General features: G+C 46.5%; 3 protein-coding genes across 4 annotated transcripts; 2 read left to right on the top strand and 1 right to left on the bottom strand.

Moving 5' to 3' along the window:
- Nucleotides 1–18,903: 18,903 nt before the first annotated feature.
- Klhl18 (Kelch like family member 18) lies at nucleotides 18,904–47,205 on the top strand. Its single transcript, XM_077685959.1, has 10 exons — nucleotides 18,904–19,043; nucleotides 19,125–19,386; nucleotides 19,464–19,594; nucleotides 19,647–19,787; nucleotides 19,867–20,065; nucleotides 22,291–22,588; nucleotides 25,210–25,432; nucleotides 33,906–34,010; nucleotides 37,054–37,165; nucleotides 43,150–47,205. The coding sequence occupies exons 2-10, from the start codon at nucleotides 19,276–19,278 to the stop codon at nucleotides 43,531–43,533; spliced, it is 1,704 nt and encodes a 567-aa protein (XP_077542085.1). The 5' UTR covers nucleotides 18,904–19,043; nucleotides 19,125–19,275; the 3' UTR covers nucleotides 43,534–47,205.
- A 5,773-nt stretch (nucleotides 47,206–52,978) lies between these two features.
- Nucleotides 52,979–101,281, bottom strand: LOC144154876 (uncharacterized). 2 transcript variants are annotated; one of them, XM_077685957.1, is made up of 11 exons: nucleotides 101,037–101,281; nucleotides 99,958–100,066; nucleotides 85,536–85,657; nucleotides 78,830–79,204; nucleotides 72,414–72,670; nucleotides 67,892–68,066; nucleotides 65,909–66,162; nucleotides 65,450–65,594; nucleotides 61,496–61,534; nucleotides 59,537–59,576; nucleotides 52,979–53,860 (listed from the first exon to the last, which is right to left on the bottom strand). In XM_077685957.1, the coding sequence occupies exons 1-11, from the start codon at nucleotides 101,139–101,141 to the stop codon at nucleotides 53,562–53,564; spliced, it is 1,920 nt and encodes a 639-aa protein (XP_077542083.1). In that variant the 5' UTR covers nucleotides 101,142–101,281; the 3' UTR covers nucleotides 52,979–53,561. The 2 variants fall into 2 exon arrangements, with proteins under 2 accessions (XP_077542083.1, XP_077542084.1); XM_077685958.1 differs by having other exon boundaries at nucleotides 65,492–65,594.
- Nucleotides 101,282–101,596: 315 nt separating this feature from the next.
- On the top strand, nucleotides 101,597–105,596 carry Swip (strumpellin and WASH-interacting protein). Its single transcript, XM_077685956.1, has one exon. It carries the CDS (start codon nucleotides 101,847–101,849, stop codon nucleotides 105,288–105,290), a length of 3,444 nt encoding a protein of 1,147 aa, XP_077542082.1. The 5' UTR covers nucleotides 101,597–101,846; the 3' UTR covers nucleotides 105,291–105,596.
- The last annotated feature ends 3,842 nt before the right edge of the window (nucleotides 105,597–109,438 follow it).

Genomic DNA, 109,438 nt, shown 5'->3' with positions numbered 1-109,438 from the left:
GCGCGCAGATCAATTTGTGATGGCATTGCCGTTTTTTGATTGCCTTAGTAACTGCTGGAACGTCGATTCAGTATACTTATCAAGGTATTTTTTGTTGTTTCGTGCAGCAGGTATGAGTCTAGGTTTGGGCCTCAAGTCGAGGACGGTTTGCGCCTTCATTGGACGTTTCCTCCGGTGACTCTCCTCAATCCATCCAATGTCATCACGACGCACCTGCTCACAAAGAAGGCAAGCGCGATTCTTGCCTTTCACGGCGTACCTACTACCACAGCGATTGGTGGCGTGGAGGTGCTGCGCCCTAAGCATTTTTTCCTCCCGTCTTGCTCCAAAACGTATATTTGCGGCGAAACTACTGCCAAGCGTTGCTTCAGAGCTCCGAAAAATCTGATGTAACACTGCGGTGTTCAATGCAAGTCGATTTTCACATGAAACAGTGGAAGGCCATACCGAAATACATGCGTCTGCAGCCGCCATTGCAAGCGTTTCGCTCATAAAAAAAAATAAAACCAAGTAGCATTGCCGGCTTTGCTGTTCAATCTAAACTGCGCGCCCGCGAGTGGGTTTGGTGTTCCATAGTGCTGAAGTTAGAATGGTCATGCCGTATCGGACAGGATGAGATAAGAGGCGCTGCCCAGACACGAGCTAGATGGTAGCTTGTAACAACCTGGCCGATATCTGCGGCTTACAATACAGGAAAGATTTTTTTCTAAGTGTCTTCTCCCCCCCCGCCCTCCGCCTTTCCTCCCACCCCCGGTAAGCAGACTGTTAATTCACGCGTCATTAGAAGAAAAGACGGGTGCGTTTGATTTGTGTTCTGTGTTCTACGACGTGCACATGGTTGCACATTGTTTTTGTACGAAGTGCGGTCATTGTGTCGCAACAGTTTTTTATGGCTGCATTTTGTTGGCGTGAACATGATTTCTCGGAAGTGTATGCAGGTTAATGGGCGGGTCAACGCTTTCTTTCGGAGTTTGTGTTAACTCGCCCGAAAGGCAGGGCTTGAAGCATAAGTGTGCGTGCTTTCATTTAACATATAGGTTCCCAATTATTGTGTCTCTGAACTGAAACGAATTTTTTTAATGTCTAAATAACATTCCTGTCTCGAAGTGAGCCCAAGAAATAAGTATACATTGAGTGGAACTTTCAAGTTCTTTTCTTCTCCCGCCGAGGTGTGCGCGAAAAAAAAAAATCTGTGTAGGGACTAGAACTTTCGAAGTTCTTTCGTAATCAAGTATTGTGTAGCTAAATGGGTATTCATGGCTGTAACTTAGCGCAACTTTAGACGGAGACAGATACAAAAAGGGACAAGAAGACCTGTATCTGTCTTCGTCTAAAGTTGCGCAAAAGTTAATCATGAATTCAGAATACCAACTAGCCCGCCTAACCGTGTTATTGTGAATGTGTATGTAGCACGTTTTTTTCCTATTGTACAATATGGTACGCCTAAATTTGCATGTCATATTTTTTGCTTAATCCAATACTGTGTACATAAAATGTATGTGCAATATATGAGTGTACATGTGTTTTCATGACTTCGAATCAAAGACGTCCTCATATGAATTTTGAATAAATTTACGCAAAGCGAAAAGAATGTTTGTGTAACACATTCAATTAATATCGCCACAAAGACAACAATTCGACACCAGAAAACATACTATTACCTACATGTTTTCCTTTGTTCAATTATTAAACACGTTACTGCACACGTAACAAACGACGGGCGGCGGCCATTTCGAGTCATCGCCGCCGCTCGTCCAACTTTCGCGCCTGGTGCCATTGGTGAGCGTCCCATGAGGCAGCGACCGGCGGTAGTCGCGAAAGTTGGGCGAGCGTTGGACACGTATGCCGCTGGTGCCTGCGAACCACCTGGCTTCGGACAGTCGTTGTTAAAGTCACTTGAAGCCTCGGTCGCTTCAAAGCTTAGTTAAGAGTTCCGCCACCAGATATCCTTTCAATCAAAGGTCCACGCGCGGCGCCACGGCACCACCAACTCTATTTGACAAATTTTTGGGCTGCTGTGTCCACACCTAAAAGTATATCTTACACTGTGGTGGATGCTACAGAGGCCGCCCCGTGCCTATACTTGCATGTCGACTCGGCTGTGCGTAGGCTGCCTCGATTAAAAAGCCGATGAAGGGAGCGCATCGAGGCACCCTAGAAGTGTGTATCGTCGCGCACTACGCCGGCGAGGGCGAGCAACCATGCATCGGACGTCACCGCGGCCTAGGCCTAACGCCACTGGACCCGCTTCAACCGACGCTGTCTTTCACCATTTCTTACCATTCAGTTACACCCGAAGAAAGTACGCTATAACCAAAACTTTTCTTTTTTACTTTGCAAACAATTTTCCTGTAAATAAGCTTTGCTTTTCCTCGTACCGGCTTGCTGGCCACCCGGATGGAACTGGTTTTTTAAAGCAAAAGCTTAGTGGGACTGATAGCGTCCTATAAAAAAGAACTAATCGCATTTCCCCGGTATAGAACGAATTGGTCGAGCGAGGCCGTACCTGACACTGAAGAAAGCAGAGAAAGAGAAAATAGACCGAATTATTCGCAAAGCCATCTAGGCGTCTGTAGGTATTCCAATGGCTGCCTCCACAGAAAAATTACTGGAGATGGGCATTCATAACACGTTAGATGAACTTGAAGAAGCGCAACGCATTGCCCAATACAAGCTGGCTGGGACCCCAACTGGGCACGCAGGCTATTACCATCCTACGCAACTATGCGCGCTGTAGGAGTCGCTGCACATACCTTACGCGGACCGCGCAGAATGGAACCAAAGACGCCATTGAAGGGGTCTTACGAGACAAAATAAGCGTGGTTCTGCTGCCCAGAAACATGCATCCGGAGTACCGTCAAGACCGACGGCTTGCCCGTGCGAAGGCGCTCCACAACCAGTACAGCTCAAACCCGGCGGTAGGGAACGTCGTCACGGCGGACTACCCTGGCCAACGTGCGGTAGTGGGCGTGGTGGTAGATCAGCAGGGAAATGCAACCTCATCTTGCTCGATCCCTACGTCCAACCCAGAAACGGGGGAAGAGGTGGCCATATAGCTCTTTCAAGTACGGGCACGCAGGCTACTACCATCATCTCGAATTCTAAGGCCTTACTACCCAACTATGCGCGCTGTAGGAGCTCCACAACAGCCTCCAAAATCCTTGCGAACAGCGCAATTTCAGTTTCAAGGCACATCCGCCTGGTATGGTCGCCAGCTTGTCTCTCCCGGGGAACGAGATGGCACATGAAGCAGCCCAAGGATACACGAACCACGCTGACTTCGAATCCTACAACGTGCCGTCCAGTGGCGTAGCCAGGGGGGGGGGGGGGGGGGGGTTGGGGGGTTCAACCCCCCCCCCCCCCCCCGAAATTTTCACTGAGCTCCACCACCCTCCTCACTCCGTAGTTTTTAAGGAACCATATTCGGCCCACAGCGCCGCGCATATATGTGCCTCCTTTTCACCAAATTGGCAAACTAGGCTCGTGGCAAGGAAAAATTATGAATGGCGGCGATATTCTTGCGGCTTTCGACTTTCGGGGCCCCCGAAAGAAAAAAAAAAAAAGACTGGAAGCAAAATGCTCCTTTCCGCGGCGCGTTTCGCCCCTCTAGCCCGACTAGTCCACTCGGTACAAGCCTTGTTGATCGGCCAACACGGGCCTGGGAAAAATTCCTCGCAAGGTCTCTGCCGGGGTTTACGTGGATGAGTCACCTGAAGGCACGCGGCGTAACCAGGGGGGCTGACCGGGCTTCAGCCCCCACCACCTCCCCAATTTTCCGGCCCGCGCCGTGCTGCCTGTTATGCTTAAAGCCCTGTAAATACAGGGGCTTTAGTTATGCCTAGTACGTCGCCTGTGAACAAAGGCGCACAACCTTCGGACGTGCCACTATTGAAAGCATTCACGACTCAATACCTGTCCTAACGCATTGGTGCTTACACAAACGAAGCGCCCGCGTCAGGATAATTGCGGAGGGGTGCAGCTCCAAAAGCGATGGCGCCTTAGGGTAAGCTCAGCCCACGGGACGCTAAAGGCGTGCGTTGTGTGCCTTTGTGTGAGGCATGTCGCTACACAAAGAATAATTGGCCGGCTGAGTCGTTCTCAGCAGAGGAGATTGACTCATCACGGTATGGCCGGGGAAGCAAGGAAACTGGAAGCGTAGAAAAAGGAAGACCACCAGCCGTTGAAGGGTGAAGACGGGTAAGGGAAAATATCTTTCTGTGTGTAAGCAGAACCACGTGCAAGCGGCGGTGGCAGACAGTCAATACTCCTGCAAGTTAACTGAAGAAAGCGATGGGTCAGGGTATTGGGCGAAATGTGTGCTTTAGCTGGATGCGGCAAAGTATGCCCTTCTTCCGTGCGTCCTCCCTTCCTTCTTTCGTTTTCACGTTTCTGTGGAGCCACGGAGGGTGTTGACATTGGATAATTCCTTGGTCTAAGGTCTTAGCTTGCGCGCACTGCGTGTCCCCTTCTGAAAGCGGTGCTGAGGCACGCTGCGGCTCGCCGCCCGAGTTCCAGACTTAATCCTAAACGTGAAGGCACGACGGTCACCAGCCCTGCAGACGGCGGTCGCGACAGTAACAAATACCCGATGGCCATGTTCGACCACGGTCACAACTAAGCCACAACTAAGGGCCTATTCGATTCAGCCTGCACCTCTTGAACCAGTTCACAGCGGTGCAAAGTGGGTTCCGCCATCAGCGGAACCAGCCCCGCACTTTTTTCGTCTGCTTCTGCACCTCCTCGGCGGGGAGTGCAGGCAAAGCCGCGAACTCGTCCTGCACCCGCCGGCACCACCGGTGAATCGAACGGCGCGGTTCAGGTACCGCGAGCTGCACCACTGAAACGAACGGCGAAGTGCCGCACCGCCTGAACTGGTTCACGTGGTGCAGGCGAAACGAATAGACCATAAACTAAAGGGGCCGGAGTCATAACGGCGATATGACAGAACGGCGCAAGGACAGCAGCGCCCTGGCTTTACGAAGTGCCAACGCACAACAGAGACCCCAATTGTAAGTCATTTTCTTCCCCTGACCATTGATTTATCCTTGCGTTATCCCTGCAATCCTTTAAGATTTAAATAATAGCTTCCTAATATTTACACTATGTCACAGTACCTTTATGCCTGCGAGCCAAAAAATCTGTATCTTGTTTTATTTCAAATGCAATATTTGCGTTTGAATTGGTTGTTGAAAGGAGCGCACACGATGAAGCGGATCGGTGACTGAATGAGGGAAAACGTAATTTCAACTCGTATCCGCCTGAATATCCATGATGCACAAAGTTGGCGAGGGTTACTCAGGGACAGCTTTACGTACATGAAGAGTTACCGCTGTCCATGAAGTACACGAAGAGTTGAAATATATATTTGTTCTCGCTGCAGTTCTAGTAGTTTGCTTCATTTACAGGCATATGCGACTCCATGTAACGTAGCCGCTGTTGCATGGTGTGCCCGTCATCGCGACTTTTGTTGCCCCGTTACATACCGACGCGTGCATCCACTGCTACACCCAATTTTAAAATCATCATAGCAGTGTGCGCAAGTGAAGGGCCTTCGTACTGGTGGCGAAGAAACGAACGTGCCTTTCTAGAAGAATTTTCCTTGCCCTCTTTCTGGCCTTTCTTTGAAGTTTTGTGGGTTCAAGAGTATCGTTCTTTCAATGCTCATTCGATTTGGCATGACGGACAGATGCAGTCATTTAAAAAAAAAAAAAAACAGGCTACAGACCACAAGAACACCCGCAAACTTCCGCGCTCCCCCCCCACACACACACATACAGGTGCGCGCTGATGCGATTCTGCCTGGATTTTGAGCAACAGTCAGCATTACTTAAGTAACCAAAATGACCGAGGAATCATCACCGTAAACAGGAATTATCTCCGCAAACTTTGCAATTTTTTGCCAATATATTATGTCGTAGCCCGGTCGCGGAATAAATGGTCCCGGAACAAATGGTCCCGGAACAAATGGCCCCGGAACTTATGGTCCCGGAACTAATGATCCCGGAACAAATGGTCCCAACTTCAAAGTAGGAATAAATGGTCCCACCACTACTACACCTTAGCACCTGCATGAGGGAAGGAGGGGGTCAATGTATTTATATTTATGCTTGTATCTGTGCACACTGTATTTTGCGTCTGTTCGTACACAGTATATTTGCTAATGCTGAATTTGCTTGAGCTTAATGCTGTATACAAACCTTTTTTTGTCGCACGTGTACGATCTTCCGTGCTTGATTTGTTCGTACTTTTTTGTTATTCCGAGTGCCAGGCAAACCAGTGGTGAACCTTTCAATCAAAACTCTGCGTGTACTGGGCCGCCCTCGGCCGGTGTTTAAAGTGAATACAATAACGGGCTACCGTAATTTTCTTCGTGAATGCAGTTTTCTTATGAAGTGGAGCAACACAACTGTTTAAATTAACATGGCTGACGTGCAATACTCGCAAGAATACAAAATTTTGTTAATGCTTGAGAAGTGAGTCTGACTTCATCCAGTGCGTTGAGCCTATTTACAGTGACGGTATTATTTAGGTTATGTAAAGTATCAAAAATGTGAGTGGGACGGTACTGTTGACCGCCAGTCAACATAGAGCTGTACTGGTGCATTGCGCTCGCCGTTTTGTCGCTATTTCAAAAGGGAACTTTACTCGATGAGGGTTTATTGGGTTGGCTAAGCTGAGTTACTGTGCTCATCACCTGAAATGCTTTGATATCTGCAGTTCGAATCAAGCGAAGCAACACTAATAAAGATTTTGCACCTCGATAATTTTACAGCTTGCAGTTTAGAAACTGGTTTTTCTCCGAAAATAGGCAATACTTTGCTGGCGGGCGGAATCTCCCCAAAAGCCAAAGCCGAACGTTTAGAGCTGTCTTCGCGCGGCTAACACCTTACGGTGTCGTCGCCTTCCCGCCCTGCCTTTGTAGCCGCGCGCGCGGACACAGTGGGGGAGTCGTGGCTAATCCCTTGGGACGGCGCCGCCCACCGGACTACCGAGAAGAGCTCCTTCAACCCGAGGCGAATTCCTAAGGCGAATGACCGTCAACGAACAGCGCCGACGCCGTCTTCGCAAATCGTCAAAAACTAGAGACGGCACCCTTTCGCTTCCCGTCAGCTCGTCACCGAACGACCGCATACCAACAGAGGAATAGGGCTCAGCACCCCAGTGTTTTGGCCACACAAAAGAGGAAGGAGCACAAAGCATGCACTGCGCGACCCCCAACTTCGCGTCTTTGCGGCTGCAAGAAAGGAACTGAGCTTACAGCTAGAAGCGTAGGCGACGCCAATACATGAGCCACCGGCGGCTTTCATTAATGAAATAAGAAGCACGAACTTAACAGTGCTGACCGTCGCGACAGCCTGGCTTGACCAGCGCCTCAGCTGATGTTTGCTATCAGACCAGACGTCCGCAAGTCTCGACACTGTGCCTGTCATCCCCCTCGCTAACTAGCGGCATCTCGCGACACGTGCGGACTGGGAATCAGTCAGGATAGTGATGTGCGTAGCAGGCGTGTGTGCAATGATGAGTGCAATGGCCGCCTCCTCTGCAGTGTCAATAGATGTGGTGCGTATGGTGGCTGTGGTGGTGGTGTTGCCTGTTGAGTGTATGATTGCGACGGCGTGTGCAGGGTGTGTGCTGTATGGGGCGGCGTCTGTGTAGTAGGCGGTGGGGTCTGTGCTATAACGTTTAAGTAGTAGTCGTGTGCGGTGTAAGCGGCGCCCCTTGACTGATTCCCAGTCCGCCTGCCGTCGCTACGCTATGGGTCGCATCACCAACCTCTCCCTTTCCATCCTCACCCAACGACCCACACTACCGGACATCCGTATCGTATGGATCCCAGGGCATTCGTCTCTTCCCGGGAATGAGGTGGCTCACGCCACTGCCCGCGCCTTAACCTACCGGGCATTGCCGGAGGGGATGAACCACCCACCACCCCCAGACCCTCCTACCCTCCAGCCTTTACCCCCCACCTACGCCGATATACTCTCCCACTACCGTCAGTCCCGCCGCTACTACCCTCCACCTCACCCCTCCCTTCCCACCGCGGACGCTCGGATCTGGCGGCGCCTACAGACCAACACTTTCTATAACCACCAACATCTACACCACATATCCCCAACCACCTACTCCCTAAACTGCACACACTGCAACTCCCCATTGACAACACTCCACTTGGTGTGGCAGTGCCCTACTATCCCTTCACCCCCCACCCACCCAACCTACGAGCAGTGGGAGTGCGTGCTGCGCAGCGGCCAGCTCAAGGACCAGGCTGCACTGGTCGAACGGGCTAGGTCAGCGGCCGTGGCACGTGGCCTACCGGACTAGGATGGCCGCCCTTGCCCGTCTTCTTTTAACACCCTTTTTACCCTTACCCAATTTTCCGAAATAAATGTTTACTCACTCACTCACGCGACACGTGCGGCTTCCTGGAACACGGCTGGACCCACAAACAATCAAAACGTGGAAAACCGAAAAAAGGAAAATATTACAAAAATCAAATACCGAAAGAGAGAGCGAAGTAATAAATAAGAATGTTCGTCTTGAACGTATAAAAAATGCGACGATAAAATAAAAATGCCGGATAAAATACGCAAAAAAAAAATTCCGAAAACGGGCCAATCGTGTAATGAATGCCCTGCACTTTCACAATAATGCGTGGTTGGCAGAAATACCGCGTTTAATCGTTGTAATCGCCCAAATTAAGCTAACCGGTTTAACGAAATCTGAAAAAAAAAAGAAAACAAAAATAAACAAACCTAAGAAATTAGAAACTGCACTCCAGCAAAATAAAACAAATTTAAACAGAACCCACGTGGAGTTTTATGGAATCATTTTGCCTGAACAGGTGCCTGGGACCATTTGTACCAGGGCCGTAAGTTCCGGGACCATTTGTTCCTACTTTCGAGTAGGGACCATTTGTTCCGGGACCATAAGTTCCGGGACCATAAGTTCCGGGACCATAAGTTCCGGGGCCATTTGTTCCGGGACCATTTGTTCCTACATCCGTCGTAGCCTGAAACCATGCTTCAGTTTGAACATCACGGTCGCTGTCAACCAAGCGATCGAGTGCGTAACGCTAATATTACTGTCCGTTTCGGGCTGAAACACGGTAGTCTGTAGCATTTATGTACGCGGGGCCATGCCCTTACGCATGTTTTCTTGATGCACTGCAGGCAACAAAATGCTAAGTTGTTTCGAGCATCGACCCACGCCCGAAGGTCATGCTGGCTCTGTACAACATGTTCCGTTTTCTGGTGGACCAAGGAGCTTCCCAACATAGTTTCCATTTCCCGTGTCGCTAACGAAAACTACGAAATTCCTATGCGCCCTATACATTCCCGCCCATACTGTTTTATCGTTTAGCTTTAAAACCGACAGTGTGTACTCGGCTGAACAAAGCAGCGCACGCGTCCTCTAAAAAGTACGTTCTTTCATTAATGTTTCAAACCAGAATGGTAGGACCTCATTATAATTCTTTCCTCAGATCTCACGACGAAATTTCACACGCAGAAAAATCTTGCTCAACTTGCGTAGAACATGACCAACCGCAACACTATGTTCGGACAACGCCATCTTTGCATTAATATTTGTTCTTGCTAAATTTAAAGTTCTATATAGCATTAAATAGTGAAATTTGCAGTGACTTGCTCTACCTTATCCAGGAGTGGTACCTACAACTAAAGGGGATGGCCGCCCCAGAAAAGTTGCTGGATAGCAACCGCCTTCAGGCAGACTATAGGGCATTTATGCACGAAGCATTGAAAACTTGACGGAGAATAATGCAAGCATTTTAAAACACCAAGGGGGAGCTCATTACAGCAGAGGCTACAGTTGGGCTGTACGGAAATGTTAACCAGATTGGTGTTGTTACAAAGCACCAGATTCTCATGTCCGCCCAGCATCTCTGGAAGCTACGAGGTGGACTGCGTCACAGAATCAAAACAGAAGCGAAAATTTCAACTGACAAGGCTTGACAATACCGATGGCTGAATTATTCCGCTTTGCGTGAGGGCTTAGCCCTACCATGTTCGTGCAATCAGACCAGCTCTACACATAACGTAAGTGCATAGATTCTATGTGGGCTGCACAAAATGAGCTCCATTGGCCTTACACTGAAAGCTGCTGTACGGGCGTAAAATGCTCATATACAAAAAATTTTCTTCCGCATTTTGGACAACAGCAACTAAAAAAACTCATTCCTAAGGCCTAGCCGTTTTATTGCGGATGTCGCACTCATCATACCACACCCTTTGATATAAAGCAAGTAATCACATGAAACTATGGTCATTCAATGCAATATGTCTGCACAAGGTGCCCGTGCGTGCAGTATACGTCCCGTATCACTGGCGCAGGTTTGCACCACGTGGTCTGCGGATTTTTTCCCCGTTTACAACTTCACCTGGCACTAAAATACCATCATAATCAACACCAATATCTGAGCGAGACCTTACACAGCCCATTTGAAGACAGAATACAACCTTGTTAAATTTAAAGAACTAGCCTTTGGTGACTGAGCTCCATTCCAGTCACAGAAGACGTTTTTCAAACGAAGCAAAGTAACACATATGAAAAATTTGCAAATTTCCTGCTGCAGAGACGTAATATTGGCAGCAGTGATGTAGTTTAGGCCAGCACTAAGACGTAGTTATGAGTGTGTTATCAGCAAGTTAAAATTAAAATGATAGGATCAATTGAACTAGAGGCCCTTCAACATTCGCGCGATCATGTTTTGTGGCGGTGGTTTAGCGTTTAGGTCGTTGGGCGCCAATCGTACCAACAGGATCCTGTGACGTCATAAAGAAATTGCCGGAAAGTGGATGGGGATTCGCCACTATCCCTTTTAAGCTCGCGATAAGAATGGTATCATTTATATCCGGACAATGGAGTCTATTTAATGAACCAACCATGTATTTTGTCTTAGCCTTTAGGTATACGCTTACAAACTACCGCGATTTTTGTTCTGTCGGGGGGGGGGGAGGCTTGAGAACAACTTTAACCCCCCCTCCCCCCGAAAAAAAATCCTGGCTACGCGCCTGGTGCCGTCTGTGACGGGGGGGGGGAGGGGGGAGGGAGAGACTGGCAACCAGTCTTGGGCAGTAACTAGTTACTAGTAACGCATACCGGTAACTAGTTACTTTTTTCAGTAACTTGTAACTGTAACTAGTTACTTTTAAGTTAGAGGAACTTGTAACTGTAACACTGTTACTTTTTTGTGGAGTAACTGTAACGAGAAATATCGTTGCAGTTACTTTATTTCTATAAAAAAATTATCCAACAGCAACACTCATTAACGGCCGATATTCAGTTTGCGCGTTTCACTTTTTCGGCCTTTCTTCCGCAGATCCTTCGTCTAGTTCATCTATGCCAGCTCACTCCCTTCGAATGGGTGAAAAACATCTGGACTAGAAATTTTTAGGCGTGCACGTGTGCGTGGTGTCTTACGCGGTCTACTAAGGGCTCGAAGTTTCTAAGTCCAAGATGCAGTATTTTCCTCAGCAGCAGGCGAACAGAAAAATAAACACCCACAAACACCGCACAACGCACTGAAACCTTTGCACTTTCGCGGAAGCCTGGAAAACTCCGGGCAGGGCATTGCTTTCTCATTAGCGACGTGCAGCCCCGTTTGTGGGGTCATAAAACGCCGCGGGGAGTCTCTCGGCGGCCTCGCGCTCGTCCAGCCCTGTGCGCACTGTAGAGCGTTCGATTCACAAGTCGCCGTTGCTTGCGACCATTGTGCTCTTTAGAGACGCCTGGTCGTATTTGGGACCACGCGTTTGGGACCCCTGGTCTAGAGGCTTCATCGAGCTGTCAACAGTACTCGAACGAGGTCGAGGAAGTAAGCTCCGGCTGCGTTCTCGTTGTATGCACGGCAATCCCACATTACGGCGAGGAGCAGCCGAAGTTTTTCTTCTGTGTTGGTGTTATAACGCCTTAAGACGACAGCCCCTGGTCATCACATAATACCAGGCGGCTTCTTATCACTGAATGAGGGCTGGCAGAGAAATCTCGGACAGATCCGTGTGCCGTCCGAGTAGCAGAGCGAGCAGTGCGATCGCCAGTTCAACAAAGGCCGGCAGTGCGCAAAATGTCTTTAAGCGCTGGACACATGTACGATTGGTACACGCGATTCGCATGCGACTGATCGTTACGACTGTCGCCACTAGTCGTACGCGTGAATTTGAGACGGCCCGATGCGCGCATGAGATGCGTCGTCGGCGTCGCTCCGCCCACTGTTTTTGCTCCATGGTCAACTACGATGATCGCTGAGCTGAATTTGTAGATTCTGCGCGTTTGTTCGCAAGAAATGGATAAAGCAAGCAATCGTGAAGCGTTTTCTGCCTTCGGAAACAGTCCGCGCACACGCCGGCCGCGCCTGCCAGCTCGGCACACTCAGCGGCTCGAACCGGCGCAGACCACGGTAGCAACCGCGCTTGTCGCTGCTCTTCTGAATCAATCTGATCGCTAAAAAGTTCCACATGTGAGAAAGTAGGTGTTAGTGTGGTGAAAAATTGTGCTAGGGATTGTTGTCAGGGCTTATTTTAAAAGCGGCGATCAGATATATCTGCCGCGATGCAAGCCTACGCTGACCGGTCGCCGCGGCGCGCGGTGCGCCGAGCAGCCGAGAGATGGCGATACCTGCGCGGAAGCATCGAAACAGGCTACGCAGATGTCTTGGTCACCGATCGCTCAAACGGCAGTTATAACTTAAATAGAGTTCCACATGCGAGAAAGGGGATGATAGTGTAGTGAAAAGTTGTGTTGCGGATTGTCATTCGCAGTTGCACAGATAGCAGCGATCAAATATCCGCCAGGATGCTAAGCCTACAGTTCCCATCACCCGAGCCGACGCGAGCGACGCAAGCCGCCGTAGCCGATCGCGTGCGGCCGACGGGAAGCGATAGAAGCCGACACCGTTCCCTTTTCGGCACTCCGAGTTACAGCGGAACGCAGCACAAGTTGTGGGCATTGTTCCGCGCACAACGAGCGCACACAAAAAATCGAACGATGTAAATACAACCACGACCCCTTCCCGCTTGTGCGGGAGCTGTGGGGAATGTCGTCTGCTACCCCTACTGGACTGCTTAGGGACTTGGCCGCTAGGGGATTGCGCATGCGCAGTGGGGTTGTGAAAGAGGCGGATTATGATTACTACCCTTTGTCCCGTGAAGGCTTGATAAAAACTCTACGCGGTGGTTTGTTTACGTACAATATCGTCAGTAGACTGAAGGAAAAGACAAAATCGTTACACTAGAGTTTCCTTTGTGCAGGTAAATGTCGTCATACCCGTCATACCGTCATAGAATGCGGCTATGTTGAAACAATATGCTAAAAGGAAACGATTCCGCGCCGCCGCTTCTCGTAAAACAAACGCCGAGCATGCCACCGAACTCCCAGCCACAATATCGGCTTACGCTGCTTTTCGTTTAAAAAAAAATAAAAAACAAAAAGCAAAATTTTGTAACATTCACCCGGTCTGTTTTTTTTTGTTATGACGTCACGGCCTTTCGTGGCTCCGCCTATAGGCCTCGAGCGCGGCCTGTAGGGGCGCCACTGAAATCCCCCTAGCGGCCCGTTTCGAAAGCAGGCGCGGGAGTCCCCGGCCCGCTCCCGCCTGTCGCCGTTGCTTTTGGGGCTCGTTCAAGACAGCGATTTACCGTTTGTCCGCGTTCGAAATACCGAATAACGTCGAGCAGACACTCTGTTTGCAAGCGTGGTATGTTCACGAGAGTATAAACGTTTATGACGCGATCTTAGTGAGATCTATATGAGCGCCGGGCGTGCGTCCCAGGCCGGCGTCCTGAAGCCAGCATTTGCATGCAGCTGATTGTAATTCCGCTGCCCTGTAATTTAGTGACAGTGTCGCCGTAAGCAGTGTTTCCTCCGATAGTCATGTTGCGGCCATACACACTATGATGTAAATCGACTTTGTGCACTTAAAAAATCCAGCGGAGCACTCATACCTGACAGCACGCAAGTTACGCCTGCCAATATCGCATATCAGATATTGATCAGTACCATGACAAGCCAATGCGGCATAAATTTCACAAACATCGTACCAAAGAAGTACGATGGATAATGCAAAATTACACTCCGGAGTCAGCACGCGATGACAAATTTAATGCTGGGTCGTTTTGTCCCGAGATGAGCGCTCGCAAAGATTCACGTGTTACATTTATCCTCCACGAGAAGCGCGAAGATGGGCTTATAGAGTAATCCGCGTCCGTGACCAAACTCTTCTTCGAAACATCGTCATATGAGTCATGACACAGGGAGACTGCAGAATCTAGCATAAACCGAAATCAGAGACCCTTATCAGATACGACACTCATCCAACGAGCCCGTGTGTACGAGATTTCGGCGCACGTTAAGGATCTCCAGGTGGTCAAAATTAATCCGGAGCCCTCCACTACGGCGTGCCTCATCGTCTCCGTTGCGTCGGCGCGTTAAACCCTGCAATCAATCAATCAACTCTTCCAACGACACCTCGTATCGCTTGTGAACTGCCTAGCCTGTATTCTTCAAAAAATGAGTCCGCCGAGTGATCAGCCGTTTTTCAAGGCGAAAAACAAAAGAAAAGTGAACACGCAGCTTGTGTGTGTGATTACTAAAACGTTCATTCGTTGATTTCGCTCCGCATTAGTAAACAACAATAGTTGAGCGTCCTCCTCCTCAACCCCCCCCCCCCCCCCCCCCCATATCTTGCGAAATACCAGTGCCTTTCGCATCTAGTTGGTCTGGTGAATAGTATACCTTGCTCAAACAAACGTCTTTAGCATTTCAGAAGCTGCACTCGGTTTTTTTTTCATTCCCGTACGACTATTCTATTTATTCCTTACTTGCAGACCATTCATTTTCCCGTGGTTTCATTAACATATACCTTGGTTCTTATTATAAGGCATGAGTGGGCACATATCTGACAATGCACAGCCTTTGAGTGTACTTAACATTTTCGCGTGGCTTATATTCCCATAAAAGGCACAAGTTTTTGTCAGCTATTGGGTTATCACGTCCCCGAAACATATTTTTCTACGACGTACATATTCGAAGCAAAGCCGCATTTGTTGTCTGCGCTGCAAAACGAACCAACCCCTTACAGTGAGAATATCAGGTCTAAACGAGGCGACAATAAATAGAATTCACTTGTGCTGACGGGTTCGAAGGTGACAGCGGTGATATGCTGCTGCCATCGCCGACGCCCGCAAGAGCGGCCAAGAAGCGCGCAGAAACGCCTCCCCGGGTAGCTCTTGTTGGCGCTGGAGCGCTCTTCCAAGACGCAGCTGTTTTTTTTTAAGTGCCCTAAACGTTCAGTTAGCTTACAGACGTCACAAAAACAAGTTGTTTAGAGCGCAGAAAGGCAAAGGGAATCGAAAGGAACCAAAACACTGCATGACCACCTATCAGCCACGCAGCGCTAATCCCGCAAACGCCGCGGAGAAGCGGCGGCAGGATGCGCAGCGATCGCGAATCTCGAGGCGTATTAGAAGCGGATTTTATTTTTTATTTATGACGTCACGGGGCTTCGTGGCTCCGCCCATTGACTGCGAAGCGGGATCTTCCTCCATGAGCGGGATGGGAGCGGTTTTTCGCACTTGATCTCACCCCCACTGCTCTCTGCGCATGCGCCGCGTTGCTATGGCAATGGAGGCGCGTCGCCTGCGTCGTCTGCTTCCTCTCCGCCGCGGCTGGCTAGAGTGAACCGCGGCGCCGAACTCAAACGGGAGCGCGCGGCACGCCGCTCGTCGATGCGCGACGTAGGCAACGAGAAGCGTGTAGTCGCGTATGCGATCACGATGGAAACAAAAACAAAAGCAAAACAAAGAAAGAAAAGAAGAAGATTCAAACGCGGAGATCGAGGCATTTGGGCACATTTTTCTCAGCCTAGCAATGAACAGCTGATCTCACTATCTCAGTGCTTTCGTCAACTGCAACAGAAAATGCTTCAAACTCGTGGCATCGGTTGATTAATCCTTTTTCAATGTCTCCACTGATCTCGTTCATTCTCTGGGCGACTGTGTTTGGAGAGAGGCTTATTTTCTCGAATGTCTTTTTCATGCTGGGACAGGTAGCATCAGCGACTCCGAGCAGGCACTGCTTCACGAACAGACCTTCAGTGAAGGGCTTGGATGATTTGGCGATAAGCTCAGAAATGACGAAGCTTGCCCTTACCGTTTCGTCGCTTGCTTTGGCAGCCTTTTTGAACAGGTTTTGCTGCTTTCCCAACGCCACCTTCAGTTGAGTCACGGTGTGCTCGCGAACGTTGCCAGTAAGAGCACCAGACTTCTCGTGATGGCAAGACATGAAGTGGCGTCGAAGATTCCGTGAAGAAATAAGAAAGTTCCCATCGCTCCTGAAAGCACCTCATCTCGTCTTCCACATTGCGTTTTGCAGACTGCTTGGACAACGTCATTGTGGCTCGCTAGACTTCCACAGCAGAAAGCTTCGCTGTTTGCAGACGGTCAAAAAAAAAAAAGTCAAAAAGACACCTGTCACATTTACGGAGGCGACAGGCACGTAGGAGCACAATTATGTAGTGCGCTCTATCATGATTGACTTGGGGCGCCGCTACCATCCACAGTGCTGTCAACATGCAGCTTGCGAGTCGGAGGATAGGCGCTTGGTTTGGCGTCTCAATTTAGCGCACGCGAACAGATATGTGGCGTTTGATCTCTGGAAGTGCACAGTTTTGAAGGGCAGTCTTTTCCTCAGCAGCGAGATGCCACTCTCTCCCAGGCCATAAATAACGCTGCGACACGCCCCTAAACGCACGTGGGTGCATTTTAGAGCCCGAACCTAGAGTCCGACGTGCGGCTGCGTCCTTTTCGATACAGCTGCAGCGCAGTAAAAGTATTTGACACAAAGACGAACAGGAAAGCAAATATCCACAAACACCATACAACACCCGGAAACCTTCGCGCTTTCGCGGGAGCCTGGAAAACTCCGGACAAGCCGCCATCTCCTCATTGGTGACGTGCCGCCCCGTTCGCAGGGTCATAAAACGCTGCGGGCAGTTTCTCCGCGGCCTGTGCTCGCCCAGCCCTGTGCGCACTGTAGAGTGCTCGATCCACAAGTCGCAGTTGCTTGTGACCAGTGTGCACCCGACTTAACGGCGCCCGAATCGAGGGGCCTCCGAAAAAGAGGGGTGTCCGCTCTGGTAACGCGAAGCCGTGAAAGACAATATCCACGCGTTTTCGAGCAGTCTCTGGCCACTTGCGTCCTTGGCTACACAAGCAGGGCGCGCACTCACGCATTCGCTTAAAAAAACATAAATAAATGAACCAAGACACTCATGAGGGGGCCGCAATAAAAGGGTCCGCGGGCCGCGTGTTTGAGACCCCTGATCTACGCTCTCATTCTGGTTTAGTACACTCTGTTCTGGTTTAGCAATTTCGAGTGAGGAGCAGTTTCCTATTTTGATATGTTTTCCTACACTGTGTACACCATACGTGTATATTCAACAAAACTGGTGTTAATTATTGCATGTAATAAATATGTCCTGTGCTTTGTTTTTTTTTAAATAAATGAATGATTCATGGATCCTGTGCTATAACCAGTCTCCCTTTGTCATTGAAGAATGGCACAATCCATATCAAACGATCAGGGCCCGAACAAAAGAAATGTTTAAGACGCCCTGCCGTTTTCTACGCAATGACGGCACGTGTATTATATTTTTATTATTGCGTAATTTTTGGCAACTTTAAATGCACGATGTAAACACGCCTTGCGCTGTGCATGAAGGCGTCTGCTTGAGAGCGTTCGCGTTACTTGCTGCTGAATTCTGCTTTGTGGGGTCTATGAAAGAGCCGAAAAACAACCACGGGATGAAGCTTCTTTCATTACGTGGTTCACCTTTCCCGGCCTAATGAAAACAAAAAAAAAACAAAAAAAAAACACTGCGCGCGCGGAAGGCTTTCAACCCTGCAGTTGCGCGTAACCTTTGCCCTTTTCATTCGGGTCTTTAATAAATAGTTAGTAATAAATATATTATTTATTTTTATTTATTTGTTTGTTTATTTGATTCTTTATTTGTTTATTTGATTGTTTATTTGTTTGTTTGTGCATTTGTTAGTTTGTTTGTAAAGCAGGCCTCTATTTAGGCCCAGCACAGGAGGGTCAATATAACAAATTCGTCGACGACAACAAAAAGACTGAGCAACACGTACGAGACTAGCATCGTCCCCGACAAAGCAGGAAGCACATCAAATACACAGCTTACAAAAGTTGATAATTTGCGTAAACAGTTCTGGAACAGGCGCTACAAGGATGGGATGCACAGCCAAGGGCGCCGATTTTATCAAGTGACCGTCGCAATGAAAGCCCATGCTAGCGCCGATTAGCTTAGTCACAACCAGCGCATTTCGAAATACGACACGAATCGTGAGATCAGCTGTTCATCGCTAGGCTGAGCAAAATGTGTCCAATGCCTAGATTTCCGCGTTCGAATCTTCTTCTTTTCTTTCGTTCTTTTTTTTGCTTTTATTTTTGTTTCCATCGCGATCGCATACGCGGCTACACGCTTCTCGTTGCCGACGGCGCGCATCGACGACCGGCGTGCCGCGCGCTCCCGTTTGACTTCGGCGCCGCGGCGCGCAGCCGCGGCGGAGAGGAAGCAGACGACGCAGGCAACGCGCCTCCGTTGCCATAGCAACGCGGCGCATGCGCAGAGATCAGTGGGGGTGAGATCAAGTGCGAAAAACCCTCGATGCAGCTGCCATTCTCTTCCCCTCTCCTTCAAAAATCCATGTGTTCCGCAAGTTGCTATTTACATTTACTTCTTGAACGCTTGTAAGTATCAATAAACACCAGAAAATGAAATTAATAAAACAAGGAGAAATTCATACTAAAAATATTTTCCAACAGGTGTGGCGCGTGGCTATGTTTTGGCTGCGACGGGCTGTCTGTCGCAGCCAACGCAGCCAGACGCAGCTGTTCTGCCTGTCACTGTCAACGTTGGTCACTGTGGCGTCTGGACTGGTATCACGCGCTCTAATCGCGGTCATCAAACCGCGAAACTTATTTTTACTACCGATGCTACCTTGAGCAGAAAGGTTCGAATTAGGCTGCATAAATTCTGCGGTCTAACCGGTTTGGCGGTAGTCCGTCGTTTGGTGGCTTGTGTTATTTTTCAGGTTTGACGGACGCTTGGTTCTGACCGTCGGTGAAGGCTCAGAGTAGGCTCCCGTGGACTCGTTTTTACTGCTCACTGTTGGCGATGGAGCTGAATTAGAACGCCAAACCTTCCCGAGCTTTCTGCGCGACTCATCCCGAGATTTAGAGAATATGGCGGAAGATGAATGTTACATGTTTTCTCAGAGTGACCTGCCAACCTCAAGCTTCGGGCTTATTGAGGAAATACGGCGACAAGGAAAGTTATGTGACATCACACTTAAAGTAAGTAGGGCGCATTCTTTTTTATTTTAAATATTGATTAGAAAAAGAAGCTAATGAGATTATCGGTGTACTTGTAGGTTGACGGTGAAATCTTCCGGGCTCATCGAATCGTTCTGGCGTCCACAATCCCGTACTTCTATGCCATGTTCACCCACGATATGATCGAAAGCAGGCAGAAGGAGATCACCATTCGTGGCATCGAGGCATCGTAAGTGAGGCACTGTTGTTGGCGCACAGAAGTCACGCGTCGTTTTTTTCAGGGCTTTGGAGTCCCTTATAAATTTTGCCTACAGCGGGAAAGTCAACATAACAGCGTCAAACGTCCAGTCCTTACTCGTCGCTGCGTCGTTTCTGCAGCTGCTTAAGGTCAGGGAGGCGTGTTCCGAGTTTCTCGTAAAGAGGTGAATATCCAGTACATACCCCGTCTTGCCCCCGCACCTTTGATGCGGTTCCTGCAACCCTCCTGGTCTTGTTTTGCAGACTTCATCCCAGCAACGTCGTCGGAATACGCACGTTCGCGGACACCCTGGGATGCCCTGCTCTCGTGGAGGCCACAAACAAGTTCATTCAGATGCACTTTCGCCAAGTTTGCCTGTCGGATGAGTTCCTTGCACTGCCCTTGAAGGATGCCATTGAAATATTCAGCTGGGACCAACTCTTCGTGGTGTCTGAAGAGCAGGTATGAAATAGCGGAGCTTGTCTGTGCTGTGGCGCTCTTTAGGTGATGTCTGGGAGAGTTAGTCGGAAGTGTCACCCTGAGGCGCTGAGGCATTGGGCTGTTATGCACAAAGTCTGGCATTCCCTGATTACAAGGCTGGATTCTTCAGGGGGGGGGGCAAAATACAAACGCACCCCACCCATGTGTAAACACGCATGGGTGCTTTCAGTGCACGCTGAAGGCTCCCGGGGGAGGGGGGCTATATTTATCCGTGAGCCTCCACTGTGCCATGCCGCGTAGCCCAAGTGTTGCCTCAGCAGATAGTCATGATCGCAAAACAGCACAGCACAATGAGTGCAGGGAAGCCGTGGCGCACTTTTGTCTCGTCCATTTGCTTGCCCAGTGAGTTCCTTGTTCTTCGATACCATGTTTTGCTTCAATGCTATGAGCCAATCCAGCAGTCCACACTTGTAATCAGGTGGGTGGTGCATCAGTGCAACACTACACTGGCTGTTGTGCGTGAGTGTCCAGCACAGTCATTTGCAGGCCCTCGTAGTGGATCTACCAAATTCCACCTTGAGGCAAAAATTCACGTCAACCCCAGGACTGCGGCTAGAGTTATGGGAATTAAATGCTTGACTGCCATGTAGAGCAACTTTTAGGTGCAGCATCAAAAAAGACTGCAAAAGTGTACACATCACAGAGCACTTGGGATGCTTTTGGACTTTTCTTTCAACCCTGCACCAACTTAAAAGTCAGACTTGAGGAGGAATGCGGCAGCTGTTTTATGGTGATGTAATGAAATATCACTGGCCGTGAAATGCTAATTCTTGAGTTGTGTTTGGTCCCTAGCACCTAGAAGCACCGTTAATATTGACATCTGTGTTGGCGAAATCAAAGTTTTCACATCATGAAAAATTGTGACTTTTGTGCTACTTTCTATACCTGTGTTCTTGTGCTCTCACATAGGGCTTCAGCATAGAAAAAAATTTGCTTAGTATGTGCCAGTTTGCGAGGCTCAAATGTTCTGTTTGTTTTGTTGTGCACGTAGCAAGTAGTGCACCGCCTACTTGCAGCACTTGCAGACCCTGCAGTACTTACCATCGACTACTCGGAATGTACTTTGAGGTAAACTTTATTGTCCCAGCAATCTCCTCCCGCAAGAATTATGAAAATCCGTTCACTATCACTGAAACTATGCGCGATGAGAAATCGCGCATAATTGTTCCCTCTCAATTCGACCACGGACAACGCTACGAAAGCTGCACGCTCTCTCCTGGAGAGGGGGGTGGCGTTTTCTTTGGCAGTGTTCGACATATCACAGGCCGAGGAGTTTTCTCTGCAACGCGGAGGGGTCTGTTTCCAGTTTGGTGCCACAAAAAAAGCAGGCATGGCTGCCTGCTCACAAGCGCGCGCTCAGGCTGGTAGGGCATTTTTCAAGTAGTAAAGGTTTGTCGGCGAGTGGTCTCGGTGAAAGGGGACTATTGAGTTTGTTACTCAAACTCTGCGCATGCTCAAAACACAAAAGAAACGCCAAAACTGCGTACAGGTTCAGGCATAGAAGAGGTCAATATACAGTGCCGACGACGATCGTCGCAGGAAATGCGTGAAATAAGCCGCGAAGTTGACCAGCGACAGCCAATAGGAAAGCCATGGACACAATGACGTCGTTTAGGCCATGCCAGGGGTGGAGCACGGTTGGTTTTTCCTCGTCTTTCACAGCGATTTATGCGCTCACCGCTTCACGTGTGTGTGTAATATTTGGCTGAGGTATTTCTGGCAGTGTAATTTAAACGTCATGCAAGTTTACTGGCACTGCTCAAAGAGTGTTGCAGGGTCCCTTTAAGCTGATACATGGTGCAAACACAACCACTGTGCCACAGGATGTAATCAGGCTCTTTTCTATCTTAGACCGGACAAACTGAAAATCCTAATAAAATTAGTGACGATACTTTTATTCTGGTATATGTTGAAGTCAAACAGTTCAGGTTTAGTTTTCTAGTTTTGCTGCATCTGTGTAATGTGCCCCCTTCCCTGCAGATTTCTGATGGCATGTTCTGGCCTTTGAGGGTACTTTCACATCATGTGCGCTACGTTGCTAATTTTTTTTGTCAGCAAAATTAGCATTGTTGTCACTTTTAGAAATATTACGCATTTCCAAACATGGTCTGAGAAGCCATTGCTACCAAGCTGCACATGTGTCTGTCTGAGCGATGAAATGTTGGTCTCTCCGTGTGTGACTGCAGGTCTTTGAGGCGGTGATGCTGTGGGTGCTGCATGAGCAAGAGAGTCGGGCCCCCTTGCTGCCAGTGGTGCTGTCGCACGTGCGGCTACCCCTGCTGAGCCCCCAGTTCCTGGCAGACCGGGTGGCTGCCGAGCCTCTGATCCGTGGCTGCCACCGCTGCCGTGACCTGCTCGATGAGGCGCGCGACTACCTGCTCATGCCCGAGCGACGGCAGCTGCTTCAGGGATTCCGAACTCGTCCCCGCTGGTGCCCCGATGTGGCGGGCCACATCTACGCTATCGGAGGCCTCAGCAAGTCAGGTCAGGCGCTGGCGATCACTGCTCTGCCTATTTTGCGGGGGATTGTTGCAGGCAGGCCTAGCCAGGTACGCGGTGTTCAAAAAATCACAATGCATTTAGCTTTTTTAGGTGCTTTCGGTGGCTTGTTTCTTTTTTTTTTGTCAGTTTTCTTGTTAATAACTCTTCTTAGGACCTTTAGGCTGTGATCTGTATGAACTTGATGTCCATACTAAGTAATTGTCACGAAGTCTTCAAAAGCGCCATGCATATTTGAGGTTGTTGCAAGTGAAGTCTGCCTCGTGTGGGCTGGACACCGACATACAGGGGACACAGGTGGACTGGGGAAGAATCTGGTTGAAATTAAATGGCTTTGAAATGGCAAACTATTGAAAAGGCAGGAGGAGAGGAAAAAAAAAATGGTCGGCCCACCTGTAATGCAGCCTGGCAGTGCCGTGAACATACAAATCTAATTTTTCGTTTTCACACATCTTTATTTCAGGCATGAAACTCTGCGCAGAATTCAGGTGGATTCAGTAGCAGATGCGAGACTGGCCCTAAATGAGACATAGTGGTGCACTAACTCGCTGCTAACCATCCATGCACTAACTCGCCCACCTCTCCAACAGGCATCCTTTCCAGTGGCCCTTCAGCACCATGCATTTGGTACAAAGACGTAAAGATCCCACCACTTGTTATTCAATAAGGCCTGTCCTCAAATCCTCACAGCAGCGAGCCTAATTCAATAAATTCTTAGGGGCACCTAATCTGCTTATGTTCTTTGAAGGTGAAAGCCTGGCAATGCTTATTAACTATCTTTGTCTTAACCATTGTCTTCAAAGGAGGGACAAACCGTGAGCAACTGTTCCTGTTTTTTTTCTGACTGAGAAAACAAGATGGCACTCCTCATGACTGTTGCTGTAGCGCATTGTAACAGTGGTTACATAAAAGGTATTTTCACTTATCTGAAAAAATAAAAAGGACTTGGTGGCATTCAACTTCAAATGAAACACATTCATTGGACCAGAGTGGCATAGGTTCCTATCGGCCAGTAGTGTATGTGGGAGTCGCACTACTTTCTTGCCCTGGGGGCATCCCCACTCGACATGCGTGCCCTGTGAGCGCTGACAGCAAGTTATAGGCCCGCTCGGGCCATTGCTGCTGGGTTCGGCACTGTAGGGTTCGGGGATGATTTGGGTTACAGGGTTCGCACAGGTCCTTGAAAACCCTTGAATTTAGAAGTGTCAATTTCAAGGCCTGGAAAGTCCTGGAATTGTTAAATGATCCTTGAAAACCCTTGATTTTTCTGGAGAGAATCAATGGCCCTGTCTTTTCACGAGAATTTAAAGTGTTTGTCGTGGATTTTAGGTGTTAACAATTGTAAAGAAACATTATAACAATCAAGTTTCAGTGTGTTGCGTGAAAAAACAAGCTTGGTGGATTTTCATTATTACAAGGCAACATTGGGAGCAGGCACTTGTCAATCCAATCCATGTCACGATACAATCCAGTGAAAGCCAGCTTCTGTTCTCTATCTTGCATCTTCCATCTAGTCTGTGGACGCTCGCCCATTGCATGTTTGCTGTGCCTCATCCATACGCTCCATCTGCGTTTGCTTTTACGTGCAAATGGTGGATGTTTACATTGTTCATCCTGCCTTGCAGCAACACTTGCAGATTTAATTTCAGCTGATACTCTTGCTGCCAATGCAGGAGATGCAGGCAACTTTAACGAAGTTTTGAAATCAAACAGCCTCAGCAAACACAAAGGAAAAAGAAAACCCTCTAAATACCAGCCATAAAATAAAAAATAAAGCTGGGGGAGCATTTACGAACCCGTTAGCCCCTATCTAAATGTGCACTAATGTGCTTAGGCATTGTGCAATAAAAAACTTGCATTTTGTTGGAAAAGTTATAATTAATCCCAGATAAAACGTGAGATGGGGTCCTTAAAAATGTGTTTTCTGGTCCTTGAAAGTCCTTGAAAACCCTTGAATTTTTGCTTTTGAAGCCTGTACGAACCCTGGGTTAACATTTTTGGCTGCATTTATTGCATGCGCTGTAAAAATTAACACTTACAGATGAGCTGGCGGAGCAGTATAGATTGAACAGGAACAGTTTTACAAATGTCGAGCAGGTTTGCCTTTCCATCCCGGTGCCATTGAAACAACCTGTGCAAGTGTGGATTGGCTCATGGCCCCGATATGGAGAGGTCCCTGTAGCGGGAACTCTTCCTTAAACCGAAGGGTGCTCAAATGGATTTGTACAATATGGCTGCCTGTTGTAATTTCCCACAGTGACACTTGTGACGCTTCACAAGACCAGGTTCTTTTCCATTGGATGTGCTGTGTGGGTGCATAAGAGTATCCTTGCAGGAGAACCAAATTCAAGCATATTGCGGAAAGGTTCCAATCCCTGCATGTTGCCGCATACCTTTCCCATTACAATGCTAGTGTGCACGAGTGCCAAACTAGTGCAAATTGCAAGAAGTGGCAGCGGTTGTATTTCTGGCATCTTGCTTCGTAGAAAAGACAGTAAGATTTAGTTGGAATTTGTCGTGTTGGAGTGTGCTCAATGTTTTTTTTTTTTTTAATGCCTTTTTGGTGCCCTTTTACTAATTTCCGGGGCTTTCCTTCGTCTCCTCAGGTGACTCTCAGAGTTCGGTGGAAGTTTACGACCCTGCGCTCCGTTACTGGCAGGTGTCAGAGGCCATGTCGATGACTAGAAGTCGTGTCGGGGTGGCTGTTCTCCGAGGTCAGCTGTATGCCATAGGGGGCTTCAATGGTTTGGACCGACTACGCACCGTGGAAGTGTTCAACCGGGAGAGCCGCACCTGGAGTAGGGTGGCCTCTATGGCCATCAAGCGCAGGTATGTGCCAGCGGGAAAAGGCCCCCCCCCCCCCCCCCCCCCCCCCCCTTTTTATTCACGAGTGAAATGTTGCAAACGGGGATTTGCGGCTCTTCACCACATACTCATGCAGGTACTATTGGCTGTCTGTGGGTTTTAAAGCCAGAAACTGCAAATGCGTTCTATCACTCGCCTTCCCTGAAGATCATTTCAGGCAGATGAGCTTGGCACATTTGTTGTAAAAAAATTTGCACGAGCTCATCCATAACAATGATGGGCGAGACGTGTGCTTTCTTCCATATTTCCCACAATGCAGGATAAGAAGATCATCCGATTTTGTTTTATTGGGAAAAAACTTGCGTAGCCTAAGTCATTATTGTGTTCTTTCAGCAGAGGCCAGGCTAATTGCTGGGAAAGATGGAGGAACATTGGTAGGAAAGGTGAGCTATCCTGCTCAAATGGAGGTCACATTACTGAAAAGAAAGTTGCACGATGTCTTGTTCAAACGCAATACGCAGTGAGTTAAATTCGTTGAACATTGTTGATTTTAGCCTAAATTTGTAAGTGGAAGGGCTTGAGAAAGGAAAGTTTGTTGAGGAATCTGCATCCCATGGCCCTTTCATTTGTAGGCCCCTTCCCAATGAGCAGAGTGGTGCCAGGTCTGTAACTAGAGGCAGTTATGGGCCTGGACGAAATAAACGAATATTTGTAATTTTTACCTGGTCTTCCATTGTGCAGTTAGACTTGTAGATATGCAGTGAAGCCACTGAGATGTAATGGTAAACCTGCTTTGTTTAGTATAGTGGTTGTTTCAGATTTAAAAATATCAGCTGGTACTGAACACTACATTATTAGCTGAAAGAAAAAAACTTCTCTCCCCCCCTCCCCCCCCCTCCCCCCTACTCTTATAGGTTTTTATTGTGCAACTTGCAGACCAAGGCCTAATGCTTAATAATATCTAATGTGTGCAGTGAAAGCAACTTAAAAAAAGTATTCACAGGGATCCCACTCCTGCACCAAACTGCGCCAGACAGTGCCAAACGAGAATTCTTGCGCCATTGTGATAAAATTCTACGAAATTGCGCCAAAGATTTCCAAATTTGCTGTTGTGGCTTTGGAGGGTGACATTTCGCGCTGCCAACGCAACATTGAATGGGGTCTGCAGGCAATGAAAAAGTGGGGGAAGCTACTGAAGACATCTAGCAGCAGCATGGTCAGCTGGAGAGATAGAAAAAATAGCGCATAGTGGCATTTAGTGCCACTAGATAGGCTATTTTTAGTGGCTCTAGTGGCCGCCATCGCTGATGCCATCAGACGCTGCTTTACTAGTGCTGTTTTGTGTGTGCGCTAATAAAGTATGCATGATGCAATGCAGAAAAGGTTAATTTATTCACCTTTGCTATCAGTTCCGCTTCAGTGTTCGTGTTTGGCCGACGCTGCAGCACACCAAAAACATCATCCATTTGCGCGCTAAAACCCGCAAGGTCTCCTTCATCTTCTAATTGTAATCATGCAAAGGACAAATAATTATGACTGAAATTATGACTGAAATTATGACGAGTGACGTCGCACTCGCATGGTTGCCTGCATGCGCGCCTCGCCAGTGAATACAAGCAATAGCTGAACCTGTGCACACAGTTTTGGCGTTTCTTTTGTGTTTTGAGTGTGCGTGGAGTTTGAGTGATGAACTCAAAACTTTCCTTTCAACAAAACCAGTCGACAACAAACGCTTATTGCTTCAAAACGCCTTACCAGCCTGAGCGCGCGCTTGCGAGCAGGCAGCCATGCCTGCTTTTTTGTGGCACCAAACTGGAAATAGACCTCTCCACGTTGCGGAGAAAAAGAGAACACTCCCCGGCCTGAGATATATCAAAGGCCACCGAAGAGAACGTTGCGAGCCACTTCCTTCTCCGGGAGAGAATGCGCAGCTTTCGTCGTGTTGTCCGCGGTCGAGTTGAGAGGGAACAACTATGCGCGATGTCTTATCGCGCGTAGTTGTGAACAGATTTTCATAATTCTTGCATAGGTAATTTTTTTCATAATAGACTTTACCCCAAAATACATTGAGTAGTTGATGGTAAGTGCTGCATGGTCTCTTTAGGGGTACTGTGGAATATTGACCAGCTGTACATAAGTTATTTGTAGCAGATACCTTCACGCTTGCCAGAGTACACAGAGCAGTGGCAACATTGGTTGTCGGGCGTGAAAATGAGAGGAGAGGTGACCCTGTTCCCAAATCATTCAGCATCCCAGGTGACTTCTGAGATAATCCTCCTATTAGCCCTGTTTAAAAATTGGATTTTGATTTTTCTGAACATGCCGCAGTATGTGGTAGCCTCAGGTATGTGAGACCTCTTTATCAACAAAATTCTTGGGAGGCAGGCCTATGGGCCGTAATTTTTGTATTTATTAATAATGCGATTCCTATTTTGCAGTTGGAACCTTGTTATTTTAAATATAAATAAAATCGGCTCTGTCCCAAAAAGTTTACTTAGACTAATAGAATGTAGTTTCGTAAACAGGTGCTCGAGGGAAATTTTAGTTTTTGGTCGTTTCCATTTCTGTTCCATTGCTATTCCAATTTCTGTTCCATTCCATTTCTACTTTTTAATTTGCTGTAATATCTGTATAATGCTTTCCATGTTCCTCTTACCTTTTAAACAATTATTTCTCTAACTTTTCATTATATGTAACTTCCCAAATGATATGTTTCTGTTCGTTAGTTCCCTTTCCTAGTTAGCACCCCCCCCCCCCCCCCCCCTCCAATGTCTGCATTAGTTTTACTCCCAGCCCTCATGATGAAAACGCCGAAATAATATCCAAACAATGTTTCTCAGAATTTATTATTGGAAGCTGTGTGGTTTGCATTTTTCGCTGTACTTAACCTAGAAAACATATTATTTGCTCCAAACTGCTCCAAAATAACTTTTTTCGTGCTCCAAAAATTGTTCAAAATTTTTTAACATGAGTGGCATCACTGTATTCAAATACATTATGGTTGAAATATCATCTTTATAGGCAACAGTAGTTTTGCCTGTATGTTAAAAAAGAAAAAAAAGGAAAACAAAGCAACCAAGACAATGTGACATCCATTGTTGTGTATATGACGTGAATAGTCATTATATAATTGATTGGTTAGTTGAGTTGAGCATGAATCAAATGTGAATTGAATAACAAGAACTATTAGATTTGTATGTTTATCAAGAATTCAATTGTGATGTCTTGGAATGTTTGGTTTTGACTGAATATTCGATGAACCCTCCCCCACCTTTCTTCTTGAGAATTTACTTTTTTGTCACTTTGAGTAAAAAATGCAGCGGGAATATGTTTTTATGTCAGCGTGGTTGCTGATGCCATAGACGATCGCAGTAACTTTATATCACACTACAGTGCGTAGAAATGCTAAAACGCATTCCAACAAAAAGAAATCTCAACAGTAGCCGGAGATGGAGCGCGAGTGCCGTGGCTCACAATTTAAAAATTGCGCGCTTGCGGAGCGCCACCTGCTGAACGCAAAACAAACCTTGCGCCATAAAAACGTCGCGGCGTGTGAACAAAGCACAAAATGTACTCCGCACTCCTTCCCTGCTCTTTGCTGCTCCGGCTGGTTCCGGGGGCTTGCGAACAAAGCACTAAACATACAATACACCCCTCAGCTCTTGCTGTTCCGCGACTTCGCCAGAGGCACCGGTCACTGCCCAGAGGGCGACACGGAGCCAGTGACAGCCATCCCCCCCTTCGGCAGATACGTGCAACACTGGGTCGGTCACCGTGCACTAGCATGTTCGTGAATGGGGCTCGCTCTGTTTTCACCGCACCCGGTGAATCATATTTATAGCCCTTGTTATGTTCAAAATAAATTGCGCTATTCTGCATTCATTCTGCCACAGAGTGCGGAAGAACGAAGACGGATTCCCTCGGTCGAACTCGAGTATGGGATTGTCACAGAATTGAGAAGTAATTTAGTGGCCGATGTCTCGGACGGGAGGAGCGACAAACAACTCCCCCGTGGATACGAATAGAGGTTGTGGTTCGGACCTGCTAACCGGCGATAGGTCCACGCCTGACTGGCCGCTGGCGTGAGGCACGAGACGGGGCACGGGATAACAGTCTCAAAACAAGGCAGATTTACTTTATCCACATGCACAGGAATTCCAGAACAGACAGACAGAAGGTTTGACAACTTAATAACACACTGCAGTTGACACCCCGTTGGGGTCAGAGCTGCCAAGAGACCGAAATTGAGTACATTGATGAGAATGAATAAAACGGTACTCGCCGTTACGAGCCCAAGAAGGAGGCGACAGTTAATGAAGGGGATAGTAGAGTGTACAATAGGCGGGGTTGGAGGCTTCCCCCAACTGCTAACAAAGGCCTGCGAAGAACACATACATCGTGGTGCACTGAAGGAGGCGGATAGAAGCCCATGCGGTCCACTTAGAGAAATACAACAGAGGAGACGATTAGAAAGAGTCTGAAGGAAAGTGGAGAAGGGGAGAACGTCTTAGCTGCGGTCCGGCTGGTGGTCTCGCCGGGGTGACGGAGGCTGTCAGTCGTCTGTGGTGGGGCGCCGCTCATCAGCGACGCAGTTTGGGCGAACCTCAGCCGCGCACTTCCACCTCCTTGAGGCACTCTTCGGGGGCCCGGAGTTCACCGCCGTCGTCGCTCGGCCTCCCCAGCACAGCCCTCAAGGCCGACGCCGCGTCCCGGCCGTCCGTCTGGCCACCGCCAGTTCTCAGCCCATTCTCCCCGCAAACCCCGCACTGCACCACTCACACAGTCCACTGGGCCGCGCATCTTCCAAGAATTCGCGGGGCGCAGCCTTCCGTAGGTTGCGGCACTCTCGCCCACCTCTCTCCCCGAAACACATGGCCAGCCGACCCGGGTGCGACAATGGCGGCGAAAGCATTCCTTCGCTACGCGGTACGACTCCTCTCGGCCCAAAAATGGCGAGCGGCAAGAAAACCCGTCAAGGAGGGACATGAATTTCGCGACAGGGATGGAAGGTCGAAACAAATTGGCGTGACGCTCAGAAGAGAAATGCACGCACAGGATAGCTCGCGCGTCTTTCGAATTGCCCACGCAACTTTCTCTTGATCTGCGTTTTTTGGTTTAAAAGAAACAGTACATTATTGTTTTCGAGTCCCCTAAAGAAGGTGTTTCGTTTGCAAATGCGATATCAGCCGTTGCGCGACGTTTCTGGGCGTTAGCCGATCTATGTGAGTACACTTGTGGAAATACATTGTTGACTGCAGAGCTACTGACTGAGCAACATGGGCGTTACATAGTGGTCTGATCTGAATATGGTACTTGGCATATGCAACAGTATGAAATTCACACTTGTTTGTGTGTATGGGAAGCGGGGACGGTAATGAACAAAACCCACCACTCAATACGACGTCTCGAGAGCTGAAAAGGCAATGCTGATTTTGAATTCATGGCTCTTCAATTACAACACTCGAAGGATTATCAGGCACACTGCGTCATCTTCTTTTCATGTCTTTTTGTTCGCTTCTGCCGGAGCACTGCACGGCCAATATCACCCTCTCCAGCCTTACAGATAGAGAAAAAGACATAGCTTTGTGTCTATGTTGGCTCCTCCATCAGTAAACTTTGCAGGTTTATAGGTGCAGCCCAGCATGGCAACTGTATAAAAACGCCGCAAAAAAAAACTCTTCGGGTGAAGATTATCAAACAACTTGAATTCATTTGGATGGGGAGGTTGGAAAGGGGAGGGGGGAGGAGTAAGCAAGACACCCAATAAGCAATTGGAATTATTTTAGAAAATTCACATTTGGCGAAATGTACAGCTCTGGCGTGAGAACACTATTAGAAAGTAATTGTATCACTTTTATTACCTTCAATTTGCAACAAAAGCTTTCTGAAGCAAAAAGAAAATAGTTGGAATGCAAACCTTTGGTCCTGCATCTTGCATATTTCCAAATTTTATTGAAGCCGATTTTATCTGCATTTTTTGTAGCCGTTCAGTGCATTAAACAACAGTCTTGCATAGTTTGTTTTGCAAGAAAAGCCAATGATATGATATCCAATAGCTGAAGAAGGTTTAAGAACAACACCTAAAGAGCCTGCACCACATGTGGTTGTCTGTACTAAATACAATGACAGCCACGTGGAGTAATAGATGTACCATAGAGCGGAACCCCGGGTGATAAACTACGCTGTGATAACTGCATTTTCCTCGCTATGAACAAATATACTGCACACTTATGCGTATTTACAGCCTCACTTACCCTGTTTTTAAAATGCAGTAACCAGTGCAGTAACTGTGGCTTTCTACCCACAGAAAAAGAGAATATGCAAGGAAGTGCAAAGCCTTTAAAGCAACCTTCACAGTGTGCCGGTTTACGGCTCAGCAGGAAGGTGATATTATTCCATCAATGCCGTCTTATTTGGGGGCTTCTACCTTTTACAATATTTCTTTCTGCAATCATTGCAGTATTTTGTAGGTATGCACGCTAATAAAGTTATGCTAGATGCCTATGCAAAGGCACGCTCGAGGGCGATGAAAGCGGTTGGCACGGCCCGACTGACCCAGGGTTGCGTGCGTCTGCCGCTGCGGTCGTCTGGCAAACTCGAGTTCCTGGTGCCTATTGTGCTCCGTTGTTTTGTTGTTCAGCTGTGTTCCGACCTTTTCTTGTGCTCCTGGTGCACGCCGTACAATGGGCGAGTACATGAGCTACACAGCCAGTTCTAAACTGAAGGTGGTGGAGCATGCGTTGATGCACATAGAAACCACGCGGCTGGGCGGCACTTCAGTGTTGACCCAGTGTGTGTATGCTACAGGGCGAAAACGAGAGGTTTTTGGGCAGTGAACAGGGATCGTTGTGTATTTCGTGGGCCAAAGAAGGGAAGCTTCCTGGTGTTGGAAAAGAAATTTTGGAGTGCCTTGACAGCATGGAAGACTGTGCACTGTGGGCCGACAACAAATGTGAAGCTGCAAGCGACTTCAGTGAGTAGGACCGCTTGGCGAGTAGGAGACCACTAGCATCTTAGGAATAAAAAAAATTTCATTACATTATTACCTACGTGCTTTTACGAAAATGGTAAGGCTCTGACAGTACTTCTCTTAGCAACATTATTGTATGAAATTTCAACTTCTAAAAATCTGTTGCAATTTTTTCCTGCATAATGAACCCCCCCCCCCCCCCCCAAATCTGTGCCAAATTTTCTGGGAAAAGTGGGTTCATTACGCAAGTAAATACAGTATATTGCGGCTTGCATTGATTGACCGCTATACATACGGTCGACAACTGCTAAACACGCTGTGCCCCAAACTTGGAATCCAAGAGTAGCTCACGCCAGTGTCAATATGAAAACGGAAACGAGTGTCTTAGCTTCTTTTTCCTGTTTGTGTTTGTTGAGGCCCGAGAGTATCTGTGTCTGTAAGCAACATTGTACGTTTGAAAAATGTGACAATATTGTGTGGAAATATTCGAAGCCAGTTTTATTGAATACTTGTATTTGATTCAAAAGTTTCACTATTCCAACACCTCCAGCTTTTAATAGACCAGACAGACAGAGCCAAAAGTAACTGTATAGCTATGTGTACTAAGCAGCATGTGCACCCACTATTTGAGCACAGCTTGCAGCCAGAGGAGAGGAAGGCATGGGGCCAGCTGGACGATGCGGCCAGTCTGACCCCATCGAGGGGAGGGTAAAGAGAGAGCTGTGGGTTGTCTTCGCACTCTGGGCTAGCGTGGCCCCAAAGGGTTAAAGGAGCCATGAAGACAAAATACAAGTTGCGTTTATTAGAAAGACTGCTTAGTCCCGGTAACAATGATACCAATATCATCGCAGTCTTCGAACAAATAACGGAGATATTAAAGAAAACGTGTGAAGCAGTCGCGACCCCCTAGCCAATTTCCCGCAACTTTTCTATGACGTCACGGAACCTTGTTTGTGCGATTGGCGGACGTCTGTAATGGGGCCTCTAGTTCCATTTGACCGCATCACTTGAATGCTAACGTGCAGTTAACGCACTGAAAATTATGTTTTATTGTTGGTCCGTATGACGTCATTCTTGCTCATAACACGTCACTGTGGCGCAAAATTTGAAAGTTTTTAAATACTTCTTGCTTTTTTTTTTTCGTTAAAAAAACATTTTTTGGGGCTGTAATGGAGCTGAGTGAGATACTGAATCCTAGTTCTTTCAAATCAGTGCAGCGTATCCTTGGTGTTTGCCTGTATTGCCTCCAAATTTTAGATTGCAGTAGGCAAGTGTTTTGTTTTGACATGTAAAGTACGAAGGGGCTGGATTTAGCCATGGGGGTTTTTGTTGTATATTCAATTTACTGCCGTAACCATTGTTGTTATAAGTATGCTTGTTTTACTGCTTCAATTCATTTTCTATGCTGAAATAGTGTACCAGGGTAAAGGTTTGTGCTGTAGTCTGTCAAGCATGAACAACTCGTCCTGCGGACTTTTGCACCTGCCTGTGCCCATGTGCCCATGTAGAATCTCTCTTGTCATGCAGTGCTGTTGGAGCGGCTGTGCTTCATGACAGGCTATATGTTTGTGGCGGTTACGATGGGGTGTCATCGTTGAACACTGTGGAGTGCTACAACCCCGAAAGAAATGAGTATGTATTTTTATCTTGCTTTGGTTGCAAGGTGATGCTAACAGATTTGAGTGTTCAACTAATAGTACCTCATAAAAAAATGGTACAAAAATTAAAAATAAAAGATTAAGGCAAGATGGCAAGGCAGTGGAACAAAAATTTGGCATACATGCCCATTAAAGGGTCACTGAAGGGAATTTGTCAAGCTCCCGTTTTTGCTTGCACTGCATAGACTGGCTCAAACGAACACACTTTGCATCGTTTATCGGGGCGATAAAGCGGTATTTATTTTATGAAGCCTGAAAGAAGAAAACTACCATGCGCGGTTTGCGGCGGCTGCACCAGCTGCAGTGACGTCGGGTAAAGGTGCTATGTGATTGGACGATGTCGAAGATTAGCATGCAAACAAGTTCCGGTTTCGGTTCTGTGAAACAACATGCTTGGCATCCGGCGTTATCATTGGATGGGCATTCTCGATATCTCAATAATCACCATACCACGCTTCTGTCATGTTGTCAGCTGTAAAATGCCTCAGATAAGCCTACCAGGACGGCTTGGAATCGTAGCAATCACTAGCCGAGGCCTACACAGTGGATGAACGCCCTCTGCGTCACCGCAGACACTCAAATGCCATGCGCTTTTCCCCCATCTTTCGAGCTTGCCTCACTCATGCCTGTATCGTAAAAAGAGTGTTCGCACCAGGCCAAGGGTGTGCTGATTCTGGCCTGTACGCACTGCATGCAAGCAGTCGGTACTGATGGCAACAGCACGCCAACGAGAATTCACTAGCGCGTCAATGTTAGTCTGCGCATGTTCTGCGAACTCGCTGGTGGAGCAGCGAACGTTGCGGCCCAAAAATGGTTAACTCAGTATAGAAAAATCAGCCGAAAGTGAAGAAATCAACATACAAAAAAAAAAAAAAAAAGAAGGATGTATTCTTGGGGATTCGAACTTGAGACTTGCAAAATAACATCTAACAAACCTAGTGCTCCTGACCACTCGGCCACAAACCAGCACTGCCAGGTGTGGAAATGTATGAGGTATATAATGTATAACCAGTTTATATTTTTATTTAGTTTTAGCATTTCAAGCAGCTTAGATGACTATTCGTTGTATAGAGCTCGTGCAGTAAGCGTCCCCAAAATTTCCACAATATGTCACGTCTAGCAATTGCATTTCTTAGGTGGAAAAGCGTTCGCAGATGTGTGGTTGTGCTGCTGACCGCTGTGCTTGTTCACCCAGGGCAAAAAAGTGTTTCCTGCTCCTTAGTTTTACTCTGTACGGTGAAAGTTTCAGTTGATTTTATTTCCTTAGTACCTATATTGACTTCGCTGACTTTTCTCCTGCCTTCAAGTGGCCTTAGGTTTTCCTACTAGCGTACTAGTCAGCGAAGCGTCGCATGTGCACTTGTGCAGCGCTTGTGTGGAGCGACCCGGACTCGGAGCTTGATACAGTGTACAAACTAACAAAGTAAAGAAAGGCACATTCTTCCATTCACAAACGTGTTGTGGCTTAGTTTCAAGTGAGCGAAAGAATTGCGACGATCCGTCGGCGGCCGGCGGTCTATAAACACTGGGCCGACTGACTGTTGGAAGGTTGGCGAGCCGTGCATTAGCGCAGTCAAGCCAAGTCATTTCCTCCTGACATCACATGAAAATGCTACAGAAAATGGGCGAGGAAGCAGAGAGGATGACAGCATTTTCGAATTGATTTTTCTACTAAATAAACTCGCTTAAACGCACTCAGAGTGGTCGAAACATGGCCTAGAGACTCCGGACTACAATTTGCGCTTGTAATCCCGCCATGTTTACAAATCACTTCAGTGTCCCTTTAAGAAATGTGCGTGCCTCAGCACGTTATGAACACAGGATGTATATTTGACTGATCCTTCCCGTCATTGATGAGAGGCCCTTGCTAGGAATGCTAGTGACTGTTATGACCAGCACCTTACTGCAAGCATTGTCAACAAATACGAACTCTTGATTGCTCACTCATGCAGCCGTATTGACGGGATTTTATTTTTTTGTTGGCTTATAAACTTCTCACAAGTAGCATTCCACCTTAGCTAACATACACCAGAGTTAGCATACACTTGTCGTTAAATATCCCCAGGTGGTCAAAATTAATCTGGAGCCCTCCACTACGGCGCGCCTCATCGCCTGTGTTGCGTAGGCGCGTTAAACCCTACAATCAATCAATCAATTTAAATGCCACAAGGAGAAAGGAAGGGTTACCGTGTCTCGAGTAGGTTCGAATCAAAATAATTCGTTTTTGTATCGGGGATTTTTCTGGGAGCCAGATTGCTGATTGGTTTGAGCTGATTTTTAACTCTACTGTTACAACAAATACCGGATATAACGAACTAAATTACTCTCCCTGTATAACTTCGTTATAATGAGGCTCAACTGTATGCATATATATAGGACTGATAAGGACATATATGTACAATAGGTACAAGACTGAAAGCTAGGAACACTAAGGAAAAAAAAAAAAGAACACGTTTGTTTTCATTTTGCACCTCCATTAGAAAAATGGCCGGTGTGGCCGGGATCGAAGCAGTGTCCTTGGGCAGAGCAGCACAACACCTTAGCCAGTGAGCAGGAAAAAGTTACATGGGGCTCATTTGTGGTTGCAACGTCTTGTACTTGGTTATGTCCAGAGGTGCAAGTTGTGATGGATCAGGTGGTCATAACCACACATGTGAGGTATCCTTTTTGGTCATTGTCATAAGCAGTGCTCTAACCTGTTGACACTGATTGAAGAACCATTGGAGAGTCCCTTCAAAAATTTTGTTCAGGCATCCTCTGGGTTGTATGGTGTGTGTAATGATATGTATTACCTGCTGGTTAATATGAGCAGTGGGACAGTAAAGTTCAGTCAGTATAGTTTATACAAATTTAAATTTAAGCGAGGGTTGCTCATTCATATCACTACAGGACAGCATGCTAGTGTTAGAAACTTACTTGTTCCTCTCGTAGTGCTCCTTTCTCCAACTTCTCCTTTGTGCTTTTGTTGACATGTGCAGCAGTTTTGGTGTGCAATTCTGGTTTCTCCTCCTTTACAGCTGGACCATGGTTACAAGCATGCTGAAGCATCGTAGTGCGGCTGGAGTGGTTGCTTTTGACGGCCACATATACGCACTAGGTGGCCATGATGGGCTCTCAATCTTTCAGTCGGTGAGTTTTTCCAGCCTTGTGCTGTTTCGAATGTGTACGAGGGGAAGCCCACCTTGTTACTTTCAAGTTCCCTGTCGGAGTACCATCACAGTTTTTTACATGGCATAGACTCATGCATTAGAATGATGCTGCAAGAACGACTACCCACTGACTGGAGACATTGCACCATAGGCTTTATTTCAACACGCATTTTGAAATTCTTACCTACATCAAATAGGCCAGACATTCAGCCCATATTGTGATAATTGTGGCTCACCTGAAATTGTCGAACATATATTACTAGAGCGTTCTGCTTATGCCGATTAAAGGTGCCGTTTGCAGCATAAAATTGAATGCCTCCACCAGGTACCATCATTAACACTGAGACTGGTACTTGGGCCGTGGCCCTCTTATTCCGCTCAGCACAAAGCCCTATCTCCGTTAAATATTTGAGTTCCTCGAGGATATTGGTTTATCTACAGTTAACTGGATATAACGAAGTTGGCAAAAGTTCACAATTTTTTGTTACACCCAGGTTTTTGTTAAATGCAGGTTTCGAGATAATGCTGACGTGAGCGAAGCAGAAACAAAACCAGAATGCCAGACGTAGTTAAGGTGAACTCGCTCTTCAGTGGTTTATTTCACAGTGAAGAACTGAGTGATTTGCGCCTGCTGCTTTCGCACGAGCTTAGGCACTACATGGTGCTCCAAAGAAGCGCGGTCACTGACCCCTGTATCCAAAAACACTTTTTGCTTCCAAACGCGTTTCAAGAACTAAACTTGTGCTGTAGGGGCGTCTTTTCGCAAACTTGATGCTGTTTTGCCCACTCAATTTGTTCAGAGGACGCTAGCTGGGATGCTGTACCGGGGGCAACGGCATTTCAAAATGTGAGCCTGTCTTGAAAAGAGAAAACTCAGTTTTCTGGCAGCAGAACTCATTATCGGCGAACCGACACTCCACATAGCAGTGAAGATTCAGGACTACTTGCCAATTGGCAGGCCTGGCACCTCAAAGCGTAACTCCCGACATCACACTCACATGTGGAAACGCACGGTAGCTTTCGATATGGGCAAAAAACAAAGTGAAGTGTAGTTACGCTTGCCACCTGGTGAGGCATCACAAGGAAAACCCTTGGCCTCCATGATCAGCTGCCGGCAGCTTATCGTAGAGGCCACGCAAAACCTGGTTGATTGATTGTAGGGTTTAATGTGCCGACGCAACGCAGGTGATGAGGCGTGCCGTAGTGGAGGGCTCAGGATTAATTTTGACCACCTGGGGATCTTTAAAGGGACACTGAAGTGAATTTGTCAAGCTCCCGTTTTTGCTTGCACTGCGTAGACTGGCTCAAATTAACACACTTTTCATCGTTCATCCGGTTGGCAAGTCGGTAATTATTTTATAAAGCCCGAAAGAAAGAGCATTGCCATGCGCGGTCTGCGGCGGCCGCACCAACTAAAGGCTGTGACGTCGGGAGGAGGTGCACCGTGATTGGACGATGCCCAAGATTAGCATTCAAACAAGTTTCGGTTTCGCTTCTGCAAAAACAACACACTTGTCATCTGACGTTATCCTTGGATGGGCATTCTCGATATCTCAATAATCGCCATACCTCGCTTCTGCCATGTTGGCGGCTGTAAAATGCATAAGATAAGCCTCCCAGGATGGCTTGGAATCGTAGCAATCACTAGCCGAGGCCTACGCAGTGCATGAACGCCCTCCGCGTCACCGCAGACACTCAAATGCCATATGCTTTCCCCCCATCTTTGGAGCTTGCCTCACTCATGCCTGTATCGTGAAAAGCTTGTTCGCACCAGGCCAAGGGTCTGCCGATTCTGGCTTGTGCCCACTGCCCGCAAGCAGTCGGTGCTTATGGCAACAGCACGCCAACGAGAACTCGCTAGCGCGTCAATGTTAGTCTGCGCACGTTCTGTGAACTCGCTGGTGGAGCAGCGAATGTTACGGCCCAAAAATGGTGAACTCAGTATAGAAAACGTAGCCCAAAAACAAATAAGTCAGCTTACAAAAAATAAAATAAAATAAAAAGATTGAACCTCTGGGGATTCGAACTTATGACTTGCAGAATAACGTACCTAGCGCTCCAGACCACTCAGCCACAAGCCAGCGCTGCCAACATTGTAAATATAAGGTATATAATGTATAACCAGTTTACACTTTTATTTAGTTTTAGCACTTCAAGTAGCTTAGGTGACTATTTGTTGTAGAGCGCTTGTATAGTAAGCATCCCTCAAATTTCTACTCTAGTCTAGCCTTTCTTAGACGGAAAAGCGTTTGCAGATGTGTGGTCGTGCTGCTGACCGCTGTGCTTGTTCACCCAGCGCAAAAAAGTGTTTCCTGCTCCATAGTTTTACTCTGTACGGTGAAAGTTTCAGTTGATTTTATTTCTTTAGTACCTATATTGACTTCGCTGACTCTTCTCCCGCCTTCAAGTGGCCTGAGATTTTCCTACTAGCGTACCAGTCAGCGAAGCGTCGCATGTGCGCTTGTGCAGCGCTTGTGTGGAACGACCTGGACTTGGAGCTTGATACAGTGTACAAACTAACAAAGTAAAGAAAGGCACATTTTTTTATTCACAAACGTGTCGTGGCTTAGTTTCAACTGAGCGAACAAATTGCGACGACCTGTTGGCAGCCGGCGGACTATAAACGCTGGGCCGACTGACTCTGTCGGAAAGTCGGCGAGCCGTGCAGTAGTGCAGTCAAGCCAAGTCATTTCCTCCTGACGCCACACAAAAACGCCACACAAAATGGGCAAGGATGCAGAGAGGAGGACAGCATTTTCGAATTCATTTTTCCACTAAATAAATTTGCCTAACCCTTTCCTGCCCAACAAAAAAAATTTAGAAAAAATGATCAAAAGTAATTAAATTTTGTGTATTTACCCCTTCCTAATTGTGGTTCGACAATCGAAAATGAAAAGCTCAGAGTATTTAACACAGAAAACAAACCCACACATATGTGTGGGCTGGGCTTCTATTCGTATGACCTGCGCATAGTAAGATACTTTAAAAACGGCATCAGGCGCAGAAAAACTGCATTTTTACGTATTATTTATAAGTTTTCTATTGTTTTCAGGAGTACTTCTATTCTAAATAGAAATTTGTGAGAATAAATAATAATGAAGTTTTAATTAATATAATTAACAATTAATATTATTATCACAAGTAATTACGGATCTAGTTCAAGGTTAAGGCGCAAGCAAACATTACCAACGAGCCAGCACAAAACCGCGAATAAATGAGACACCAAGAAAGCAAGAAAAAAATATCGCTAGCACTGTAGTGCACGAGCCCGCCAGCGTATACCGCCCGGCAAAATTTTGGTAACCACGAAAGCCCAGCCCACACATATGTGTGGGTGCATTTTTCAAGCGTGATGACGGAACGCACACGAAGGGAACGGGTGTATGTTTTAGATGATCGTGTTTTTCCAAGTCCTGCAAGTCATGTCTTACGCTTGTTATTCAGAAAATACGAGAATAGCCAGAAGAAATATCAGTTTTTATGTTGATGGCGGCTAGCGTAATCGTCCCTGCTGGGGCGCTGTTTTTAATGTGCGATTTCTCACCCCCGGGTGGCAAAATGAGTGAACTGCCGAAACCAATAAAGTCTCGGAAGCGTTCGCAGCGGCTACCCAGGGCTGTGAAACCAAAATTGAAACAGGCGCCACTTAGTAAATGAATTTGTTGACCCACACGTTTTGTGTGGGCTGGGCCGTAAAGGGCTAAATGCACTCAGAGTGGTCGAAACATGGCCTATGGACTCCGGACTACAATTTGCGCTAGTAATCCCGTTATGTTTACAAATCACTTCAGTGTCCCTTTAACATGCGCCGAAATCTCGAACACACGGGCGTTTTTGCTTTTTGCCTCCATCCAAACAGCGGCCGCTGCGACCGGGAATCGAACCCGCGTCCTCGTGCTCAGCAGTGCAACGCCTTAGTCACCGAGCCACCGCGGCGGGTGCCACGCAAAGCCTTAAGTTGGTGCTAGTGGAGTGCTAAGTTAACCATGAGATGGCGCAAGCCTCTTCTTTCATCATGATCTTGACTAAGGTAGGCGAGATTAGTCATGCAGTCATCCAGACTCAAAGGGGAGGCCATTAATCATAATCATCATCATGATTATCATGACGAATTTTGTTTTTGGCGAATATAGACGTTTCCACAGCTGCCAGCTTCATAAAGTAGTGCTAGTATTCGGTAAATTAGTGCATTTCTCCAGGCGATTTTTTTCAGTGAAATTGCAGAAAACAGTGGCAGGTCAGCTTAGCAAGTTCATTACATCAAGGTTAACCGCCGCAACACCTTCGTTACATAGAGGTCCACACAGATGGGCTTCTATGGCGGTGGTAATGGCGAGTTGAAAAACTCCTTCAAAGCCAGGAATTCGTTACATAGAGGTTCATTACATCCAGGTTTAGCTGTACTGCATTGTAGCCTTCCCTTGATTGCAAGAAACCTTTTACCCAATGCCCTGAAGCAGGACTGCGTTCTATTTGTATTTTATTATTTTGTTATGTTTCTCTACTGCTCATCTTCTTAAGTACCCTTACTGCCGTTTTTCCCTCTCCTCTACGTGTAGAGTAGCGTGTTGGCGAAATCATGTCGGTAAACCTCCTGCGTTTTCCTTTTTAATAAAGAGCTCTCTCTTTACTTGCAGAGTAAAAGCTGTGTTTTCAGTTTTCATCCTGGGTTGCTGCTTGTGAACCGTACCCTTGGTTTAATGTGACTCAGTGCTGAATCAAAATGTGAATGCTGTGTAAAGCATTTGTTACACAGGCGTCAGCACCGTTGCGCTCAGCACATGTGCATTCCGACTGAGCTGCATCTGGGAAGACATTGTTTAGTGGGCTGAAATACATAGGGAATATTGTATGTACGCTTCAATGCATGCTGGTTATAGAAAAAGGCTTAGACTCCTAATTGTTGCAGGATTACGTGCCCTTAAAATTGAGGGCAAACAATGTGAAAAAACAAACAAACAAACAATACAAAGAGGAAGCAAGCTCAGTTTTGGTGTGCTATAAAAGAAAGCTGCCAACATTGCACCAGACAGGTGACAAATGAAAAGGTTTAATAAATCATGGATTTCATTTCTTGCTAGAAAATGAAAATAACAGAACATGGCGCACGTTAAAGATCCCCAGGTGGTCGAAATTAATCCGGAGCCCTCCACTAGGGTGCGCCTCATCGCCTGTGCAGCATCGGCACGTTAAACCCCACAATCAATTAAGCAACAGAACAGTGGTTTGTGCCACAATGTTTCATGTATGTGTAGTTTCATGGCACAGGGGCAGCGAGGGTCGGAGAGCGCCAACCGTCACGTTTCATCGCGCTGTTTATGTGGGGCCCTGCTGTTGTTCCCATTGTTCCGCAGTTCATAGTCTCCTTGTGTAGCCGAGGCTGTTTCTGCTACAGAGAATGATTTGGGCAGTGTTATTTCTAGGAGGGGCCCATTCCTGAAGGCACATTTTTTTAGGAATGCCGCTTTCTGTCTCCCCTTTACGTATGACTGGCGACATATGCAGTACAACAAACAGGAGGAGTACAGGCAGCAAACCCTTATAGCTTGCATTTGGAATGTGCTAGGGTGCTTTACTAATGTATTTAGGAGCAAAGGTAGCAAACATTTCTCGCTCAGGTACAAGCACCTTGGCTGGCTTCATGCAGACAATGGCCATAGCCGCATACCTTCTGTTCTTACTGGCTTTCAAGCTAGGCAACAAGGATGTTTTGTTTCCAAGCTTTTTTATTGGTCTGTAATGCAGAATGAACAGGGCCTCTCTGCGAAATGTAGAATGGGAAGAAAGGAAGGTATCTCTGTCGTCCTTCCTCTGTTTGTCCTTTTAGCGCAATTTTCGTAATTTTTAAGGTAGAACAAAAATGGCTGCCAGGGGCGGTTTGCATGCAGAGCCGCAAAGTGTGTAAAGAAGAGAGGAGAGACAGCCTGCCTGCCCCCTGAGGACGATGGTGAACGTGCGGTGCAGGTCGAGCGCTACGACGTACAGACTGGCCAGTGGAGCACCATGCCCCCCATGCTGACGAGGCGGTGCCGCCTCGGGGCAGCGGTGCTGCACGGGAAGATCTATGCGTGCGGCGGCTACGATGGGGCCTCCTTCCTCCAGTCCACCGAGGCCTTTGACCCCGTGACGCAGCAGTGGCACTTTGTGGCCCCCATGAACGTCACCCGCAGCCGAGTGTCGCTGGTGGCCAACTGTGGCCGGCTGTTTGCCGTGGGTGGCTACGACGGGGTGTGCAACCTCAGCACGGTGGAGGTGTACGATCCCAAGGCCGACCAGTGGACACACATCGCCCAGATGTGCGCGCACGAGGGCGGTGTCGGAGTGGGAGTGCTGCCACCACCAGTGTAGGCCTGGGGGCTCACCGGGGGACTACGCACAAGGACTCCATTTTTCGTTTGCATTGCTGCGCAGACAATGAAGTGATGTTAAGGTAGTACAAGCCGCTTGCAACAAACCTAGTAATGGCTAGCAGTCTAGGTGGTGAACAAACCCAGCGTGCTGCTCTGCAAGATACATGATGTGTGCAGGGCAGGCAAGCACAGAGCACCGAGCTTTGAGAGGAAAATGTTTGTGATGGAGTGCTCCTTCGACAAACTTCACCAAACCGAATCATTTCAGACGTACCACATTGACTGCAAAAAGAAAGGTTTGTTAATTTATGATAAGGATGTCGTTATCGTAGAATTTCGCCGCAATGCAAAGAAGCCCGAAGAGGCCAGTTTAGTACCTGTTCTACCCGTGCTTCACACAACTCAGTACAAAGCCAATTATGCTACCAGCGCTTTAACAGGTGTATATTTTAAAGCAAATGATTTTGCTGTGAAGCCGGGACGTGTTTTTTTTGTGCTTAGTTGTGCTGAACGAAGGGATCGTGAAGGCAACAAATAGCTTTACTTTTTTTTTTTCAATCAAATGATTGGACCTTTTATGTTCAATAAATGCTATTCTATGTTAGATGATACTGCAATCATTAAGGGATTTTCATTAAAAGGGGTGAATATCTATCTGTCTACTAAGTTATGATTTGTGACGTCCAAAAACAGGCAGTCGATACTCATTCCAAAATGTGAACAGTCATCATGCTGCTAATGAAAGGTGGCACAATGTACCTGGCTGCTGTAAAGCCTGCTCGGTGTGTCGGCATTCAATCCTTGTTTTCCCCCAAGTATCTAAACAATAGCCATTAGTTACAATCGCTTTATGGCTGAGGAAAAATCATTTTAAATTTGAATGACATTTGTTTCATTTGGAAGGCACAGTGGTGCCAGCCAATCACTACTGAAAAAGTTGGAGAAAGTTGCTGGTGTTCCCTACCTCTATTCAATTTTCTGACTTACTGCTACCTTGTTTTCACTAAAATTGCTGTTTTTGTTATTCTAACATTGCATTTTATTCATCCTGGGGGTTTTAGTAAAGGGCCACACAAAGAACAGGAACGAATGGGGGAAAAGAATGGCATGTGTTCATTGTTCTCTTATTTGTGCCTGCTCTTTCATGCTAAGACGTAAGATTGGGTGAGTTGGTACATTAAAAAAAAAAAAGCACAAAAATGAAAAAAAAAAATGCAAGAAAAAAAAAACCGGCTGGCTGTTCTTTCGTCTTTGTGTTTTGTTGTTTGCTCATTTTTTTTCATACTGTTCATCGATATAAGCGTTAAGTTTTGTTTTCATGGTGTCTTTATGGAAGGCAGCTTTTTCCTATGGACCTAATCAAACTAGTTTCAGAGCACGAGATAAGGGGGTCAAAGATTAGACAGACCACATCACTTTTTTTGGAAGCTTTATGCACTGTTAACAGAGTGGTGATGTTAACTGTTGTTGTGAATGGGTGACTTAAATTTTACAAGAAAGCCTTATCTCATAAAGCAGTTTTTGTTTTCTGTGGAAGTTTGTGTATTTATTACAAAGTGTGAAAAAACAGTTTTTCAACCAGAGTACATGCTCGGTGCTAGACCTTTTTTGTACTGTTAAAATGCCATATTTTGGATTGTGCGTGGATACTTAGGACGTTTATAAATTTGAATCTCGGCTTTCTCTGCCATAAAACTGAGGAAATGTTTAGCGGAAAGGCATTTAATAATTGCAAACGCCAAACAGCACAATAAACTGGAAGAGCACTTTGTTGCTAAAAATTGTTGTTTTTCAGGTTGAAGGAAAAACTTATATATAATGAACTGACTCCTGATCCCTGCTGTGTTTGTTGTAAGCTGGCTGTACTGTTCCCACACAAAGGGCCGTGTGTGGTCCACTACAGATGCAATGTACGTGTCGTACCAGCTGTGTGGGCAATCAGTGGACGGTGGAAACCAGCGGATGTAGTGAAAACCTTGTGCCAAAGAAAAAGAAGTATGTAGTAAAAATAAATGAGGAAAAAAGGTACAGCTAGGCAGTCAGTTGTTTTGCACGACACCAACATCGGTGATGCCTTTTGCTATGCATTTTGGCACCTGTACCCTACCCTGTAGGCAAATTAGCATGCCTTGGGCATGTTAACAGAAGGAAGCGTAGCTAAATAGGCAGCCCTCAACCTGGGTGTGCCTATCAACTGGTTTTCATTTCTGTGCCCAGCAAACTGTGCATCGCGTGTGAGTGTTCCATTCTTTGAGATGCCCATTGTCGCAGAATGTTGGTTATTGTTACCTCAGTGAAGGTGCAACTGTTGCTGGCAGCCTTTGCAGCAAGCAAGATGCGTGTTGCTAACTTCCTTTTTTTCCCCAAAAAAATGCCGATATAGTTGTGGCAGATTTGAATTTTTTTTTCTTCATTACTCATTATAAATGAGGAGTATGTTAGCTTGACAGTCAATAGTACTTGCAAAATGCATACTGTCTCACATTTTGTCAAAAAAATCAGTTTTGGTTTGGAAAACAGTTTTCCACCTTTCATTAGCTAAATTAGGCATTCAGGCAAGCCATTGGCACCTTCATAGCCATTGAGAAAGTCAGAAAACAAAATATACTGTAAACATTAGTGTAAGGAGGCATCGATGGAAACAAGCATTTTTAATCTGTTTCTCATTTAGCAGCTCGTGGAATATTTTTTGAGCTCCAGTTTTCATCCAGTCAGCAAATTATCGAGGATTTCACTTGAAAAGCCTTTTTCATGGAATCCTTTTGCAGCTAGTTAAAACCTGAAACCACACTACATAGCACATTATTTGCAAACAAAAGGGGCCATTTGGCAGCTAGTGCTATTGATGTACCGAGTTCTTGTCAGGAATCTCTGGTAGGTGATGTATGTTTACTGCTTTTAGTCTGTTCATTCACAATGTACTGTACCAATATCTTTGTCTTCTGTGCATTTGTCAACTTAGACTTGCCATTTATTTTCACCCGACATGCTATGTGCCACAGATATGTTCATTTTCTTTGAAATAGAAATGGTGGAGTAAGTTTTGCAAAATGAAAAACTGAGCTGCTCCCTCATGGTGCGGCAAGAACTGCAGCTAGTTTAAGCATTTCTAAAGCTTGGTAAACCTGTTTGTTATTGGCAGCTGTATTATGACCCAATTTGAATTGTGTAAGTTGTTGATGTGAAGGACCCAGTTTCTTCATGTGATGTTTTCTGCTGTACATTTTACACCTCAATGCAATATTTTTCAGGGTGTGTGTTCTGTTTTTTCCAGTTCATAAAAGTTGATTCAGTTCATAAAAAATTGTTGTTTACTGGTGGTGTTTTAAGAAAACTTGTAATTCTATTTTTTACATGAATTCCCCAAGAGAAAGATATTCAAGCTTGCAGGAACAAGCAAGACACAGGCAAGCTTTGAGGTTGTGTGTATTTTGGTGGATAAACATACAGGTATTGTTACAGGACATCTATTGCATTCACTGCAAAGAAAGAGGCCACCCGATGTGCTGTGCCATGCTGGAATCGTCAAGTAGGGAAGACAAAGAGGATGCTGACAGTTACGAGTGAGCCGTTGGTTCCCTGTGTTTCGTGACGCTCTCTTCCACCTTGTATCCCCTATAAGTAGCAACCTGTGTATATACGTCTTGTCAATACAAACTGTCCATACTGCTGTACTTGTATCATTTGGTGAAGTGCCGGGGTCTTGAGGCTGGGGCAAGATGACCAGTGGCATAGAGGCGCTCATTGGATCAGAAGGCGATGCCATATTGTGGTGCCTCGGAGATGATGGCCACTCCGAAGATCCGTGGCCAGCACCTTTGATTCAGCCATGTCTACAGCTCTTTTGGACCAGGAAAAGGTGGGGTGGGGCAGGACAGAGCTGATGCAGCACCAAATGATATGAGCTGGAAACCTTTTGAACTGCAAATGTCAAGAAAGCTCAGCAAAAACATTTTCTGGGGAACAAATTTTTTGGATCGCTACGTTGCACACCAGCTGTGTATAGCAACATAGAACTCGTGTGTAGCAAGCACAATGAATATGTAGGATCTCAGTTTTAGAACAAAGAGGGGTATTAGATAAACCCTAGGTCGTTTGCATAAATAAACACACAAGAAACTCAAAAGAGGCCTATTCCAAGAACACTTGCTTGAGGAATTGACATTTGGGCAAGATGGTACTGGTTAAGCATATTGAATGGCAGCGTAGTATATACAGACACTAGGAAAAAGACTACAGGGCAAGTGTCGTCCTGTCGTTTTCTGTCCCTAACGTCTGTGCATACTAAGCTGCCATTCAAGATGCCCGCTTGACAACATTGCAAGCAGCCTACCAATCTGTGCAATTTCCCAAAGAAGGTATATTACTACTTCGAATTCAATACAAGTGTAGCTTGGACCTACAGAATAATTTACCAATTTACCATCCCTTTTTTAAAGAAATTTTAGACAAACGCGAACGCGAAAAGTGTGTCCAACCTTCAATGACAGTGCGTCCAATTGGTTGTCAGACCTTAAAAGACCCAAATTGCAAACGAAGAACAAACCCATGCGACGATTTTTCGTGCACTACCTATACGCATCTACGAACAGTCTAAATGTATACTGATGCGTGGTTTATGAGATGAAGGCAAACTATTGTACCCCTTCATGATCAATGCGTGTATTGTCTTATCTAGAACCATTCCTTTTTCGCGATTTTCAGGTAACCATTTTGACACAATGTAAGCCTGGTTGCACACTCGCGCCGTGTGTCCAGAGATCTTATCAAAGCTTTTCGGTTAACCACCCCGTCTATGGGGAAATGCATTAGTTTTTTGACAGAATGCCATCAGTCCCAATAAGAAAGCTTTCGCTTTAGAAATTAACATCTAAAGCCAGCCTATTATTTGTTGGTGTGCATCTTTTCATGAGGCGATCTCGTTTGAAAGATGACAGCGCCCCTTGGCTGTAATGGCTTCTGCTAGATAGAACTGGCAGAAATTAAACGCACTTCTGTGATGCCCGTCAGTAGGAGGATATCTGTTTATTCATGCCTATCTCTGAACCCCCCTCATACGCACACACGTTGCGCACTAATTGTTGCCCACACCACAGCCATTCGCGCCCAGCAAAAATGCCGTGCAAGTGCTGGCCGTGGTGGGTCAGTTCTTTACGGAGACGGACGCAGGAGGCAGCAGCAAGCAGCACTTGTTGATCTTGCAATCATGAAAACGTATATATAGAACAACACTCTAGAGGTCGAGATGATTTGACTCGCTAATGGAATAGCGGAGCAATGGGGTACCGCATGTGCAGCGACGCTATTGCGCCCAGGTCACTGCAGGACAGGCTGGAGCTCCTGGCAAGTCTTTCATCGTGCGTCCCCAAGTCAGAGTCCACCCGACTCCTCTGACTCCCCGCGAGACTTGGTGGCGCTATAGTCACAGTTCAGGCACGGGTTACCATGCCAGTTAATGAGGAAAAGGGGCAAAACCGCCACCCTAGCAAAAGTGAGCTTGCTGGATGCGGGTGCACTCCCATGCATAGCTGCGGCTGTAAGGGAAAGCTAGTCAAAAGGGGTTGCTGTGAATTTCCCGATCCCCACATCCCTCCCACTTAAATTTTCCTTACGTACGGCGGCAAGAACCGACTACAGACGAAACCCACCTGCATGGTGTTTTTGCACCCCAACTGTGCAGGGCTGTGTGTGCACTGCACACACAATCATACCCATGAAGCTGTCCAAATTTTGGTGTTTTCTTTAAAAAAAGCAAAGGGAGGAGAGGCATGTGCATCCTGTTTTTTTGTTTCTCTCTCTTTGTTGTCATTCTTTATGAAAACGACAAATACTGATCTTCCACAAGTTACTGTGAAATTATATGGTCTTTTGAATGTTGCATAATATTGTGGACAAGGAATGATAACCCAAGTCTCAAAAGTCTCCTATAATTTGCTACATGCCTGTTGTGAATTTGCGACAGCAGCGGTGGCACGTGCAGCACCACTGCTAGGCATTCTTCTGGAGAGAAACTAACATTGAGTTGTTTGTTACCAAAAGAGTGCTTGCACCACGAGATGAAAGCTTGTTACACCTGGTTCTGTTAGAAGCGTAGGCATTTAAAGTTATTTCTCTTATGTTGCTAACTAACCAGATAAAATTTGATGTATGATCCCGACAACCGGCTAGGGTAATTGGGTACGGCTAAAATTTACAACTGGCATCAAAGATGTGCGCAAGTGCCAGTGAACTCGTATTTTTTGTAAGTGGGTGTAATGTACATTTTCTAACGGTAGCAGTGCAGTGCAGGAACTGGTTCAGGCAACACTTTCCTCGCAAGGTAGAACACCCTTTGGTACAGGAAAACCCTCGTTGCATGTGCACAAGGAGGGTTGTGTAACAGTAGCTGTGTGGGAAAGCCAACCGAAAGGGTTTCGTGTGAATGTCTCCATCCTTACAAGCTAAAAAGTTAATTTGCCTTAAGTACCTGTTAATTGACTGGTCCCAGTTTACCACTCAACTGTGTCGCACATTGGCACTGTGGAAGATGCCAACAAGGACCTTGATGAGTGAATTAAGCACCCCACCATATAATGAGTCTTGCGTTAGACATTTTAGCTGTTTGTGGCCATGTTGACAAAGACATGTCACAGGAATTTCCTTTTATTATGTAATGCATTAGCCCTGAAAAATCCCATCACACGAATTGTCAATGCCTGGACAAGACCAGGCCCCGAGCCTGCAGGCAAGGTTGTATAAAATGCTATTCGTCTGAGTAAGGCAACCTGTGTGCAACAAATGTGTGCAATTGATAAGGTTTAGGTTTAAACATCTCGCTAAAATTTAAAGGGCTGGCCTTTACCTCAACACAAAAAAATCGCACTTCACAAACAAATCAATCAAGTTTTGGGGTACTTTGTCAGCAAGCATGGAAGTCATCCAGATTCCAACAAGAAAAAAAATGCTGTACTCAGTTTTTCCTTACCTCTTTGTCAAAGAAATTTCCTGGAATAGCTTATCAGTTTATCTGTAGTTTCGCAGCAGTATATCATCATTACTTCACAAGCACCTGGGACCCCATTTACAATCTGATCTGAAGACTGCAATACGCCATTCCAAACCTCAAACTACGTTATATAGTCTGGTCATGGAATTGAAGCAGTCCTACTACAGCACATGTCTTCATCAGAGCAAGCTGTTGCCCTGGCAAGCCGAACTTCAACCCCTACTGGAGAGAGAAAGAAAAAATTGTGGTTGATCCCTCTTTCATAGGAATCTGTAAAACACGAAAGTGAAAGGGACCTTCACAGGAGCAAGTTGAATGTTAAAGGAACCTCCTTCATGTGCGAAAAGTTCGTGAGCCTGACCCCGCCAAACGAAGTGACGCCGACATGCAAGAAACAAAAAAAAATAACCGGTTTATTCTGGGACGACACAAAAAATCGCATGCACAGAAACAGCAGCTTGAAACACATAACGGTCACGGGAACAATGCGACAGCGGAGGGTGCCTCAATTCACGCGCGTCCCCCGTACACAAAGGCGCTGGCATCGAGGTGCCAACTGTCGGTGCTCATTAGCATCATGATGCACTACTTCGCTTCACCTGAGCACGAGGATGCGGGTTTGATTCCTGGCCGTGGCGGCCGCTTTTCTGATGGAGGCAAAAAGCAAAAACACCAGTGTGTACGAGATTTCGGCGCACGTTAAAGATCCCTAGGTGGTCAAAATTAATCCAGAGCCCTCCGCTACGGCGCACCTCATCGCCTGCGTTGCATCGGCACGTTAAATCATACAATCAATCAATCAACTTCGCTTCACCTCTCTTAGACGGCAGCACCATCTGAATGAGTCATAGGGAAGTACAAAGGCGTGTTCGTAGAGCTGCTCACGTCTCTGTTCATAGCGCAGTGGGCAGAACGCCACGTACCTCCCGTAGTGGCGAGAGGCGAGAGAGTTCGTGGGTTTGAAACTGGGCGCCGCCGCGTCAATGGCACTTTTTCTGGCGAAGTCACTTCAGTGACGGATATGACATCACTGAGATCCCGGTGTACCCGGGCATAAAACACTTTCGTGCTAAAAAAAAAAGACTTGCAATAACCGAGGAAGAAAAAAAAGGTGCGTCGTCAGCTCTGTTTGGCCCATTTAAAAAATTTTGGCCCGACATGTACAGCCATAAGGTCCCTGTTGCGACTGGCCACCACAAGCTTTGCTGGTTTTTGTCGCTGCAAAATTTACCTGGCTGCCTCAGTCATTGCGTTCGCCACTCAAGGAGTATGATTTTACTATTGTCCACAAGTCGGGGGAAAAAATTGGCCTGCAATTCAGCCCAGCTGCACCGCAGCAAACTTTGCAATGGCCATATGGTGAAGCCTTGATGACATACCACACACGTAGCAAGAACACAGGAGGGGAAATGAGGCGCCCTAGCACAAGGAATTGTCACAACCTAGCGGCATTTCTACACCCGGAATGATGTGTAGCTGGTGTGTCCGCTATCATTTCCTTCATCAGGTGCCGCCACCCTATCCTTTGCCGTTGCAGCTACAACGCTTTGTAGTCTGTGTTTGTTTTCATTGTGAAATCATGTCGCTCGTCCGTGCTTGCTGTGACGGGCTGTTTCGCCTTTTACATATATTCTTGCTATTATGTCATTATTGTGATGATAATGCATTACTATAGTAACAGTATGTCATTGCAACTACTTTGATGAAACATTAAAGCAGCACCAAACGACAAAAACGAAGTCGTCAAAGTTCTGGTCCGCGGCCACCTCGGCACGCTGACGAAGCTCTTCCCAACAACTGGGCGATGCCTTTTCCTGCTTAAGTTGCAGGTTTGTGGAGCCCGCAACATGAGCTAACAGCACACTGCCAAACATTCTAGACGCCATAAATTTGGAAAAAAAACTTTTCTATGCATTTTTTTTCCCTGAATGCTTCGTTAAATCGGGTTTGGCGGGGAAGTTTGCTTCGTTATTCCCAGTTCGTAAAAGCATTAAGCCTATGGGCAACTGCGGGGGAATCCGAATTTGTTCATTACATCGAGAATTTTGTAAAATCGGGTTTCGTAAAATCGAGTTTCAACTGTATAAAAGATTACAATATAAATAAATGAATAATACCACATTCAACAATGTACTAAAGGGTTTTTTTTTTCATTGAGCTTCTTCAGTAGCCTGTTCATGTGAACTTGTATGTGTGTGCTAGAAAAATGAATATCTGAGTGCAGCATTTGAAACTGATTCAAACAAGGCAATTCTTTATGCCTTGTAACTATTCTCCCCGCCCCCCTTATGTAATGCAGACGGGTGAATGTAGGTACTGAAATTAATAAACAAGAAAAGTACTGTAACCGAAGACTTGGTTTGGTTGCATGTGATTAAAATCCAGCCGAAAGTCTGTACTGCTATCTAGAGAATGTATACATGTGCAGATTGTGGAGAAATGTACCCAGACAACATGGTTAGCAGGGAGGGAAAAAAAAAAAAAAACTTTATTTGCCACGTCTATGAACTGCTGTGGTGCAGTCTCCAGCTACAGTGTACACAAGAACACAAAACAGAAAACAGCTATAGAGACAAAAATAAAAAAGCTGTTACGCACACGGCAATGAAAATAATTGTTTCAACTTCGCTCTTGTAGCTAAGGCTACTCAAAGTGCTGTTCCTGCAATTTGTTTGACATACTAACAGCCAAAAATGCCGCAAAGACGCCGCGAAACAGACCACCTCCTCTTGTACAGTTAAAATAAAAAGTGAAGTACAATCTCGTTTTTCTTTAAATTCAGTTAATAAATACACTGGAGCAACATTGAGGACACCTTGTACTGTTAAGATTACAAGTTACTGTACTGCGTGTATAGAAGTGCTCAAAACAAGCGGTCGCAGCTGTCGAGAGTGCCACATATTTCAAAATTTGGGGCAGTCTTCACTACTCTCAAGGATACTGACCGAACTGTGAAAAACCAGGAGCTGGGGCAGCTCAAGTTTCACAAAAACAAGGCGTGTATACGGCCGATTTTCTTCCTTCTGACCACACAGTTCATTTCATTTTCTGCTAGTTCCCCGCCGCTTCTTGCTGCACGAAGTTCCTTTCTTCGCCACTAGCCGGGGCATAGTCTGCACCACTGGTTTCACGCTTTCGGCGTAGAGCCGGCAGGGAGATGGCGAGCGCACACTGAGGCTTCTCTCCGAGCCGGCTTTGTCAGCCGAATCCCCATTGGCTGCGGATGAACTGGTTGGGAGCTCATCATCAGACAGCAGGAGCTCATTCACAGGCTGGAAAGAGGGGTCCTCTTCAATGCCCAGGTCGAGGAGGCTTGGCGTGTACTGCACCAGCTCGTTGCCTGCATAAAAGGGACCAACACGGTTCCTTACCTCACCGACAACAAGAAAGCGAAGCCTGGGGAAGAATCTCAGTCAGCGCACTAGTAGGGCGTGTTATGCAGCCTTGCATATTTTGAACTGTGCTAGCCACTTCGGTGCAAATGGTTGGCACTGGTTTGACTTTCTGTTTGAGGAGTGGTGAACTTCGTTATTTTTTGACACTACAAACTACAAGGACTGCTTGGGGTACAGAGATAGCTATCTCACACTATGTACAACTGTGCCTGCTCAATGTTCCTTCAGCTTACCGCCCCTCTCTCAGAAGGATCAGTGCCACCTCTTTTTCCATGTGGAAGCCGCACCACCATCACGGGGTTCCCTCGCACTGCCTGCTTCTCCCAGCATCGACTGTGCTCGGACTGTGCCCTCCTTATCTTTCGCCTGCACAGCAGCCTTTGTCAATTTAAACCTCATTTCAATATATCATCACCAACCTATCTACGCCCACTGCAGGGCAAAGGCCTTTCCCATTAATCTCCAATTACCCCGGTCCTGCGCTAACTGCGACCAATTTATCCCCGCCAACTTCTTGATCTCATCTGCTCAGCTAACTTTCTGCCGTCCCCTGCCACGCTTGCCTTCTTTAGGGATCCACTCTGTTACCCTTAATGACCAAAGGTTATCTCGCCCTCGCATTACATGCCCTGCCCACGTCCATTTCTTCTTAATTTCTACTAATATATCCTTAACACGCGTTTGTTCCCTGACCCACTCCACTCTTTTTCTTGTCCCTTAATCCCTTAATGTTACATTTCAATTATATATATATATAGCAGAACAGAAAGATATGGGACGAGGGACTCGGTAAAGATACATATCAAGGTTGCAGTCATCATTGCCAGTGCTATTCGGCTTTTTTCGAAATATTTAATAGGGCCGAATGACGTGTGCTTGTCACGTTTCTTTAATACATTGATAAATAAGCGAAAATATAAGTCGAGAAAAAATCCGCCGTTTTTCCGGGAGCGGGACTCGAACCCACATCTCCGCATAACCGGTGCGGTGCGTTCGCCATTACGCTATCCCGCAGCGGCCTTTAAAGCGGGGGTTTATATTTACAAGAGCTCTGAGGCCGGTCAACTAGCGCCGCCCCTCGACTACCGCGGGAGACGTAGAACGTCTTCTTTCCCAGCGGCCGCCACGTAGACTGTGGTCGGAGGTCGGGGTTAGCAATTGGCATATCCGAACTTGCTGGAGCCAGTGCCTCGTAATGCATGTAGCAGAACAGAAAGATACAGGACGAGGGACTCGGTAAAGATACATATCAAGGTTGCAGTCGTCATTGCCAGTGCTATTCGGCTTTTTTCGAAATTATATATATATATATATATATATATATATATATATATATATATATATATATATATATATATATATATATATATATATATATATATATATATATATATATATAGAAAGACAGGTCAGCAGTCTACGACGCCAAAGGAGGCATAGGGGTGTGGTTAGGCTCTTTTCTTTTTTACTACGGTTGATGAAGTGAACATTTTTTTTTTTAAATATACAGAAGAAGGAAAGAAAAACACGCGCCCAGAGTGGGGACCGAACCCACGCCTTTCGATTACATGTCGAATGCCTTACCAATTCGGCTATCTGGGCGACTGTGTTCTCCTTCACTTTCTGGGCTATTTATATTTACTAGGAGTGTATCTGACACTTGAGGGTGGTAGCCAGCGGCACTCTGACTACACGGGGAGAAGGGGACCTTCTTTTCAAGCCCCGGGGCGTGACTCCAATGTCTACAGCCTGTCATGAGCGGGTAACTGGCGGGAAGCCCTCTTATGCTACCTAGGCATCAAGGCTGCCAGAACCGAGACCCTCGCTAGGCTTTTGCAGAATAATATAGTAAGGAAATGAGGGGCTCGTTCGAATCAGTTGAATCCCGCTACAACAAAATTGATGGGACGTGCAAAAAATTTCGTTGAAGCAAAATCTTCCCCAACACAGCACGAAAGGGCAAGAAAAACAGGCCCCGATATTTCCGCATCATTGGCAGCATAATACAATGTTTAGAAAAAGGAGTGAAGTGCAGCAACCTCGTGTTTATTCCGATAACAAACATACCAATGGTTATCTGTTTTGTTACCTGCACGCAAAGAGCGCAATACCGAGGAGGAGGGGAGAGGTGAAGAAATGCAGGCGCAATGCGTATTGTACAACAAGGCATTTCCACCGAGGTGATTACTTGCAGATAGCTGCTAGGCAATTGGAAGCCCCCCTCTCCCTTGTGGCAGGATCGGCGCTGTTATCTTATCCGCTGACTAGGCATGGCAGCAACTGACCTATGCAGGCAAGCCGTGCGCACTTGCATTTAAAGCGACCGCGCGCTCGCGACTAAGATAGGATGACGCGGGTTCAAGACTAAACACGAAAACATTATTTTTGCTTGTGACTTTGAAGAATTGTAGAAGGAAAACTGCAAGGACAGCTGCTCACAACACATACATGGCGGCGCTGTGCCAGCAGCAGAGCACATTCGTGCGATTTCGACTGGATACAGATTGGCTATAACTCCGGCTTGGCAAACCTGGCTTGCGCCTCATGTAAAGACGGCCCGCCACATCGTTATCACCATCAAACAATGGCGTCCACCTACGAGTTTGTTTTTGTTTTGGGTGGCAGTGTGGGTATGGTGGCCACCATAGTGTGGGCACAACGCGCATGTTTTCGGTGAAACTAAGCGTCCTGAATGTATAAAAAGTTACAGATAGCTGGCACTCTGCTTATTTTATTGTAAAATAATTGTTCAAACCCAGCCCAAATCACCAAAAATTTCGTTGAAGCGAAAGCAAGCCAGACAAATGGTTCTTTGTGGCGAAGACTTTGTTGCATTGACTTCTATGGCTAGCTCACAGGGAATTGAAAATATTTCGTTGAAGCGGACTTCGTTGTAGCGGGATTAGACTGTATGTATGTATATGTATATATATATATATATATATATATATATATATATATATATATATATATATATATATATATATATATATATATATCGCAGGAAAATATTTCTTGGACACTGGCAAGTCGTAGCAAAAAAAAAAAAAAAAAAGAGACAGACACGTTGAAAAAGGAAAAGGTTTAACGTTTCGGCTGCTTTGAGAAAACTGTTTTGAGAAAACGGCTTCCGAAGTTGCAAAAAAGGTTTCACATATCAAAAGTTGTCACGGTTGTAGCCTTTCATGTCCTTTTGAACATGGGGCTTCTGGAAGGCCTTGTCTTGAAATTGGAGTGCCTTTTACAGCCTTTCTCTTTCCAGAAAACATCATTTTCAGCTCCTCCGTGAAGAGTACATACCCCCCCCTTGCAAACCAAACGGAGGGGGAGATGGGTTTCAATGGGCTTTCAATGCAAAGTAGGTTAGCTGCTTGGCTGTATTGCACTGGACAATCTCCTTTTGCAGTGTTGTCACCATGGCAACAAGTTAAGCATTTTTTTTTTACTTAAATTTGAACATTTTTGGCTTTTTTTTATGATTTAACTTGCCTGGCACAGCAACTTAGTACTCATACGTGCAGGTGTTCATTGCCAAAATTTTGCATACCACAAGGATGAAAATGAGCTACTTTGAAGCTTGGTAGAGTATTCTGCATAACTCCCAACTTCAATGCAAGAGCAATTTTTTTACTACTTTTGACATTCAAGGCATCCAATATTTCTCGCAGCACAGCCAGTATGCCCTGAGCAATGGTATCAATAATTTCCCTAAAAAAATCACTGTTAAATGCTGCCACAGTAACGTCCATTTTTATCGCAGAGAGCATATTTTTATTTCTATATTACTAACTCAAACCTGTTTGCATGAAAATTACAAGTGCACGGGAAACGTTGCGCAAGAAAGGCGATATGGCTCGCGCGCATCGCAGCGCATGCTCGCACGCTTACCGCGACATATCGAACTTTGATTATACCTGATATGGCTGGTATAATGGCTGGTAGCTCACAGGGAATTGAAAATATTTCGTTGAAGCGGACTTCGTTGTAGCGGGATTAGACTGTGTGTGTGTGTGTGTGTGTGTGTGTGTGTGTGTGTGTGTGTGTGTGTGTGTGTGTGTGTGTGTGTGTGTGTGTGTGTGTGTGTGTGTGTGTGTATATATATATATATATATATATATATATATATATATATATATATATATATATATATCGCCGCAGGAAAATATTTCTTGGACACTGGCAAGTCATAGCAAAAAAAAAAAAAAAAAGAAAAAAAAAAGAAAGAGACACGTCGAAAAAGGAAAAGGTTTAACGTTTCAGCCGAGGGACCGGCCTTCGTTTCTGACGAAGGCCGGTCCCTCGACCGAAACGTTAAACCTTTTCCTTTTTCGACGTGTTTCTTTTTTTGCTATATATATATATATATATATATATATATATATATATATATATATATATATATATATATATATATAGAGAGAGAGAGAGAGAGAGAGAGAAACATTATTTAGAACCAAAGGCGGTTCAGACAACCCAATTACAGTACCAAAGTGGCATAAAAAAGTATTTTTTTCCAGCCGCAGTGACAAAATATCAAGGAAGCTAGAAATAGATGCTGAAGCACTATTGGCCCGCCAGTAGGGGCACCCTAAAACGACCCTCCTGATAGGTTGTCGCTGTGGACAGAGGCCGCTTGAACTGCATAGTGCGCGTTCCGAGTTCATTTTCGCTGCTTTGCTCAGCAAAGTTTCTGTTCAGTCATTTTATCTGCTAAGGTATTCAACACGGACATTACCACGATGGGAATGCCAGATATTGCAAGGCTGATCACTGGAAGTTGCATGGCTCGAAAGGCAGAGGTCATCGAACACTTAATAATGCGCGTGCGTGACTTAATCCCGGAGAGTGAAACGCAGTGTACATGCTTGTGATAGTGGTTCGTGAAGTGAACTTTTAGTCTAATAAGCGATGTTTACGTGCTTAGTTATTGCTATGTTTGACAGTAGGCTTGTTAGCCTTGGGAAAGAAACGGTCGAGGCGTCAAAAGCTGCGGCGCGCACAGCGTAGCAGCTGCGCATTAGAGCATCGCCTGACTTCGCAACCGGTTACGATTGAGCGCCAGTAGTCGTAATTAACGCCTGTGACATTAGATTTAATCTTAAAAGAGACCTGGCGAGCCATGCCAAGGATAATCAAAGTATGATATGTTGCGGTAAACGTGCGCCGCGATGCACGTGCGCCATATCGCCTTTCTCGCACGACGTTTCCTATGCACTTCTAGTAATCATGCAAACAGGTCTGAATTCAGAATAAAAGCTTGTTCACGGCATTAAGAATGTACCTTACTGTCGTAGCATTCAACAAATTGAATTTTTGAGGGAAATTATTAATACCAATGCATACATCTATAGTTAAGTTTTCACGCGATAGCACCACTGTTGTCTTCAGTGCTAGCTGCGTCACAGAGGCTACAATAGAGGTAAAAACGCTATGTGAAAGCTATGTTGACTTCACATGCAAACAAGGAAAGAAAATAACGATTATCTAGCGATAGCGCTCTTGAAATCGCAACCTATTTAGGGTCCCTTTAAGAGGTCAAGGGAAGAACTGACCCGGAAAAGATGCCATGGAAGGAAAGGAAAAATCAGGCAAGAACGTGCAATTAATGAGGAATCACTTACCCACAGCATCAGATGAACTTCTGCTCTCAGTTGCCAGATCCTGAAACAGTATGGGCCCAAATTTTATTGCAGACTCAAGTCTTAAATAATTGAACATGCTCGAAGCTGTTCTCTTGGTATTGAAACCTAACGTTTTGTCAAAATTAGCACGCTTTGCTTGGAACTTGCATTTTCGCACACAGACTGTTTAACCCTTTGAGGGTCACGGCCATACATGTACGGCATCAGCAAACACTTTCAAAATGGTCAAGACGTACAGTGCGCGTCAGGCTTGTCTAGGGCAAGCAAGCGCGCGGCTTCCGAGCATGCTGGCGACATCTGCTGATAGTGGCTGGGTTGGAGATAGCTTGCCATTGCGCGTGCGTGGATCTCGGACAGGCTCGGGTCGGTTGTCTTATAGCATCGGCCTCTCAAACTTAGAGACGCCACACCCCACAAGGGGCGCTTTTATTTTGAAGTGCCAGTCGTAGGCGGTGACACGGGGTAAGCGCGTAATTTGACGCCATGCATTATCAGTGCAGCCGTTAGTTAATCGCACAAAAGTTTTGACGGAAAGCGCTGCAGTGCGTTCTTGTTGCGTGCTTTTTGTTTGCTAAACATGAGATTCAGAAGATTATCGGAGGTCGTTTTCAAGCATTGCGTAACCGCCTGATGGGTTATTGCACCGCGTCGAACGACGCGTCTATCTGGGCTGTCAACGCTCTCGGCTGCCACTGTGGAAGACAATCGCCCCTCGAGGACGGTGGCGTCTGCAAATTCGAGCGGCGCATGCGAAACCAAGACCGGCCCGACCCTGTCCGAGATCGGCGCACGCGCAATGGCAAGCTATCTCTAACCCAGCCGCTATCAGCAGATGTCGCCGGCACGCTCCCAAGCCGTGCGATCGCTTGCCCTAGACAAGCCTGACGCGCACTGTACATGTACGGCATCGCTTGTATCTTTAAAAAGCACACCTTTTTCGCCAACTTCTCTTGTTTGGCATGTGCTGCCACACTTAGGAAATACGTCAAATTTTTTTCTTCCACCGATGGCTCTTCTTTTGAATTTTTTTACGACTTATTTCAGCAGCGCGCCGGCTATCGCTTGCGCATCTGCTAACGAGGGGGCGCACTGGGTATCGCCCACCAGGCGCTTCTCACTTCTTGCGCCTGCCACAGACCAAGGTCGCCTGCGAAACTGATGAGGCTATTTTCTCGTTTTTTTTTTGTATTTTATGAGCGGTGCGCCGTCTATCGCTCCTGCATCCGGCTGTGCGCGCAGGTGGGCGCGCAGCAACTGGTTTCGGTATCGTCCTCCGGGCGCTTCCCGCTTTTTGCGCTCGCGAAACTGTTGTCTGTCTGATTTTGATTCATTCAAAAGGTGCCGGCTTGTTACTCCCTCGTTTTTATTTAGAATTTTTCTTGTGTTACTCATGAATAAACCACATGTATGTAACAACACAAATGATTTTTTTGTCATGGTCACGCAAAAAAAAAATTGATTACTTTTTTCTCGATGTAGATTTGTCCGTAGAATTTAAATCGGCAATAAAAAAAAAAATCGACCCTGGGGGAATGCATTTGGCGAAAAAATTCGACCCTCAAAGGGTTAAGTGATACAATATGACTGCTAGTACCACACCATTGCAGCAACCTACCTAATTGTTATTGAGGTTCCACAAGTGTGACAGGAGTACCAAATAAAAATTAACGGAAAAGTAAAGTGCTCAAGATATCATCGGCTTTAACTAAATCCCACACATTGCAAGTGCATTTCTTCAGAACACAATAGGCGATATATTTAGAAAAGACCTAGGGCTATATTCGCTTCCATCTTTCCATTCATGTAGAATGCTTGCTCAAGCTTAGTTGGACAACAGCAAAATTTTGAAGCGCTTGATATATATAAAACAAAAATCTGAATGCAGTTCACAGTGGTTACGGTGCTATCAAGGATAAATGAAAGCCAGAAAGAACTTACTCCCAAGCAAGATGTCAAGTGATCTTCAGGTGAAAACAACTGAAAAATAAATTGAGAAGGCAACATATGACACTTTTAAACACACACCAGTTTCAGGAAAACCTTTACATACGGGTGTGCAAATGCCAAATTATACTGCTCAAATCACTAAAGTTGGGTTTTCACGCACTGCAGCTACACCTGGGCTACGAGACATGCTGCAACTTGCTTAGCTGCAAATCACTCACTCAACCCCCCCCCCCCCCCCCCTCCCCCCCAGCAGATTTAGCCCCTCCAATTCATTGGGATTCACTTGCTCTACGTCAGAGCTTGTTATCAACATCTGGCTCTGCTGATGGAGTGCGAGAATTTGCTTGCCGAGGCCGAAACTGCCACAGGGACACATGCCGGGAGGACCTTGACGGCAAGGTGGTGCAAACAACAGGTGCGCAGTGCTCCGACGTCAGTGCAAATCCGAGGTAGCATTGTACACGCCCCGTGGGACTGAAGCAATAAAAGCCAAAACTGACAATTTTGAATGTGTTTTACCTAATTATTTAAAGGGCTACTGAAGCGCTTTTAAAACCGGAAAAAACTCTGCTTTTTACAATTATTACATTGGTCAGTTTATGCCTGTAAAGTTTTTTTCATCATTCTTAGCTTGGGGACAGCGGTATTCGTGTTTTAAAGTTGACCCTAAGCCCCGCCCACTGCTCCCTGCCGCATCGCCAGAAGAGCGAGAAACCGAGAGGCAGCGACCGGAAGTAGCGTCATATTCGGAAGACGGCCAGCGACGTGCGCCGCCGCTTCTCTGTGCCCCAGTTTTCTGGGGACGTTCCGAGTTAAGCAGGCGTGTAATCTGCACTTTATTAATCGCCATTGTCTAGAGTTGCTTCCGCGTCGATTTTTAATCGTAATGCTACTGTGTGATTCCCTAATGAGACTCATATATTAGAGATTTCCTACCCGAGCACCCGTGGCTACTACATTGCCTTCACGAGTAGTCGCGGGGCCGGCCGTGTCGTCGGGTGCTCTGTGCTTCATACACGAAGCGACGGGCTCAAACAAATACGGAGGTACCCCAAGTTCCTGATCCATTATTATAAGGGAATTAGAAAAATTTTGGGACCACAGCGCTCTGGGCTTCCCGAACTTCTTGCTCGTTTTCCCGATCAACGTTGTTGGCTGTGACGACAGCTTAGCTGAATAGCTAGATTTTAAGAAGAAATCAAGCAAGCTGAAAACATGAAGCGTTTTCTGCGCGCAGAAGCTCTCCGTTCACTCGCCGTTTGTGCGCCGTACGGGCATGCACGACCCCGGCGCGCATGCCCGTACGGCGCACGAAATGGCTCGCACCACACATGCCGCGGCAGCGACCGCTCTTCGCTGCCGTCCAGAATCAAGGCCGCCGCGAAAAGCAAGGTAAACGTGCAAGAGAGGATGATAGTGTGGTGAAAAATTGTGTTAGGGATTGTCATCCAAGGTGATTTCGAAAGAGGTGATCGAATTTGTATCGCGATGTGGAGCGCCGACCGGTCGCAGAGACTCGTCGACGGCCGCAAACGAACCTGCCCGAGCACGAGTTGCGGCGAGAGGCCGATGGATGGCGTTACCTGCATGCAAGAATGACCACAGCGCCGATCGCTAGAATGACTATCAACGTAGGAATAAGGTTCCACATGCGAGAAAGGGGATGATAGTGTGGTGAAAAACTGTGTTAAGGATAGTCGTTTGCAATTGTAGAGATAGCAGCGACCAACTATCTCCCTTAGTGCTAAGCCTAAAGTTCCCAACATAAGCGGCGACTCCGTGCAACCTGAGCCGGCTGGAGCTGTTGGGGAAGGCGTTCTAAAGCTCGTCGGGGACCAGCGTGCTGCGCTTGGGTTCCTCTACCTTTTGGGGGGCGACCAACGTTCGGCTCCCCTATTCTAAAACATGCATATGTGCAGCAATGCCACGTTCCGCTGACTGGCCGAGCAGCGACCCGGCACCAGCACCTCTGCGCTACGCAGCGACCGGCGGCGGCCGCACTACCTGTGCGCATCGCAGGCCGCTGCACAGAGCTTGTTGCCGCCTTTCCAACTGTAAAAACAAAGTTCCACATTCGAAGATGGGGATGATGGCGAGTTAAAAGATTGTGCCAGGAAATGTGACTAGCGCTGGTAGTGAAAGTGAACCATATCTGTGCAACTTCCCTGCACCCGAGAAACAAGTCGGCCATGAGTCGTCGGGGGAGAACCCCTTTCTAAAGCTCGCCGCGAGCGAACCTGTTGCGTTTATATTTCCATCAGGCTCTCCTATTCTAAGGAAAGATTGTGTGAGCCCTCCATTCACCAGAGGACCGTCTGGCCCGTATCTGAACGGGAACAGAATGAGATCTTCAGGCCGAGCGGTCACCGCAGCGCCGGCACTTCCGAATATGACGTCATCTGCTGCCAGCCAATCGCGAAAGGCAGCCAGGGCTCTCACCGCGCCCGCGGGCAGGGGTCGTTTGTTTTGACAAAAAAAGATGGTTTGGGTGTATTTACACATAAAGTAAACACGTTTTTCGAATTCAGCAAAAAAGAAAACCATAATGTAATGCCCCCAACAAAATTTTTTTGAAAAGCTCTTCACCAGCCCTTTAATGCGCACTGAAGAATCTAAAGAACAGTTTCATGATTGCTAAGCCAGTAGGCATTGATCAAAGCAATAAAAAGAGAACATGAAAATTGTGTGTCGCTACTCATTCAACATTGAATGTTGACTATACTTGCCATTCCATTCGGCTTGCAACTCAACATGTGCACTGGAAAAGCAGCAACAGTCATAGCATGCACATTAAATATGTATGCCTTTTAATTAAAAACAAAGGCAAAAAACGTCTTGACACCTGTCTATGCTGCAATAAGGAACACCGATAAAACATAGCAAGCATGCACCTTTTTAGCACCACTTTACTACCATGAAATTGGGAAAACAGAGGCCAACACCAGAAATGTGTGATCAAAATATTACTGTGCGACAGCGCAAACATTAACCCAAACCAGCAGTAAGGCTTTACACCCAGAGTGCCCAACATCTCCATTATCTAAATCTTGTTTATGTACAGTAAAACCTCGTTATAAGAGACACTCAAGGGAACTAAAAAACGTGTTTCTTGTAACCAAGGTCTCTTGTATGCAATGTTGCTAACATGGCGAACATAGGAAAACCAACCAAACCGCTTTCATTCAAATGTCTCTTATAACCAAATGTCTCTTGTAACAGTGTCTCTTGTAACGAGGTTTTACTGTATTTCCTCTTTCAACTTAGCACCAAGGACACGTTTGTATAATGCCTTTTCTTTCTTTACTTAAAACACATCAAAATGCACATTTTTACATATAGCCTGTATTCAATAGCGAGGCACGTATGCAGGAAACCATGTGAATACGCCGTCCATGGTTACGTCGGGCTCCGCGGGATGGCGGTACTTGTCCGTGTTAAGCGCATGATATGGGTTGGACATTCCAAGCTCTAGCTTGCCGAACGCAAAGTAATGCCTCGACTCCAATGCGAGTGCGATTAATAACAACTCTGTTGACACCACCGTTGAGAATTGGGTTGAAACGGAGCAGACGACGCACGCCGGTGTTATTTTTTTTTTTCTTGGCGTGCAGCCACAGTGGCACAAGCCGCGCCATGTCCATGGCCATTTCAGTGTTGCCAAGCGAAGCAATTGACAGCTAAACTTTTCAATGAATACCACCCATATGCTTGTGCCTGACACGGCAAGTAAAATATGCCCAGGCTGCAGTAACCTGCTGTATTCTTTTCGTTCTTTTATTGGTTTAGCTCGACAAAGCTACAGTAGCATCCGCTTCCATGGAACTATATCGGTGCATGCCGTTCGTGAGTTCTGTGTACAGGCTACCAAAACGTACAAGGACGCTCAGCTGGACGCACAAACACAAAGTCTCTGCCGAGAATGTGGCTGCTTTCCAGCCTATCTACCTTTGACGTTCCCGAGAGAAGCCCTGTCCAGTCAGGACATACCCCCATGAGTGTGGAAGTGTCCAGGTTGAGCCCTCCACTCATCAGCTGGTCCTGCAGCCAGTCCAGGTCGGAATCGATAGATTCTACGTGGTCTGCAAACACCCTGCATTCACAACGTTCAGGTTCAACAAAACGCGCCGCCTACATGCACAACACTCTTCACCGAAGGCTTAGGGCAATCAAATCGCAAATTATACAGCAGACTCTCAGAACCTCAGACTAGGAAGCAGTTCACAGGGAACGGCACGAAAAAGCGCAGGCAATGCAAGTTTTCAGTCAGCGCGCATCCTGCGCTCTCTCTCGTGCTTCACCTTTTCGTTCTGCCCAAAGTGAGTGAGTGGCTGCCCCGCCAGTGCCAGGCTTGCGACTCTACCACTCTGACCCCAACCAGGAGACGGGCAGAAAAGCTCGCCTCACCTTGTGGGGCCAGAAGGCTTGTCCTGCAGGGCCACCTGCATCCCTGGGCTGGCCGGAGGGGCAACATCCTTGTGCCCAGCGTCGTCGTCATCGACCACCGGACTGGGAGAACCCCGGCCGGACGGAGAGTCCGTGTCGCCAGAAAACATGGGGATGCCTTCCAGCATCACACAGCTGCTTAGCAAATCAGAGGCTCCATTTGCCAATGGCTTCTCCCCAACCAATGCTGGCCCTTCAATCGCCTCGGCTGAAGTCTGCGGTGCAAGGAGATGAGCCCAGTAGCAGATCAGCTACATATTGAACTTGCACCCACAAGCGAGTGGCAACATCACAGTAAGCCTATTCATGTCAAAACACGTTCTTATGTAGCAATTAAGGCGGCGACAAACAGAAACTGCCTCCGGTTGTGGAACTGAGGGTGCCGCAAAGCCCCACAGAGACAGCTGCGAACTTGGCCTGCACCAACCAGCATCATGAGTAAATCAAATAGTAAAGTTCGGGTACTGCAAGCTTTGCTCGCAAATTGAAGGCGCAAAAGCTGCATTGAGCAAACCAGCTTAGCCTAATCTCAGAGACATCCATTTGGAACAGACGACACAAATAACAAGACTCTGGCATTGCCCAGAAGAAAGCTACCACGGCTGTCAATGCTAGCTAGCACAAAGGCTGAGGCAGTGACTAATGAGTAAGGGGACGTTTCATCCCTCTCCTGCTATACAACGTGACACTTTACAACATCTGTGTACAAGACTCTCATGCAAGGCTGAAAAAGTTTCATGTTTCATCACTCAGTGTGTCACAGCTTCAGCCACTGTTAACAAACAAGACGCCCAAGAGCTGGCTCGCAGCTTGCCTGGTGGTTTCAATGCAGCAACTGTTACCCATTTTGTGACGAAATCCTTAGAGGCCAGAAAATGAGCGCTTTTAAGTTCAGCCAGAAAAACCCACAAAAATGCACAGCCTGTAACCTCATTCTGCACAATTCAATGTGTTATAAGATTCCGCAATGTAGCACACGGAACGATGGCCAGGGGTCAGGCGGTACGATGACATACTGATTGTAATGCGCACATCTGGTATAGCTATCGCAAAAGGAATTGCAGTGGTCACAGCAATGATGCAGTGACTGAGCGTTAACTAAAGCTTACTTTTAACAAAAGTGTGGCTAACACATTCGATAAGGTGACAGCTAACAAATTATTCAGGGTGACCAAATAATCTAATTCATTGGTAGTATTTATGTGCCTGTTGTAGGATTTTTCTGTTTTGTTACAAATATAAAAAATGTGCCCCATTGGTATTAAGTGTTGGTATTTGCACGCGCCAGTACGCAGGCCTAAATTTAAGGCTTCAAGGTTAGCGTGATGGGCGATTTTATAGCAACGATTGCGATTTCAACAAAAAAGGAAAGGGCAGAAAATATACCCCACCATCATATCTCTTGGCGGTGGCTTTGTGAATAGTCGCTAACAATATAAAGTCTGGGCGAGAAAGTAGGTGGTAAATCGTCGCCACTTGATCTGTTTTTCTAATATCTCAGGTTTGCTTTGCAATTGCGCCACTGCCCTTGGGGAACAGCAGCATTTTGAATTTTTGTTTGTATTTTGATTTGACTGTCGTTTTAAACTACTAAATGTTTTTTTTTTCTAATTTCAGTGATAATTCAACTTATCGAACCAGTTCGGTACGTGATTTTGTCGAACCGGAACGAAACGATTTTGCCTGAACCAGAACCGTAACCGAACCGGTATTTTTTTCGGTTCGACACACTGAATAAAACAATAACAAAGGTCACTGATGGATTAATTGTAGGGCTTAGCGTGCTGAAGCTACACCTGGGCTGTGGGGCTGGCCGTAGTAGAGGGTTCCGGAACAACTCCCGACCACCTGGGGATTTCTAACATGCGCTGAAACCTTGACACACAAAATCGAAGGTCATACTATCCCAATGAACAAAGCTGGGTAGAGATGTCAGGGACTCACAGAATTCGCTCCGGTGGTCATCTGCTTTCCTGTAGAAACAGCAGGTCTCGCCAGTTGCAGTGCCTTCATGGCAGTTGCCTCTTGGCTTTTTGAGGAGGCTGCAGCTGATTCTTTTGGACTAGACTCGGATGAATCCGCAGCAACTTCTTCGTCACAGGGTAGCACGTACATCGCACTGAAAATTAACAGCCTACAGTTCCAGGTATTCTTAAGGGACACTCAACGACAACTCGCCGGTCACTAAAAACTAAAAGGTAGACCCTTCTGTAGCCTTCTTCAGCAACGAAAGATGCCCTAGACACTCAGAAACTTCCCCTCTCCAGAATGCTCTGCCCCACCTCACTCCTTGCATCATGCAGCTTCATAACATTCTGCATGACACAAACAGCCAAACTGGAAGTGAGCAACGCAACAGTGACATGCGAAAACAAACAAGCAAACACTATGTCCACAGGTGAGGCTCCTGACATGTGGGTTGTACAAACGTATCTGTGCTGAACCTGCGTCTCCGATAGCAAGTACTGCACTGCACTGTAATTGTGCCACACTTTTAACCTTGTATTAATGTCTCAAAGCATTTCTCAAGACAGAAAATCGTTTCGTGCCCTGGATTTGACACTGATGTTCCGACCTTCAATATTGCACGCCAAGTAAGAGCAGAAATGAGAGCTGAAGGTGCCTGAAGTTTCTTGCAGGCCTACATAGAGGGAAATCCGGGGCTAGTGTGGGAGAAAAAAAAAAAAAAAAAATCGTGTGCCGACAAGAGAATGACAGGTAATGTGCAGACCAGCACTGGCATGGCTGGAAACCAATTGGCAAGTACAGGGGTGAGACAGCCCAAACAGATTTGGGAGCAGTTTTCGGAGCAGCAAAATTTCGATTTTGGAGCAGGAGAATCTTGATTTGGAGCAGTTAGGGACATTTAATACATCGACTTGTGAGCTTAAAAAATCATTATTTCAGCAATTTGCAGGGTCAAGTGCACATTTCAATCAGTTTTGAATACACAGAACACTGAAACAGCCTTACCTGAAAGAGTTTTTAGGAGTATCATGAAGTACTAACTGCACTACCTTTTTCCTAACTGGTGATATTGTATTGCGGCTGCACGCAACACTGACAACAAAACTGCCGTTAACATTAGAGAGTTTTAGCAGTCCGTCTGTTCTGTTGGTTACTTTGCTACCGGGTTGACCAAGCCCGGTCTGCGCCTGTGCACGCGGAAGGGCGAGGAGGTGCGTACAAGGCGAAGGCAAGCCCGCGGAACTAATCCCCCTACCGCTACGAATGCCCAAGTGCCCAGACGAGTCCCGGTACACGACGGAACAGACGGACTGCTAAAACTCATCAAATTTAAGGGCTCCGCAATTGTGGCATTTTTTTGCCGTTTTAATGCTAAAATTATTATTTTTGTAATCCCAGGCTGCATTGTACGAACGACTGTAGTCACGGCAACAGTTGAGCAACTTCGAGCTAACGGTCGCATAGCCCAACTCCCTGGGGCGCAGGTTCACCCTATGGTCATTTGAGTAGCGTTACTGTTTAGCCACCTAGATTTTGGCATTAAATTTCACTTTGCATACATCAAGTGTTATAGTCGCGTTCCATGGCAACCTTGTAGTCCTGCTGCTATTGGGCGCAGCCTGAACAGGTCGCGGCGCCGCAGCACAGCCCGCAAATTTCGTATCGACCATTCCATCCCCGAGGCTCGCGATCGCGCTTCGAAGCACAGCAGCACCTCAGCATTTTATAACACCACAACGAGCCAAAAAATTCACTTCACGACCCGATTATAGCCGCGCGCACCGCGTTTCGCACTCAAGGACAAACCACACCGAAGTCGTAGGCCCCACATTTCAATGAACTTTTTTTCGAGCCGCGCAACTCCCCGTAATCTGGCACCAATCTCAAACCATATCCCCACGTTAACGTCCCTTTTCAGAGCCACAACAGATAGAATGAATAGACTGGAACCCAGCTGATAGCGCAAAATAAACCAAGGAAACTATCAGCGATGCGCACTGAGCATGTTGGTAGCAGCCAGATCAGGTGGCGGCCATGTTTGTTGCCACAGCGATGCCTAATGGCCTAATCGAGGCCGTTTCAGCGAACCCGGACGGAAGGCGAATCGAGTTTTAGAAGCTATCGCTTGCTTCGTTTCAGTCTTTCTATTTGTGTCATTTCTGTGTTTGCGATTGACCCACGATAAAAGCGGTGAATGGGATGCGGGAGGCTTTCGTCCCCGCCGAAACTGACATGAGCATCAAAATCCGTGCCGTTGAGGCTCTTCTGGAGCAGTTTGGCGCAATTTTCGCCATTTTCGTGCTTTTGGAGCAGCTTGGCGCAGGAAAATGGAATTGTATCAAAAAGGCGCAATATGCGCAGCTGTCTCACCCCTGCAAGTATAAGCAGTCATTGCCAAAAAAAAAAAAAAACTAGCATCATTTACTCCTGATGCCCTATGTAAGGAACTATTTCTTGATACGAAATAGCACGATTGGAAAGAAGAAAAAAGTAAGTGCTTCATGTTCGATACATTCAGCCATTAGGAGTTACTAATTTATCCACCAAAGTCTTGATTTCTTGGTTTTAATGTCAGTAGAGAATTATTTTTTGGAATGCTTTGAATGCTGTTCTTGCTTGCACAAAATTAAGGCACTGCTGTCACCAGCTGCTCAAGCTGGCAGCAGCAAGAGTCGATATGTTTTGTCTTATCGCCAGGCAGTCCGAGAAATCGCGCAGAAATGCGTTTTGCAATTCCACATATGCTTTAATGCATGGTGAATACCAAGCAGTTGGCATGCATCTTCTTGGTATTACAAGACTGGGAGATCAGGATGATTCACATATTACAGCTCATTTGACATGAGAACAGAAAAGAAAGAGAAAGGGAAAGTGGGAGAGGGGAAAGGGAGGGAGACAGCTTCACAAAACCTCTTGCGTCAATGAGTCGAACTGCTGGCATGGTGCAAAATCTATTGGTGCAGCACTAGATTCCCTTATACATACTATCCTTTTTAAGAAACTCTATGAGTGGGACAGAGTGACACGTGTTTTTTGTTTCCACTCGTGCCATGAAGCATGCTTCCAGCCCTGCTCTTGCCAGCTCACCAGAACACCATGCAAATCACCCAAATGGCCACCATGCACTGATGTGACAGCCCACAATACTGCACGTTACAAACATGCAGCTTTTGCATGCAAGCACTGGTATTTCCTATGCTAGAAGAAGCACTCGCTTCTACCACGTGCCCATGAAAAGCTGCCAACTTTGTTTTTACGAATGCTTGAAATAAACATGAAGTAGAATTAGGGTGAACAGCTAAAAATTTGATACTAAAAGATAAAAAAAATAATAAAGGAAGCTCACACTAACACGTAAGACTAGATGGTAGTGAAGCTGTACGCAACCTTCATGACCATCACGAAGGTTTAAGCCCACGATTGCAGCCGATTTGCTTCTTTGCTGCTGCCGCAACGACCTTTACTCCAAAATTGTTGCTATCTGTCTGAGCTTCCTTCATTTTTTTGGAAGTGAAAATTGGACATCACCTTAGAGGGGCGTACACTATGATGTGTCTTTCTCGTTCCGAGCAAGTGTTGCCACGATTACGGCGAACACTGAAGTCTTTCACGTTCTGAGCAAGTGTTGCGGCAAACAATGTTTTTTTTTTTTTTTTTTTTGGCTGCTCTTGGCCAATCTTTCTAAGTGGGTATGCTTGGCTTGACACCCGCGCGCCGCGGACACTAGGTGGTCGCCGTGAGGCCTGCACACACGAGCGCTCATCATTTTCATGGTTTTTTTTTAACTGCCGGGCAGTCGCCGCAATCTTGAACAATCTCCACAAGTCGGTATGCTTGGCTTGGCAAACGTGCGCAGGGGACACTGGGCAACCGTTGCAGCGCGCGCGCACGCACGCACGCACGCACGCACGCGCACACACACACACACACACACACACACACACACACACACGACTGCTAGGCATTTTCTTGGTTTTGTTAATTGTCGCCACGAGGCCTGTGCTCACTCGGTAATTTCTCGGTATTTTTGACTGCAGACCCGAAAAATTACGATTTGCTAAACAGCTTCAATCTTAAAAAACATTAACATGCAGTAAATGTGCCACTAAGCAGAGGGCCGAAATGCTACCGAGCAGGCGCAACGAAGGGCGACAGCAGTGTAATTTAAAAATCAGCAATGTGCGGTGACAATTGTTGACCCAATCCTATAGATATGTATCATCCAGAATTCCCTGACGCTCCGAACCAATTGGGGGAATCTCACTGTATCATGCAAAGCAAGGAAGGGCCACCATAATCTTCTGGGAGGTGCTTTCTGAGGAGGCTAACTTCTTATGGGGGGGGGGGGCAGCTTAGAGTTTTATCTCAAGTGACAAGTGTGCTGAGTGACAGGCATGCCACGCTCCCGTCATATTTTGAAACACTGGCCGCAGACATTTTACTTTGCTAGCTTGCTATTGAGAGACATCAGGCAGTGCACGATTGCACTCCTCCTCACCTCTCCACACCCTGCAGAGGTTCGAGGAGGCACAGGGGCTCAATCGCACCTCCTGTGCTGAGGGGGCTGGCCACTATGGGAGCCACCTCGACATCGTCAGAGTCTGGAGGGGTCAGGGCAGGGCCAGGCACCTCCACTGCCCTCGGGGAGGTCGCCACAGTTTCGCCAATCACAGTGCTGCTCGCCTCGCCCATGTCTTCAACTAGATCGGTCACGTCTCGTATTACAGGACCCTCGGACAGCGTGGAGCCGGCGGGCTGCACAAAATCCCAAGCATGACCTTTTAACAGCCGGACAGCATGCGCTACACAATGAAGGTACAAGAATTGTGTTTGTACAGCCACGGGCCAAACAGCAGAATGCGTGTTCAGAATTGATTTTTCCGCCGATCTGCCACACAAAGAAGAAAAAAAAATATTTATTTGTGGCAAGAGTGCTTTGCCTTGCGTTATTACAAAAGTCAACCACTTTGAAATGGTTCTCATTACCCCTGGCAACTAATTATAACAGCGGATGTGCTTGCCTACAGCTGTGCACTCAACAAGCAACACTGCTACAAGTCTCATATTAACAGCAGGGGAAGCTACTGGCAAGTCAAGCACTCTGTCCACCATGGTGGCGGTGCAGTACAATGGGAATGGAACTTAGGCTGCATGCCTGACACAGCTAAGAGTCCCAGGCAAAACAAAGGAACGCTCCGTCACCTCACACCTTATAGCAGGAAGCCGTCTTCTACATGCAATGACACTTTAGACCAAAACACGATGTCCATGAGTGAAACCTAACAGAGGGTGCATGGGGCTCCCCAGCCCCTACTGCAAGATTCTCTCCAAGCATATGCCAGTACCTTGGGACTGCCCAAGAAGTCAGACTCCCCGGTTTTGCCTCACCCTGCTGCAAATACTGGTTGCTGTGTCAGGTGGGCCACACACGCCTTCTGTCATTGCCTCCTTTAGCCACCTTTGTCTGCTGGCGTGAGTTAGTTTAACCGGTTATTTTACTGAGAAGCCTCAGCTGAAGGCTTCTGGCTTTAAAGGGGCCCTGCAGCACTTACCATTAACTACTAGGAATGTATTTTGGGGTAAAGTCTATTGTCCCAGCAATCCCCACCCACAAGAATTATGAAAATTCGTTCACTATCACCGAAACTACGCGCGATGAGAAATCGCGCATAATCTATCCCTCTAAACTCAACCGCGGACACTGCGACAAAAGCTGCGCGCTCTCTTCCGGAGAGGAGGGCGGCTCGCAGCGTTTTCTTCTGTGGCCTTCAATATATCGCAGGCCAGGGAGTTTTCTCCTTTTCTCCGCAACGTGGACAGGTCTATTTCCGGTGTGGTGCCACAAAAAAAATTTCCCACATTTCCCCGAGGGGAAGAATGTGAAAGTGCGAATGCACGAGTTGAATTTGCGCGGTTCGGTAATGTTCGCGAAAGAGAGATCACACACACACACACAACTACAAAGAAAGAAAGATGCATTTATTCATAGACACCTATTTGTGTTGTCGTTGTACTTGATTGCTAGAGCGGATCTCAGCTTTGAAATTTCGTGTCAGTACTCCTTTAAGCAGGTGCATTAGCCCTTCTCACGCCCGATTCTTGGCCAATCCCCCACGTGGGTATGTGCCATGTCAGCGGCCAGGCTGCGCGCGCCCATCTCCACGTGCACGGACATCGCCGGTGGACGCAGGTTCAGGGTCGCTTAAGAAGTGCATTCGCACTTAAAAGCAGGCATGGCTGCCTGCTCGCAAGCGCGCGCTCGGACTGGTAGGGCATCTTTGAAGCAATAAACGTTTGTTGTCTGGTCTGATTGAAAGGGAAGTATTGAGCTCATCACTCAAACTCTGCGCGCACTCAAAACAAAAAATAAACGGCAAAACTGTGCCTACAGGTTCAGGCATAGATGAAGTTTGTACACAGCGCTGACGATGGCGGATCGTCACAGGAAATGCGAGAAATTAGCCGCGAAGTTGACCAGTGACAACCAATTGGACAGCCATAGCCTCAATGACGTTGTTTAGGCCATGCCAGGGGTGCATCATCATCATCTTCATCACCAGCCTATCTACGCCCACTGCAGAGCAAAGGCCTCTCCCATTATTCTCCAATTACCTCGGTCCTGTGCCAACTGTGACCAATTTATTCCCGCAAACTTCTTGATCTCATCTGCCCATCTAACTTTCTGCCGCCCCCTGCAATGCTTGCCAGGGGTGCATAATAAGGAGGACTGAAGAGAGCATGGTAGGTTTTTCAGCGGGTTTCATGGCGATTTGTGCGCTCACCTCTTCACGTGCACATGTAACATTTGGCTCAGGTAATTCAGGTAGTGTAAGCTAAGCGTCGCGCAGGTTTACTTGCACTGCTCAAAGAGTGTTGCAGGGTCCCTTTTTAAGAGAGGCTTCTCCAAATTCAAGTTTAAAAACAGTTCTGTGGACTTTTTTGTGATGTGAATGATAAATGCTTGTTCTTTCCTATCTTATTACCAGCATTCAGGTCTAAAAGATTTAACTTTCTTTAATTTTGGCTGATGTAACAGCAAAAGACAGGACCGCCAGAAACCTTGTGAAAGGTAATGGGAACAACATAGTACAAACTAGCATCTGTAGAGGGCCTGTTATTGCAACTTGTCCCCCCCCCTTCCCCGTTCCCAGAAAAAAAAAAAAAAAAAAAAAGGTCACCCATTTAAGCATTACCTGTGCATTACAAGTAGGGCTGAATTCTAACAAAGCTATTGCATTTAAGGTCATATATTGCCTTCATTTATTAAGAGTGAAAGTCTCCCGAGTGAAAATCACAAAAAATTATACCTTTGAGTTACTGAACCAATCTTATTTCCTGAGCTTTCACACCATTAAGTGTTCTGAATGATGCTTTATGCCTCCACATTTTTAAACTTTATTCTTAGCCTTATGAAAACTAGCTTTCTTACCAAGGAATCATTTGGCACCCAGAATATCTAGGCACGCACTGATCATATCTGCATAGTTTATGCTGCATTTCAAAGTTTATTGATTGGTTAGGGCAATCAAACTACAAAAATTTAACATTGAGAAATTAATTTGAGCAAAACTAGCACTTTATAATATAAAATTTTATGAGAACAGATTTCTGCAATGACAAAGCTAGAATTAGCATGGTTGCACTCTCTGGTCCTCGCAGAGCATAGAGCACATAATGCAAGAGACTGTTTACTGATGCACGGGTTACAAAAATATTTGGTGTGATGGTACAGTCTAATAGTTAAACCTCGATGTAACGAACTTCAATGTAACGAAACCCTCGATGTAACGAACCGCGGAATTTTTTGTAACTTCAAGTGTATGCACACCATGTATTTTCACCCTCTGTGTAACGAAGTCCCGTTTTGCAGAATTTCAATGTAACGAATTTTCATGTTGAACTAGGCACGAAATTTAAGTTGTAGAGGTAGATTTCGGGAGACGCAAGCGCCGAAATGGGGTCTCAATAAAACGCGAACGGCGACACGGGCCGCCCAACGCCGCGGATGCAGCCAGCCACGGAGTCTGTGAGCGAGTCCCTTGCCTACAAACTGCGTGGCGTGCATACACGGCTCGCCCACTACTTCTGTTTCTGTCAGAGCTTAATCGTCTACGCGGGCATCAGCCTTAAAGGGGCACTGACACAAAATTTTGAAGGCGAGATAACTTCGGAGATAGATTGGTGGGAACACATATACATCATCTGCAAAATATCAGCGGCGAATACAACCTAGAACATATTTAAAATCAATTTTAAAGTGTGCGAAACGCAACCGAGCAGCCAGCAGAGGACTACGCGCAATCGACATCCCGAGGAGATTGTGTAAATAAACAACATCTAAACACGTCACGAGTTTGTGTTTGCCGCTTCCGCACTGCCGGCGTTTTGCGCCGGCTCGCCCGGCTCGCCGCTCCAATCGGAGGGCCGGAGGGCGGAGCTTCTGCTCTCGAGAACGAACGACCCGATCGTTGGCGGCGGAGGCGCCGTGATTTCGTCAGCTCATCGGGCAGCTGGCCGCGACCAAAGTTCTACAGCGATTCCAGGCACTCTGTTTCTATTACTGTTTATTACCATTGGATGCAAAAACGCGCCGGAGGCACGAAAAGCCCACTGAGCTAGCCGCACGGTCGCTGTGCAGGCGGCGGCCACGGCCGCGAAGTGGCCCAGGCCGGCGCAGGTAGCTCGAGTGATAGCTTGTTACCGCTGCACGAAATTGTCCCCAAGTCCCGACCATGGTGGCTTACATGAGAAAGGAGTTAATGATGCGATGGCGGGTTGCATTAAAAATTGTCATCTGCACCGCTTACGAGAGCGGCACTCGAATATCTGCCGCAGTGCTAAGCCGCGAACACATCTGTAGGCGGACCTGTAGGCTAGGCAGACCGGCCGGCTGCTCCCAGCGCGCGTCTTGCCACCCACCGTCTCGAGCGTCGCGCGTCGTTCTTTAGCCGCTGTAGCATTTTCACTCGCAGCGCCTGCGTCACATCCACGGTCGCTTTTTAATTAAGCGCCTCACGAGATCAGTACGTGGGGGCATTCGCAGAAACTGCCGTCGATGCGGATTCGACAGTGCTACGGCGGCTCTGCTCTGTGATATCCCTCCGACGGTCACGTGGTCAGCTTTGTTCACACAAAATCCAGAAAATCCATCGTTTCGCGGCACTCGCTGAAACCGAAACTGCGACTGGCCGCATTGAAAATGCCTCTAATTAAACAACCGTCGCACGCTGAAGCAAATGAGGTTTCTACAGGTTATAAGTAGGTCACTACCTACTTATCGCAACAAAAAAAACGAGATGCAAAATTTTTGTGTCAGTGCCCCTTTAACGGCACGGAGCGTTTTCTCCCCGCAAAAACGCAAGACGCACCCCGCAAGCCACAGGCGCGCTGACGCAGCCGCGGAGACCACCCGCACGATGCGGGTAGCTCCAGCGACCGCTTCTAACCGCTCGCTGAAACGCAACTTGAGGGTCAAACTAGAGGGGCACGCGAGAAAAAAAGCGGATAGCGTAGGCGAAATTTTCACTGTAAAACGTCATACGCGCCGCTTACGAAAGCGCCCATCAAATATCATCTGCGATGGTAAGCCTAATCGCCTCTGGCGTAGCCGCCGCCGCCGCATGCCGCTGCTTTGCCCTTCGTTCGAGTTCACTCATGCTTGTTGGGTTTCATCGTTCCAGCAAGCATTTGTAATCCTTATAAGCTTTGCGCGCGCGTTTTTTTTCACACCGGTGTCCGCGCTTGCGCGCCGGCGGCGGCTTGTCTCAGCCAAAGTGGCTCGCGCTGCGCGCGGCAGTGGGAGGAGCCTGACAGTTTCGCCAATGGGGAGGCGCGCATCCTATGGCGGGAGCTTCGAAGCGCTCGGGGATGCCGGCTGGCCAGACGATTAGGACGCCGCAGAGAATATTTGATGGGCGCTTTCGTAAGCGGCGCGTATGACGTTTAACAGTGAAAATTTCGCTCACGTTATCTGCTTTTTTTTTTCTCTCATGCCCCTTTCGTTTGCACTCGAGTTGCGTTTCAGCGAGCGGTTAGAAGCGGTCGCTAGAGCTACCCGCATCGCGCGGGTGGTCTCCGCGGCTGCATGAGTGCATCTGTGGCTTGCGGGGCGCGTTTTTGCGGGGAGAAAACGCTCCATGCGGCTTACGCTGATCCCGCGCAGACGATTATGCTCCGATAGAAACAGAAACAGTGCGCCGACCGTGTATGTGCGCCACGTTTTCTTTTGCAGGAAACGCTTCACGGGATGAACACTTCATTATAACCGCGAATTTCAATGTAGCGAAATTTCAATGTAACGAAGTAAATTACGAATTTTACCGACTTCGTTACACCGAGGTTTAACTGTATTACAGAAATTCTAATTTACAACATGGGAAACAATTGATTGCTATCTGTTCTTGGCACGTCAAAATACTCAGCGTAAAAATTTCAAATGCATAGGTTAAAAAATTACAGTACCGGCTTAAAACCAGGGACCCCCTTCATCTATGTGGGAGAGGGAGAGAGAGAGAGGGCTATTCCACAGAATGAAATAAATGCGATGGCTTGGAAAAACACTGCGACTTGACAACTAATGAATGCAATAAGCAGTGTCCAGTGTGCACGTGCACGCATGCTTTGCGTTCTCATCCCACACTGTGTATTCTGTGACCACCCCCTTGTGTTTGCAGCTGCCTGCACAAAGCTTCCTGCACTGCCTGCACAAAGCCCTCTGGACACGAGCATTTCACGCACTGGCAACGTAGCTTTTCGTGCCCAATAAACACCGGAACAAGGTACGCTGCTGAAGCAAGCGCTACTTGTTCAGCACCGGGGAGGCAGCCACCACTCGGCTGCATGCTTATACCTACACCTCTTAGTGGGACCCCTTCTCAGAATGGAGCCCCTCAAGCGGAGCAGCTGAGCGCCTACCGAGCTGACTTGGTAGTCGGTGACGTAGGCCTTGGAGAGCCGGGGCACCTTGGCGGCGTTGCTGGGGCTGTCGTGCAGCATGAGGGGCATCTTGCGCTTTACGGTGATGTTGCGGTTGGCCTGCACCATGGTGACCAGGAACTGGATGAGCTTCTCGACGATCTGCTGCTGCTTGAGGTGCTTCTGGCGCAGGCGGGCCACCTCGCGCCACAGGGCCTCGTTCTCCTTCTTCATGTCGGCCAGCAGCTGGTCCATGTGCTCCTGTCGGCCCTGCATGCTGCCCACATCCGACAGCAGCTCCCGTAGCACCTCGGCCCGCGCCCGGCCCTCCTCGGGCCCCCCTGCCGCACTGCCACCACCTCTGCCAGAGGGCACCTGCAGGTGGAAGTGGTTTTCTCCTGCTCACTTTTCTGGGCCGACACCACTGACTGCTCCACATCACCCTGCTAACAAGACAAACATTCTCAACCAAACGGACACCCCCCAGCACAGTGTCAGCTATTCTGAACTTTTACTAGGCAAATTATCAACAATTCCATTGTGTGGCACAAAAAGAAATACCAAAGGAGCCCAGCAGTGCCTTGCTAGCACAAGGCACCATTTAAAGTAGACATCTTTTTTTGGAATACTGCACCTCAGCGGGTGGAAAGAGGCACAAGTAGGAACACTGCCAGTTTATTTCTGAAAAAATTATGCACTCATGAGTGATCATTACTTCAATGATAAGCAAAATTGCACTGAGGATAATCCTAAAGAAGGGATGCTTAGCAATCATCCTTGGCTTCAAAAATTTTCCTCTTGACTAGTGTAAAGACAGCGCAGGATGCACGTGCCATCAAAGGAGCACGAGCACCAGCAAAAGTGGTACGCCAAGTGGCCTCCGTCTGCCACAGCCTGCAATCTCCTGGGAGTCCACATCAGACTGTTCACGCCCTTTGCCACAAGACACAGGAATCCTGTTCACAACTCCCACCTTGCAGGCAATCTAATGCATTTTGTGTTTTTTCCAGCAGACAACAAATGGGCAGCCTACAGCACTACAAATGCATGAAAGCTTTTCAGGGGGAGAGAACGCCACCAGAATGCCGCACCAGCAGGGGTAAGACATCTGAAACAGATTTGGGAGCAGTTTCTGGTGCAGCAAAATCTAAATTCTGGAGCAGAATAACCACAATTTGGAGCAGCTAATGACATTTATTACGTCATCTTAGGAGCCTAAAAAAATCAAACTTCTAGTAACTGGGCTTGGGGAAGTACACTCTTTAATTAGTTTAGACTGCACATCACACTGAAACAGCTTTGGGAGAGTTTTTTTTTAAACAAAGTATCACAAATTACACAAACTGCGGTACTTTTTTACAAACTAAGTTTTATTGAGTGAGCATAGACAACGTAAAGAGCCGTAAAAAATACCAAATTAAAAAAAAATGCAGCAATCGTAAGGTGTACTAATTATCATTTGAATGTATTCCCAGACTGCGTTGTACGAACGAGTGTAAAGTCACGGAAAAGTTGCGCAAAGCGAGGCGACGGTCGTTGCACCCTAACAGCCCTCCTATTTCAATCCCCGAGGTGCACGTTCGACAGAATCAAAATTTAAGTAACGTTGTTATGTTTAGCCACCTCATCTTTGGCCTTACATTTCACTTGAGATTCATTAATAATTACTACTGAGTTTAACAATAGTAATCAGTTTAACAAGTAGTAACAACACTTCGGGTGCTGCTTGAACACTTTGCGACGATGCAGCCTCCACCGCAACTTTTTGCATGTCCATCATCCCATTCCCACGGCTAGCAAGCTCGCTGTCAAACAGCAATAACTCAGCTTTTTATAACACTGCAATAAGTCCAAAATTTCGGTCCACAAAAACCAAGACGCACGCACCACGTTTCACACTAGACGGGTAGCACGTTCCTTTCGATTAACGCCGCCTTACGAGCCACGCAACTTGCTGCAATCTGGCGCACATTCTAAAGCATAATCACCGCAATAATGTTACTGCTTAGCCCCCGCAACAGATAAACCGACAAAACGGGATCCAGCCGCTTGTTAACCTAAACCAGCAAAAAAAATTGGCGAAGCGAACAAAGTGCCTGAACAACGCGGCGGGTGTTTCACCCAGCGATCGGGAAGGCCGTTTTGACGAACCCAACCAGAGAGCCAATCGCGCTTTAGAAACTGTCAGTTCCTTTGTTTCACCACTTTTGCCATTTGCGTTTTTGATAAAGGCGCCAAAAAGCAGAAGAAGAGAGCTTGGCCAATCTACCCATACAAAGATGGTGGCACCAGGCGGTGTCGTTCTGGAGATGCAGCGCACCAAAAATTACCGTGGTTTCGTCAACTTCCGCAAATGGTTCGTCACCTCAGCTGACATAAGTATTTTTCAATGGCTTTTGACGGGGTAAATATGGAAACGCACAGAATGTGAAACGTGCAACCCGAAAACGCGACTTCCTAGACATTGTTCGCCATCTGATCCTCATGTTTTCCGAATGAGCGGTTGATTGAACAATCAATCGCTCGATCAAATCGCAAAAAATATAGTCGCCTCGGGCTGCCTGGACAATCGTTATGTGAAGCCGGAATTTTTTCCCATTGCAACTGACGTGAGCGTCAAAATCATACGGTTTCAGGCTGTTATGAAGTAGTTTGGCGCAACTTTTTGAGTTTTCATGCTTCTGAAGCAGCTTGGCGCAGGAAAACGGATTTGTATCAAAACTGTGCAATATGGGTGCGCGTGGTTACCACCCGCCAAAGCTACACCTGGGCTGAGACAAACTGCAGTGGTGGGATATGGAATAATTTAGACCCCCTGGGTATCTTTACTGTGCCTCCCCTTCCAGCCTTAGTCTCTAGCAAGTGTTGCAGGCCATGAACATGCAGCATTGTCACGGGTAGAGCTCCGACGCCCAGCTGCTGACCCCCACCGGAACTGACCTTTTCGACGAGGCCCTCAACTATTAACTCTACAGTGCTGTCAGGAAAGGTGGCGCTGCAAAAGGTTTCACATACCACTCTACGCTTGGGCCTACCTCACAAATTCAGCCCACTCTTGGCCTTATATACATTCTGTTTTTTGAGTACTTGTGAGCCCTGCCTGCTGTGAACACTATACATTCGGAATTTATTCATGCAAACCTTTCACTCATTCATGCCCAATTTTTGCAGTAAAATTCCATATCATGGTCTGGTTTACCCCCAAGATTACTAACAACGAGGGGCATGCGCTTATTTTAGAGGGTATTCAACGAAATAATAAATGATTCTAGACTCACTTCAATCAGAATGTGAGTGTCAGGAAATTTCAAAGTATCTGGCCCGAATGAACAGCAAAGCTGATGCTTCTTTTTTCCCCCTGAAAAACGCGCAGATGTGGGGTGAGTTCTCTGGAAGACAAGCCTGAGCCCACCTTTTCTTTCCTCTTTCTGCACAATATCTGCCTTGCGTCGTTCACATTTGGCCATGTTACCAATCAGCAGCTATGTACCTCGATTACGAGCCACCATTTAATTACTTGCGTGTAGAGCGATGAACCATTGCACAGCGGCATGCACCTCAAAATACAAAATGCTCGCTGAAGGCCGCCATTTCTCACTCAAGGGCCAACATCTCTAAGGAGCACCTGATCCGTACATGCAGCCGTTTGTGAAGCCAAATGAAATCGCTTATTGCGGCTGATGACGGATTCATTGAGCAGTTATGGAAATAAACCATAGGAGATGTACTTCGCCAAGTTTGGTTAAAATATGTCTGATTTTGCTGGAGATATTCCGTTGTGCCTCACGCCAGCATTCTGTTCTCAAATACCTCGCGCACCCGGTATGTATGTGTGTTATTACTTGCTCCTTTGTGCAGTGAGCAAACTTTCCGACCATTTCCAGCCACTGGTGCAGTGCCTGTAAAACGGATGGAGTGACTGCACTGCAGTCAGTGTGCACTGGGCAGTGCTTTAGAGCTGTTATGCTGTAGGAGGGAGCACTTATGTTGGAATTTTCCTTCCAACCCTGCGTGCTGTAACCTCAATATGCCTTCCATCTCGTCATAGATTAAACAGGTCGATTGATTGATTGTAGGGTTTAACGCGCCGACGCAACGCAGGCGATGAGGTGCGCCGTAGTGGAGGGCTCCGGATTAATTTTGACCACCTGGGGATCTTTATCGTGCGCCGAAATCTCGTACACACGGGCGTTTTTGCTTTTCGCCTGATTAAACAGGTCGAACCATGCCTCTGGCTCCTCACCTCTAAATGGATGCAAATCGCATGCAAGGAGCTCGCTAGCCCCGCTACCATTACACAAGTTGTCAAGAGAAGTCCAGTCGCAACAGCCACTAAACGTGTAATCTGAACAAAGTCGAGTGCATGTTCTTCGAAACAGTCCAGACCTGTGTAAGTGATATCACAGGCAAGAACTTTCCCTTGGAAGCACTATCCTTTATGTTTTCCTGTAGCTGAAGTTTTACTCTTTCCGCCCATTCTTATCTTATCACCTTCATTAGCTTGCCTGCAGGTCAAAGCAGGGCAGACTTGGAGGCGCCAAAGGAGGGAGCACTGAAGGTGATAACAGGCACCTGGCAGCAACAGGAATGCTTTTTATGGCCCGAGCCAACCCCCGGGCAATCTGTACAGGGTGTGTACTGTATAAAGCGCGCGTTTTAGCAGCATTTATTTAGATAAAAAAGGCAATGCATTCATTGTTAAAAAAAATAATAAAATAATAAAATTTCAGCGACGAACAGAAGCATGTACAGTGAAATCTCGATATGTTTTTCAGCGGACAGGAAAATAAAATATAATATGTATGCGAAAATCGTATCAACCAAACAGATTAAAAAAAGGAGGAAAATATGCATCCTCCGTCAGCAACTCACTTTTATTGAGCAACACTGCAGTACCTGGTCAATTTGTGCGGCACTTCTTTTTAACGTCCAGGAGTAACTTTGGCAGAATTGTAAAAAAATAAGCTGCAGATATTTTTCGTTACGCCGGGCACTGTTTTGTACGACAATCCGTGTTGTGCCTTATCTACAACGTGCAGATCGTGGCTTGTTAGAATGAGCTAGTATAGCAAAGAATAAACAAAAGATTTCAGGAACTGTTGGTCAAGATCTACTTTCGTGGTCGTATTATCCAGTTTTCGGCAAAAATGTGATCGTATTAAATGCACAAAAACGCATTACTTCCAGGTGAAGTCGGCCGGGAATGAAAAGAAAAACGTATTACGTCGAATCGCATAATGAGATTTCACTGTATTTATTATGAACGCAAATACTATAAAAGGCTCCTAGTTTTACGTCTTTGGTACGAGTGGGATAAACCACACATGCAGAAAAAATAAAGGAAGAGCAGAGCCCGCTTGACAGAGCAAGTCTGCATGCCACAGTTCAGATTTTGTGCACAACCTGGTGAGCTGGGCAAAAATAAATTGCATCATGGTTGGCCCATTGCGAAGCTTTAGAAACTCATACGGACAGTTTTAACAGAGAAGCTCTTCCAAGTCAGGCGTTGTCGTCTGTTCGGTGGTGTCACGCAAGGGCAGCTTCCCAAACCCACCACCAGGAAGGTTCCCATCCCAGTCTCACAGGTATGGGAGCTGGCAAATCACACCTTGCACTGGTGGAGGAGAGGGTATATCACCGGCGTGTGTCCTTTCGTCCCATACACTCCGCACGGTGCGAGCGACGACATGCAAATCCAGAGTTTTGAGAGCATGAAGCCGAAGCCATGCATCAAAATTAAGCCGCATCCACAAAACTGAATCTTGCAGCAAAGGCAGCTTTCTGGTAAATGCTCTGTACATCTCAACTTAACGTAGGTGTCATTAAAAAATACTGAGATTACCCGCTAGGATGGCTATCATTACACAGAGTTTTTCCTACATGTTTGTTTTGTGCCCTTCTTTGTCTGCGCCCAGCTCCACTGGTCATCCTTCTTACACAGTGGAAGGGCACTGAATTTTCTTTTCTGCCCTCATGCTTGGTTCATCTGAGTACGCATAGACAATAGTGATGCCTCAGTTGAAGTGAGCACTTCTTCTCTGCTGTATGTTATGTACCCAGTTCTCGTGCAGCCACTTTGCACTTGCAACTGCTTAAAGGCAGACTGCACTCAAATTTCACCTCGGCCAAACGTACAGTACGTACCACCGAAGCGACTGGGACATAGCTAGTAGCCCTATCAAATGCGTTGTTAATAAGCTATAAAAGTTCCAAATAGCTCCGTCGCAGGTGACGCTGCACCTGCTGGCGAAACATGCAAACAGCTACAAAGGGGAAGTGGCAATGCCGGCAGCCAAGTGCGTTTTCCTTCGGCCAGCGACGAGAACCGGTCGAGCTCCGATGGGCGCTTTTCTCCTAGGGCTACTGTGAGGGGGAAACGTTGCGCACAGGTACCCTCCGGCAGGCCGGCCGCCGACTGGGCCAGCTGCAACGTCACTTGTAATGGCCGCGCTCTTCTCAGTTTGTTTCAAAATCGCCGATTTTTCACAGCCATAGATACGCGTATGAGCCATAATATTTTGTATTCTGGAGTCCTTTTAGGCAGACTATACGAAAATAAGGTTTTCAAGAGGTTGAAATTTTGAGTGCAGTTGGCCTTTAAGCATCCCCCCTCCCCTTCCAAAACCCAACTCGAATGCGAATGTCTGTCGACATTTCCAAAGAAGTGGCATAGAAGAAAAGCACAAGGGCCAACATCAGTGCTTACCTTCCGCTTTATGAATTCGAGTAGGCATTCTTGACCCCGAATGAAGAAATTGTGAAAAAACTCAATCTCCTCTCGATCTGACCTCAGGCCTTGGTCGATGTTGGTCACCTTACGAAAGCCATCTGTAAAAATCAGTACAGGCAAACACAACAGGGTACGCTCTTAATCCCTCTCCAATGGACCCACAATGCAGGATTTAAAAATAGTTCGGGAACACTTGGGATCAATTTTGCAAATGTAATATCCAGCAACAGCATTATGCCTCAAGCAACTCAAACCCTAAAACTAGACAAAGACAGACTGCATGCACTGTGGCTCAAGTGCTAGTCCATGAAATTCAGTAGGGGCTTTCCTGCCTCTCGCTTTTTCTCTTTTCTTGGATCTGTCGCTGAGTAAAACCCACTTCTGACCATTCATTCAGACAATAACTAGCATTTGGAGTGCTTTATGTTTATTTTTTTTTTAATTAGGCATATCTTTTTCTGTTATCTGGAAATGCAATTTCTATTTCCACATCTAAGATGACCAGCTTTTTTTTTTCCAGTTTTGCTGCACCTTTTTTCCATGCAAAATCTTGATGCAGTACATTTCTCCTCCTTTTCTGACACATTTGCAGCTGACGCCAGCCAAAAACAAAACAAATGGTCATTTTTAAATTCCCTACGCTTCTCAAATAGAAATCAATGAAAAAAAAAAAAATACCAACACCGCGAAGTACTAAACATGTAAAAACTATGTTAAAAAATAGTGCTGTTATGGACATGCTGTTAGAAGGAATGTGGAACCCTTGTCCAAAGGTACAGGGTTTAGGTATGTATCTTAAGGGCCCCCCACAAATGACTCCAGCATCGACACGAAAGGCACAAAAAGCTACGTCTGTTTTTTGCCATGCAGAGACATATGCAAAAAAAAAAAAAAAAAAAAAAAAAGGACCAAGGTGGGTGCACCAATAAAATATGCTGTTCAATTTCAAAATACAAGCAAATGGAGCACTGCCCTTCTCCTGAAGATCCCAGGCCGCATTCACATGGCTGCGACAGACGCGCATCGCAGCGAGCTAATGCAGCAGTGAGATGAGGTGCCCGAGTCTGCTGAAGCTGCAACGTATCTGTGACTTGTAAGCTCAGCGTGTTGTTTACATGACGTTGATGCGGCAGAAACAGTGCCTGTAGAGTTTCTGTCACAGCCATGCACGCATGGTCAGAGAGCCGCTGCTCACTTTCCCACTGGCCCCGATAATGGAATACTGGGCAACCAGTGAGAATGCTCACAGCAGTGCATCCTAGTGTGCCATGTGAAAAGAATAAGCAGAGAGCACACACAAGCTCTCAAACAAGAGCTGCAGTTTCTGCCTGCTATTACATTTCTGTTCATTCCTTTTCTTTTTCGTGCCTGTGTCAAAACTGTTATTCATACTTAAAATAAAAGCAAAAATACACCATTATTCAGGCTCATTTAGTTAGTACAATGGCATATACAAAAAATGGCTCTGCACTGGGTGTTCATGCTGGAGGCTTCGGATTTGACTTAGCCAGTGACGCGCTTGCTTGTGTGAAATTGAATAGCGTTTTCTACGTACTGATCTTGACCCTTTTTGTGTCTATCTTTACATGACACCAAGAATAGATGCAGTGCCCAAAAAGCAACTGAAAAAAGTGCAATATCACGGGGGACCTGCGAGTGATAGGATGCGAAATGTGACAATGCAAGTGTAATAAACTTTTGGATTGATTGATTGATTGATTGTGGGGTTTAACAGGCGATGAGGCGCGCCGTAGTGGAGGGCTCCGGATTAATTTTTACCACTTGGGTATCTTTAACAAGCGCTGAAATCTCAAACACACGGGCATTTTTGCTTTTCGCCCAGGGTTCGTACAGAATATTTGACTGAAAATTCAAGGACTTTTCAAGGATTTCAAGGATGAAAATGAGCAAAATTCAAGGAGTGTTAGCAAAATTTTATTTGCTTACAAGACTTATGAAAGCAGCGCAGTTTTCGCATGGATTTCTTTTTGGGTGCAGACCATGGCACGCGACGTACCCGCATTTTTTTTCCGAACAAGTGAAGCTTCTCGGGATATCGCTATCCGGAAACATCTTTCGGAACAGTTCGGAAACTGATCCACAAGAGCTGTATGAGTAGTGCGAAGACACAACTTTCATCGTCCACAAAATTTCGGCTTCAATCACGGAATCATGCCTTCTGCAGTCTTCGTCAAGGGTCTCAGCTCGAGAGGATGTTTCCGTGTTTTCCCGCTGAGAAGTCGTTTCTGTGACGTTTGCCGCTTGCAAAAAACTCGTGATGGAAGAGCAGCCCTCACCAGCCGCAACTTTGGATCGGTGCTTGGCACTTTTCTGATGGCTCTTCAACGCCGACTCCCCCATTGTTGCAATGTCGACCGACCTCTGACATACTGCGCACTTCGCTCGATAAGGGTCGCTTGTCTCCGGCCTCACCCAGTGACGATATTCGCTGTTCTCCAGCCACGCAGACTGAAACTTGCACTTTCCGCCTGGCATCTTGTCAAAGTAAAGTTGCAGGCATTGCACACAGCACAAACACGAACTTTCGCTGAGAAATGACGCGCGAGACATATAACATATAACTTGCGTTGGATTGGATTTCTGGCTCGCATTTGTGGCTCGCATTCTGGCTCGCAGACATGGAGGAAAGAATGCTCGCAGACGACGCAGGCGCTGCCGGTTTCGAAACCGAAACTTGCTGCTATTGCTCTTCTGTCAAAGCTACTTGTTCTCGCGGTCATGCAGTAAACGCGTTTTTGAAATCAGTGCGACTTACGGAAAATACGTCGTTCACTTGCTTTATAGAAACAAAGTCCACTAAATTTTCAAGGATTACAAGGAGCTCATTTATATTTAAGGAGTTTCAAGGGCCCTTGAATTAATGTTATCAAATTCAAGGATATTCAAGGATTTCAAGGGTCTGTGCGAACCCTGTTTTCGCCTTCATCAGAAAAGCGGACGTGGCAGCCAAGAATCGAACCCACGTCCCTGTGCTCAGCAGCATAACACCTTACCCACTGAGCCATCGCGGTGGGTGAAACAGACTTTTTCAGACTTCGCGACTTAAAAAACAAAACAAAATGCAGCTGCAAGTACAGGAAATATGATGAGAAACATGGTAAAACTTTGAATTCATCAGCACAGTGACTACAATGAGAGCACAAACTGCTGCTTTTCCTGTGAAGAGGACGTGAGAAACACGAGTGTAGTTCAGCCGTTTGCTTAGCAATGTGCTAAGGGGCTGTCTTTTTTTAACTGTTTTGCTGCTATGAACTCCGCCACCAACTTTTCTGCTTATTGTAAAAGATGCTACAGCGTGACATAAAACACGGACACAGAAAGACGACGGGACGAGTGGTGAGAGGGGAGCCCCGCTCACCACTCACAAGTGCGAGTGCCACTAGCTTTGAGCCCCACTCACCACTCGCGAATGCACTCGTGCTACTCGCGCCATTTGCGAGGTGAATGCCACTATTGTGCTTGTACTCGCTGAAGGCAATTCATCACAGGAGTCGCTTGCTGTGATGGTTGTTAATGTCGGGATTGCTTTTGCTTCGCAAATATGTAGTCACTGAGCTCCTGGTATGGGGCAACCTACAATTATTTCTCTGGTAGCGTGCTGATTTACAAATATGATTTGGTAGCCTTCTAACGCCGTAATGCACTAATACTGTTAGGTTTCATGACTCATGATGGGTCTGCTGTACACACTCGCGTGCGAGATGAGATTACGAGCGAGTGCGAATGAGTGACGGTCAATGGTGAGCGGGAGTGAGTGCGACTGGTGACGACGAGCAGTGAGTGTGAGTGCAAGCGAGTGCGAGTGGTCACGGCGAGTGGTGAGCGTGAGCGCGAGTGGTCACGGCGAGTGGTGAGGGCGACGGGCGAGCGCGAGTGTGAGTGAGTGCGAGAGAAAAACCATTTTTCTATGTGAGTGAGTGGCGACCTGTTTTGCCGAGGTATGATCCTGAGTAATAGGGTCCTGTATTTAGCTTAGTTTATATTGGCTACTTTCACGTTATTCCTACACAAAGCTCCCTGAACAAGGGGCTCTAGCCCCTTATCAGATTTTGTGAACAAGGAGGGGGTCCGCTGGCCAGCAGGAGACCGGCTTCCAAGAGAGGGTGTGGGCCATGTGCAGGGGCTCTGAGCCCTAACAATGCACACCACGAGAAATGGGGACCCACAGGGACCCCACAGACACTCAATGCACACACTGCCCTACTGGGAGCAGGGCCGAAATATTGGAGTAAATTTGGCACTTCAGAAAAATACCACAAGGCAGAACAACGAGGTGCAGGACAGTGAATACAGCAGAACCTAATCTTGACAGGTTCCTAAACTTCAGCACAAAATTGCTCTAACCACTGCCAAAAGATACTGCTTGCAGGCACAATAGCCCACTTTCAGAGATGTGCACCTGCCAAATGTGCAAAGAGCAGAGGAAGCCATCCAGCTGCAGGCAACGACAGCATGGCTGCGTTCAGGACGCCTTCCCGCAGAGCCTGCTGCGTACACACTGGCATCACTAGTCCCACTTGAATTTCCAGCTCTGAACTGCACACCACGTGCTCTGCTAGCCCCTCGCACATCAAAAGTGGCAGGCCAGCTGCCAGTCGTCCTGCCAGCTGCGCCTATGGCACTGCTAGCCCGCACACCTAATTGTGTCTCCAGGGCAGAGCAGTTTATGCAGACACTGCCACACAAGACGAGCCCCACACTGAATGAAGCCAATATCTCGCCTTATACTGCACAAAACCAGCACTGACGTAGAAAAAACAATTTGCTGCAAAAAATGCTGCACGTGTAAAAACTTGAGACCTTAGGCTATACACCACTGCAACACTGCACCTTCCTGAAATACAGACCAAGAATAATGCAAAAGATGTTTGTTTGGCAGCATGGTAAAATTGTGCACTAAGGCCAGGAAAAAAAAGAAAAAAAAAAGGAACAAGCTAGAAAATTGACAAACGAATTACAGAAAAAAAAATCTATGCCAAATATACAGCACCCTCACTATACATTTCTGGGTGATATACACTGGCCAATCTTGCCTTACTATGCATCAGCTATGATTGTATGCTTAGAAGCCATTTTTGTAACCTTTTTATTTTACTGCTTTTATCATTACTGCATGTAACCGCTCCTCTCTCCAATTCCTTACGGCCCTGAGGGGGGTAAAGAAATATAAGTAAAGAAATCACCAACCAGAAAAAAAAATGTACATTTGCAGAAAAAAAAAAAGCAGTTTTACCTAACTTCATTCAAAGATGGGGCCAAAACCTGTCTCCCCTCTGCTGTGCAGGTGCTACAAAAATCAATACGCTACGGGACATCTTTGTTTTTACTTGTGCGAGGCGCAATTCTGAATGACTACCCAAACAAGAGTTTATCGCAAAGTGCGAATTTTAGTTGAAAACAATTTGGAACCTGAACAGCTAACACGGGGAAACACCCTAGCCTACGAGGACGTGTTCTACAAAGTGGAATTTCATATATCAAACCACATGAAAAATGGGGCTGTATCCATAATTCAACTGCATCAAGAGTGCAACTGATATGGTCACGAGCTGAACACACAGCTTCAGGCTTCAGCAGAGTAGTACAGAGGTCAATACAGTCACCAATTGTAGTGCAAAAGCCAGCCTTGGGATAAACAAGCTATAACAGCAGCAGCACGAAAAAGCCTACAAGAACATTGCCGCAAAAACAAAACATGCCATTTGAAGCTTAAAAACTTCATGTTGGGCTATTGAGTGCATAACACCTGGGGTAACCAGGCAGCCTGATTTTGGCAGGTCAGTTATGATTCAGAGGCTCTGCTATGCTATTTTACTTTATTCTCTTTCAAGCATAATGTCCCCATTTGAAGTGAACTTCTCATATTTTTAAGGTGCATGATAAGTACGGTTGAAATACAAAAGAAAGTTTCAGCTGTTACTGATGTAATTTCATAAATATTGTATAATTATTGAAAAAAATTTACTACTAAATGATTTCACCAGGTAGCTTTGCCAAGTCTGGTCATTTTTAGTTACTAGCATAACAAAATATTTTTTTCTTTCTCCCAAAGCCAGTGGTGGCACAGCCAGTTTAGGATTTGCAGAAATTTTTTGAGCATGAAAAACCCAGTTTTAAAGCAGGAAAACATAATTTAAGATCAACATTGAAGCTGTGCAGAAGGAAATTTGTCCCAACTTGATGCAGTGCTCTATCAGCTACTGCCACTTTATGAATAACTTCCCCCATACTGAAGATTCAAGTCTCCAGCTAGTAGGTTTATTCCCTGAGGTTGAAGCTCTCAGGCAAGGTGCTTTCACAATACACAGGGCAATTAATTTAACCCTACCCCTATGTTTTAAAAGAAAGCAATGGCAGTAACACAAATGCCACTTCTGCAGTATGTTTGTGGGCCAAGCAGAAATTACTTTCAATAATTCATGCAAGTTCTATGCAAATATTTACAAAAAGAAAACACTGAAATAACCCTTTAATTACTGATTAAGGGCACATGTTCATTTTAAGAAAGTGTAGGCAAATGATTACCTTGTTTCCCACATCATATTAGTGTTCTACTTCATATTACACAACTGTTAGTAGGTGCATACAATGATGTGGAATGCTAACGTATTGGTGGGCCAAAAATTGACATAACGTTACCCAAAGGCCATATTATAAATTTTTGTTTTGATGTAAGGTAGTTTTGGTTATCATTTTTCTATGTTTTCCAAAAATAAATGTGTGCCCTAAAATGACTAATTAAATTGACTTCAAAATCTTGGTAATCAACCAGGAGGAAGCCATGTACTCTATGGAAAATACCCTACAACATACCAGCAAACCCGGCACCTGGGCTACCGTTAATAAAATCTCAGTGGCAACTGGGCATCATAGAATGGCAAGTAGGGAACACAGATTCACATTTTGCTACCCGGTTTAACCTTCTCAAAAATTCAGCTCTAGAACAGACCGGACGCTCCCTCAGAAAGCACTTGGAAGAGAATGAATGGTCATTTGTAGGAGCTGCAGACCTGCTTTTGGTGGCACGCAAGTTATTCTTGGGCCATAACCAATACACAAGAAAACTACCTGGGACCTACCATATTTGTGCAAGTTGCTCTGCGCTGTGTATGCCAGCCTTATGACCCCTCACCTGGTGATGGGGCCTCTAGGTAACTACACGTGATGCTTGTCAACCCTTTTGTTCTTGATTGCTTTGACTAGTAAAACCCCTTTTGCTTCATATGTGTATTTGTTCGTACGTGTATGTCTGACACATTTTCAACTAATCGATTAGCTACTTGCCACTGTTCTGCAGCAGACAGTGCCTGGAAGCAAGCTCCAGCAGCCCCGAACAAGACTCGTAAGGAACACAGCCTCTGTGGCTAGTAGTTGAACCCACCACCTCGCTGTGTGTAGCAGCACAACGGTTTAACAGAGTGCCGTGCTTTCTGGACTCTCAGCACACGCCATCACAGCAGGTTCTACCAGCGAGACCAAGTTGTGGTGGTGAAGTAATTGCATGACAATGGACAGAGTTTTGCGCATACAGAACATTCTGTGACAGAATGTCTTCCTGACTATGCGAGAGGAAACAATGTGCTGAATTTCACACCACACACAACCAGTTGCATTACTATGAAGTTTGCCCATTTATACTTCAAAATGTACAGGCATGCACAGAAATACGACGGCACAAATTTTCAGCCATCTGTTGCCCTTTACTTGTGTCATGATCCGCAGCCAACATGCACCCTAAAAACTGGAGGTGAAACAGTTTGTAAGGCACACACAGGCCCGTTACAATAGAGGATGTCAACATTGGTAGTAGATCATCAGTTGATCACCAGGCAGAAAGAAGCCTGCGCTGCGATCTGCCACAGACTCCACACTTTAATGTGACGAGACAAAAGCATTGAAGATAAGAGACTAGATCCAATACAACAGAGATCTAACTCATGTCACAAGCCATACAAGCAAAATTTCACCTCAGGAATGAAAGAGGGGTAAGGTAGCAAATGCATTGCGCACGAATTTTTTCAGATGTGCTCACACTATGAATACCATGGCATCTTGGTGAAATCAAATTATGGCAACTCATCTGGTCAGGACCAACCATGCTTGGATGGCAATGGATGCCAACCACAAAATAAAGCATTACTAAAAACCCAAGTAAAAGAAACAAACAAAAAAAAAACATTTTGGCTTCTTTATGGATGCTCTATTCAAAATAGTACGACAAAGACATAACTGTGCTTATGTACAACGAAGAACTTGACACAAGCACTGTGCATACGTTGAGGGCTTCCTTTCATCAGAGCAGGCACTGTGCGCTTTCGACTCCCAGCACTTCCAGATAACAGCGCGACTTCAAATTCTTTTCTAGCCCTCCCAATTGTCATTGCAGTTTTTTGCTTCAATGTTGCCAGCCAGAGCACTTGAGGCCACTTCTTTTACTCTCTGCATCACATTTGTGTTGCTTCGGCCCATTTATTACCAGACTCACCGATGTGAACATAATCCCAGCTCCTGCATAGAATTTCATACACAACACCGGGAAAACCCTCCTTGGGCAATCTTTGTTTTCATGTAAAAGTGCACAAAAAAAGTGCCAGCATGTGTTGCATCTACATGGTAAGGGTGCAGGATGCAGGCCACAGCCTCGCTGATACCAGCAAATGTTTCAGTGAATTTTCATTGTATGCAGGGTTCGTACAGGATTCAAATACAAGAATTCAAGGATATTGGAGGACTTTCAAGGCCCTGTCAAGGTATTTTCAAGGGTGCAGAGAACATGTACCAAGCTGTTCTACTACTGTTCTGTTCACACGCAAAACATTTGCTTCTTTACGTTACAAAAAATGACCTTGAGAAAAATCTCTGTGGAACAACTCCACCTTTTGGAAGTGGTCAAATTTAGTGCCACCCGCTATAATAATCCGAGAGCTTTACAAAAACACGCCATTTTGAACTTTTCGAGCTCTGCAAATTCTCTTAATACACAGTCTCGGATAGCGAGGAACATAACACCTCCTGCCATTGTCATCCCCTAAATGTCTGTTCATCAACAAGGGGGTGGGGGAAGTGAGGTCCCTGACTTTTTCCGCCATCACACATGTAAAAATAAACCATTCCACCAAAGCTTTGGAGCTAGATGCACCGTGTTCTCACATTCACATTCAGAGTCTTGCTTATCTGTGCTCCTTTTTATGTCATTCTGGGGTGTCAGCACCGTTCATTTTCGAAACAGTGGGGCATATCTATGGTGGGGCACAAGAGATATGCAAAATGAATAGCAGGACGAGGCACTTCAGAAAGCATCTAACATGGGAAGGGGACCTACGTTAGTTTCCCCTTATCCGATGCGGGGATTTCATTCTGTACGAGCCCTTGCATAAAGCAGCCCGCCTGTACTCCCAAGGTGGCTTGAAATTGTAAAAGCATGTTTTTGATGGGGAGTGTGCAGGGCCACAATGATAAGCCATAAAAACCACGTCACCTGCCCAGGCCTCTTCTTTATTGCTCAAAGAATTCAAGAGTTTTCAAGGAGAAGGAAAAATTTCAAGGCTTTCAAGGCCCTTGAAAACTGAATTCTCAATTTCAAGGGTTTTCAAGGTTTTCAAGCACCTGTACGAACCCTGTGTATGGTCAGCATCCTGTCTCTTGGTAATGAAGCTAAGGTTATTACTGTATTAGCAACGAAGGGTTCTGTCGGCAAGAAGTGGTCCCTGCAGGACTGGATTAACAGCGCCCTCCCCTCTCCTCACCAGCCATCCGGTGCAAGGAGAGGAGGAGGAGATAAGGGAGTGGGATCGATTCCGAGGCAAGCGACGTAGTGCAGTGGCAGCCAATCAGCCATGCGCTCTGCGTTTGCTGCTGGCCCAGTTGCTCGGGCACATTTGCACACATCGTGCTGCCCCTTGTATGCGCTAATGTGTAGCGTAACGTGGAGTGTGAAGCGAGTGCAGGGCTAAGTGGGCGGCAAGAAAGCGTGGTACGGGAATGACAGAATGCAGACACTGCTCAACAACGAAAGGGACAACACGCAGCCAGTGCTTCAGCTAAGCGAGAAGGGGTAACTGAGACAGGAAGAACACGAAGCACGCTGGGCGCAGTGCAGAACGGCCCATGAACAGTGGGCGTGAGAAACTCAGTTATAGGTTTTGGAAGCCAAAACAAAGCAAGCACGCCGAGCTAGTCCTCAGGTTCACGAGGCAAAGGAATGCAGTGGTAACACTTTCCAAAGAACAGCGCAATAATTCTTTCATTAATTTTGTATATCAAAATACTGCAGGCTGCTCAAAATAAGGATGATCGGAGTAGTGCTGAGGTATAACAATCTAGTGTCTTGAAATTGGGGAACAAAACCTGGTGGAAGTTATCCTCCCTCAAATTAAGGACCGGGCATGCAATGCGGAGAAATGACAACCAGAGGGCCATCAGGGTGACAAAATGGCTACAGACAAACAGGGCTAGACGCAGAAGACAACTTGATGGAGGGAGGAGAGGTAAGAAAATTTAGGCAAAAAATTAGAATCAGACAATGTAGTGTAGGAGTGGTTAAAAGCTTATAAGAGAGGCCTTCACCCTGCAGAAAACATAAATAGGCTGATGATAAGTGCAGGCCAAAGTTCTTGCCCAAGTAGGAGGGACGAACGTACAAACATCTGACAACCTCCAGAACTAGGGCTGCCACCTATTACCAAAAAGAAAACTGGCAGCAGAGGGGGTGGCGTGGGCAAAACCTACGAAACGCAATTAAATCCCTCTTGGGTGGCAGGTTGGGGGAAGGGGGGGGGGGGGGGGGGGGGAGACTGCAACATTCACAACAATAGTCGTCAGCAAGGTGCTGAGAACATGCTACATGCAATTCCACGTAGTAACGGTACAGGCACACTGTTTTTTTTTTTTTTTCTGTGTCAAGTGAGGCACGACAAAAAAAAAAAAAAAAAAAAAAACGAAAATACATGCCCCGCAACATGGGTGAAAAACCAGTCTGGTGGTAACCCTATCCAGAATGCAGAAGCATCCAGAAAGCTGTAGGCTTGATATCTGGGAATGCTAGCTCTGGTATAAATCTTGCTTTTGTTTTTTTAACAGAGTCGTCCTGTATGAACAGCCCTTATAACTACAGTCAAAGCTCAATAATTCAAACTATGCAGTGGTCCTGTCAAAACGATGTGTATTTCAATGCAATAAAACTCCAAAAATTTTAACGGAGACGCATTTGCGATAGTTAATTCAAACAGGCCATGCTGATAATCATGCTCCTGAATGCACTGGGAATGACTGCATGTCAGTGCCATCCGCCACTACTTAAGCATCAACAATTACTTCTAATGATCAGCTAACAAATGTTCCACAGCTCATCACGTGCTCAGCTGTTGCCTACATGCCGCGCTATGAAGTACTGCACAAATGTTTTTCACTTATTGAGCTATTTTTATTTTGAACTATGCTCAGTTTGAATGAATTTCTGGTCCTGTTCTACTTCAAACAGACAGCTTCAGCTAACAAACGAGAAAACATCTTGGACGGCCAAATAAGCTCAAATTTTGTGATACGCAAAGTGACAATAGCTTAGGTGCTTGAAACATTCGGTTAGGATCTAACACCACAAAAACCTTTTGTACTGCATTATGCAACATTATTATCACAAGTTTCTGCTTCTATAGAGATTACAACTACTGCAAAACATTGTTGATTCCCAGTAATTTCACCTAGGGTTTTAAAACTGACAATAATACCTGGAATGTTTCACAGGCCAGAGACAAACCCCTCATGAACTACACAGTTTTAGAAGACAAAATAACAAGTGATGAAGGAAAGGACTACACACAACAGAGTATTGCGCACTGTCTGTGCCCTTCATCCCCAACAATTAGTCTTCAAAAATGGCACATCTATTTTTTCCTGCATGCACTACGAACTACCTATACTCTGGTTTGGCACACCTATTTTTTCCTGCATGCACTACGAACTACCTATACTCTGGTTCTGCTGGACACGAAGCAGCCTACATCTTGGTTTTACTTGAAAGAACTAGCCTTTGGTAAAGCTCAAGATAGACATTGCGTTCAGCTAAAAAGGACCACCAATATCAACAAACTTTGAAAATTCCTGCTGAACGTCAGTAGTGACATCAGTGGAGAAGTATCAAAAACAGTATGGGAGTGGATATTCGGCCGGCAGCCGGCCGACCCGCACAAGCGAAAGTTGGCCGGCTGCCGCCCATCTGGTCGTGCTCTCAGGGCAAATAATTATTCTGACCCAAAATGCCAGCACTCTTTGCTTGCGAAGGACAACTGCCGTGACAGCGCGACCGGGTGGGTTATTTCGGTTATTTGCACTGTCACAGCACGTTTAACCCCACAATGCCCAACGGATCATATTTGATAAGCCGAAATTGAAACTGCACCCTGGGCTGAAAACCGAAGCTGAAAGCTCAAGAATCGGTTGGTGGCGCTCTCAAAACATAAAAGAGGGTATTTGCTTCTTGAAGCTTTGCATTTCTGCCTCCAGACGTGTGCTACCAGAGATTCAAAGATGGCAGCTTCCAGCAGCCCACACGATGCAATTCAACCTGGATCTTTTTACTGTGCCAAAAATAAATATGGAATGTCATTCCTGAATTTTTATACAGATGTTCCTCGAATGTTTTTTGATCCCAACGCGTAATTTTCAGTGATGGGTAGCGCATCTGGGCTGCGTGACAGCGTGGAAATTTTCGCCGTATCATAATTGATACAGTGGGCTTTACTTGGACGTCGCTTGCTCTAGGGCGCAGGGCAAGGGAGCGTCGAGGCTGTCAAGTCTCGATGCTGTTTATTGCAGGAATCAGAAAGATTCCAGCCGCTGGCTGGGGCTAAAACATGGCGTCGGGTCAGCTGCACGCTCTGGTGCGCCGGGACTTCGTCCTCTCCCATTCGTGGACACGTGCACCCTAGCCCAGTACATAGCGTACCGATATGTAGCACTCCTCGACCCTGCTAGTTGGAGTCGATGTATCTTGCAGGACGACGTCTATTCCTCGATGGATTTTTGCGCCGTTGCAATGCTGGCTGAGGACATGCTGCTTCGCCGGGCGATAGCTGTTCTCCAGGAGTGCTCCCAGCGGTTGTGCTAGAGGCGTTGCAATTTCTTGGGTGAGATGCAATTCGCTGTTTGCTCTAGAGCACCGGACACGCTGTATCATGTCTGGTTGCTTTGCGACTACCACAGGCTCTGAACGGTGACCTTGATGTTCCTCCCAAGGCATACAGTTAAAGCCCACCGTATCAAATATGATACGATTTGTAATTCCTACATGCAATATGTATTTTCGCACTAATGATGTGTGAACATGTTTGTTTGTATCCAAAGTGCCCATAAATGAAATATCGGATTTTTTTTCAAACCGGTTCTGTGGGCGGGCTTTCCAGGGTTAAAGTGGACATAGGATATGACCTTCAGTTAAACCAAGCTGCCGGCAATTAATTATCATAGCGCAAAAGGCCGGCACCCTTCGCTTGACGGAGGATGGATGTGCCGTGTCCAAGTCAAAAACCCGGCAAATAATTAGGCAGCTCACCAGTGTGACCACAACCGGACGGCACGTTTTCAGTAAAGCACTGGCTAATCGAAGCTGCTGGCAAATAACAGCTCATAGCGCAAAAGGCCGGCACCCTTCGCTCGATGGCAGCTTGCTAAAGAAATGTGCCTGTCCACAGCACACTCTCATGCAGCATGCCGGCACCAATCATATGACCGCAGCAAGCCAATGAGGAGGGACTGCCAGCCATCTTCCGCCCACACGGGTCGGCTGCCAAATATCCACTCCCAAACTGGGATCAATGTGTCAACTGGATGCTAGCATAGAAGCGGCACAATAAAATGGTGCCAGAGGCACCACTACAATTGCACAATTATGCGTACAGCACCAGCTTTTGTGAGAGGCTGCCAATCATAAAAACTAGCCCTTGTGACGTCACAGGGAAAATACAAGAAAGTTCCATTTTGCTTATTAAGTTACTGAGAGCTTATTAAAAGCAAGTAGCCACTCACTAGGCAAATTAAGCGACAGCAGCCAGCAGTACACAATTTGCGTTCATTCGCACAGATAATGCGTCTGACAGATAATTGTTGTCTTCGTTTTATTTTCTTCTGAGATTTTGTGTCGGTAAAGGGCTGCGACCAATGCAGGATACACATTACATAAAACCGTACTGAAAACGAGACAAGTGAAGAGGTGACAACAGTAGCCTCTCCTTTTGTCCAGTTTTGTTTGTCTGTTCTTGACCTCAAGAAAACCAAATAGCCTTAACTAGCAGTAATAAGAGTTTCTGATGAACATATCTAATTTTAGCACAAAACAGCATGCGATAGAATAAAGCTATGCAGGCTCTTCACAGATACTTACACATGTTGAGTTGTCTGATGAAGCTTGCCATGTTGTTGTGCTTGAAGTAGAGGGGCAAAAGTTCCTTGGCAAACTGTGTCTGGTTGTGAATAATGAAGCTTTGGCCATTCTGCAGTAACAGAAGAGGACCCAAATTCAACCTTAGCAGAAGGCAGCACTCAAAAGTTCACTGCACGTTAGCAGTATACTGCGCGCGTGCTTACTGGTCCCTGTTGAATTCTGGCGAAGCAAGGCCGCATGTTGGACAACATTTGACATGGAACTTGCCCACAAACACCTCACACTAACAGCCTCGCATTACTAAATTGATTGCTACACCCTTTATTCCTTCACGAATAGGAAGGAAACGAATCTCACACGCGAAGTTCTCTTGCAAAGCCATGTAGGGATCATCGCCTGGCTACAGCGCTAACTTTATTCGCTCTGGCACGGTTGCACTTAATCGTAAGCCAAACGAACGAAATAGACATCGCGGCGAGTTTTGAAGCACCCGACATTACGCAGTCAGGTAAACTGCCCTATAAGGCAGCTGACAAAATCACACGCAAAATGTCATGCCACAGTGGCTGGAGATGAGGGGCACTAATTTTTGCCTCTTTTCTGCCCTAAATGAAGCAGCACGAATAAATGAAGCGGCTGGCACCGGTCAGCTGTGCCGCACTAGATTCCTGCCGCCGCTGTCGAGGGTTTCTCCATCTACCTGTACGCCTGCATCCGGGAAGGCCGCTCTGGCAAAGCACCCGCAGAGAAAGTGACATGTGAAGCGGAACCTGATCCCTTTTGTAGTGCTGGCTTATGCAACGCGTGCCGATGTCAGAAAATTTACTAGGGAGGAAAAGGCGCTGTGAAATGAGCAGTATGCGCGCCGGCACAAAGGGAACCGGCACTCAAGAATTTTTGGTGCCCATCTTTACACTCATAACGTGGGCCGGGCCGCTTAAGGCGGTATTTTGACGGCATGATTACAGAACGCGATGTCATGCACCGAAGGACATGCAAAACTGGAGAAAACCTGGCTTTAGTACATGACGCAAACCGCCTTAGCCCTAATACATAAACAGCACTGAAGACCCACGCACCGAGCTCCAGCTGATCAAGTTGTTGCATTTCTCGTCCTCGACAAGCTTCCATAGTTTCACTAAAAACGCAGGGACGTTGTTCACTCCAACTTCCGTGGTATGCATCGTTAACACGTTACGCACTCTGCGATAACAATAATATTGTTCCGTGAAATGTGACCATCATCGGCACAAGACATAAGCGTTAAGTGTTCTCAGTGTTCTCGACATACTTGCTGCACTAATGGCGGCAATCTGTACACCACCTACCTAGGGCAAAACTACGCACTTGTTATATAAGCAAAGGTAATTTAAAACATGCACATGCAATTTGTTTTAGCAATTACTGTATCGACAATTCTTACTTCAGCAAGAGTTAATACATTTTTAGTAATAAATAAAGTAAACCGTTTTAAAGAACTAATAAAAACAGCTAACCGACAAGCTCAGTAAAAATTTTTGGTAATATTTGTTAAATATAAGCTACTTTAAACAATTCCCCGCTGTTCGAAACCAGAACTTAATTTGACATCATTATCAGCTACAGCAGCTACAATCAGGTGCGGCCAATCATGCGGCCAATCAGGCGAGTGCGGCCAGCAGCCCAGATCTCTCTGCAGGTTGTTGAGTGTTCGCGCCCATCGACGTTACCACAAATGATGAAAGCCACTAAGGAGGCGTCTCCGACGGCTCCGGGTACATGTCGCCGTGCTATGGCCTACTAACAGTGCTCAGAGTAAAATCAGTTGAACGTCAAGCTTACTTCAACTGCGAACTACCTAGCCAGCCAAGCTTCGCTCTTCCAGTGGGCGTCGCTCAGGACGTGCAACTATGGCTTCGGAAAGGTGGGACAAAGATATTGACGAGGGAGTTGTTCGTATCGTAGGACAGCTCCAGCTTCGCAAGTATGGCAAGTTTATGGAAGACCTCACTACCCAGTTCAAGAACATCGAGCAGTCGTTGGACCAGAGCATCACAGAGGCATGGGATGTGGACTCGGACTTGATTGCAATCCAGTGGGACCCCGTCGAGAACACCACCCTCCTGGAGCTAATTTCTACTGACAACAAGGTACTGAACAAAGTGATGACGGTCCTCGCAGCGCTGTGCTCCGAGATGAAGGAGCTTTGCCATGAAGCCAAGTCCCGGTTCCATGACGCGCTCCTCTTTTATGGGGAAGGCAGCCTGTCGAGCAACAGCGTGCCTGATGGCGAGTCTCAAGTCGCCGTCGGCAGAATGATCGGTCTAATGCAGGACCTCTCCTGCCATGTCAGCCGGTGCTACTTAGTAGCAAAAAACGTCATTCAGCAAATGTCTGCGCTCTTTGACAAGACCAAGGCATCCTGCGTAATCGACGTGACTGATGTACACTTCCAGACGGTCTTCGAGCACCTAGGCGAAATGCTGGCGTCACTTGTAATACTCGACGAAATAGTGCAAGTTCAAGGCGGCCTTCGTGAGCACTGGACACTGTACAGGCGGATGCTGAAGTCTGTTCACAACAACTGTGCAAAGTTCAATGTTGTCCCGGAAGACATCAAATCTCTGGACAAATTGATGGGTGAGCTGGAGTACAAGCTATTGCAAGGGCGCATATTCATGGGGTGCGTAGAACAAGGGTTTGATGACAACACCCTTTGCGTGGCGAAAAACGGTGTCTTTGCTGAGGAGTTTGCACTCAACATTCGCAACTGGTTCGGGCAAGTTGATGCAAAACTCGGGGAGACTAATGAGCTGGACAAGCGCAGGCAGCTCATTGGAATCTATGCACTCTATGTTCTTTACTACTACATCTACCGCACCATTGACAAAAAATTTTTCAAGGCCCTCTGGGATGTCTACAAGAAAGTTCCAGCTGTGCATGTTCTGGGCAACATTCTCTGGTTTCCAGACCAGTTTTTGCTCTTGCAGATGCCTCAGGTAATACGGTCTTTAGACAGAAAAGCCCAAGATGCTGTGAAGGCTCAGCGACTTAGTTACCTGCAGCAAAAGTCTGCTGCACTGGCAAGAGATGTTCAGGCACTTCATGTGCAGGTATCTTCCTGGCTTGTGCGGATGGAATCTGCTTTCCAAAGGGAAACGGAAAAACTTCTGGAAGACCTGAATCGCCGCAGTTCCCTCCTACTTCAGGGCATCTATCTTACTTGGTACATCTCACACCAGGCAAAAACGTTGATGAATTTGCATGTGGCGCTGAATAAACCGATGACAAAGTCATCAGTCTTGCTTCTATGCAGGATGATTGAGATGATGAAGGCCATTGAAGGCATGTTTCACCAGCAGACAGTGAAGATATGCGACTCTGTCACTCACATTGTGCAGCATCTCACCTATGTTGCATTATTTGCTGTAAGCAATGCAAAGAAAAGGCTGATCTCTGACAAAAAGTACAGTGAAAGGAGGCTTGATGTTCTGTCTGCTCTGGTGTTGGTTGAGAAATGTTTGAGTGGACCTGCCACAAAAGAAAGGCGCCTGATCATTCACCTCGCCATTGCCGTTGGGGTGCAGATGAAATCTTTCAAGGATGAGGAGATCAACTCCTTTTATTCTGTCATGCGAAAACTTGACCTGATTGGCGAGTTGCATGAAAAGCTGCAAGAGGGGTCTGATGGAAGCTTCTTGTACTGGCACAGAGTAGTGTTCCCCATTTTTTTGGATGATGTTTACGAGAGTGCAGTGGATGGCCATCGTATTCACTACCTTGTCGCAGCCCTCAAGGATAGCGCCCGGCCTATTAGGACCACCAGGCATGAATCTGATCCCCAGGCCATCCTTGACAACTTTCGGCAAGAACTATTTGGGCAGTTCAAGGAACACATCTTGGACAAGCTCTGCAAGGATGTAGAAACAGACTTGCGTCTTCAGACGCACTGCCACCTTCAACTCGATGACCGAAACCCATTTCGTGTGGGATTAAAGGACTACTCTCAGATCCTGCACATTCGTCCCATAAAGCTGTTTGGCGAGGTCATCAATGTGAAGGCATATGTGGAGCACTACCTTGACAAAACCTTCTACAACCTGACCACAGTGGCATTGCATGACTGGAAGACGTACGGTGAGATGCGAAGCATGGCGAGACAGAAGTATAAGCTGACCACTGTTGAAGACCACCTTCCGAGCCAAACTTTGGAGCAAGGCCTAGATGTGCTTGAGATCATGCGAAACATCCACATTTTTGTGTCTCGCTACTACTACAACCTGAACAACCAGATTTTTGTTGAACGTACTAGCAACAACAAACATCTGAACACAATCAACATCCGCCACATTGCCAACTCCATTCGCACGCATGGCATAGGCATCATGAACACCACAGTGAACTTCACCTACCAGTTTCTGAGAAAGAAGTTTTACATCTTCTCTCAGTTTCTGTACGATGAGCACATCAAGTCCCGGCTCATCAAGGACCTCAGGCACTTCCGTGAGCTGCGCAGCCAGAGTGACCCAAAGTACCCATTTGACAGGGCGGAGAAGTTCAACCGTGGCATCCGAAAGCTGGGCCTCACAGCGGACGGGGAGAGCTTTCTCGATCAATTTCGCACCCTGGTGAGCCAGGTGGGCAACGCAATGGGCTATGTGCGCATGATCCGCTCTGGCGGGCTTCACTGCTGCAGCAACGCCATCCAGTTTGTGCCAGACCTCGAGTATGTGGCCAACTTCGAGGGCCTGTCCCAGGACGCCCAGCTGGGGCAAGACTGCATCGAAGCAGCCCGCAGGTTGGATGCCGTGGTCACCAGCCTGGCGAAGAATTTCTCGGAAGGCAGCGAGTACTTCCGTCTGCTGGTGGACGTCTTCGCGCCTACGTTCCGGGATCCGAGCAACATGCACCTGAGGAACTTCTTTGTCATCCTCCCGCCACTGACCCTCAACTATGTGGAGCATGCTGTGGCCTGCAAGGAGCGCATGAGTCGCAAGAACAAGGTTGGCGCCGCGTTCACAGATGATGGCTTTGCCATGGGCGTGGCATACATACTGAAGCTGTTGGACCAGTACCAAGACTTTGACTCGCTGCACTGGTTTCAGTCGGTGTCCGATAAGTTCAACAAGGACACCGCACAAGTCAGAGAAGAGAAGAAGGAAGCAGCTGGCAAAGAGGATGAGAAGTTGCAGCAAGCCATGTCACTTACGGGCAAGCGCCTGGACACCTACCGGCACGAGTTCGACCTTCTAAACTACTCCCTGAGCAGCGCACGCATTTTTTTCCGTGCAGACTTGACTGCAGAAGAGGAGAAGCAGGAAAAGGCAGATGATAGAGCAATGGCTTGTGATTAGCTTGGTGAAACCTGCACAGGCTGTGCTTGGGACACTGTACCTTCTGCCCTTCTGCTTTGCCAACTGGCCTTAGCAGTTCCAACCAAACTCCAGAACTGCTGTGTGAGCTTTCTTTTTTTTTATATATATATATATATATATGTATGTAACTGTTTGAACTGAACATACACTTTTTTGGTTGTGGTTTTGACGCACAAGAAACATCAGTGTAAATAGGCTGTAAAAGATCCTGTCAAAAGTTGGTTGTATTCAAATCGCAATATAAGAGACCAATGAATAAAGGGTGTGTTTTGAAATGGATCATCAGTCACGTAATTTGCACTTTATGATGCTACTTGACCGCACTATATGCTATCAAAGATTTGACTGAAACAGATCATTTATTTGTGCTAATATGTCACCAACATTGTGTGATTTTTCAAGGGGGAACTGAACAAAGTTCAATTTTAGGTTGACCAGATGTCCCACTTATAGTCCTTTTGTGGTGTTGGTCGGGGGGTCCCGTGTATTTGCCTGAGTGGCCTTTCGCCCACTTTTGCTGCACTGCACTACTTCAACTGCAGTACACATGAAATAGAACTCGCAGTAGATCAACAATGCCTCATAATTGTGCTACCTGATGTACACCAACTCTCCACATGCACTATTAGACAATGTGGTTGGTAAACTAACTCGGTGTCTAATGAGCCAAAATTAAAGGCAAAGCCCACTTGTCACTCTGCTTCCCTAAGTTGCTTGGGGCATAGCTGATTATGGTGGGAGCACCTCATCAAAATTACAAGATGCAAGTTTCAATTCATTACGCAGGACTCCTAGAGGCTGGGGACACGAATCGGTATGGAGGGGGAAAAGGAACAGAAAGAACGGTCGCACTTGGAGCGCTTGCAACTTGCGAGGAGTACTTTGGACGTATCAGAAAAAAGATGACAGTTTGGCTGTGCCAATCATGGAATATCGTGTGAACACAGCACAAATTTCTGCTTATAAAGCATTGCATGATACCCTACTGCAGGTATGTGCTACCCTATGGGTACAGTGAATAGGGCGCTAAACGGATGAAGACTAAGGTAGACACCAATGACATATGCAAGCGCCTTCATGCTGTCTATCTTCGTCTGTTTAGCACCCTAATCTCTTTACTACTGAAATGAACCGACTAGCCCAGAAAGTTCTGTTAACCCCTATGGATATGCATATCACTTTGCTACAATGACACCAGTCAGGTATGTGCCGGTGCTTAGGCCTAACTAGTGGAAAACGAAAAATGCCCAGCAACAGGGAGGAAGGAACACAAACAAGAGCTTGTTTGTGTTCCTTCCATCCTGTTACCGTGCATTTTTCCCTTTCCAGTATGTACCAACTAGCCAACTTTTGGATTTGCATTGCGCGTAACATTTTGTTCCGAGGTCCTAAGACGGAACTGGTACCCACAGTTTAAGGGGGGACGTGGGGATCGGAGTGAACTTTTTTGTTTTTTGGCGTAGAGTGATGAAATTCGGCAAGCACATTGGAAAGCACTCCAAATGGTGAAATTTAAAATTTTATGATGATACCTTCAGTAGTTCTTGTGTTACAGAGGTTTACATGTTGCCCGCTCGTGGAAAGCCTAGCAAGGTATTGACACATGCTAGGAAGTTCTGAATACTTCTCAATTATAGTCAAAAGAACACTACAGGGCAAGACAGTCTTCAAATTTTTTTTACACCCTTCATTTTTTTTACAGAAAAGAATAATTTCACTTGTAACCTATAGGACATAATTGACCTAGCCATAAATTCCACATTAAAAAATAACGAGGCCCTAAAATGAAAATCCAAGACTGTCTCGCCCTGCAGAACTCTTCAAGGATCGAAATAAAACAGACAGGGTCAAAATCTGCCCAGTGATTGCCACGCTATCCTTTCCACGAGCAACGAAGAACTCGTAAAATGCACTTTTGAGAAAACGGCTCTTAAAGTTTACGATGATGTCACAATTTTCAAACTGCACCAGCAGCATAGTCCTTGCTGTCGTTGCTTGGGGACAACCTCGCATACCTTTGCCCTTTGATTTGGTGCATCTGGGATGCCTTCCTGGCTCATTGGAGGTTTCTATGTGTAGGCCTTTAGATGGCAGAAGCACCAGTTTTACGCAGAGTGTACCAAAAAGTTTACTATGGGCTACTAGGGTACCTATATTTTACTTCATGTATGCCTAATGCATAGCTGTCTCCAAAATGAAGAGTAAGGCATGGTTTTTTTTTATTAATGTGCCAGCAGACTTTCAGCTTATTTCTGGGTGTCATAACCTTGATGAAGCTACAGCTTAGTACATGAGGCTGTTCAGTGTCAAAAATTATATCAGGGCATCACACGCATAAGATGAGCTATTTGAAGGCAGAATATACATTTGTTTTACATAATTACAACATTAATATTATAAGAATGCCATGCTCTTCTTCAGGCGAAAAAAGCATTGCAAAATGGACATTATAATTGCAAACATTGTAAAAATAGAAAAAAAATAGTGACACTAAATTTTTTTTAAACGCTGTAACATTACGGCATCTTCTCTAATTAATTTAATACTGAAAATATAATTGTGTAATCCCAGACTTGGTTGTACGAACTAGTTTAGAGCCACGGAAAAAGTTTCTCAAATAAGCCGGGTTACGTGGTTCATTGCACCCCCCCCCCTTCCCTACAATCCCCGACGCGCACGTTCACCACGATCGTAATTTAGGTAACCTTACTATGTTTAGCAACTTTACTTTTGCCATTAAATTACACTTTGCGTACATCAATTATTACTACTCGCGCGCAATAGCAACCGATCCCGCTATCGGCCGCTGCCCGAACACGTCGCGCCAATGCAGCGCGCGCCGCAACTTCTGGCGAGCCGGTCATTCCATTCCTGAAGCTCGCGAGCTCGCTGTAAAACACAGCAATAACTAAGCGTTTTATAACACGGCAATGCGTCCAAAAGTTCACTTCACGAACACCAATTGTACACGGACGCACCGAGTTTCCCACTCAAGGACGCACCACGGCGATGTCGCGGGCACGTTTTCGATGCGTCTTTCGAGCCGCGCACTTCCCTATCTGGCGCACGATCTCAAGGCGCCGCGATAACGATAGCGTCACTGTACGGAATCGCAAAGCATGAAACCACTGAACGGGAACCGAGCCGACCGCGAAACCGAGCGACACGGAGTGCGTGCGAACTGCGCGTCAGCCGAATCGCCCGGCGGCCATCTTGTTGTGGCCATGGCGGCACCCAATCCGGAGAGCCGTCTTAGCTAACGCGGCCGGAGAGCCAATCGCGTGTTAGATTCTATCGGTTGCTTCGTTTCACCGTCTCTCATTTTCCGCCGTTTGTGCGTTTGTGAATGAGCGACAATGAAAGCAGCGACAGGAAATCGGAAGTTGAAGACTCTGCCAATCTAACGCGACCAAGATGGCGGCGCCCGGTGCCGTCGTTCCGGAGATACAGCGCTGCGAAAATTGCCGTTTTTTCGTCATTTTGCGGAAATAATTTGTCACCTCAGCTGACGTAAATATTTTTCTTTGGCACTTCGCGATCGTTTTCGACGGGGAAACTTTGCAGACGCATAGAATATAAAACGTGCAATCCGAAAATGTGACTTCCGAAAAAACGATTTTTTGGTCACTTTTCGCCATCTGATCCCCGCGTCCCCCCTTAAGATATGAGTAGTTTTTCAGATGGGTATCGGTTCATGATGTTAAGCCAAACGTCCTATGTTTAGGCTTGACATTAAGTAACCTTCAAGTTGAGCTTAATGACATGCCAAGCAACGCTTTACTCATTGTAGGTCGTGCTGCAGGTATTGGTTTACAAAGTTAAAACTCAAAATGGGATGTTAGGCCTAACATCAGAAGTATAGTTGTGATGACCCCTCCCTTTTCCGTGCATCAACCATTGCTCAAACGGGAAAATATGGGCTGCTCCAGAAACGATGGTTTACGAATACGAGTTCACACAAAATTGACCAAGGTTGGCTAATAGTGAATTCACGCACGAAAGAATGAGTCAGGTTTAACACGTGTAAATTTAATTATCACCAGTGAAAGGTGAAGCACACACACAGATGGGCCAGCCAGCGGACCATCGAGGGCGAGACCGAGCGAACAAGTGCCGGTGAAGCTGGT

Source organism: Haemaphysalis longicornis, unplaced genomic scaffold, assembly GCF_048455015.1.
Source record: "Haemaphysalis longicornis isolate Haplotype H1 unplaced genomic scaffold, Haemaphysalis longicornis Haplotype H1 scaffold_1, whole genome shotgun sequence".
In the NCBI taxonomy this organism is placed as follows: Eukaryota; Metazoa; Arthropoda; class Arachnida; order Ixodida; family Ixodidae; genus Haemaphysalis; species Haemaphysalis longicornis.
The sequence above is the reverse complement of the archived record's forward strand: the minus strand, read 5'-3'. Positions and strand labels throughout refer to the sequence as shown.

Coding starts and splice junctions, on each gene's coding strand:
- LOC144154876 (XM_077685957.1), bottom strand. CDS start 101,141: ATGCATACCACGGAAGTTGGAGTGAACAACGTCCCTGCGTTTTTAGTG. Junction 79,205..85,535: donor TCGAATTCATAAAGCGGAAG/GTAAGCACTGAT, acceptor TTCCACCTGCAG/GTGCCCTCTGGCAGAGGTGG. Junction 66,163..67,891: donor TGACCACCGGAGCGAATTCT/GTGAGTCCCTGA, acceptor CTTGCACCGCAG/ACTTCAGCCGAGGCGATTGA.
- Klhl18 (XM_077685959.1), top strand. CDS start 19,276: ATGGCGGAAGATGAATGTTACATGTTTTCTCAGAGTGACCTGCCAACC. Junction 22,589..25,209: donor CGGAGGCCTCAGCAAGTCAG/GTCAGGCGCTGG, acceptor TCGTCTCCTCAG/GTGACTCTCAGAGTTCGGTG. Junction 37,166..43,149: donor GGCTCTCAATCTTTCAGTCG/GTGAGTTTTTCC, acceptor CGTGCGGTGCAG/GTCGAGCGCTACGACGTACA.
- Swip (XM_077685956.1), top strand. CDS start 101,847: ATGGCTTCGGAAAGGTGGGACAAAGATATTGACGAGGGAGTTGTTCGT.